The sequence below is a fragment of the Phocoena sinus genome, chromosome 12, assembly GCF_008692025.1.
Source record: "Phocoena sinus isolate mPhoSin1 chromosome 12, mPhoSin1.pri, whole genome shotgun sequence".
NCBI classification, from domain to species: Eukaryota; Metazoa; Chordata; class Mammalia; order Artiodactyla; family Phocoenidae; genus Phocoena; species Phocoena sinus.
The window spans coordinates 77,101,060-77,245,238 of record NC_045774.1 but is presented as its reverse complement, the minus strand read 5'-3'; positions in this window follow the sequence as shown (position 1 = coordinate 77,245,238).

The window sequence follows — 144,179 nt, the reverse complement described above, 5'->3', positions numbered from 1 at the left end:
AAGAGAATTCAGCACCACCAAACCAGCTTTACAACAAATGCTAAGGGAACTTCTCTTGGAAGGAAACACAAAAGAAGGAAAAGGCCTATAATAACAAACCCAAAACAATTAAGAAAATGGTAATAGGAACTTACATATCGATAACTACCTTAAATGCAAATGGATTAAACGCTCCAACCAAAAGACAAAGGCTGGCTGAAAGGATACAAAAACAAGACCTGTATATATGCTGTCTACAAGAGACCCACTTCAGGCTTAGGGACACATACAGACTGAAAGTGAGAGGATGAAAAAAAGGTATTCCATGCAAATGGAAATCAAAAGAAAGCTGGAGTAGCATTTACCATATCAGACAAAATAGACTTTAAAATAAAGACTATTACAAGAGACACAGAAGGACACTACAGAATGATCAAGGGACAATCAAAGAAGAACATGTAACAATTGTAAATATTTATGCACCCAACATAGGAGTACCTCAATACTTAAGGCAAATGCTAATAGCCATGAAAGGGGAAATCAACATGAAAACAGTCATAGTAGGGGACTTTAAAACCACACTTTCACCAATGGACAGATCATCCAAAATGAAAATAAATAAGGAGACAGAAGCTTTAAATGACACATTAGTCCAGATAGACTTAATTAATATTTATAAGATATTCTATCCAAAAACAACAGAATACACTTTCTTCTGGAATATTCTCCAGGATAGATCATTTCTTTGGTCACATATCAAGCCTTGGTAAATTTTAAAAAATTGAAATCATATCAAGTATCTTTTCTGACTACAACGCTATAAGACTAGATACAAATTAAAGGAAAAAATCTGTAAAAAATACAAACACACAGAGGCAAAACAATACACTACTAAATAACCAAGAGATCACTGAAAAAAATCAAAGAGGAAATCAAAAAATACCTAAAAACACGACAACTCAAAACTGATGGGATGCAGCGAAAGCAGTTCTAAGAGGGAAGTTTAAAGCAATACAATCCTACCTCAAGAAAAAAGAAACATCTCAAATAAACAACCTAACCTTACACTTAAAGCAATTAGAGGAAGAAGAACAAAAAAAAACCCCAAAGTTAGCAGAAGGAAAGAAATCATAAAGACTTCTTCATCAGAAATTGATGAAAAAGAAATGAAAGAAACAATAGCAAAGGTCAATAAAACTAAAAGCTGGTTCTTTGAGAAGATAAACAGTATTAATAAACTATTAGCCAAACTCATCAAGAAAAAAAGGGAGGAGACTCAAATCAGTAGAATCAGAAATGAAAAAGAAGAAGTAACAACTGACATAGAAGAAATATAAAAAATCATGAGAGACTACTACAAGCAACTATATGCAAATAAAATGGACAACCTGGAAGAAATGGACAAATTCTTAGAAATGCACAACCTTCCAAATCTGAACCAGGAAGAAATAGAAAATATAAACAGATCAATCACAAGCACTGAAATTGAGACTGTGATTAAAAACCTTCCAACAAACAAAAGCCCATGAGCAGATGGCTTCACAGGCAAATTCTATCAAACATTTAGAGAACAACTAACACCTATCCTTCTCAAACTCTTCCAAAATGTAGCAGAGGGAGGAACACTCCCAAACTCAATCTACAAGGCCACCATCACCCTGATACCAAAACCAGACAAAGATGTCACAAAGAAAGAAAACTACAGGCCAATAGCACTGATGAACATAGATGCAAAAATCCTCAACAAAATACTAGCAAACAGAAACCAACAGCACATTAAAAGGATCACATACCATGATCAAGTGGGGTTTGTCACAGGAATGCAAGGATTCTTCAATATATGCAAATCAATCAATGTGATAAACCATGTTAACAAATTGAAGGAGAAAAACCATATGATCATCTCAATAGATGCAGAAAAATCTTTCGACAAAATTCAGCACCCATTTATAGAAAGTATGCATAGAGTGAACTTAACTCAACATAATAATGGCCATATATAACAAACCCACAGCCAACCTCATTCTCAATGCTGAAAAACTGAAACCATTTTCACTAAGATCAGGAACAAGACAAGGTTGTCCACTCTCACCATTATTATTCAACATAGTTTTGGATGTTTTAGCCACAGCAATCAGAGAAGAAAAATAAATAAAAGGAATCTGAATCGGAAAATAAGAAGTAAAGCTGTCACTATTTGCAGATGACATGATACTATACATAGCGAATCCTAAAATGCTACCAGAAAACTACTAGAGCTAATCAATGAATTTGGTAAAGTAGCAGGATACAAAACTAATGCACAGAAGTCTCTTTCATTCCTTTACACTAATGATGAAAAATCTGAAAGAGAAGTTAAGAAAACACTCCCATGTACCACTGCAACAAAAAGAATAAAATACCAAAGAATAAACCTACCTAAGGAGACAAAAGACCTGTATGCAGAAAACTATAAGACACTGATGAAAGAAAGCAAGGATGAAGCAAACAGATGGAGAGATATACCATGTTCTTGGATTGGAAGAATCAACATTCTGAAAATGACTATACAACCCACAGCAATCTACAGATTCAATGCAATCCCTATTAAACTACCAATGGCATTTTTCACAGAACTAGAACAAAAAATTCACAATTTGTATGGAAACACAAAAGACCCTGAATAGCCAAGCAATCTTGTGAAAGCAAAACAGAGCTAGAGGAATCAGGCTCCTGGACTTCAGACTATACTACAAAGCTACAGTAATCAAGACAGTATGGTACTGGCACAAAAACAGAAATATAGATCAATGGATCAGGATATAAAGCCCAGAGGTAAGCCCATGCACATATGGTCACCTTATTTTTGATAAAGGAGGCAAGAATATACAATGGAGAAAAGACAACCTCTTCAATAACTGGTACTGGGAAAACTGGACAACTACATGTAAAAGAATGAAATTAGAAGACTCCCTAACACCACACACAAAAATACTCAAAATGGAGTAAAGACCTAACTGCAAGGCCAGACACTATCAAACACTTAGAGGAAAACATAGGCAGAACACTCTATGTAAATCACAGCAAGATCCTTTTTGACCCACCTCCCAGAGGAATGGAAATAAAAACAAAAATAAACAAATGGGACCTAATGAAACTTCAAAGCTTTTACACAGCAAAGGAAGCTATAAGCAAGACAAAAAGACAACCCTCAGAATGGGAGAAAATATTTGCAAATGAAGCAACTGACAAAGGATTAATCTCCAAAATTTATAAGCAGCTCATGCTGCTCACTATCAATAAACAACCCAATCCAAACATGGGCAGAAGACCTAATAGACATTTCTCCAAAGAAGATATACAGACTGCCAACAGACACATGAAAGAATGCTCAACATCATTAATCATTAGAGAAATGCAAATCAAAACTACAATGAGATATCATCTCACACCAGTCAGAATGGCCATCATCAAAAAATCTAGAAACAATAAATGCTGGAGAGGGTGTGGAAAAAGGGAACCCTCTTGCACTGTTGGTGGGAATGTAAATTGACACAGCCACTATGGAGAAGAGTATGGATGTTCCTTAAAAAACTACAAATAGAACTACCATATGACCCAGCAATCCCACTACTGGGCATATACCCTGAGAAAACCATAATTCAAAACGAGTCATGTACCACAATGTTCATTGCAGCACTATTTACAATAGCCCGGACATTGAAGCAACCTAAGTGTCCATCGACAGATGAATGGATAAAGAAGATGGGGCACATATATACAATGGAATATTACTCAGCCATAAAAAGAAACGCAATTGAGTTATTTGTAGTGAGGTGTATGGACCTAGAAGCTGTCATCCAGAGTGAAGTCAGTCAGAAAGAGAAAAACAAATACCATATGTTAACACATATATATGCAATCAAAAAAAGAAAAAGGTTCTGAATAACCTAGGGGCAGGACAGCAATGAAGACACAGATGTAGAGAATGGACTTGAGGATGCAGGGAGTGGGAAGGGTAAGCTGGGACAAAGTGAGAGAGTGGCATGGACATATATATACTACCCAAAGTAAAATAGATAGCTAGTGGGAAGCAGGTGCATAGCCCAGGGAGATCAGCTCGGTGCTCTGTAACCACCTAGAGCAGTGGGATAGGGAGTGTGGGAGGGAGACGCAAGAGGGAGGAGATATGCGGATACATGTATATGTATAGGTGATTCACTTTGTTATAAAGCAGAATCTAAGACACCATAGTGAAGCAATTATACTCCAATCAATTTGTTAAAAAAAAAATTCAAGGGTGATGGTACTGAGGTAAGAAGTGCTTGTCATGTTGGATGAGCCCCAAAAGGACATTACTGTTGAAAAAATGTGAGAAAGGTAATAATGATAAGAAATAAAACTGGAGTTCATGTCAGCCAGTGGCCAAACCTGTTAGATGCTTGTGGGCCAAAGAATAGAATTTTGCTCTAAGTATGATGGGAAGCCATTGGGTTTTGAGCATGAGTAACATGTTCAGTTTGATGTGTCAAAAAGATAGCTCTGGGAAACCACCAAGAAAAGGAAAAGACAACCTACAGACTAGCAGAAAATATTTGCAAATGTTGCTACTGACCAAGGATTCATTTCCAAAATGTACAAACAGCTCATACAGCTTAATATCAAAAACACACAAACAACCCAGTCAAAAAATGGGCAGAAGACCTAAAAAAACATTTCTCCAAAGAAGACATATAGATGCCCAACAGGCCCATGAAAAGAAGCTCAACACTGCTAATTATTACATAAATGCAAATCAAAACTACACAGAGGTACCACCTCACTCTGGTCAGAATGGACATCATTAAAATGTCTACAAGTAATAAATGCTGGAGAGGGTGTGGAGAAAAGGGAACCCTCCTACGCTGTTGGTGGGAATGTAAAATGGTGCACCCACTGTGGAGAACAGTATGGAGGTTCCTTAAAAAACTAAAAACAGAGCTATCATATGAACCAGCAATCCCACTCCTGGCTATATATCTGAAAAAAATGAAAACTTTAAGTAGAGAAGATACATGCACACCAACATTCATAGCAGCACCCTTAACAATAGCCAAGACATGGAAGCAACCTATGTGTGTATCAACAAATGAATGGATAAAGAAGATGTGGTATATATGCACAATGGAATATTACACAGCCATATAAAAGAATGAAACAATGCCATTTGCAGCAACATGGAAGGACCTAGAGATATGATATTAAATGAAATATCAAACAGAGAAAGACAAATATCATATGTCACTTATATGTGGCGTTAAAAAAAATGATATAAATGAACTTATTTACAAAACAGAAATAGACTCACAAACATAGAAAACAAACCTATGGTTACCAAAGGGGATAGCGGTGGATGTGGGGGGAGACATTAGGAATTTGGGTTTAACATAGTCACTCTACTGTATATAAAACAGATATACAACGAGGACCTACTGTATAGCGCAAGAAACGATATTCAATATCCTATAGTAACCTATAATGGAAAATTATATATAATAGAAAATTATACATACATACAATATATATTTTTTTAACTTAAATATAGTTTAATGTGATTTTATTATGTTTAAAAATATTGTTCTGGGAAGGGTCCGTAAGCTTCACAAAATTGCCAGGAGTCCACAGCAGGAAAAAAAAGTCAAGAACGCCTTTGTCTGGCATATTCCAGACAGGCCGCTCCACCAGCCGGGTCCTGGAGGGAAGACCATAAAGACTGGAGCTGCCCCTGACTCTCCAGTTATATGTAACTTCAGTTATATGTATAATTGAATCACTTCGCTCTATACCTGAAACTAATACAACATTGTAAATTAAGTATACTTCAATTTTAAAAATGTTAAACAAAAGATAGCTCTGGATGTTATATTTAGAATATATGGGGGCACTAGAAGCAAGGAGCATTTAAGAGGCTTCTGTACTAGTTCAGACTTGAGATGACGATGGTGTGTAGGAGATGGAGTGATGGAGGTGATAAGGCATGGGTGGATTTGGAATCTAACCCCTTCTTTCCCAAAGGCTACCTTTTGGAGGCCCCCTTCTTCCAGGTCAGGTTGGCCTGCCAGGTCTGTTGCTCTGCCAGCCTGTGGCTGAGCTGTAGTCCAGCAACTGCTTTTGCTTTCTGAGTTGGTGCCACTGACCTAGATCTTTTGTTCCTTGGTTCACTGCTCCATTTTCCTGAACTTCCTAAGAAAATGTGCATGAAAAAACTTGTCAGATTAATCTTCAGTCTGAGGTTTATGTGTCACCACATTTAACTGATAGTTTGACTTTTGTACAAAATTCACGAAAATAATTTCCCTCAAGGCTTTGAGTGTATTTGTCCACTGACCTTCAATATTTGATGTTGCTTGTCCTTGACAACCTTATTTTCTCTACTTTCTAAAGGTCATTTATCTTCTTTTCTAAATGTTTAGCATCATTTCTTCTTCCTAAAATGATTCAGACATTTCACAGTGATGTATCTGGTAGTAGGTCTTCATTCAGTGACTCATGAACTGGGCAACTGGTGGACCCTTTTAATCTGAAGACTTTTGTCCTCACTTAATTCTGGGAACCTCACTTACATTATTTCTTTCCTACTTCCTGTCTTGTGTTTCCTATATCATCTTTTTGGAACTTCATGTTTGATATCGAGACATTTTATTGATCTTCTAAAACTTCATCTTTCTTTTCCTCTTTGGCCACTGTCCCATGCTGGCAAATGCTGGATCACAGCTTTTTTTGTCCTGCTTCATCAACCAGTATCCATGCATTAGGTATGTATTAGTTTTCTATTGTAGTTATGACAAACTACCCTGAAGATAGTAGCTTAAAACAGCACAACTTTGTTATTTTACAGTTCTAGAGGCCAGAAGTCCATTGCACATTTCACAGGACTAAAATCAAGGTGTCACTAGGGTTTCCTTCCTTTCTGAAAGCTCAAGAGGAGAATCCGTTTCCTTGCTTTTTCCAGCTTCTAGAAGCTGCTTGTATTTGTTGGCTCATGACCCCTTTCCTTCATCTTCAAAACCAGCAGTATTGCAGTTTTCTCTCCAGCCCTGCAGCCTCCTCCCAGCCCCATTTCTGTCTCTGTCCAAAGACAAGAAAAGTTCTTTGCCTTCAAGGACTCATGTGATTAGATTGGGCCTACCTGAATAATCCAGAGTAGTCTCTCTATCTCAAGATCTGTAACCTTAATCATACTGGCAAAATACCTTCTGCCATGTAAGGTAACATATCCACAGGTTCTGGGGATTGAAGTGTGGACATCACTGTGGGCCATTATTCTACCTATTATAAAACATCTCCTAGAAATGTATTGGACTCTGTGTCTGCTGTTAACCCCCTTCTATTTTCTTCATGACTATTGGCACGTAAACCATTTTATATTATCTTGTGATCATTTTACTGTGGTTCTGGGAAGAAGAAGAGGTAAATAGATGAGCTAAGTGTGGCATCTTGAATCAGAAGCCTTTCCCCAGGAGTTTCTACTGTGTATTACTTAAAAACCATCATATAGGAGCTTAGGTATAGGGACAATGAAAGAAAACTTTTTGTAAAAATTTGTGAATGTACTTTGTATTTTCAAAACTATTATTTGCATTATTCCTGTTATTGTTCTCTGAGTTTCAACTTTATTATACATGGAATTACTTTATTTAATCTACTTAATTATAATTAATACTATCACTTGGGCCTGACTCTTATCAAGCCTTCTTGTATATTTTTAACATTTTAAAGTATTCTGTACATATCTGAGTGTTGATACACTTTTTTTTTGTATTTGTGTGTGTGTGTGTGTGTGTGTGTGTGTGAGAATCTGTATATTTTTAGGGGGAAGTCATATGTTAAAGTGGTACCAATTATTTTGCTAGAGATATAAAACTTTCTTTCAAAATGACTTTTAAATTTAGAATGAAATTAGTCATAAAATATTTAGTCCAACCTTATAGTTTAATTATTTTACATTTTAAAAAGTTCTTACTGCATTTTAATTTCTTATCAGAAATGATGCGTTTTCTGTAACTCACTAAAACTTCAAGAACTCTATTATTCTTACTAGAAACCATAATTTTCCTAACTGTATTCCACAGAACACTAGACTATTGTGATATTTAGTTGCTCTTAGTTCAGAGAAAGTGTGTTCTGTGGGCAAACAATTTGGGAAAATGACTCATTCAAGTACATTTTTCCCTCCTGAATATTTACAGAGTGCATTAGGAGAGATTTTACAGCAAAACAAAACAAACACATTTTTAAAAATCTTTGATCAACCTAAAATATTCTAAATATATTTGATCATAAAACAATTTTTGATTTAAATTTGAGGATGACTCCTTAACAGCTCTTGTGAAACTGTATCTCAGAAACATAGTTTGAAAGTGCTGTTGTAGCCTTTTCCTCTAGTTGTTTTGTGCTAAATAATTTGACTCTATCATATACAAATGCAATTCACGGAATAATGACTGGGACACAGTTTTAAAGTTGAGAGGGAATTAGATGCTGTGCTGGAGACATGTCACTAGGTCTTCTGTTGTCCTTACCTTGTTCTTTCATGACACCCATGGGATGGTATGTTTCCAGAGTTCTCCATCTGAAAGCTCAGCATGGACCTCCACAAGTTTTCCAGAATTACTCTGTGGCCACCAGCCCAAAATTCCTCCTTGTTTTACTCTTCTCTTCTAAGGAATGCTGGTGTAACATTGAGGTAAAAGAAAGAGCAGAAGAATGTAAGAAGGCACAAAATACTCTCTTCAGTGTGACTCTCATCTGTAGATACCACTTCCTTTAACTCAGTGAGAGGACCAGCCATCCTCTCTCGCAGGCAATGTGAAAATGGCTCAAAACCAGTTAATTGGGTACTTATTTGTACCTTTTGATGCTTCAGAAAATATTTCAGGAAATTTTCAAAAATACTTAAATTATAACAATACGATGTTAAAATGAATATTATTGTGACCTACAGATTTACCATGATTGGGCCATAGTTCACTGCTTTTCCATAAACCAGTTGCAAACAAGGAATCCCTGTCACTCAAGAAGAGCCGCAATATCCCCTGGATAAAACAAATCAATTTCTTAAGAGAATTACAACTATTCTTTAAACTAGGATCAGGCAGAATTTTATCCTGAGGCTGTGTAAAGAGAACTCTTTGTGATTTAATCAGCAGCATTCTCACAATTCAGCACATTTCTTAGGGATCTTTTTTATAACACTGTCAATAAAGCTGACGTTACCACACCTAAACATAATTTAGTAACAACAATTCTTTATGTATATGTGCAGGGGGGAGGTATGGTGTAATTCAGTGCTAATTAGGTATCCATCTCTTGGCTGACCTTGAAGACGGTTGAATTCCCAGTACCTAAACCATTGCCCTGAACATAGCAGGTAACAACAAATCTTTGTTCAAGGTGATAATTTTGTTATCATGTTTACTACATGTTCCCATGATAACATGTATTGTAAAATGCATAGGAATGGTTCTCCTGCTTATACAGGGCTTACCCTAGCATCTTGTTATAGGGACAAATTCAAATATGCTGCCCTCATTCCTACACCCATGGTAATGCAGCAAAATGATGTCTTCTAACCCAGGCACGGTCAGAAAGATTGCTCCTCAAGCTCAGCCAGCCCGTATTTCATAATATCCATCCCAAAAGCACAAAGTTGATCTTTCAAATATCTCTTTAACATGTCTATAGAATTACCCACAAGGCTTAGTTCTGCCCATTGCTAACAGATATAATAGTCCTGTGGAGTAGGAAGTTACCCATAAAGAAATTAAGATTCAGGATGGTTGAGCCCATTGATCCAGTTCATTGAGTCTAGCAAGTGGCAGCTGGGAATTGAACTCTGGTCTGTCTGACTTCACATTTCATAATTTTAACCACTACCATGTGCTAAGAGAGCTCCTGTAGGGCTTGAACTATATGTTTCCTTCCAAAGAAAGAGCAGGAAAGGGCACCAAAGACAGAAGGAGCCATAACAACCTCACAGTCAATTATTCTGGAAATTCAGATATTTAAAATCTGCTCTGATGCTCTCAGGTCTCAAATCTTATCTCTGCTGTCTTGTGGGCTGGCCTTTCTCAATGCCAACCTTTGTTTTTGTCTGATGTACCTTTTGACTTCCTTTCATTTGTTTTGTGTGCTCTCAAGTGGTATTTAAGTTGACAGCCAGGTCCTCAGTCTTCTTCTCAAAGGATTATAGGTGTCAAACTACTTTCATCTTTGTCTGTGCATTTTTTTAAGTGATAAAGGATCAAGAAGGCTCTCCATCCTCCTCTCTCCCCTGTAGTCCCCTGGCATTCTCAGTGAAATGTTAGTTGGAAACTGCACTCCTACAGTAGTGGTGAGATAATTGAAATTCAGTGCAGCAGGGAGGAAATCAGTTCTGGAGGCCTATTATTTTGCAGATTCTTTGTTAGGATTTTGACCCTAGGTCTCTGCTAGCCAAGATGGGGAGAGTTAGAAGAGGGGAACACAGTCCCCTAGAATGTTTTGAATTGAGATAATCACACCCCAAATCCTTAGGCCTGAGATGACCTGCTTACCTTGCATACATCCCTCTGGGTTGCTGTTCTCTAGATGTTCTTTTTGATGTCAAGTCCTTCTGCAAAACACGTTTAGCAAACAGCATTTGAGGGTTAGATACCTAGTATTCATATTAATGTGAAAGTGTATCAAATACAGTTTCTTTTTAACTCTAAGCAGGCCGACATAACTGTTTCTTACACGATTTCTTCAGGCATACATGTTACCAGGATGTGTTTGTCAGTGAAGTCAATCTAACCTTTTTTCATGGGAAATCTGGCTTTAAAGGAATGTTCTCTTCTAACAAGCATAAGACTGACACTAGTCAGAAAGAGAAAGTGTAATTTTAAAGTCTAATTTTCTGATGCATTGAATACAGTAGACATAGAAAGGAGCCCAAACTCACAATGTTATAAGATTTTGAAGAATATGAAAGGTAAAAGGACATTGTTAATCTTCTTTGTATCTGTATATGATAGCCCTGGGACAGTGAAAGAATCATAAAAAGAAAGGAAATGGGGAAAAAGAGTTCTGCAGTGTAAACTGATAAGCTTGTAAAACGTATGAGGTATAAGTGAAGTATCAGTTCCTTCTTCCCAAATTTAAATTTTTGTTTGGGTCTTCTTTTTTTTTTTTTGGCTACAGTTAACTTTCATAAAAAGAGTGATAAATGATATGTAATAGAAGGTGGTTTTTAATAAGGGGAAAATACTTGTGTCATCAGTGACTAATATAGAATAATAATGTATTAATAGGTACATATAATGTAATATGTAATGGAGAGGCATTAATATATAAAAAGGCTTTCTGACATTTGTGTTACTTTGTTATTTGCAAAATTAGGAATCAAGAATCTGATAGTCAGATTGCTAAAGTTCCTTGAAATTACTCAGGAGGTACTGAGGCAACCAGGACATTTTGGTTTTTATTTGTTTATTTTTTTCACAACTTTTTTGGAGTATAATTGTTTTACAATGTTGTGTTAGTTTCTGCTGTACAACAAAGTGAATCAGCTATATGCATACGCATGTCCCTATATCCCCTCCCTCTTGAGTCTCGCTCCCACCCTCCCTATCCCACCCCTCTAGGTCTTCACAAAGCATTGAGTTGATCTCCCAACCAAGACATTTTAATGCACAATGTTGAACATTCAACTTAAAAATTACCAATAATACCAAGGAACAGGACAAAGAGAAAGACCAGATAATAAATATAAATGAATTCAGACAATCCAATTTATCACAGCTGATAAGACACAGCTAAAAAAAGGCATTAGTGAACTTGAGGATATGTCAATAGAAGATATTTGGACTGAAACACGGAAAGTAATTAATGGAAAATATATACAAGGGAATTAAGGAAAAATGAAACATAGTGAAAAGATCATCAGAAAAAGGTCATACATGTAATTGGGAGTTCCAGAAGCAAGAAAGAGTTTGAAGGAAGAAGCATTATTTGAAGAGACAGTGGATCAGAGTACTTCAAAATGGACAGAAGGAATCAGGCGAGAAATTCAAGAAGGGTTAGGAACCTTAAGCAAAATAAATCAAAAGTAAATCCTACTTAGATGCATCATAGTAAAAATGCTAATTAAAAAAAAAAAGATAAAATCTTATAAGCTACCAGATAACAATAAATCAGAGCAAAACCAATACTGATAGCAACAGAAAAAAAAAAAAGCTAGTGGACAATAGAATGACACCTCTACCATGACAAAAAAGACCAAAAAACCCCCACTGCCAACCTAAAATGCTACACTTTGTGAAACTAACCTTCAAAAAATAAGGTAATCTGAGGTAAAATAGCTAGTGGGAAGCAGCCACATAGCACAGGGAGATCAGATCAGCTCGGTGCTTTCTGACCACCTAGAGGGGTGGGATAGAGAGGGTGGGAGGGAGACACAAGAGGGAGGAGATATGGGGATATATGTATATGTATAGCTGATTCACCTTGTTATAAAGCAGAAACCAACACACCATTGTAAAGCAATTATACGCCAATAAAGATGTTAAAAAAAATAATCAATAATGAAAGAAATGGAAAGAAGTTAAAGAAACATCAAAAGGAATTTTTCCAGTAGAAAGAAAATAATCTTAAATCATAGAGAATTGCAGGAAAAAAAGAAAGAATACTAGAAAGTGTAAATATGCAGGTAAGTATAAAAGATCACTTACTATATAAAGACCAATAACAAGCCTTGTAGAATCAAATATATATGTAGAATTAAAATGCATGGCAACTATAACATAAAAGATGAGAGGAGAATAAAAGGACTTTAAAGTTTGAAGTTCCAAGTATTATCATAAAGTGAAAAAATACTAATTTGTATTCAATGTTAATAAGTTAAGGATGAATGTTTTAACTCAAGGATAACTTTTAAGAAAAAAACCAAAGAACACAGAACTAAAAATTATAAAATAAGAATAAACAGAACAATAAAAAATACTTGAGGAGCAGTGGTTACAGAGACAGTTAAGTAGCCAGTATCAGATTCATCCTTCCCCATTAACTGCCAATATAACTGTGTAAAAATATGTATAACAACTCTTTCGGGCCATGGATGGCAACCAATATGGGACTATGAATTTTGAAAGATGGAAAGCACATAATATGAGTTCATATTCACCTGGGCTATCTCCCTGAGAATATTTCCAAATACGGCCCAGGAAGATAGAGCCCAAGTAGAGAGTGGTGGTATCACTGAATACAAGAAACAGAAATCTGATTTGGGGCTGATCAGGTAGGGTTTGGGGCACAGGGTAACGCAGAGAAAGGGTCCATTGAGAAGAAATCCCAAAATTTCCTTAAAATTATACCTTGCGTCCTTTTCTCTCCTAAGCTACAGATGTGCGGGGCAAAAGACTTTAATAGACACGTTCACAAAAAAATATATCCAAACAGCCAATATATTATGCATTGGCATCTCATTACTCATCAGGGAAATGAAAATTAAAATCACAAAGCATAATTCCCTGGTGGTCTAGTGGTTAGGACTTCGCCTTCCAATGCAGGGAATGCGGGTGTGATCCCTGGTCAAAGAGCTAAGATCCCACATGCCTCGTGGCCAAAAAACCAAAATATAAAAAAAGAGAAGCAATAATGTAACAAATTCAATAAAGACTTTAAAAATGGTCCACATCAAAAAAAAAACTTAAAAAAAATTAAAATCACAATGAAATATCGCACATATTCACCAAGCTAGCTAAAACTTTAAAGACTGATAACACTGACAAAGCAAAGTATTGGTGAGGATTTGGAACACCTGAAGCTCTCATATACCACTAGTGGACGGGTAAACTGGTACAACCATTTTAGAAAGCTACTTGGCAAACATACCCACCGTAAGAAATGATCTAAAGGCTTTTCTGCATTGTCATTTGTCAGTCAATGCCTATTTCTAGGATTCTTTAAGGGAATTCATTTAGTTTTACAGTACAAGCAACGTTTCAATAAGAATAATGAGTTTTTTGCCACACATAATAAAACAAGTAAGTTCATCTATTTAAAAGAATGATAAGAAAAGGAAAGAAAAAAGAGAGTCCACTAGTTTAATTTCTCTGAATTAAGAAGGGTAATGGTGAAAAGTGTCATAAAGTCTCAAATCAGTAAGTACACAAGTACATATATGACAAGTACAGATATAAGTACAACAGAGATTACCAGATTGCACAAGACAGTTCCATGCTCCAAAGGAACTCAAATTTATTGTCATTTAACTTGAAAAAGAGTGATTCATTAAAAAAAATTTTTTTTGTTAACATCTTTATTGGAGTATAATTGCTTTACATTGGTGTGTTGGTTTCTGCTTTATAACAAAGTGAATCAGCTATATGTATACATATATCCCCATATCCCTTCCCTCTTGCATCTTCCTCCCACCCTCCCTATCCCACTCCTCTAGGTGGTCACAAAGCACAGAGCTGATCTCCCTGTGCTATGCCGTTGCTTCCCATTAGCTATCTCTTTTATATTAGTTAGTGTATATATGTCAATGTCACTCTCTCACTTCTTCCCAGCTTACCCTACCCCCTCCACATGTCCTCAAGTCCATTTTCTACATCAGTGACTTTATTCCTGTCCTGTCCCTAGGTTGTTCAGAAACTTTTTTTTTTTTTTACATTCCATATATGTGTGTTAGCATGTGGTATTTGTTTTTCTCTTTCTGACTTACTTCACTCTGTATGACAGTCTCTAGGTCCATCCACCTCACTACAAATAACTTAGTTTCATTTCTTTTTATGGCTGAGTAATATTCCATTGTATGTATGTGCCACATCTTCTTTATCCATTCATCTGTCGATGGACACTTAGGTTGCTTCCATATCCTGGCTATTGAAAATAGTGCTGCAATGAACATTGTGGCATGTGACTCTTTTAGAATTATAGATTTCTCAGGGTATATGCCCAGTAGTGGGATTCCTGAGTCATATGGTAGTTCTAGTTTAAGATTTTTAAGGAACCTCCATACTGTTCTCCATAGTGGCTGTATCAATTTACATTCCCACCAACAGTACAAGAGGGTTCTCTTTTCTCCACACCCTCTCCAGCATTTATTGTTTGTAGATTTTCTGATGGTGGCCATTCTGACTGGTGGAGGTGATACCTCATTGTAGTTTTGATTTGCATTTCTCTAATGATTAGTGAGCACCCTTTCATGTGTTTCCCGGCAATCTGTATATCATCTTTGGAGAAATGTCTATTTACCTCTTCTGCCCATTTTTGGATTGGGTTGTTTTTTTGATATTCAGCTGCATGAGCTGATTGTATATTTTAGAGATTAATCCTTTTTCACTTGCTTCAATAGCAAATATTTTCTCCATTCTGAGGGCTGTCTTTTCGTCTTCTTTATGTTTTTATTTGCTGTGCAAAAGCTTTTAAATTTCATTAGTTGCCATTAGTTTACTTTAGTTTTTATTTCCATTTCTCTAGGAGGTGGGTCAGAAAGGATCTTGCTGTGATTTATGTCATAGAGTGTTCCGCCTATGTTTTCCTCTAAGAGTTTTATAGTGTCTGTGCTTACATTTAGGTCTTTAATCCATTTTGAGTTTATTTTTCTGTATGGTGTTAGGGAGTGTTCTAATTTCATTCTTTTACATGTAGCTGTCAAGTTTTCCCAGCACCACTTATTGAAGAGGCTGTCTTTTCTCCATTGTACATTCTTGCCTCCTTTATCAAAGATAAGGTGACTATATGTGCATGGGTTTATCTCTGGGCTTTCTATCCTGTTCCATTGAACTATATTTCTGTTTTTGTGCCAGTACCATACTGTCTTGATTACTGTAGCTTTGTAGTATAGTCTGAAGTCAGGGAGCATGATTCCTCCAGCACTGTTTTTCTTTCTCAAGATTGTTTGGCTCTTCAGGTCTTTTTGTTTCCATACAAATTGTGGAATTTTTTGTTCTACTTCTGTGAAAAATGCCATTGGTAGTTTGATAGGGATTGCATTGAATCTGTAGATTGCTTTGGGTAGTATAGTCATTTTCACAATGCTGATTCTTCCAATCCAGGAACATGGTATATCTCTCCAACTGTATCATCTTTACTTTCTTTCATCAGTGTCTTATAGTTTTCTGCATACAGGTCTTTTGTCTCCTTAGGTAGGTTTTATTTTTTAATTTAATTATTTTTTATACAGCAGGTTCTTATTAGTCATCCATTTTATACACATCAATGTATACATGTCAATCCCAAAGTCTCAATTATTCATACCACCCCCCACAGCCCTGCCTCTTTACCCCCTTGGTGTTCATACACCATACATCTTTATGACTCTCTATGTACAGTATCATGTCATCTGCAAACAGTGACAGCTGTAATTCTTCTTTTCCGATTTGGATTCCTTTTCTTTCTTTTTCTTCTCTGATTGCTGTGGTTAAAACTTCCAAAACTATGTTGAATAATAATGGTGACAGTAGGCAACCTTGTTCCTGATCTTAGTGGAAACGGTTTCAGTTTTTCACCATTGAGAACAATGTTTGCTGTGGGCTTGTCATATATGGCCTTTATTATGTTGAGGTAAGTTCCCTCTATGCCTACTTTCTGGAGAGTTTTTATCATAAATGGCTGATGAATTTTGTTGAACGCTTTTTCTGCATCTATTGAGATTATCATATGGTTTTTATCCTTCAGTTTGTTAATATGGTGTATCACATTGATTGATTTGTGTATATTGAAGAATCCTTGCATTCCTGGAATAAACGCCACTTGATCATGGTGTATGATCATTTAATGTGCTGTTGGATTCTGTTTGCTAGTATTCTGTTGAGGATTTTTGCATCTATGTTCATCAGTGATATTGGCCTGTAGTTTTCTTTGTGACATCCTTGTCTGGTTTTGGTATCAAGGTGATGGTGGCCTCATAGAATGAGTTTGGGAGTGTTCCTCCCTCTGCTATATTTTGGAAGAGTTTGAGAAGGACAGGTGTTAGCTCTTCCCTAAATGTTTGATAGAATTCACCTGTGAAGCCATCTGGTCCTGGGCTTTTGTTTGTTGGAAGATTTTTAATCACAGTTTCAGTTTCAGTGCTTGTGATTGTTCTGTTCATATTTTCTATTTCTTCCTGGTTTGGTCTTGGAAGGTCATGCTTTTCTATGAATTTGTCCATTTCTTCCAGGTTGTCCATTTTATTTGCATATAGCTGCTTTTAGTAATCTCTCATGATCTTTTGTATTTCTGCAGTGTCAGTTGTTATTTCTCCTTTTTCATTTCTAATTCTATTGATTTGAGTCTTCTCCCTTTTTTTCTTGATAAGTCTGGCTAACGGTTTATCAGTTTTGTTTATCTTCTCAAAGCACCACTTTTTAGTTTTATTGATCTTTGCTATTTTTCATTCTTTGGGTTTTCATTTATTTCTGATATGATCTTTATGATGTCTTCCCTTCTGCTAACTTTTGGGGGTTTTTTGTTCTTCTTTCTCTAATTGCTTTAGGTGTAAGGTTAAGTTGTTTATTTGAGATGTTTCTTGTTTCTTGAGTTAGGATTGTATTGCTATAAACTTCTTAGAATTGCTTTTGCTGCATCCCATTTGTTTTCAGTCATCATGTTTTTATTGTCATTTGTTTCTATGTATTTTTTTATTTCATCTTTGATTTCTTCAGTGATCTCTTGGTTATTTAGTAGTGTACTTTTTAGCCTCCATGTGTTTCTATTTTTTACAGTTTTTTTTTCCTGTATTTGATATCTAGTCTCATAGTGTTGTCATCAGAAAAGATACTTGATATGAGTTCAATTTTCTTAAATTTACCAAGGCTTGTTTTGTGATCCAAGATATGATCTATCCTGGATAATGTTCCATGAGTACTTGAGAAGAAAGTGGATTCTATTGTTTTTGGATGAAATGTCTGATAAATATCAATTAAGTCCATCTTGTGTAATGTATCATTTAAAGCTTCTGTTTCCTTATTTATTTTCATTTTGGTTGATATGTCCATTGGTGAAAGTGGAGTGTTAATGTCCCCTACTATTATTGTGTTACTGTCAATTTCCCTTTTTACGGCTGTTAGCATTTGCATTATGTATTGAGGTAATCCTATGTTGGGTGCATAAATATTTACAGCTGTTATATCTTCTTCTTCGATTGACTCCTTGATCATCCTGTAGTGTCCTTCTGTGTCTCTTGTAATAGTCTTTATTTTAAAGTCTATTTTGTCTGATATGAGAATTGCTACTTCAGTTTTCTTTGGATTTCTATTTGCATGGAATATCTTTTTCCATCCCCTCACTTGCAGTGTGTATGTGTCCCTACGTCTGAATTGGGTCTCTTGTAGACAGCATATATATGGGTCTTGTTTTTGTATCCATTCAGGCAGTCTATGTCTTTTGGTTGGAGCATTCAATCCATTTTCATTTAAGGTAGTTATAGATATGTATGTTCCTATTAACATTTCCTTATTTGTTTTGGGTTGGTTATTGTAGCTCTTTTCCTTCTCTTATGTTTCCCGCCTAGAGAAGTTCCTTTAGCATTTGTTGTAAAGCTGGTTTGGTGGTGTTGAATTCTCTTAGCTTTTGCTTGTCTGTAAAGGTATTAGTTTCTCCGTCGAATCTGAATGAGATCCTTGCTGGGTAATCTTGGTTGTAGGTTTTTCTGTTTCATCACTTTAAATATATCCTACCACTCCCTTCTGGCTTGCAGAGTTTCTGCTGAAAGATAAGCTGTTAACCTTATGGAGATTCCCTTGTATGTTATTTGTTGCTTTTCCCTTGCTGCTTTTAGTATTTTTCTTTGTATTTAATTTTTGATAGATTGATTAATATGTGTCTTGGAGTGTTTCTCCTTGGATTTATCTTGTATGGGTCTCTCTGCACTTCCTGGACTTGACTATTTCCTTTCCCATATTAGGGAAGTTTTCAACTATAATCTCTTCAAATATTTTCTCAGTCCTTTTCTTTTTCTCTTCTTCTTCTGGGACCCCTGTAATTCGAATGTTGGTGCCTTTAATGTTGTCCCAGAGGTCTGTGAGACTGTCCTGAATTCTTTTCATTCTTTTTTCTTTATTCTGCTCTGCAGTAGTTATTTCCACTATTTCATATTCCAGGTCACTTATCCATTCTTCTGCCCCAGTTAATCTGCTATTGATTCCTTCTAGAGAATTTTAAATTTCATTTATTGTGTTGTTCATCACTATTTGTTTGCTCTTTAGTTCTTCTAGTTCCTTGTTAAACGTTTCTTGTTTTTTCTCCATTCTATTTTCAAGATTTTGGATCATCTTTATTATCATTATTATGAATTCTTTTTCAGGTAGACTGCCTATTTCCTCTTCATTTGTTTGGTCTGGTGGGTTTTTACCTTGCTCATTCATCTGCTGTGTATTTCTCTGTCTTCTCATTTTGCTTAACTTACTGTGTTTGGGGTCTCACTTTCCCAGGCTGCAGATTTGTTTTTCCCTTTATTTTGGGTGTCTGCCTCAGTGGGTAAATTTGGTTCAGTGGGTTGTGTAGGCCTCCTAGTGGAGGGGACTAATGCCTGTGTTTTGGTGGATGAGGCTGGTTTTTGTCTTTCTAGTGGGCAGGACTGAGTCCAGTGGTGTGTTTTGGGGTGTCTGTGAACTTATTATAATTTTAGGCAGCCTCTCTGCTAATGGGTGTGGTTGTGTTCTTTTCTTGCTAGCTGTTTGGCACTGGATGTCCAGCACTGGAGCTTACTGGTCGTTGAGTGGAACTAGGTCTTAGCGTTGGGATGGAGATCTCTGGGAGAGCTCTCACTGATTGATATCTGTGGGGCCAGAATGTCTCTGGTGGTCCACTGTCCTGAACTCGGCTCTCCCACCTCTGAGGCTCAGGCCTGACACCCGGCTGGTGCACCAAGACCCTGTCAGCCACACAGCTCAGAAGCAAAGGAGAAAAAAAGAAGAATAAAATAAAATAAAATAAAAGTTATTAAAATTAAAACTTAAAAAAATAATATTCAAATAAAAAAGTAATTTAAAAAAGTGGAGAGCAACCAAACCAATAAACAAGTCCACCAATGATAACAAGTGCTAAAAACTAAACTAAAATAAATATATAAATCAGAAACTAGTTAGTCCCATACAGCAACTCCATGTCTACAGTTGCTCCCAAAGTCCACTGCCTCAATTTAGGGATTATTCGTTGTCTATTCAGGTATTCCAGAGATGCAGTGTAGATCAAGTTGACTGTGGAGATTTAATCCACTGTTTCTGAGGCTGCACAGAAAAATTTTCCTTTCTCTTCTTTTTTTTGCATAGCTCCTGGGGTTCAGCTTTGGATTTGGCCCTGCCTCTGTGTGCAGGTTTCCCTCCTGCATCTGTTCTTCATTCAGACAGGATGGGATTAAAGGAGCGGCTGCTTAGGGGGCTCTTGCTCACTCAGGCTGCAGGGAGGGAGCAGGATGGAATGTGGGGCGAGCCTGCGGCAGCAGAGGCCAGCGTGACCTTGCAACAGCCTGAGTTGCGCTATGTGTTCTCCTGGAGAATTTGTCCCTGGATCACGGGACCCTGGTGGCGGCGGGCTGCACAGGCTCCCAGGAGGGGCAGTGTAGAGAGTGACCTGTGCTCGCACACAGGCTTCTTGGTGGCTGCAGATGCAGTCTTAGTGTTTCATGCCTATTTCTGTGGTCCGCACTGATAGCTGCAGCTTGCGCCCATCTCTGGAGCTTGTTTAGGCAGTGCTCTGACTCCCCTCTCCTCACGCACCCCAAAACAATGTTCTCTTGTCTCTTAGGCAGGTACAGACTTTTTCCCAGACTCCCTCCTGGCTAGCTGTGGCGCACTAGCCCCCTTCAGGCTATGTTCACGCAGCCAACCCCAGTCCTCTCCCTGGGGTCTGACCTCCAAAGCCCGAGTCTCAGCTCCCAGCCCCCACCCGCCCCGGCGGGTGAGTAGACAAGTCTCTCAGGCTCATCAGTGCTGGTCGGCACCGATCCTCTGTGCAGGAATCTCTCCACTTTGCCCTCTGCACCTCTGTTGCTGCGCTCTTCTCTGTGGCTCTGAAGCTTACCCCCACCCCCCATCTTCACCAGTGAAGGGGCTTCCTAGTGTGTGGAAACCTTTCCTCCTTCACGGCTCCCTCCCACTGGTGCAGGTCCCATCCCTATTCTTTTGTCTCTGTTTATTCTTTTTTCTTTTGCCCTACCCAGGTATGTGGGGAGTTTCTTGCCTTTTGGGAAGTCTGAGGTCTTCTGTCAGCATTCAGTAGGTGTCCTTAGGGGTTGTTCCACATGTAGATGTATTTTTGATGTATTTGTAGGGAGGAAGGTGGTCTCCATGTCTTACTCCTCCGCCATCTTGAAGGTCCCGGCTTATTCATTTTAAACAAATATGCAATGCAATGGATTCAAGTTTTGTGTTTTTGATCAAAATTACAGCAACCTAAGATTCCGTAGATTACTCAAGAGGAAGACAGAGACATTTATTAGTGCCATAATCTCCTAGATGATTCTAAGACTTCATTTATTTTTAGGTCAACTATATAAAATGAATGGTGCAGAGTCCCTCCCCAACCCCCACCGATGGTAGCTTTTTCCAATTTTCTGCTTTAGTAGTATAGCCTTTCTAAACAGTAATATAATTTTCAATTGTTTTACTACAAGTATGATTTAACTGAACACACTGATTGTTTTTGCAATTTTTTAATGTCTTCAAGATACATATTTGTGTTCTCAAGAAACAGAATTCTTATATTTGCATCATATTTTACTGTTTTTGAAATTATAAAAAGAAAACTTTGGCTGTTGCAAACATTATAACCAAGCATCTTAATAGAGTCCCCAAAATGCAAATATCATTGAGGTATACCACTTCCCAATGAAAAATGTAGAAAATGGGCTCCAGACCCTTCATGATTTTCAAACATAACACTAAATTTATGATATTAAAACAAATTTTATTCCAAGAATAAAAGCAATTATTTACAAAGTTTTGGTGATAACATGAAACATATCTAAACCCGCAATGGAAATCAGTTGTCATTTTACAAGAGGATTTTTGTGTATGAGAAAAGAAGAGGCTGATGTAGTTGTGCTAAAGGATGGACACTGGGCAATTCATTAATTTCCGACTTGACCTAAATGATGTAGACTTACAGCAATATAGAGGGAAGAAAACTTGTGCCCAGCTTCCAGTAAACCCTACCATCTGGGAAAAGTATTCTAAACATTTCCTGCCATCCTTTGTTCCTAAGCTTAAGCTCATTCCCTATAGGGTAGAAGCAAAGAATATTTTTTTTAGCTCAACATTGTACAGTTTTATTAAAAGAGAATCACAGGCTGAACAGTCAATTTTTCATATAGCAGGTTTACCATTGTGTCTCTGAGGACTTTTCAGTGGGATAGAGGAAAAAATGAGAATTGCTCTAAATTGGTTTCTAAGTACACTGACTTTTTAACCTGGACAAATTAAAGACTAGGGCATATCTTAATGCCAAATCTATGAAGGGCTTGGCATTGCCATGTGTGATAATACTTCTTATCTCACATACAGTGACATCAAATATTTCTTTGATCCCAGAGGAGGAGCATGACAGTTGGTAAACGACATTAAACTGTTTCGTGGGGAAAATATATACTTCATCCATAATGGGTTACTAAGCGGTGATTTTATTCAAGGGCAGGTCACAGGAAGCAGGCAATGGGTTATGTACCCAAGACACCTGGGAATACTCCTACAGAGGCCACCCAGAAGCCTGGATATGAGATTCTGAAGAGACTGATATCCTGTACAACAGCTTATTGAGTTTGTCACATTAGTCCTCCAAAGTGGAAATATACAAATGTCTTAGTGGGGTGTGCTTTTTTCCCACCAAAGCACTCAGTTTTTCTGATTTCTTTGAATTGACTTTTGATCTTGTTTTTCTTTTGTTTGCCCAATTATCTTCAAGTTGGGGGACTGTCCACCACAAACTTTTCTAGATCAGTTCCATATTATTGTGCATCCTTCCCCATTGCATTTGATATTAGAAAACAGAATTCCCGAATATTTCTTCTTTGGGGAGTCAGACTCAAACAAAATTGCAAAGTGAGTGAAATGTATCTCCAATGCCCTCCAGTCCTATTTCAGTCTTTCTGCCTTCCTTTTGGGTAATAGCCATACCAGAAGTGATACTTCACACTGTTCTGTCTCTGTCTTCACAATGGAACCCTACAAGTCTTCTACAGTTATTATCCCCACTTTATTTTACCGATTATGAAACAAGTAAGAAATAGCGCCAAGGGCACACTTCTTGAATACAAAATTCAAACTCCATTGAGGTCTGCCCTAGTGCTCTGCCAAGGTGACATCTTATCTGGACTCTCTCTTCCTGACACTGCCCTGCGCTGCCATCTCCTGCCCCTATTCTGCCCTCTCAGATGCCAGCAGGGCCCTTTTTCCACCTTGTTCTCTGAGCTAAAATCCAAATTACCTAACCTGTGCTGCACTAAGCAACTGGTAGCATTCTAAATAATTTGAGAAGCAATTTCAAGTAAAGGAACTCATCCGGGATAATAAATCCCTTGTTGAATGGAGGACTCTGGAACTCACTAACACAAATCATGATTTTAAGTTTACAGTTTAAAAATCTTGGCCTCCAAATTTTGCTGTGTAAATTTAACATTGTTTTATGATGAATTACCTCTAACTGTGCAAAGGAAAAGCCATTCCTTTTAAATTCATCTCCCTCCTCTACCTCAATTCCCTTCACATAATTCATAAGCTACTGAAAATTTGAAGATCCTCTAATGAATTCCAGATGCTTCTGTAATAATTTCCAGGCTCTGTAACTTTTGCTAACACTACTTCACTCTTGCAGCATTATGTTTTTAGCTGAAAGCTTGAACCTTTTGAACTAGTGCTTTTCACACTATGCTCCCCAGTGGAGGACTGCCACGTCACCCTCACCCACACCCACCTGGGTCAGCACAGCCCTGCTTATAGATCTTTTCATGTTTTCACCATGACACCAAGGGTTCGAGGGTAAAACATACTGAAACCTTGAGCTAGATGTTTGAGAACTTAACAATTTTTCTTATATGATATGGCCATATTGTTTTTACTAACACATTTTGACACTAAGTAGTCGTTGCTACTGATTTCTGAAGGACTTATTTTGCAGTGAAAGAATTAGAACTATTCATATATTATTCATGAAAATATTCTTCTATAAGAAGAAAATATTCTTCTATAAGATAGAAGAATCCCTGCATTACAAATTATGATAATTATTCTAACTATAAAGAAAAAGAGGATAGTGCTATTTCCACAAAGTGCCATAACAGTTTAGCTTTTGTTTATGTGTTGTTGTTTACATTTTCCTTTAGTTTGGGGGAGAAGGGTAAATAATATGGGATACCAAAAAAAAACAAGCTGTGTCAAGTTTAAAGTGTACAATGTTATCATACATATATGTAATCATCTTAGTTTAACAATTTAAAATATAAAATTTACTAGTGTTAGAAAACAGATTTACAGTGGGTTTGTTAGAGAGATCTGTGTATTTATTAATGTTACTGAGGAGGGAAAAGATTCATGCAAATACATGGGCTAAATACTGCAGGTGCATGCTACATCTCTCCATGATATGAAAAATTCTTTACAATTCCATGAGATGTGAATTAATAGTAGAAAATATTTTTTCCCAACTAACAGCAAAATAAGGAAATATTTCTCAGAATTATCAAAACACTGTATTGTATATATCTTTGTGAGGATTTGTGAACTCATTATAAGGAGAATATCATAATTGTTTACTTTATGTTCTAGAGATTTTTGACAAAAAGAAGACAATGGGGACCTTTCTACAATTTATATTAAGCATACTAGGATGTCATTTTCAATGAAGTGTGTATATATATATATATATATATATATATATATATATATATATAGTCTTCCAAAACACATGTGTTTATATTTGTTCTCTGCATACCTTCTGGGCTAAATTATTAGTTCCCTAAACTTTGGCATATTTAATTTTAGAGCAATTACAGTCTTTAAATTAGTAAAAGAAATGTTCATATATCATACTTTAATTCCCATTAAATATGATGGTTCCACCTGGACTGGTATAAGATCATTTCAGCAATTCGTTTACCCTCCCCGATGCAGGAGGCTCTCCTGATTGGTTTCTGAATTCTATCAGTTTCCATAACAAGAACATATCATTTGGACATTTTTAAACAAATCCTGGTTTGCTGTTTTGTTCTTGTTGTGCTAATTATGATGGTTGGCTTTATTTTTTTTTAATAGCACGTTCACACACAACAGTTAGTCTATTCCATCTTGTAAGATCCATTCTTTACCAGAAGTCAAATCTATTCGGGTCACTCAGCGGTGGCCCTCTCTAGGACATGTCAAGTAACTAAAAATAATGATAGCAGCTGTGAATAAATAGAATCAGAACAAAAGTGTCTTCATGAAAAACAAAGCAAACAAAAACACCGTCCTAAAAGAAGAATACAATGAAAACAGCACATAGAGGAGATGCTTTAGCCGACCATTCTGCTAAAAAGTCTGCTCTGACTGAAGTCCTTTCATGGAAACCACCCATGGAACTTGTCAAATCCATGGAGGGGTTCAGATATTCCATCCTAGGTACCCTAAATTTGTTTTCTAAATTATGAAAAGAAACAGAGGGAGCTATCATATTGGAAGACCCACGTGGCTGAGATCTGGCAAAGCCAGGATGATCACGAGGTAGCAGCTGATAAAACTTGAAATGAACACACTTGTCAAATTTCTCCACCAGATGATCCGATCCATCACAGTAAGGGGAAAATGTCCACAATACTAAAAACACTGATGGATAAAATATTTAAGGATAACAAAATATAGCCTCATCCACAGGTAACATAATTCTGGGAAAAAGTGTAAAAGCAAGGCATAGACTGGAACCATGCTCTGAGAGAACATTTGAGCATTTTTAACTGAATTTTATAAAATGACTTCCCTCTGGGTGATGAATATGCACAAATAATAGTATGCTTATTTTCTGGAGGGCTGAAATACTCCCTTGTTAAAACAACCACAGCACAGACTGTAGTTAAAAGACTGAATACCCTATTCTCAATGTAGAACATTCTAACCATTCTATTCAGTAAAAGGGGGCCATTTTACCAGCAGTTATTCATGAATTCTACAAGGATTTGCCCCCTGCTCAAAAATATTCACTGTCTTCATTACTGTGAAACCGTTAGAATAACAGAAAGCATTTTAACTGGAATTGGTAAGTTATACTAATTAAGTCCTAACAGTGGAAGATCTTCAGGAAACCCCACAAAAGTCTATGGCTAACCCAAGATCCTCAGAATAAATAATGGCAATGGACAGGACAGAGCTTACATTCAACACCACCAAAACCAGATCCTCCTAAATACCTGAAACCACACTTTCCTTTGCACACTTTTATTATCCTTTTATTTGTATCTTTTTCCTTACAAGTTTATACACTTCTGATTTTTCCTACCATGTTCCTCTTATAATAATATAAACTTGCTTATTTTTAAAATATACTAGAACCAATTACCACCATAACTCTTTAATAGCTCTTCCAAGTGATTGCTGGTCACCTAATTTAAAAAAAAAACTAAGTTAAGGTATGTTACACTGACTTTACTAATAATGAATCTCTTGTAGATAATACAAGTTTAGGGCACCAGAAAAAGGAGATAAGATATTTTGGGGATGAAAATATGACTGTCTTAACAACACCTTAAAAACAATATACTTACAGCTTCACAAAAGTTGTTCACTTCTCTCAGGAAGCACCTGTGTTCTTCATCTTGTGTGAAAATCGATGCTCTTCAGTGTTCACACAGAACCACAGCTTTTTGTTCTGCAAGGCTATTAGTTAGGCTTCCCCAAGTGGATGACTCCCGAATATCTTCTGTTGGCCTTCAGATTTATAAAGATCCCAAAGTTGTGAAGTTCTTTGTAGAGAAATAATAACTAGTGGAACAGACCACAGAGTATAGTTAGGCAACTCTAGGAAGGCATAAAAAGTCTGTTCTATAATTTGAATATTGTAATAAGTAATACAGCACAAAAATAAGTTTAAATTCCTTATATAAATCATTGGACAGCATAGGATTTTCTTTTAGCTCCTCAGGGAAAGTCTGTGCTGTTACTAAATTATCCTATTGTATCTGAATTAACACTACTCATAAAATGAATCAATCTGTATCTAAATGAAAAAGAAAGTCAACCTGGCTACCTAAAGTAGACTCAGAGTCACTGGGTTCTGCTTTCTTGGGCAACCCAGGAAAACCTTGGATTATTTCTACAGTGCCTTTCCATCCCATAGTTATTTTTGTTTTTCTCACAGTTGTTTAATATCTGTTGTCCATAAACTTAAGTGCTTGTTTGCAGTTTCTGTCCTGATAGGTGATTCAACAAACAGCTCAAAGACAACAGCAGAATAATATAATCCTGCTGATCAATAAGCTAACCAAAAATCATACCTGCACAAACAAACTTCATCTTAAAGGAGATCTGAAAACACACCTCATCTTCAAGGAGAATCAACTACACCGGGGAAGAGCTGAGCAATTCATGACGGGCTTTACTCCAGTTGGCTGTGAAAGAACCAAAAAGAACTATGAATAGAAAATGTCCTGCATTGCAGAAAAAAGCAAACCAAAAAACTGATCTTCTGTTGCCTTGCTAATAAGAGCAATCAGAACTCATTTTTAACTTCCTCAATAAATAAATGACAGCCTTTTAGTCATCATAAAAATTAACCCCTAGAGCCAGTTTTAAATGTACTTAATCAACCAATGACAACTCACTCCAGTAAACATGGTTAGGCAACCAAACAGAAAAGCCCTTCACTTCTGAAAGGCAGCCCATCAGGAAAAGGCTCATGCCACTGAACATGGTTCTGAGCGCTAGCCGGTCACCGAAAGTCTTATCCACCTACAGTAATGGTAAATCATTCACATGTCTGAACTGCAGTGACGTTAATTACTGAATGTCATGCTTCCCAAACACGCGATGGAAGACTGCATTCTGCTGCTTAGAGACAGTACCTGACCAACATAGTTCCCCCACCTGAAGAAAGCAGAAAGTTCAGCTGTGTGTGTACGTGTTCGTGTTTCACGTGCTGAATGATGGTTTTATCCTTTACAGGGTAGCAGCTACATGGCTGTATATACGTTCGTTCAAACTCTGTACAAACATTTATGATTTTTATTGTATTTTCCTTATATCTCCGTTAAAAAAAGAGTATTAGGAATAAAACAGCCAAAAAGAGGCAGGTGTTTAGAACTGAGGTGGAAACTTTGAATACTGCCTATCTGGCCTCTCTCACATCTGCATTACCAGCCCCTAGGACACCTTTATGATCTCGATGGGAACCACAGAACACAGTTTAAAAACAGCTGCTATATACATGATAATGAAAACTCAAGGAGGCACTGGAAAACATAGCTTAAAATTCTTAAATAATGATATTTTGACTAATTTGGAGAGGCTTAAAAAGCATGAACTAAAATACAAGACAGGAACGACATGAAAGTAGGGAAAAGGGATCAGAACTAAAGCAACCTAAGATACCTTAGATTATTCAAGAAGATAAGAGATATTGGTTTTTTTTTGTTGTTGTTTCTTTTTTGCAGTACGCGGGCCTCTCACTGTTGCGGCCTCTCCCGTTGCGGAGCACAGGCTCCGGACGCGCAGGCTCAGCGGCCATGGCTCACGGACCCAGCCGCTCCGCGGCATGTGGGATCCTCCCGGACCAGGGCCCAAACCCGTGTCCCCTGCATCGTCAGGCGGACTCTCAACCACTGCGCCACCAGGGAAGCCCTTGGTTAGTTTTTAAATCAATCTGCATGGCAAAAAATTCAAGGGTAATCACAGAGTTAATAACACAAAAGGTATAACTTCCATTCCAGTAAAGGAAAAGGAAGAGAATTTTAAAAATCTGGTCAATCCAATACAAGGAAGGAAAGGAGAAAAAAGAAAGAAAATGTATTGTCAGTAATGTGCTAGAGCCAGGTTACAAAGTCTCTCAAGAGCTCTCCAGAGCTGCTGTGCACAAGTCTTCACATCAGCTTCAGTTCTTTCACGTTGATTGCTTGCATTATGCCACACAGAGAGTATTTACACCAGGGAAATCGGCAAATGTTACAAATTAGAGGTTTTGTTTCAGAGAGCCAGTTTTTAAACATTTACCAGTATACCTCTGTGCACATTAAGTAGAAAATGCAACTACTACTAATACCGAAAATAACAGCAAGAATATGGCTTAGTAATATTAGTATCTACTCAAACTGGCTCTATGCCCCGCAAAGCATTTTTGAGGTAATTATTTAATCATATGAGATAACATAAGGATAAATTCATGTAAGGATGTAACAATCCTAAGCTTGTGTACAAAGTCTTAACATTTATAAAGCAAAAAAAAGAATAAAAAGTGGAAAAATTAGTAGGCAGACTGGGAGATTTTAACATACTCCCCTCAGAAGCCGATAGACTAAGTTGACCAGAAAACAAAAACAAAACAAAACAAAACAAAAAAACAAAAACAAAAAACCCTCTCAAAATATATAAAAAGAGGGCTTCCCTGGTGGCGCAGTGGTTGAGAGTTCTCCTGCCAATGCAGGGGACATGGGTTTGTGCCCTGGTCTGGGAGGATCCCACATGCCACGGAGCAGCTGGGCCTGTGAGCCATGGCCACTGGACCTGTGCGTCTGGAGCCTGTGCTCCGCGGTGGGAGAGGCCACAACAGTGAGAGGCCCACATGCCGCAAAGAAAAAAATAAAATAAAAATTAAAAAATATATAAGAAGATTTACTGCACAAATAAGAAGCATGATCTAATGTACACATATAGAACACTGCAGCCAATAAGTATAGAATACAATTTATTTGGAAGCACATATGACGCATTTATTAAATTGCCATAAAAAGTTTTGAATAGCTAAGAATTGGCACATAAACCTTATTGCATAATCATATTGTCATAAAAAGAAAACAAGAAGAGAACTGAAATTATACATTTGGTAACAAAATAAATAAATACTTATTTCACAGATCAGAAACGAAATTTGAATTGAAATTTAGGAAATGTTTGAAATTGCCCTACAACAAAAGCAGTCTGTTATAAAACCCATGGGATTCTGTTAATCAGGAGGTATTTAGGGAGAAATGTATCCGCCTAGAATACAACATGTTAGAAAACAAAATGACTAACCATAAATGAGCTAAGTGCTCGTCTTAAAAGTTAGAAAAAGAAAACTTATTAAACAATAGAATTAGGAAGAATGACACATTTTCTAGAAAAAAAATAAGTAATCAAAACTGACTAACTACAAAACGAATACAAATATCTCTATTAGCGTTAAAGAAATCAATCTCCAAATATACTCACAAAATAAAGAAGTGTAGGGCTTGGACACAGAAAATAAAATTTATTTGGGAAAGGTCAGTTTTTTTCAATACAAACAAAGATGCTATATAGATTAGTATTAGTTTGGGAATCCCAAACCATTACTTTAACAATCGATTTCAATCTCCCTATTAGTGTGTGTGTGTGTGTGTGTGTGTGTGTCTTGTAATCCAAAAGTCTACATATTACCTCAAGAGACTTTTTCAAATACGTTAAACCACATAAAAATTAATTTGTCATTTACTGTGAAGACACAGCAAATATTTACCCCAAATCATATTTTAAATAACACTTTAAAACAACTCCCTGAATAAGCACTATTGAGTTAATGAAATTAAATCTATATATCTCAAGTGCATAAAACATTTTGTAACCTTATTTTAACTTTCATCATGTGTAAATAAATCATGGTATACTAGTGAACAGTATTCAGAAAAGAATGCTGTTCATGTAACACTACTTTTCCAAAGAGAAAAAGAGGTGAACCTGACCTCTGTCATTTTGACAAAAGAAAAAATTTTGTTTTCAAGAATCTCCTACTGGAATCTGCAGAGAGTTGAAGAAGTAGGAATTATTTGTGGCCAATATTAAATTTTCTACTTGAAAATATTACGTTGCCTCAATATTAGTACTCAATACTAGAAACATAACTCTAAAATTCACTTTGTACAGTTTTACAATAATTTAATGAAGCCTAATGATGTCTTAGGGGAGAAAAGCAAAGATATCCTATGTTGTATTCTGTTTTGCCTTTCAAGTTATCAGTATCCTATCAAGCTATTCAAAGCTACACTGAATCTTTAATAGGCAATTTCTCTTGCTAAAAAAAGCAATTGTTTAGTGTTTTCCTTTAAATGTGAAACAAATCAATAATGTAATACGGGGCAAGGAACATTTTCACAAAGGCCACAGGTTTTTTTTTTTAAACATCTTTACTGGAGTATAATTGCTTTACAATGGTGTGTTAGTTTCTGCTTTATAACAAAGTGAATCAGTTATACATATACATATATCCCCATATCTCTTCCCTCTTGCGTCTCCCTCCTTCCCACCCTCCCTATCCCACCCATCTAGGTGGTCACAAAGCACCAAGCTGATCTCCCTGTGCTATGCGGCTGCTTCCCACTAGCTATCTATTTTACATTTGGTAGTGTATATATGTCCAAGCCACTCTCTCACTTTGTCCCAGCTTACCGTTCCCCCTCCCCATATCCTCAAGTCCATTCTCTAGTAGCTCTGTGTCTTTATTCCTGTCTTGTCCCTAGGTTCTTCATGACCTTTTTTTTTTTTTTAGATTCCATATATATGTGTTAGCATATGGTATTTCTTTTTCTCTTTCTGACTTACTTCACTCTGTATGACAGATTCTAGGTCCATCCACCTCACGACAAATAACTCAATTTCGTTTCTTTCTATGGCTGAGTAATATTCCATTGTATATATGTGCCCCATCTTCTTTATCCATTCATCTGTCCATGGACACTTAGGTTGCTTCAACGTCCTGGCTATTGTAAACAGAGCTGCAATGAACATTGTGGTACATGACCCTTTTTGAATTATGGTTTTCTCAGGGTATATGCCCAGCAGTGGGATTGCTGGGTCATATGGTAATTCTATTTTTAGTTTTTAAGAAACATCCATACTGTTCTCCATAGTGGCTGTATCAGTTTACATTCCCACCAATAGTGCAAGAGTGTTCCCTTATCTCCACACCCTCTCCATCATTTATTGTTTGAAGATTTTTTGATGATGGCCATTCTGACTGGTGTGAGAGGATATCTCATTGTAGTTTTGATTTGCATTTCTCTAATGATTAATGATGTTGAACATTCTTTCATGTGTTTATTGGCGATCCGTATATCTTCTTTGGAGAAATGTCTATTTAGGTCTTCTGCCCGTTTTTGGATTGGGTTGTTTGTTTTTTTGATATTGAGCTGCATGAGCTGTTTGTAAATTTTGGAGATTAATCCTTTGTCAATTGCTTCATTTGTAAATATTTTCTCCCATTCTGAGGGTTGTCTTTTTGTCTTATTTATATTTTCCTTTGCTATGCAAAAGCTTTTAAGTTTCATTAGGTCCCTTTTGTTTTTATTTCCATTTCTCTAGGAGGTGGGTCAAAAAGGATCTTGCTGTGATTTATGTCATAGAGTGTTCTGCCTATGTTTTCCTCTAGGAGTTTGACCACAGGCTTTTAAATAATGAAAATACAGTCTTGAGAGTCACGTGCACCAGGATCCATGATGCCAGGAGATGTGTCTATGGTCAAACTCTTGCAGATGGTTGCTTAATCGTAACAAGTAATGATTAAGAAATGTTAAACAAGTCTCATTATTCCCAGGCTTCTCAATGACTTCAATATTCTAATGCAAAATTTTAAATACCAAGAATATAATACACTGTGCAGCATTTTCCAAATATACTTGAATATGAAACTTTTGTTTTAACAGAGTCCTTACTGGAGCAGCATTTCTTGCAGCATCTTTAGGAAATGCTATTGTAAAAAATGGCTCTTACACAGTTGAGAAGAGCCAAGCCTGTGGAATTAAGAACTCGTAGTTCTGTAAAAAAGATTCTTTTCTCAAACTGTGGATGGAGCCAAATCCACGAGTGCAATTAACATTTAATTTGTGATCCACTGTATAAGTCCTAAAGAGAACACATAGAGTAGAAGACTTACTTTCAGTCAGAGTATCCCTGAAGAAGCAAAGGACAAAGTAAGCTGTTGAATTTGTTATTATAGAATAATATTGTGCCAAAAAGCCAAGCATCTTGGGGTTATGATTATTATTATGATTTACTATTCTCCATAGAGAACAAAGGTTGAGTTTATACCATCTACTCATATAGAAACGAGCTTCACCAAGGGACAACTTCTGGCTCTGGTGGCATGAAGAATCTAACAAATCCATTCCTCCATCAAATAAAGTACAAAACTACAAAATAAAATAAATTTCATGGATCTAGAAATAGATCAAGGTAAGCAACAATAAGAAATATACAAGAAAAGCTAACAGAACTCCAACTAAGGATTACAGGAGTCTGTAGCCATCTTGGCTGGGGATGCTCCCATCATCCAGAACAGACCATGTTCTAGGCCATAAGAAAAATTTCTATAAATTTAAAAAGACTTAAATAATACAAAGTATGTTCTCTAACCAAACTGAATTAATTTAAGAATCAAAAGTAGTCATAAACAAAAAAGAAATTGGCAAACAACTGGAAATTAGACAATGTACTTCTAAACAGTCATGAGTCAAAGAAGAAATCAAGATGCAAATTAGAAAATATTTTGAACAGAATGGGAACAAAAATTCAACATGTTAAAATCTATTAGTGCTTATATGGAGATTTAGAGCTTTAAACATTTGTATTAGGAAGTAAAAAAGATCCAAAATCAATCAATGAAGCTTTCACTTCAAAAAGCTAGGAAAAGAAAAGCAAATAAAACGTGAAATAGAGAAAGATAAATGAAAGGTTAGAGAAGAAAAGAATAAAATAGGAAAACAACAGAGAAACTCAATAAAATCAAAAGTTGGTTTCATGATAAGATAAAACAAAATATGACATTAGGGAGTTGCAAGTTAAAACAATGAAATACCACTGCATACCGATTAAAATGGCTAAAATCCAAAACACTGACAATACCAAGTGCTGACCAGGATGTGCAGCAGCAGGAATTCTCATTCATTGCTGGTGAGAATGTAAAATGTGACTTTACATTTCACTTTGTGCGTCACTTTGGAAGTCAGTTTGGAAGTTTCTTACAAAGCTCAACTTAGTCTTGACAAATACATGATGGAGCAATCACACTCAGTATTTATCCAACTGAGTTGAAAATTTATGTCTACACAAAAGCCTGCACACACATGTTTATTGCAGCCTTATTTACAATTGACCAAAACTGGAAGCAACCAACAAACCCTTCAACAGGTGAATGGATAAACAAAACCTGGTATATCCACACGATGGATTATTATTCAACAAGATAAATGAATGAGCTATCAAACCACAAAAGGACATGGAAGAATTTTAAATACTTATTGCTGAGTGAACAAAAGCAGTCTGAAAAGGCCACATAAAGTGTGATTCCAATTATACGGTATTCTGGAAAGGGTAAATCTATAAAATGGTTCAGAATAATTCTCTGATGGCATATGCATAACTATGCATTTGTCAAAAGCCATAGAACTGTACAACACAAAGAGTGAACTCTATGTACACTATGGACTTTTGTTAATACTAATATATCAATATTAGTTCATCAATTGGTGCAGCCACTGTGAAGAACAGTACAGGGTTTCCTCAAAAAACTAAAAATAGAACTACCATATGACCCAGCAATTCTACTCTTGGGTATATACCCAAAGAAAAGGAAAACACTAATTTGAAAAGCATATGCACTCCAATGTTCATAGCAGCATTATTTACAATTGCCAAGTTATGGAAGTAACTTTAGTGTCCATCAACAGATGAATGGATAAAGAAGTAATTGTGTGTGTGTGTGTATATATACATATACACACACACACACACACACACACACACACACACACACACACACACATATATATAGAGAGAGAGAGAGAGAGAGAGAGAGAGAGAGAGAGAGAGAGATATTAAAGCAGGACATTTTGACATTTGCAAGAACAAACACAGATGGACCTGGAGGCTATTATGCTTAGTGAAATAAGTCTGACAGAGAAAGGCAAATACAGCATGTTTTCACTTATATATGGAATCTAAAAAATAAATAAATGAAGATAACAACAACCAAAAAAAAACAGACTCACAGATACAAAGAACAAGCTAGTGGTTACCAAGGGGAAAGGGTTTGTGGGAAGGGGCAAAGTAGAGGTAGGGAATTAAGAACTACAAACTAGTAAGTATAAAATAAATAAGATACAATGATATAATGTAGAGCACAGGGATTATAGCCAATATTTTATAATAACTTTAAATGCAATATAACCTCTAAAATATTGAATTACTATGTTGTATACCTAAAACTAATATAACGTTATAAATCAACTATACTTCAACAACAAACAAAAGAATGTACAACACTACTGCAAGATATTAATAATAGGGGAAATTGGGAGTGGCAGAGAGATATAGGAACTCTGTAGTATCTGCTTAATTTGTCTCTAAATCTAAAAATGCTCTAAAATGAATGTCTATTAATTAAAGCATAAAATGTAAAAAAAATCCACTGGCTTTTCCTTCCATTCCCAGCAAAAGAAAAAAAAAGGATTATACATCATGATCAAGTGCATTTCATCCCAGGAATGATGCAAGGTTAGTTGAAAGGATTTGGACACAGACTTGAATAAAACGCCTAAGAAGATTTGTAGAGCTCTTTCCCTTCATCTCCCTGCTTCCAGTGGTCTGACTTGCCAATTCTAGCAACATTAGCAGCCCCAAATCACTATCTTTCTACTACTCAGATTCTATTTCTTTCATCCATTGAGACCAATGTTCTCAGCTTGGGCTTCATGTCCCCACATATGGTTTGAAAACTACGGGCAGGAAGAAAGCCAGCTCCACTTGTATGCTTTCCCCTTCTCCAGTTTCTGTGCCATTTATGGGGTGTATTTAATCCCTTTAATTAGCTGCTTCTTATATTCTGAATATTTTTATAGTTGTTTATAGCAGGAGAGCAATTCCGACTGTGGCCACTCCATCCTGACTCAACCCAGATGTCTCTATAAATGCATTTTATGTGATCACTCTTTCTACCAAGTTGCTGATGGATTGGATTGAATGCACTGAATAGACAGAGATAAATAAAGTTATGTTGTAATTATTCAGGCTAGAGGTAATGACAGATTTGTCTAGCATAATGGTGATACTGCAGAAGAGAAATAAACATTTGCGGAGTATGTAGGAGATACCATTTGGCATTTGATACTACATGACAATAAAATGAGGGGGCTTTCTAGTATAACAGGTTTCTGGCTTGTGTTACATGGAGGATGGTAATATTTTTCATAATGGAAAACAGAGCAGATTAAGTAGTAAGACTGAGAGTTTCTTGACTTTTCACTCTAAGTATTCTATTTTCAGTGAAGTCTTTTCATTCTGCATTCTGCATGTTCCATGAGGGTGTTTTATAAATAAGACTATATCTACCTTTTCTTTTTTATGGCATAGAGGGAACATGTCTGAACTAAGGCAATAAAGGTAAGAGTAGTGGAATAGAGAAAAATACAGGAAAGGTTAGAGAGGCAGAATCAACTAAAATTAGTAATTATCTGTAAGAGATTAGGACAAAGGAAGGAGAGTAAAATAACTCTTCAGTTTATAGCATAGGTATGTGGATCGATGGTGAGACCATTGATCAAAATACAGATTATACGAGGAGAAACAGTCTTGGGGGGTGTGCAGTGAGCTTTGTTTTGGATGTGTGTGTGAGTGTGTGAGATGCCCACATGAAGATGAAAGGTAAGCAGTCAGAAGTATCATCCTGAAGTTGATAAAGAAAATATGAGCTACAGATAAAAGACTGGAAGTCAGCATGTATGACCATCCATAGATATGGATGATATGAACCTAGTATGGTCCAATCAGAGAAGAGTTCTGAGTGAAACCTTGAGGAACACGATAATTTAAGGTATTAGGTGTGGAAAAGACCATGAGTTCATTGAAAATCATTGAAAGGGCTTGAGAATGAGTAGCTAGAAGGGGAAAAGAAAAAATTATATATATAAAGCAGAGAGGAGTGTCGTATTCCATTGATTTAGAATTTTAAAATTTCCTCTTTTTTTCCCCCTTTGCTGCTATGAAAGCAGTAGTTTTGGGCTTACATATACCTTTGCTGGAGGAAGTAAAAAATTTATGTGAGTCATATTCTCCTTTGATTTTATCTTTTTTTAAAAAAATTAAATACTTTAAATTCAGTAAATGCCTTATTTGTAGCAGCAATTAAACACCTTCTTATTGTTTCTGCATCACTGAAAGAAAAAAATTATTTCAGCTGAAAGTTCGGAATCTACAGAAAATATGCCCTACATGACTATAATATTGTGCTTTTGAATGTATTTGCTGTGGAGTCTTTTCAAATTGCAAAATGCAGCTTTTCATAGTACACCTTTGATATGTTCCCTTTGCTAATGAAATTAATAGTTCCATATTTAACCCAAATCAATATACAATTTCTCAGTATGTTATTCTTGAAACATAAACTTGCATGAAATACTTTATCTCAAAAGGCTACTTTTTAACTTAGAACAAAGCCTTCCCTACTCTCCCTGGCCTCACTCTGAACTCATAATCCATTTCTTCAAGCCCAATATTACATGCACACACACAGGTACTCACATGCACATATACCTTGCTGTCTCACTATGAGACTAGGGCCAGGCAGCGGTATTTGGATCATGAGATGAGCTTTGCAGTTCTTTACTCCATGGTCTCTTTGTTTCAACAGCCATTTTTCCTCACTAAGAAAGCTGTTTCTCTTCCCATGGTTGGGCAGACCCTAAGTACCATGGCCAGTGATGAGTCCCAAAGTGCTGGGTTGACACAGGGGAAGAAACACGTTGAGGGGATTCTCTGGCGAGGTGCCTGAAATTAGATTGTTCGTCACTCATTAAATTAGTGACACCCATTTCATCCTCTTTGCCTACACTTTAATTTTATATTTAGTTACTATACTTGATGAATAAAGTCAGATTTTAAAATTGAAGATTCTTAGTGTGATATTTTCTGCCCCACTTCCCCAAGTATTTACCTTCTTACCCCTCTGGCCTTATGATGTGGCTTTCAATGTCTGACTTTGTCAAACAGGTATTTTGTAGTTAAGATTTTAACAATATTTATATAATCTCATAAACATACTCTTTATTCTGGTATAAACATGTGAGCATTCTCAGACAGAAATAACCAATCAGACAGATCAGTTCGGCACATAATGTTTCCTCCAATAATGAGAAGCATCCTTGAAAATATCTGGACTGAAAATTTCCAGAGTCACCATGAGAAACTTTGAAATACCAAGCCAATTACTTGGGTTGGTAAAGCAGAGTTTGCACATTTGACATATCTAGAAAAGAAAAGCATCAAAGACCTAAGATCATTGTTTTATATATGTTCGTCTTTTCATGCTTTAGGTAGCATAAATTTAGTGTTTTTAGGGAGAATATGCAGGAAAGTTGAGATGTATTAAAGAATCATACCTAGTGATTCTAATCGGTGATTACCTACAGAGAAGTCGCATAAACTGGGGGTGCGAGGGGGTATGGAAATGGCTGAAGGGACATAAAAGAGAACATTCATTTGGAAGGTGTACCTCTACTTTTTCTTTGCAAATAATTAACATATTTTTACGTTAAACATGTTTCTGACACTTCACATGCATTATTTCAGTGCACAAAACCTTCAAAACAGATAATATGATTCCCATTTTATATATAAGGAAAATGCTGAAGACAATTTATTTGCTTACATTTACACAGCAAGTAAATGTAATAATCTGTTTTAAAACTTGTAGCTATAGTTTCTTCATTTTCTCTGCTGTGTAATATTCCATAGTGCAGATACATTTTATCCATAATCTAGATGATGGGAATTTGGTTTGTTTCCAGTTTTTGTTGTTATGAATTGTCCTTCATTAAACATTCCTAGACATATCTCTTCACAAAATTTTCCCTATGTCCTATCTTTTCTTTAAGGACCTACTGCAAAAAGATAAAAATAAAATTTTTAAAATAAATTAATAAAAATAAAACTATTTGCATCAGGGGAAAATATGTTGCTAAAATTATACTGAAAAATAATTTGGAATTATCATATAAAATTGAACTTTCACGTACCCAGTTATTCAATGATTCCACTCGTATGGTGATTTGTGATATCTCTACTTATTAAACTCAACTACTGTGTTCTGTTTTAACCATGGGAAAAGACTTATTAAAACTTATTTTTAACTTTGATCAATTTCTCTTTGATTCTCTGGATATCATGCAAACTCAATATATCCTTCCACAGACTCTTCACAGGGTTACACTGGTGACAAATTAAGTTTCCTACTGCTCTGACATGTGGCTCGTTCCTGCTAACCTAACAGCCATTAATTCCCAAGGAAGCAACTTCTTACAGAACAAGCTTAGTTAGTGAGAAAAGACTATTTTCTCCTGCCCACCAGGTGTTCAGTGAAATTATATATATATATATATATTTTTTTTTTTTTCTTGCGGTACGTGGGCCTCTCACTGCTGTGGCCTCTTCCGTGGCGGAGCACAGGCTCCGGATGCGCAGGCTCAGCGGCCATGGCTCACGGGCCCAGCCGCTCCGTGGCACGTGGGATCCTCCCGGACTGCGGCACGAACCCACGTACCCTGCATCGCCAGGCAGACTCTCAACCACTGTGCCACAAGGGAAGCCCGAAATGATATATTTTAATGCACTTGCTTAGCAGATTCCTTAGAGAAATCCTGCCTCTTTGCATAAACAAAAGGAAAACTTTCTACCCTCCTATCAGATCTGGCCAGGTACCTTTACTCAAGAGAAGAGCTAAGGCCACAAGTATTTGGTCTCATATTATAATGTTTAAACATGACTGGAGATCATAAAACCTCTCTACTCCCATCTGTCTTTGAACATAATTGTAATAAAAGTTGTTTTATCTCTGAAAAGACTCGAAGGTTTCCAGGCCAAGCCATTAGGGGTCACACTTATTGAAGTCTCATTTAAATCTAAAATTATATGAGATTTTAAAAAGTCAATTTCCCAGAAATTAGAAGCAGGCTGACCCAGGTCTTCTCCTCTGTATAAAAGAGTTAAGGAATGATAACAATTGCATACTTCACCTTCTTTCTACTTCACTATTTCTAAGTTTCATCATCTTAATGTCTTATTGCCTCCAGCACATATCCCAAGTGGCATCAGATGCTCCACTGAGATTCCAAGAGGAAAATAATAGAACTTCTATTTCTACTTAACTTTTTCTCATCCCCTTTCTAATTCTGTTTGTAAATGTTTTTATAATGTACATAAGAAGTCCATAAAATATATATGTGTATACATATACATCTACTGGGTAGTGGGGAAAAAGTTTCTTTTTGATACGAATACACATTTAAGAAAATCTGAGGAGGACTAGCCTAGGCTGTTCAATTGTCTCCTAATCTTGCCTATAAATCACACCCCCAATTCAACCAACTTTCACAGTCTTACTGAAGACTTTTTGAATGTCTAATCATTTTAGTTCTCTCTACAGGTATTTCCTATGAATTGCTGAAGTCTGACATTTAAGAACCTTTGGGGACTTCCCTAGTGGCACAGTGGTTAAGAATCCACCTGCCGATGCAGGGGACATGGGTTCAATCCCTGGTCCGGGAAGATCCCACATGCCGCGAAGCAACTAAGCCCGTGCGTCCCAACTACTGAGCCTGCGCTCTAGAGCCCGTGCACCACAACTACTGAGCCCACATGCCACAACTACTGAAGCCCACGTGCCTAGAGCCTGTGCTCCGCAATAAGAGAAGCCACCGCAATGAGAAGCCTGTGCATTGCAACGAAGAGTAGCCCCTGCTCGCAGCAACTAGACAAAGCCCGGGTACAACAATGAAGAACCAACATAGTGAAAAAGTAAATAAATTAAATTATAAAAAGCAAAGACCCTTTGTATTCCACCCCACCCTAAAACCCAGTCTTAGTTCCAGCTATATGTCTTGGAGCTCTTCCCCCAGGGATTCAGTGCTTTTGTTGTGTTTGTGTTCTCATTATTGTCTGAACATACTCTGATGTTCTTCTGTCCGTTCCAAAAATGTTCATTTTGTCTTGAACATTCTTTGCTAAAAATTTCCTAATAGATATACTCTACTTAGATCTCAATGGGCAGCACTAAAACTTTTCCTGCCATATATTCACAAAGCACATATAACTCTGTAAGCATTTACCCCTGTGCAATGTATTTGTGTTTACGTCTTACCTCTTACTCTAAACTGTAAGCCCAGAGAAGGAAGGGCTCGTTTTCAATTATCTTTTTTATTTTCTAAGCACCTTATTCAATGGCAATTTACCTAGCTGGTGTTTAGAAAGTATTTGTTGAATTATTTCAAACTGAATCAATAGGTAATACCAATAATTTATTTTTAGTAATAAGGAATAAGACATGTCTTGCTAGTTATTTGCTTCTAAAATATTTCCCCTACATGCATTTGCTGTGCATTTATAGTTCTATGTACAGCTCTTCAAATGTGTCTAGCTTTAGAAATAAGATAACATTTGAAAAGATTTCATGGATGTTCAGGGACATTTTCCTGGAGAATGATCTTTATGATGACCTTAGGAGGTATTTTGAGAACTCCCTGCTTATATTCTTTTATGTTTCAATTATTTTATTTTATTTTAACTCAGATGGAAAGCCCTCAGGGAAGTAACTGAGTCGTATTTTGTAAGTTATGAGGCCCAAAAGACACCTCTTGGCAATTCACACAGAACTATATCATCATCATTATGTTGCCTCTAAAGAGCTTGTTACATTTAAATAAATAAGAACATAGAGATCCATGTTATTGATGACTATGTTTTTATTGAGTTCTCCTCTAGCCCAGTTTTGTCTTTTACAGAGCTTCACACAGTGCTAGAACTCCCTCACCTAAAAGTCCATAGTAAAGTGGTGTAGGGTTATGACTCCCATAGGCTTTATTGACAATATATTCCCTAAGGTGAATTCCTCTAGCTTGCTCAAACAGAAAATAAAATACTAGTTGGACATATTTAGTACAATTGTCTATAATACCTTCTTTTAGTAATTACTTATAATTGACCCTTAAATAACACAGGGGTTAGGAGGGCAGACCCACTGTAAAGTCGAAAATCGTGTATAACTTTATAGTTGGCCCTTTGTATCCACGGTTTCACATCCAAGGATTCAAGTAACCACAGATTATGTAGTACTGTGATACATATTTACTGAAAAAAATCAGAGTATAAGTGGATTTGCCAGTTCAAACCCGTGTTGTTCAAGGGTCAACTATATTTGCCTTTCCCAATCTCTCAGTAGTTTTAAATTTGTATAGATGATATAAACTTTACTATTTAAATTGTATTTTCATATAAAGATAGATTCACTTTTTAGACGTACCCTTTACAATTCATAGTATTGTCTAATTTTTAAATGAATGCCATTGTATCTCACATGATACTCATACAAATTTAAATGTCGAGGGTCTACAAAATATTCCTTTTATAAATAGTGATAATGATGATGGGGATGGTAATGATGATGACGTCATGATTATGATGATGACAGGAATAAAATATCCAGTTTTGAAAATCTATAAAAATTATTGATGTGTTTCTTTTTTAATCTCACAAAGCCTCAGTTCACCTGTAAAAAGGTATAATAATATCTATCTCATTTAATAGTCATAAGAAATAAAAGTTTTATATTTGCTGTTAGGGGCTGAATTGTCTCCCTTCCAAGTTCATATGTTCAAGTCCTCACTCTCAATACCTCAGAATGTGACTGCATTTGGAGATAGGGCCTTTATAAAAGTAATTAAATTTAAATGAGTCTGTTAGGGTGGCTCTAATCCAGTCTGACTGGTGACCTAATAAGAAGAGGAAATACAAAGAAAGAGACCAGGGGCATGTGTGCCATGTGAAGAGGCAGCAAGAGGATAGCTGTCTGCAAGCAAGGGGAGAGACCTACAACAAATCTTTCCCTTACAGCCCTGCCGGCACCTTGATCTTGGACTTGTAGCCTCCAGGACTGTGAGAAAATAAATTTCAGTTGCTTAAGCCACTGTGGTATTTTATATTGCTTAAGTCTGTGATATTTTATATGGCAACACTAGCAAATGAATACACATATGCATACCATATGCATGTACATTTGTGTGTGTGTGTTGCGTATGAGTGTATGCCTAGCAAAAATTTGTGGTTGTCATTGATCTTGATTTATGTAACCTACCTCCTAGAAAAGTGCTAGGACACAGAAGGTGCTCAAACGTTTATTAATGAATTTATTAATTGTTTCATATATATTAATTCTCTCTTCCTTATTGGATCGTAAGTTCCTCCAGGGCAGCAATACTTTTCTGATTAGAGAAACTGACACAGAACTGAGCAGAGAATAAACACTAATTGATTACAGAATTCTTGTTCCTCCAGTGTAAATGTAATTTGAAAATCATTTTAAGGCAGGCTTATTGAGGTAAAATTTAAGACAGTAAAATTTTCCCCTTTGAAGTACACAGTCAATAAGTTTTGATAAATATAGACAGCCAGCTGACCACGAACATGATCTAAATATAGAAAATTTCCATCATCCCCAAAACTTCCCTTGTGTTTCCTTGGATTCAAAACCCTCCCCTCCTTGCAGCATGGAAGCCATGGATCTATTTTCTTACCTCTTCTTGATCAATATCCTATATCTTTGCCTCTTCCAGAATAGTATATGCCTGGAATCATACAGTAAGTAGTCATTCAGACCTGACCTCTTTTACTTAGCATACTGCTTTTGGAAATCATTCATCTTGCTGTGTGTATCGGAAGTCTGTTCCTTTTCATTGCTAAGCAGTGTTCTCTGTATAGTTATACCACAATTTGTTTATCCATTCACTAGTTGATGGACATTTGAATTGCTTCCAGAATTTGACAATTTTGAATAAAACTGCTGTAAACAGTCATGTACAGGTCATGGTGTGGGGCATGTGTTGGCATTATTCCTGGGGGGAAATCAAGGAGCAGAATTTCTGAGCTATATGATAAGTGTGTGTTTAGCTTTATTAGAAACTGTCAATTTTCCAGAGGGGTTGTACCATTTTACATTCCAACTGGCAATGCTTTTGTGAATTAGCTTAGCAACTTATGACATTTCCAGTTACTTCACATTTTTGCCAAACCTGATACTGTCATGTTTTGGATAATTTTGGTCACTACAAAATAGTTAAAATATTATCATATTTTGGTCTACTGTGCATTCCTCTGATGTTGCATTCCAATGATATTGAGCATCTTTTCATGTGCTTATTGATGGTTCCTGTGATATTTTCTAGGTGTTCGTTCACATCTTTCATACATTTTAATTGGGTTTGTTTTCTTTTTGAGTTCTAAGAGTCCCTTATATACAGTGGATTCAAGTTCTTTATCATAACTGTGTTCTGCTTGTCTTCATATTCCTAAGAGTGTTATCCAAAGCCAAAAACTTTTAATTTTTATAATACCTAATAACATGTTTTATTTTATGGTCTGTGATTATTGTGTCCTTTCTAATAAATACTGACCTAAACAAAGGTAAAAAATATTTTTATCTATTTTCCTCTAGGCATTTTATATTTAGGTTTATGGTCCATATCAAGTTAATTTTTATATGATATAAGAGGTGAAGTTCCTTCTTTTGCATGGCTGATCAATTATTCCAACACCATTTATATATAAAAAAAATTCTTTCCCAACTGAATTACTTTGAGCTCTTTGTTGAAAAACAGTTGATATATATACATATAGTTCTGTACTCTCTATTCTGATCAATTGATCTACTATATTTTTATCCTTACTCCAAACCCACAATGTCTTGATTACTGTAGCTTTATAATAAGTCCTGAAATCAGGTAACATGAGTTATGCAAATTTGTTTGGATGCATTTGAGATGTTTTAATGCATGTCAACAGTATATATCTCAATTTACTTCTTTCATTTCTTTCACCAGGATTTTGTGTGCTTTAGCACAAATATCTTGCATGAATATTGTTAAATATATTCCTAAAGACTTTTTGTTTCAGTGCATTATAAATGGCATTTTAAAAATTTCAGTATCCTATTGATCATTGATAAATTTTAGAAAATACTGATATTCATATATTGATATATATTGACCTTGCATGTTGTGAGCTCACTAAACTTAATGCTAGTAAATTTTGACTGATGCTTTGAAATTTTCTACATAGACAATTATGGCATCCGTGAATAGACAGTTTAATTTCTTCCTTTCCTATTTTCATGCCTTCCATTTCTTTATCTAGGCTTCTTGCACTTTCTAGACTTTCCAGTACAATTTCAAATAAAAGTAGTGACAGCAGGTTTTCTTCCTTTTTATCAGATCTTACAGGAATTGATTTCGTATTTTACCACTGGGTCTGATGTTAACAGTAGTTCTTTTTTTTTTTAAATATCCATTTTCACTTTAAGTATGTTCTTTTCTAAGTCTGATGCAATATTGTATAACAAATGAATATTTGGACTGTGTTAAAATGAAAAACCCTGCACGACAAAGAAAATCATCAACAAAATGAAAAGGCAACCTATGGAATGGAAGAAAATATTTTCAAACCACATATCTGATAAGGAGTTGATATCCAAAATATAAAAGGAACTCATACAACTCAATAGCAAAAAAACAAACAAATAACCAATTAAAACATAGACAAAGGACCTGATTAGACATTTTTCCAAAGAAGACATACAAATAGCCAACAGGTACATGAAAATTACCTTATCATCATTAGCCATGAGTGAAATGCAAATCAAAACTACAATGAGGTATCTCCTCATTAGCCATGAGTGAAATGCAAATCAAAACTACAATGAGGTATCTCCTCACGTCCATTAGGGTGGCTATTATCAAAAACACAGGAGATATCAAATGCTGGTGAGGACGCAGCAGCATCCTCAAAAAGGGGAAACTTTGTGCACTGTTGGTGAGATGTAAACTGGTACAGGCTCTATGGAAAATAGTGTGGAAGTTTTTCAGTAAGTTAACAATAGAACTATCATATTATTCCGCAATCCAACTTCTAGGTATACACTCAAAGGAAACAAAATCACGATCTTGAAGAGGTATCTGTACATACCCCCATGTTCATTACAGTTCACTGCTGCAAGAGTCACAATAGCCAACATATAGAAACAACCTAAGTGTCTGTCAATTGATGAGTGGATCAAGAAAATGTGGTATACACACACACACACACACACAAACACACACACACACAAACACACACACACACACACACACACACTCGAACATTATGCCAACCTTAAATAAAGAAGGAAATCCTGCCATTTGTGACCACATGGATGAAACTGGTGAAACTGGAGGGTATTATACTAAGTGAAATAAGCCAGAGAGAGAAACACAAACACTGCATAATATCACTTACAGTGGAATCTAGGGAAAAAAAAAGTCGAACACATAGAAACTAAGAATAGAAATGTGGTTGCCAGAGGTTGGGTGTAGGGGAAACAGGGAAAAGTTGGTAAAAGGATACAAACTTTCAGTTATGAGATGAATAAGGTCTGAGGATATAATGTGAAACCTGGTGACTATAGTTGATAATGTCATACTGTAAAATTGAAATTTGCTAAGAGAGTAGAATTTAATGTTCTCATATCCCCCCCAAAAATGTAAATATGTGAGGTGATGGATGTGTGAACTCAGTGTGGAAGTCCTTTCACAATGTATACATGTATCATATCTTCACATTGCATACTTTAAATATCTTACAAACATTTTTTTCCACATCTTTATTGGAGTACAAATGCTTTACAATGTTGTGTTTGTTTCTGCTGTACAACAAAGTGAATCAGCTATATGTATACATATATCCCTATATCCCCTCCTTCTTGAGCCTCCCTCCCACCCTCCCTATCCCATTCCTCTAGGTGGTCACAAAGCAACTAGCTGATCTCCTTGTGCTATGCAGCAGCTTCCCACCAGCCATCCATTATACATTTGGTAGTGTATATATGTCAATGCTACTCTCTCACTTCATCCCAGCTTCCCCTTCTCCACCATGCCCTTAAGTCCATTCCCTATGTCTGCGTGTTTATTCCTGCCCTGCCAGTAGGTTCATCAGTAGCACTTTTTAAAATTCCATATATATGTGTTAGCATGTGGTATTTACAAATGGCCAACAAATACATGAAAAGATGCTCAACATCATTAATTAGAGAAATGCAAATCAAAACCACAATGAGGTATCACCTCACACTGGTCAGAATGGCCATCATCAAAACATCTACAAACAATAAATTCTGGAGAGGGTGTGGAGAAACGGGAACCCTCCTGCACTGTTGGTGGGAATGTAAATTGATACAGCCACTATGGAGAACAGTATGGAGGTTCCTTAAAAAAACTAAAAATAAGACATTTTTTTCTGATTTAAGTCTACAGGTAAGAATTATCTCAGAATATTTTTCCTGAAAAATATTTATTTTGGCTTAATTTTTTCAAAAGATTTCTTACTCAATATAAAATTCCTGACTGACAAATTTTTAAACTCTGACTTGTAAAGATGTGATCCCACTGCATTCTATCTTGCATAGTTTTAGACAAGACATCTGTTGTTTGTAAATCTTTGCTTCTCTGTGTATAATATTTCTTTTTTCTCCGTCATAATTTTTTTAATCTTTGATTTTTCAGCAGTTTTTTAAAGAATTGTCTAGGTATGTGTGTATGTATTTGCATGTAAACTCGACTGGGTCCTCTGAGCTACTGCATCTGAAATTTGTTGCCTTTCATTAATTTTGTAATCATTTTATCTTTTCAAATATTTTTTTCTCTTTCCTATTATTTCTGTCCTCCTTCTGAGATTCCATTTACACTTATATTACACCATCTGATGTTGTCCCACTTGTCTTAGATATTCTGTTTATTTTTTAACACATTTTTTTCTTCTATTGGCTTGTCTGAATTACTTCTATTGGTCTTTAAGTCTACTAATTCTTTATTTTGTAACTAGTACGATGATAAGTCTATCAAAATCATTATTCATCTCTGATATCATCTTTTTTTGTTTGTAGTCTTTCTATTTGACTTTTTCTTACAGTTCCCTCTTTACTCTTTACTACTGTTTACTCTCTTTACTGACTTTTTCACGTATGTTTTACATATCTCTTAGCCGGCTAATTGTAGTTATTTTAAATTCACATATATCTGGATCTGGTTCTGTTGCTTTTGCTTGCTTATTTCTCTTTTTGGCATGTCAATTATGTTCTTCTGTCAACCATTAGTCGGGGAGATTGAGCCAACCTAATCACTAGTGGAGTTGGTTTTAGGATGTGTTGTTGCTACAGCTTCCTTCATAACGTCACACACTTCAAGTTCCCCCAGCTGTGGGCTGCTGGTATCTTGTGCTTAGTGTTGAACCTAGGTTTCCCAAGGACTTTTCTCAGTGTTCCTGTTCTACTCTTAACATTCAGTAGGACTTGCCTGCCAGAACCACAGAGGCTGTCTCCACAATCTTGCTTTCTCTCATTGGCAAAGTACTGTGACTTTTACCTGGTTAAAAACTCATGCTGGGAGCAGAGAGCGACAGTTTTCAGTTCTCCTAGTCCAGCCTTATTCTTAGTCAGACACTGCACACTAAGTACTATAGACCTGCTCTTTTCTTCATTTCATCCAAACACTTCCTTCAATCAGTGTAATGTTGATGTATGTGCAGCAGGCTGGGTCCAAGCTCCTTGCTCTGCAGCAAATAGCTTTTGTTGCTCCTTCAGTGACAATGTACCTGAGAATCTAATTAGGATGATTTCTTGGTCTTCCCACAAAAGGAGATTACTGTTTCTTTTTACTCAGTGCATAGCTTAAAGTGTGAGCCATAGGGACTTCCTTTCCCTCTCTCAAGAGAAGACAGGTTTTGTTTGTATCCCTCCTCCAGTAGCAGATGACCTGCTTCTACCCTTACCCTATAAACAATGGATCTTTGCCTGGGTTCTCTCCAAGTTGTCTGAGTCTCTTTCTTCATATAATGGAAAGATTCAAGATGTAGACCAAGTTTTGTGCCCACGCACCCCTGAGGGTAGCTCTTTCTTGCCCTGCCCCTAATCTTTCTTGTGGAAGAAGTCATCCAGTGGACGCCCATGAAAAAGAAATGGAAAGTGAATGTACACTCCTGTTGGGTCTGGAGTTTCCAGAGGTTCTAAACTTTCATGCTGGCCAAACCCAACCTTTAATAATACATTAAATTTTAACTGTTTTCTTCTTAACTGCTTTTACAGTGGCTGTTTCTTCATCCCATGTTCTGCCAAAGATGAAGCAATTCATTTGTTCCATCTCTTCTCAGAAGGGCCTAACAGTCTTTGGAATTTAGTCTACTGGGTTGCCTTGAGACCTCAGCTCCGATCCTTTTTCAAGATGTTATAATTTTGTAGATGAGCCTTTTCTTCTTGTTAAGGTGGGAGTTACATTCTCTTGCAGCTTTTTTATATCCTCACAGCTCCCTACTGAAGTTCTTTTGAAGAGTTTTCAAATATGACTACTTGGTATGCTGAGATAGTTGAATGCAACAGTCAAAAAAAATGGTACCTTATATGGATAAATCCAATAAATGTATTTTATATAGGTTATTTCCTTGCACTTGAAATTTACAGTTCTATATGTTGTATCTCTAACAATTTATATGAAAAGGCCTTTTAAAAATTAAGAACACCCAAATAAATTTTAAAACTGGTTTTATTTCATCTAGAATATTTTACCTCATAGTTATGCTTCTGGTACAAACTCACCACATTAGAAACTGAGTTTGCATTATGAGAGAACACAAGAGAATGGAGACAACTTTTCTTAACGTAAAAATAATTTACCTAACCCCCAGAGAGTCCTTCATACACCCTGAAATTTACCAGATAGCTAGAAGGAAAATATAGCTTCATACTTTCTAAGTTACAAATAGAAAATAGAATAAGCTTCATTGTTATACAATGAGATGTATTTACCTAGAGCATGCATTAAAAAAAAAAACTATATCATCAAAGTAATAGAATTTGACAGGCTGAGTGTTAGATCGATAAGCCTAAGGTACCCATTCACTAGAGAGAGAAACAATGAGAATAGTAAACAGCAAATGTAGCAATGTCTCAATCAAGTGCAAGCCAATGAAAGGAGGAAATGCTGCATACATATAACAAGGGGCTACTAGTGGCTTGAGAAACTCCAGGAAGCCTATGTAGAGAATGTTCTCTTACCAGACTTCCCACTGAGAATGTCCCTATGGGAAAAGCAAAGGCAGGAAAGTACTGCATGTTTTAACATCTCAATGCAAGGACTGAGTATTTACTCTCCCAACTAATCCTTGATGGCGCCTCAGGGGGTGACACAATTGCAATAAAATATTTTGTTAATTACCAAACAAGGACAATCTGAGGTACAATGGACAGAAAATGTTAGATTGTTCAGAGGGCTCTCATTTCCTGGAATTACCTGCACCTCCACTTTCTAATATAAATTTCAGTAACAAGGCATGTAACCGCTAATCAGCAACTGTGTTGGTGTTATCATGTTGGGAAGTTTTCCTAACTCAGTCTTTCTTAAAATATGGTCAGGAGAATAGAAAGTTAATATTCCTCCATCTTCTTTGCCACCTTATGAATTTCAGTAAGATAGACACCAGCCTTTCCTCGACAAATTTTAGGAAAACCCAGCCTTTCCTCTTTAGTCCATCCTGACAACATAGAAAAAGCCTGGGAAAAGTGAAAATGGTTCCTTCTCTCTTGCCCCAATGACATCACCACAGTCTGCTCACAAGAACATAATGACAAATGGTAAATTGCAAAAGGTAACTATCCTCTCTCCTACAATTAGCGATCTTTACATTGCTTATTGCTCTGCCATCGTGTGTCCTTGGACATAATCTTATCTGTTCAGTTCCATCTTGTAAATAAATGCAGAAAGAAAGTTAGATAAGGGATTACAACCATATAGTCCTATTGACACACATGACCCTTTTTTACATAAATACAATACAGCCTCAACCTTGATTGATTACAAGCCTTAAGGGCTTGAGACAAAATGACCTTGAAAAGACTGGATTTTACTTAGCAGTCTTAAAAGCCACATTTCCACTTCTCAAGCGCTTTGTGTGCCTCTGAGGACTTTCCTCATCAGGTACATTGTCATTAGGTACTATATGACGTTTCATGTAAAATGATGGTATCCCTGAGAATAGTAAATATAATATTTGAGACATTTTTAAAAGACATTTTTACCACTAGACTACTGAATATATGCTATTTTGAGGTAATATTGTTACAAGGAAGAACAAAATCTGACTACATGTTGCCTCTGTTTCTTTTACTTTCTTTGCTTGTTGCTTCGTTGCTTTTGTTCACTAAAAGGATACTGTCTATACATAATGGCCTGCCTCAGGGAACCCTGCCCCTCTGCCTGAGGGTTAAATCAAAGTGCCTTTGTTCAGGTAAAAAACATGTTGACCCTGTCCACATGTGAATGGCTGCAAAAAAGAAGAAATTAACACATCCCCTCCTGGAGGCTGGCCATTCCAGGAGATATTTGCAAGAATTCCTCACCTCCACCCCCTCTCTGTTCTATAAAAGAAACTGGGATCCAGACCCTGATAAGATGGTCTTTTTGAGACACTAGCCTGCCATCTTCTCAGTCTGCTATTCTTTACCTCAACACCTCATCTCCTGATTTATTGGCCTGTTATGCGGCAAGCAGAGTGGGCTTGGACTCGGTAACAACATCACTCAAGAGACAAAGAGTTTGATTCTGTTAAATGTCAGCTTAAATTTAAATAACGTTTATACATTTGTGCAACATATATTTCTTTTTCTGAATTTAGGGAAGTGCTAAGAACAAATGGGGTAAAATTGGTGTAGTAAATCCACAATTTTTATACCCTGTTAAATGCACATACATAGTAGCAATAAATAAAACATGAAAAGAGAAAAGCAAAAGAGCAAACAACCTTTAGAAAAAGATAAACTTCTGTAAACTGGAAAAGGAACAAATATACAAAGCAGTGAGGAGAATGAAGGCAGAGGCCTGCTGAATCTCGGGTTTGGGAGAAGGTAGCAGTAGACTGAAATTTAGTTATAGATGGTCAATAGAGACCAAAAGAGTCCTTCGTCTGCCTGGAGTCTAATTTAGACTCATGACTTAAAGAAAGAAGCTAAGAACAATTGCTGCTGATGGCTCTCTGTGACTAGGGTTTGTAGGAACATGCGGGCTGTAGCGGGCTGTAGAGATGGGAGGATATAAACACAGCCTCATAAACAAGAAATAAACCAGGACTGACTCTGTAAATAGCTGGATCCACAATCTTCTCAAAGTAGAAAAAGCAAAATGATAGACCTATTCTAGATGCTGACTGTGTGGAACATGGTTCAGGCCAACCATTAGCCAGAAATCACAAAGGAGTAGGAAGGGAGAGAGCGATAGGGATAGAAAGGAGGATACAGAGAGAGCACGCGAGAGCAAGAGAGAGAGAATCCTTTCTAATCAAAATAAGCTGCAAATAAAACTTTAGAATTGCTTGAAGAAAAATGTGCACATCAATAAAAAAGCAAACAGAAATCCACACTAGAACATAAAATCACTGCATATGAAGTCAATTCATTCAAGTATTTGATAAACATTTTAAAGTAAATATCTTTAGGGTGCTTTAAATTATAAATTAACATACAAAAGTGATTTAAAAATTAAGAATAAAATGTTCAACAAAATCAGAGGAAATCTGTATGAAATAAACATAGTGAATGTTAAAAGAATCCACTAGAAATATGCTATAAAAATATAGTCATTGTAATAAACACTCTAGTAGATTGTTAGGATAACAGCCCTCAATGAATCATAACCCCCTCATTCCACACCCTTTTGAAATATGATTTCCCTGCTCCTTCTATCAAGAATTAGTGCCTTAATAGTCTCCCACTTCTTTAATCTGGCCTGGCTCTGAGACTTGCATTGACCAATAGAATATGGCAAAAGCGACATGGTGTGACTTCCTAAGCTTGTCATTAAGGGATCTTGAACTTCTGCTTTCTCTATCACTGAATGAATCTTTCATCATGTGAAGAAGCCAATTCTGGGCTCTAAGGGTGAGAGGCCGCGTAGAGAAGAATCAGAAAGCTACAGCCAACAGCCAACACCAACTGCCAGACACGGAATTGAGAACAACTTGAAATGTCCATCCCAGTGAAGTTTCAGAAGACAAAACCATATATGAATGATCCCATATACAGGATCAGCATAAGAACTGCCTGACAGAGCCCGAAGTAAATTAAACCAACAAATAGTTGTTGCTTTAAGCCCTGCAATTTGGAAGTGGTCTGTTATGCAGAAACTAAGAACTGACACAAAAATTGGCACCTATAAATCGGGTGCTGCCATAACAAAACCCTAAAAGCTTGGCATTGGCTTTGGGACTAAGTGGTGGGTGAACCCTTTAAGACAGTGAAGCAACCATCAGTGTTAAATAGAAAAACATTGAGAAACTGTTCTTTGTGGAAAGGTGGGGATCAGTGATCCAAAACTACTGGCCAAACTTAAGACTTCAATAGCTGGGAAGATAGAGTTCTCCATGAACAAATCGATCTGTCCAAGGAGATATCCAGGCAGGATGTTGAAACTGACTATTGGCTTTTTGTGTCTGTCTATGATAAATATGGAATGAGAGAGAGGAGCTAAAGAAAGAACCATTCAGCTGACAAGTGTAATTTAGAGGAAATATAAACAATCAAGACTGGATTATAAAATAAATTATGCTGGATTATAAAATAAAACCATTTCATATTTCTAGACTTTTCAGCTACGGTCTCAGAGTAAAGATCAAGTTAAGAGTGTGGCTCTAAGACCTTTAATTAAGAACACAGAGAGATTTATGGGAGTGCCCAGTGAATCCTCATAGTTAGAGGAAAATTTCTAAGAATCTTAAAGATATTATCTCACAACAACCTCACATAGGGTTCAAAGTAATTAGAGGTCTATTTTAAAAGAATCATGGATGTGGCTTTTGGGGCATGGAGTGAATCTCAATTAGATTCATAACCAGTCCAAAATCTTTTTGAGGAAGTTATAACAGGCTCAATTATAGGGAGTAGAGTAGTTCAAACTACAAAGAAGTCTCTGGGATCTCAAATGTCTATGGTCAGGAAACAGGACGAGAATGCCTTTCACAGAAAAAGCGGGCCTTTGCTATGGTTCATTTCCTTACCCTGGAAAGGGAGGCTCTGACAAATGCATACAGTTAGATTTCAGAATTGCTATGGTCTAGGGACTGCTCTCTTCCTCATTCTATTTCTCCCCTTTTTCATTAGGTATGTCTATTGTAGTTAATCTGTCCATGTCTCACTATTATGTATGTTGGGGTATAGGTTGTAAATAATTTCTTTTTAACTTTACAAGTCTCCAGATCAAGGGTGCCTGTACTTGAAGAGTTGCAGATGGGGAGTCTCATCTATCACCTAATCTGTCACAGATAATGATGCTCTCATGTAAAATTGTGGGACTATTGGGAGGAACTAAGTATATAAATACTTAGTTATAAGTATTTATAAATAAATAGACCCAAATCAGTGCAGAATATAGTGGAACTATAATACAGAAGTACAAAGAAAATATATTTTAAAGTATCTGAAAGAAAAGACCCATTACCCACAAAAGAACAGCAAACCAACAACATATTCTTCGCACTTTCACAATAAGTGCTAAACAATAATGAAGTAATATCTTCAAAGTGTAGAAGGAAAATAATTCACTCTGGGATTTTATATCAACTAAACTATCTTGCAAGAGTTGAAGAAAAATAAAAAAAAATTTAGACACACAAATATTAAGAGTTTACTACTCACAGAATATCACCAAGTTAACAAGTAAACCATGTATTTAATTTTTTTTTTTCTTTTGCGGTACGCGGGCCTCTCACTGCCGTGGCCTCTCCCGTTGCGGAGCACAGGCTCCGGACGCGCAAGCTCAGCGGCCATGGCTCATGGGCCCAGCCGCTCTGCGGCATGTGGGATCCTCCCAGACCAGGGCACGAACCTGTGTCCCCTGCATCGGCAGGCGGACTCTCAACCACTGAGCCACCAGGGAAGCCCTGTATTTAATTTTTATATAGTTAATCTATCTAGAGGAAAGCATAGATATAAGAACATCAGTGTGCACAGAAATAGATAAAACACATCATAGAATTTGATTAAAAACTAACAAATAACTAAACTTTGCCATTTCCATGAGAATATGTTTCATGATGATTTTGTTTATCTCTAGAATGTAAGACCTAGTGCCTGGAACCTATTTAGGTTCAATAAGTATTTATTAAATAAAGAATTTAGGACCTTGTGCTTGAGAAAAGGATGAAACTATTGAAAATCTCCATTTGGCTGAAAAAAATTAGCTATGCATTTAAATAATTAAAAATTCTACTTAAAATATAGGGCTTCCCTGGTGGCACAGTGGTTAAGAATCCATCTGCCAATGCAGGGGACACGGGTTTGAGCCCTGGTCCAGGAAGATCCCACATGCTGCAGAGCAACTAAGCCCATCCGCCACAACTACTGAGCTTGCGCTCTACAGCCCATGAGCCACAACTGCTGAAGCCCCTGCGCCTAGAGCCCGTGCTCTGCAACAAGAGAAGCCAGGGCAACGAGTAGCCCGTGCACTGTAACGAAGAGTAGCCCCCACTCAAAGCAACTAGAGAGAGCCCGTGCACAGCAACAAAGACCCAGCACAGCCAAAAATAAAAACAAATTAAAAAAAATATATATATATATATATAACTTATAGAGTCCTATAGAAAAAGCAGAAATGAGGGAGGAAGGATGGAAAAAATGATAGTGAACAGAAACATTAAATTCAGATGGCAGAATTGAATAAAATATATCTATTATCACAATTAATGTAAATATTTTAAACTCAGCTGTTATGTGATAAAGATTATAAGATTGGAGGAAATGAACAACTCATAAGAGACAACTAAAGCAAGCATATAGAAAAGTTGCAAATAAAAGACATGAAAGATGTAACATCAATGTCACTGAAACAGAAATTACTAAGATAGCATCTAAGACTCACTAGTATTGATATAGCAGTATGTTACTGTAGCAGCCATGCATTTCTCAAGATCTGCATGCTTTGCTGCAAGTAGCTCACACCTGCCCTCTTTAGTGGCTCACCTTTGGACACAAGAGCAAATTAACAGAGAATCAGAAGTGCTTGGTGTTCTACACTGTACCCCAGGGAACCCCACAGCTAGTGTCCCACAGTTATTGGACTACAAAACTCAGTTCTTTTGCCTCAAGTCAGGATATACTCTGAAGTATAATTTGTGCTCCAGAGTTCACCAAAGGATCAAGAAGTCTGAGATGTCACCAAAATTGTATCCTTTCTGCACGTTTTTCCCTTCCTTTTCCTGTTTCTCCCACACTCTTACCTGTTTTTTTCTGGGAGTTCTTCCTTAGTAAATCACTTGCACTTGAACCTCTGGCTCATTATTTACATCTGTAAGAACCTATCCCAAGACAGGTATATAATATTAGTTTAAGAAATAATTAGGAATTTCACTTACGCCTATGATGTGGAAAGTTGGAAAGAGCATTGCTTCCACACTAATAACAAGAAAATGCTGGATAAACTACAAAATTATAACTTTTTTGAACCTATCAGAGAACTGAGATTCTCAGGGCAACCGATTAGCTTGGAATCCAAGGAAAGACAGGTGCCTCCACGCAGACAGGACACAAACACTGCAACATGCCTGGCAGAGCATGGGAAGAAGAGACACCAGTGCCATACAAGAGGTTAAAAGAATTTATCTATTTTTTTAAAAGAACTCTCTAAGGTCCAAGCATGGGCTAGCATAAGAGTATAGGATCCCTGGGAGCCACAGACAGCAGGCATTCATACTACTTGCAAGCTGTTCGCCACAGACCTCTGCTGGAGCTCAAAGAAGGAATTCGGGCATATTTGGATAGAACAGAAACCCTCTCATGGCTGTGCAGGCTTGGATTAGGAGAACATCCACCATTAGAAAAAAGGAATAAACCCCCACTTTTAAAGCTTTCTTCTTCATGGAACAAGAGCCCTGAACTGCTGGGAAGTTGCAACACAAACCACCACTTGAGGGCACACTTGAAGATGAAGCTGGGAAAAGGTAAAAGTAAAAAATAACCTGTATCCCTGGAGTAGGAATAAGAGACTGCCCTGGGGCCAGACCATAATAGGTCTCCTATTACTGTGGCAGGGGCAGTAAACTCTCTCCCACCCAAGGTCTAATATAGGTCCATAGCAGAGTTTGCCTTCCCTAGGTAGTGAGGCAGTATCGCTAAGAAAATTCCAACTGCGAGGCCAAGCTAGTCTAAGTTTGAAGCTGGACCAAAAGAAAAGAAAACCCCCGTGCCCCTTAAAGCCAGGATCACAAACACAAAGTAGTGAGTACTAGCAGCCTACCACTGGAAAGAACAAGGACATGGAAGACCTCCTGTCAGGTGAAAGAGCAACAGAGAAGGCTAAAGCTGAGGGTGGACAAGGAATATTAAGAGAAACACAACACGGTTTTGACCCTAAGGTATTGCCAGAAGAACCTGAAGCTGGTGATACACTGATGGTAACAACTGCAACAAAAAAATCCCAAATCAGCTGAACTCGTGACTAGACTGACCCCAGTCTCCATACTAACAGATTAACAGCTGGTGGAGAAGACACCCACATTTCTATGTAAAACTGCTATAGCTCAGTCTGTACTGTCCTGCCCCTGATGTCCAGAATTCAATAAAAAAGTAATTACAAGACACACAAAAAACAAGGAGAGAAGAGCCCACTGAGATACAGCAATTAAATGAGTTTGACTCAGAAAAGACCCCAGTGTTGCAATTAGGCAATAAATTTAAAGCAACTATGATTAATAGTTTAAAAGTTCTAAGCATAGTTTCCTCACCATCAAAATGAAGATTTAAAAAGTATCTAATTCGCATGGGATTTGTGCAGATTAAATGAGATAATGGTATTCAATGGATATTTAACAAAAACCCCTGACACAGAGTAAGGATTTAGTGAACGTCAGTAGCTGTGGTCACTATTTGTTTTTTGTTTTTTGTTTTTTTTTTTTTTGCGGTACGCGGGCCTCTCACTGTTGTGGCCTCTCCCCTTGCGGAGCACAGGCTCCGGACGCGCAGGCTCAGCGGCCATGGCTCACGGGCCCAGCCGCTCCGCGGCACGCGGGATCCTCCCGGACCGGGGTGCGAACCTGCGTCCCCTGCGTCGGCAGGCGGACTCAACCACTGCACCACCGGGGAAGCCCTGGTCACTATTATTTAGACACTTAATGAAAGGTTCACTGGTTTTATTCCAAAGGTTCCTGAGCATATCCTGAGGATATGTATAAGCCTTACTTGTGTCCACTCCAAGCTGATCACCACCATCGCCTTGCTTCTTCTGCCTCAGCTCTGGGTTTTTTATCAGGAAGCGGAGATGGAACAGTGGCTGAGCTTCTTTCTCCAGTTAGTAACTCAGGTATCGGTGACTCTCCCAGTTCTCGATTCGTGAACTTTGGAAGTCAGTGACTCCACTGTAGGTATCTTCGTTGTTATCAATTAACTCAAAATTCAATCTTCCATTTCTTATTTCTATTTGTCGCTACCAAAAACCAAAATAGGCTAGATGGCACACGTATCAATTTAAAATAGTTGTAGTATACTTCTGAATTATTCCTCTTTACCTTGAAATCTGTATTGCTTTTACAATAAAATTTAATTCAAAGTCTATATTCATACACTAATCAGAGAAACCAAACTGCAGTGATTAATATTGTCCCTAAAAACTCAGATGATCATTCAAAAGACAGAACCTAAAGAATCAACCTTCTGCCACCAATCTTTTCAGATTTTATAGCTCCCTTTTATTTTTATGTTGCTTGGGTTATTTCCCCTGATAGATTCCATGTCTTGAAATATAGTCTTCAATTAAAATATATAGGATTTAGGCAACAGAATATGTCCATCTGTACTAACCTAAGATTCTCCTTAATTGTTATAACCAGGCTATATTTATGGTGTAAGTATCATTGGCCATTTACTTGTAACCAGCAGAGATAGTATATCTAACATATGGCACCTTCATGGTTGTAGTTCTTTCAAAAGTGATTTATCCACATTAAAGTTAGTGACAAATGCAACATAAAAGTAAGGCTGTGAGGTAACTTTGCATTCCTCAGCTGCCCTGCATGTGGTATCTACTATCGGAATCTTGACAGCCAATTGTACTACCACTGAGTGTTTATGCACAGGTACTAATGTTTCCCTAGCTACTTTGCTCTGGTTTCCTCATTAAATTAGGATTAATTTTTAAAAGAAAAAATATTTAAAGAAGGCTAATCACAGAATGCTGATATCATGTAATTCATTCTTTTCATTTTGGAAGGATAACTGACCTCAGCACATCAGTGGCGAAGCTAGGATTGCAAACCTAGGTCATGTGACTTGAGTCCATTCTTGTGACCACTCTGCTATGCTGTCTCTCAATATTCTCTAGCTGGTCTAACTCTGCCATTAACTGGATGACCTTGAGAAAGCCACGTAACTTCTCTGACATACTTCCTCATATGGAAAAATGGGGATAATAATAGTGCCTATCCCACAGAGTCATTGTGAGAAGTATATGAGCTAATATTTGAAATAACTTACAACAGTGATTGCCACATTGTAAGTACTGTAAAGGTATTGGCTAATGAAGTTCTGTTACTTTAAATACCACCCTGGGGCTATCTTATTAATACCACTTAACATCTTCATAGGAACCTTAAAAAGCGGTAGTGCAAATTACAATTAAATAAAAGAATAATTGTTAGGCTGTAGCTGGAATAAATTAGAACATTTACATGAGATCTCCTTGCAGTTGTGTGATCACTTGCCTGCCAGTGCCAAGTGAGCACACAGCTACTCAAATCCCTTGTGGAAGAAAACACACTCATAACTCAATGACATGAATTACGATAGCTAGCATTTACTAGGCTCTTACTAGACACATATTAATGTATTAATTTGAATTGCCAGAATAACCCTATGGAATACATACTACTATTGTCCCCATTTTACAGGTTAGGGAACTGAAGAACAGAGAAATAACTTATGTACTGTGAACACACAGCTAATAATAACTGGTAGAGCTGAGACAGGACAATCAGTCATGTCCCGAGCACTTCCCAATTCAGCCAGTCCTCCACACTTCCCTTACCCCCGAGAGCTAGGATCCTACTGAATAATAAAAATAAAGAGTATATACGAAAAAATAACATATATATATAGTTTCTAAAATGTACTTTTCTCACTGTCTGGTGGTAACAAACTATGAATGGACAGTTCTACTGGAAGTGATCATGTTCTGAAAGTAACTGAACTTTAGTTCTTCCTCGACTTTAGTGAAAAGACGGAGGCTGCTAGTGACATTGATGTTTCCCCTGGTATAAGAGAGCTGAGGATGAACACAGAAGGATAAAGAAGTGGGTGTGTAATCTGCAAAAAGTAAAATATCTTATGAAAGTATTAGTCAGTCTTACTGAGACAGGCTGGGATTTTCACTATGATCACTGGTCCCCCATGCATTTTAACATGTGCAAATAGTTCAAATAGTGCAAATAGTTCACACTCTCCTTGCCACCCAACCGCTTCTAAATCCTTCTGCTTCCAGAGTAAGAACTTCATGTTCTGAGAGTAAAGAAGAAACTCCTGAGAGCTCCTAGATCTGGAATCTAGAACATAATTTTCTAGATCAATGACTTGCACATGATTGCAAGCCATAGGGACGCTGAGTGTGTTTGTAGAACTGAGCTGAATGGACTTCTCCAACAATCCAGGCCATGTCTACCCAGGGAGAGTTTGTGGCCCACATGTTCTTTAAAGTTGGGCAGAACTGATCATGGAGACATAACTCCATTCTATTTTCAGGAGTCAGATATAAAGGATGTGGAGAGAATTTTGTTGTTTTCCCTGATACATCTTCCGTTACACTGGTAACAACAACAACAAAAATGGGGCCTTGGCAAGAACTTCAGGGAGAAATGGTGAGATGGAAAGGTGCCAGGATAGGCAGACTTCAATACACTGCTGGTGAGCAAACCTTGGGATGCCATCTCCATAGTGAGAATAGAAGCATGCTTGAGTTGGAGATTCATCTGCTTACCCCAGATGATTAAAGAGTAATTTCTCTAGTTGGTGAGGGAAATGAGGTAAGAAGGCAGGGGATGCAAGTAGATATCAATACCAGGAGGACACTGCCCGCCAGCCTTTGCATGGACAAATGAAAAGCAGAGGCCTGGACATTGTCTTTTTCAGCACACTGACTCAACGAGTAACTCTTTCCAGCTCCTAATATGCTAGGCATTGCTGATACATTGCTCAACTAGAAAGATAGTTTCCTGACCCAAGGAGCTGATAGAGTAGAAGGGAATGATTGCACAATTGATTATAATTGTGATGAGTGTACAAAGAAGTATAGATCATTTTAGGAGCCCATCATGGGAAACCAAACCATGCTTAGTCAAACAAAACAGAAAGAGGCATTTAAGCTGAGGCCTCGAGGATGGGTAGACTTCAGCTTTGCCACGTGGGGATGACAGGGACAAGCTGAGAGAACATCAGCTAGAGAAAAAAGAGACACAGCCTTGCTGGCTCCCTCATAAGGCTGAATTTATGCTTTAACATGTTCATCTATCTTCTCCCATTCAGAACCAGGTAAGGATTGAGGAAGGAAGAATGATGTGATTAGCTAATATGCTTCCTTTGCTTTTTATGCACTGCCAAAACACGGAACTCTTTATATTTGATACCTTATTTAATCCAAGCAGCAGCCCTATAATGAAAAGGCTGTCTTTCCGTTTTACACATGAGGAAACAAAAGAGCAAAGAGTGTATACTGCATAAAAATGATAAAGCCAGGAATTCAAACACAGGTCTCCCTGCCACACACCCTAAAATGAACTTTCCACAACACCTTTCCACATACGTTAGAGGGAAACAGAAACAAAAAAGTAGTACTCAGTAAAAGCAGAAGAAATTATCCTGTGGAAGAGGACTGAGGAGAGGAATGTTCCTTTCTGCCTATTTATAACCTGTCTGCATCCTCAAAAGAACACTGCCAAAGTGTCTATCTGCTGTGAGTGAACGATTCGTAGGGGTTCTTAGATATCAATACCAGGAGGAACCACTGGGAAGCCCATTACAGATGACCAAGATTTGTTCAGAGTCTAACTCTTCTGTTCCCTGGTAAGGCATCTGTCAATTCAAAACCCAGTGGACTTCATTTTCAGCCGAAAGGACATTTTTCCAAGGTGAAATTAAAGGTGATCCTAACTTTTTCTTCAGTTATGTTTTATCATTGCCTCAACAGCCATTTTGTATAAGACAATTTTCTTTTCTTCAGGCCCAAAGTTGTTTTTATATTTGCAAAAAATAAAAGAACATTGTAGGGGAAAAATTTTCACAAAGATCAAAGCAATTCAAGTACAGTACAAGAATATACCACTAAATTTCAGTGAAAAGAAAGCTTCAAAATATCATCAGATAGTCACACTGTCAGAAGACTTAACTTCTGTAATATCACTCAGGAACACAGGACTGATCATTCTCAGAATGCACTTTTCAAAGAAAAGAAGCCACAAATCCATTCACTTGTTAAGTGTTGTCAACTCTGTGTTTTAAAACCCATTTCAATAACACAAGAATAAGGCACTTTCTGCACCTTTTTTTTTTTTTGCAGTACGCGGGCCTCTCACTGTGGCCTCTCCCGTTGTGGAGCACAGGCTCCGGACGCACAGGCTCAGCGGCCATGGCTCACGGGTGCAGCCGCTCCGCGGCATGTGGGATCTTCCCGGACCGGGGCACGAACCCGTGTCCCCTGCATCGGCAGGTGGACTCTCAACCACTGCGCCACCGGGGAAGCCCCACTTTCTGCGTCTTTTAGTGAGTCAAAAGAAAGACAAAAATCAGTACACGTTTTTCAGATCAAAAATGTATGTCTTCAATTCTGAGAGAAGACAGAAATAAATTTTTTTAATAGGAATAGTGGCATTAATCTTTAACACTGCTTTTTCATTTTTTCAGTGATCATTTTTTTCTTATGTAGCATATAAAATATTTAAAGTTTATTTCCCCTTTTATTAAGACTTCATAATAAGCTGCCAGGACCTGAGTTCCAAACTCTTCAGAAATTACTGATAGGTTAACTGGTTTTCTAAAATTCTCTTAAAAATATAAATTTCACTTAATTGCCATATATGGCCTTTCCATTAAATATTAATGACTCTTCAGCAAGTAGTGTCTATAAATAAAACCAGATTTCAAAAGCCCTCTATAATAGGAGAATGAAAGTTTGGTAGATTTTACTTACCTGCCACAAGTAAAAAAATTAATACATAGTTGAGGAAATGTTATTTTGTTTGGCAAGTGTAGACAAACAAGACATAAGTGCATGTGTGCAGTCAGTGCTAAGAAACAGTGCAAAGAAGAGGAGAAACAAGGTCAGACAATTCTGCCTCTAGTTCAGAAACTGGGAAAAGACCAATACTTGTAGCTAGATTGGAAGACTTTTCTAAGACTTTTATTGAGGGAGAGAAGAGGACAGGAGCTAAAGTAACTAATCCCCTCACTTGACTGAGGCAGAAATGGAAGGAATGGAGGACCACGTTTACACAACTAAGCAAATCAACATAAAACATCTAGCACAAGAGACCTTCAACATGGCAGAGGAGTAAGATGTGGAGATCACCTTCCTCCCCACAAATACATCAGAAATACATCTACAGGTGGAACAACTCCTACAGAACACCTACTGAATGCTGGCAGAAGACCTCAGACATCCCAAAAGGCAAGAAATTCCCCATGTACCTGGGTAGGGGACAAGAAAAAAGAGAGACAAAAGAATAGGGACGGGACCTGCACCAGTGGGAGGCAGCTGTGAAGGAGGAAAGGTTTCCATACACTAGGAAGCCCCTTCACTGGTGGAGACGGGGGAAGCTTCGGAGCCATGGAGGAGAGCGCAGCCACAGGGGTGCAGAGGGCAAAGCGGAGAGATTCCCGCACAGAGGATCGGTGCCGACCAGCACTCACCAGCCTGAAAGGCTTGTCTGCTCACCCGCCGGGGTGGGCGGGGCTGGGAGCTGAGGCTCGGGCTTTGGAGGTCAGATCCCAGGGAGAGGACTGGGGTTGGCTGTGTGAACACAGGCTGAAGGGGGCTAGTGCACCACAGATAGCCGGGAGAGAGTCCGGGAAAAAGTCTTGACCTTCCTAAGAGGCAACAGACCATTGTTTCAAGGTGTGCGAGGAGAGGGGATTCAGAGCACCGCCTAAACGAGCGCCAGAGATGGGCGCAAGCCGCAGCTATCAGTGTGTACCCCAAAGATGGGCACGAAATGCTAAGGCTGCTGCTGCACCACCAAGAAGCCTGTGTGCGAGCACAGGCCACTCTCCACACCTCCCCTCCTGGGAGCCTGTGCAGCCCGCCACTGCCAGGGTCCTGTGATCCAGGGACAACTTCCCCAGAAGAACACACGGTGTGCCTCAAGCTGTTGCAACATCACATTGGCCTCTGTGGCCGTGGGCTCACCCCACATCCCATACCACTCCCTCCCCTGGCCTGAGTGAGCCAGAGCCCCCTAAAGCTGCTACTTTAACCCCGTCCTGTCGGGATGGGGAACAGATGCCCTCACAAGTGACCTACACAAAGGTGTAGGTGACCTACACAAAGTGACAGGGTGACCTACACAAAGAGGCAGGGCCAAATCCACAGCTGAACTCCATGAGCTGTGTGAACAGAGAAGAGAAAGGGAAATCACTCCCAGGAGCCTCAGGAGCAGCGGATTAAGTCTCCACAATCAACTTGACGTACCTGCATCTGTGGAATACCTGAACAGACAATGAATCATCCCAAAATTGAGGCAGTGGACTTTCGGAGCAACTGTAGACTTGGGGTTTGCTTTCTGCATCTAATTTGTTTCTGGTTTTATGTTTATCTTAGATTAGTATTTAGAGTTTATTATCATTGGTAGATTTGTTTACTGATTTGCTTGATCTCTTCCTTTTTTTATGTATATAGATATATATTTTTTCCTTTTTCTTTTTGTGTGTATGTGTATGTTTCTTTGCGTGATTTTGTCTGTATAGATTTGATTTTATCATTTGTCCTAGGGTCCTGTCTGTCCACATTTTCTTTTTTTTCTTTAGTATCGTTTTTAGCACTTGTTCTCATGGGTGGAGTTGTTTATTTGTTTGTTTGCTCTCTTCTTTCTTTCTTTTTTAAATAAGTTTTAAAATTTTAATAACATATTTTTTATCTTAATAACTTTATTTTATTATTTTTTTCCTTCTTTCTTTTTTCTCCCTTTTCTTTTGAGCCATGTGGCTGAAAAGGTCTTGGTACTCTGGCTGAGTATCTGTGCCTCTGAGGTGCCTCTGAGGTGGGAGAGCCGAGTTCAGGACATTGGTCCACCAGAGATCTCCCAGCTCCATGTAATATCAAATGTCAAAAGCTTCCCAGAGATCTCCATCTCAATGCTAAGACGCACTCCACTCAATGACCAGCAAGCTACAGTGCTGGACACCTAAGGCCAAACAATTAGCAAGACAGGGACACAACACCACCCATTAGCAGAGAGGCTGCGTAAAACCATAATAAGTTCACAGATGCCCCAAAACACACCACTGGACACGGTACTGCCCACCAGAAAGACAAGATCCAGCCTCATCCATCAGAACACAGGCACTAGTCCCCTCCACCAGGAAGCCTACACAACCCACTGAACCAACCTTAGCCACTGGGGACAGACACCAAAAACAGGAACTACAAACCTGAAGTCTGCAAAAAGGAGGCCTCAAACACAGTAAGATAAGCAAAATGAGAAGACAGAGAAACACACAGCAGGTGAAGGAGCAAGATAAAAACCCGCCAGACCTAACAAATGAAGAGGAAATAATAGGCAGTCTACCTGAAAAAGAATTCAGAATAATGATAGTAAACATGATCCAAAATCTGGGAAATAGAATGGACAAAATGCAAGAAATGTTTAACAAGGACCTAGAAGAACTAAAGACCATATTGTGTTCATATTGTGATGAACAACACAATATATTAAATTTAAAATTCTCTAGAAGGAATCAATAGCAGAATAACTGAGGCAGAAGAACGGATAAGTGACCTGGAAGATAAAAGAGTGGAAATAACTACTGCAGAGCAGAATAAAGAAAAAACAATGAAAAGAACTGAGGACAGTCTCAGAGACCTATGGGACAACATTAAATTCACCAACGTTTGAATTAAAGGGGTCCCAGAAAAGAAGAGAAAAAGAAAAGGACTGAGAAAATATTTGAAGAGGTTACAGTTGAAAACTTCCCTAATATGGGAAAGGAAATAGCAAGTCAAGTCCAGGAAGCACAGAGATTTCCATACAGGATAAATCCAAAGAGAAACATGCCAAGACACATATTAATCAAACTATCAAAAATTAAATACAAAGAAAACATTAAAAGCGGCTAGGGAAAAACAACAAATAACATACAAGGGAATCCCCATAATGTTCACAGCTGATCTTTCAGCAGAAACACTGCAAGCAGGAAGGGAGTGGCAGGACATATTTAAAGTGATGAAAGGGAAAAACCTACAACCAAGGTTACTCTAACCAAAAGGATCTCATTCAGATTCAATGGAGAAATTAAAACCCTTACAGACAAGCAAAAGCTAAGAGAATTCAGCACCACCAAAAGAGCTTTACAACAAATGCTAAAGGAACTTCTCTTGGCAGGAAACACAAGAGAAGGAAAAGACCCACAATAACAAAGCCAAAACAATTTAGAAAATGGTAATAGGAACATACATATAGATAACTACCATAAACGTAACTGTATTAAATGCTCCAACCAAAAGACACAGATTGGCTTAATGGATACAAAAACAAGACCCGTATATATTCTGTCCTCAAGAGACCCACTTCAGACCTAGGGACACATACAGACTGAAAGTGGGGGGATGGAAAAAGACTTTCCAGGCAAATGGAAAACAAAAGAAAGCTGGAGCAGCAATTCTCATATCAGAGAAAACAAATTTTTAAATAAAGACTATTACAAGGGACACAGAAGGACACTACAGGATGATCAAGGGATCAATCCAAGAAGAATGTATAACAATTGTAAATATTTATGCACCTAACATAAGAGCACCTCAATACATAAGGCAACTGCTAACAGCAATAAAAGGGGAAATCGACAGTAACACAATCATAGTAGGGGACTTTAAACAGCCCATTTTCGCCAATGGACTCATCAACCAAAATGAAAATAAATAAGGAAACACAAGCTTTAAATGATACATTACACAAGATGGACTTAATTGATATTTATAGGACATTCTATCCAAAAACAACAGAATACACTTTCTTCTCAAGTGCTCATGGAACATTCTCCAGGAGAGATCATATCTTGGGTCACAAATCAAGCCTTCGTAAATTAAAGAAAATTCAAATTGTATCAAGTATCTTTTCTGACCACAACGCTATGAGAATAGATATCAATTAGAGGAAAAAAATCTGTAAAAAATACAGATACAAGAAGGCTGAGCAATACACTACTAAATAACCAAGAGATCACTGAAAAAATCAAAGAGGAAATCAAAAATACCTACAAACAAATGACAATGATAACACGATGACCAAAACCTATGGGATGCAGCAAAAGCAGTTCTAAGAGGGAAGTTTATAGCAATACAATCCTACCTCAAGAAACAAGAAACATCTCAAAAAAACAACCTAAGGTTACACCTAAAGCAATTAGAGAAAGAAGAACAAAAAACCCAAAAGTTAGCAGAAGGAAAGAAATCATAAAGATCAGATCAGAAATAAATGATACAGAAATGAAGGAAACAATAGCAAAGATCAATAAAACTAAAAGGTGGTTCTTTGAGAAGATAAACAAAATTTGTAAACCATTAGCCAGACTCATCAAAAAAAAAAAAAAAAAAGGAGAAAAATCAATAGAATTAGAAATGAAAAAGAAGAAGTAACAACTGACACTGCAGGAACACAAAGGTTCCTGAGAGATTACTAAAGGGAACCATATGGCAATAAAATGGACATCCTGAAAGAAATGGACAAATTCTTAGAAAAGCACAACCTTCTGTGACTGAACCAGGAAGAAGTAGAAAATATAAACAGACCAATCACAAGCACTGTGATGGAAACTGTGATTAAAAATCTTCCAACAGGGCTTCCCTGGTGGCGCAGTGGTTGAGAGTCCGCCTGCCGATGCAGGGGACGCGGGTTCGTGCCCCGGTCCGGGGGGATCCCACGTGCCGCGGAGCGGCTGGGCCTGTGACCCATGGCCGCTGGGCCTGCGCATCCGGAGCCTGTGCTCCGCAACAGGAGAGGCCGTAACAGTGAGAGGCCCGCGTATCACAAAAGAAAAAAAAAAAAAAAAATCTTCCAACGAACAAATGCCCAAGACCAAATGGCTTCAACGATGAATTCTATCAAACATTTAGAGAAGAGCTGACATCTATCCTTCTCAAAATCTTCCAAAACATGGCAGAGAGAGGGACTCTCCCAAACTCATTCTATGAGGCCACCATCACCCTGATATCAAAACCAGACAAAGATGTCACAGAGAAAGAAAACTACAGGCCAATATCACTGATGAGCATAGAGGCAAAAATCCTCAGCAAAATAGTAGTAAACAGAACCCAACAGCACATTAAAAGGATCATACACCATGATCAAGTGGGGTTTATCCCTGGAATGAAAGGATTCTTCAATATACACAAATCAATCAATGTGAAAAACCATATTAACATATTGAAGGAGAAAAAACATATGATCATCTCAATAGATGCAGAAAAAGCTTTTAACAAAATTCAACACCCATTTATGATAAAAACCCTCCAGAAAGTAGGCATAGAGGGAACTTACCTCAACATAATAAAGGCCATATATGACAAACCCACAGCCAACATCATTCTCAATGGTGAAAAACTGAAACCATTTCGTCATATATCAGGAGCAAGACAAGGTTGTCCACTCTCACCATTATTATTCAACATAGTTCTGGAAGTTTAGCCACAGCAATCAGAGAAGAAAAAGAAATAAAAGAATCCGAATCAGAAAAGAAGAAGTAAAGCTGTCACTGTTTGCAGATGACATGATACTATACATAGAGAATCCTAAAGATGCTACCAGAAAACTACTGGAACTAGTTATTGAATTCAGTAAAGTACTAGGATACAAAATTAATGCACAGAAATCTCTCGCATTCCTATACACTAATGATGAAAAATCTGAAAGAGAAATTAAGGAAACACTCCCATTTACCACTGCAACAAAAAGAATAAAATACCTAGGAATAAACCTACCTAAGGAGACAAAATACCTGTATGCAGAAAACTGTAAGACACTGATGAAAGAAATTAAAAGTGATACAAACAGATGGAGAGATATAACATGTTCTTGGATTGGAAGAATCAACACTGTGAAAGTGACTATACTACCCAAAGCAATCTACAGATCCAATGCAATCCCTATCAAACTACCAATGGCATTTTTCACTGAACTAGAACTAAAAATTTCACAATTTGTATGGAAGCACAGAAGACTACAAATAGCCAAAGAAATCTTGAGAAATAAAAATGGAGGTGGAGGAATCAGACTGCTGGACTTCAGACTATACTACAAAGCTACAGTAATCAAGACAGTATGGTACTTGCACAAAAACAGAAATATTGATCAACGGAACAGGATAGAAAGCACACCGATAAACCCATGCACATATGGTGATCTTATCTTTGATAAAGGCAAGAATATACAATGGAGAAAACATAGCCTCTTCAATAAGTGGTGCTGGAAAAACTGGACAGCTACATGTAAAAGAAAGCAGTTAGAACACTCTCTAGCACCATACACAGAAATAAACTCAAAATGGATTAAAGACTTAAATGTAAGACCAGACACTATAAAACTCTTAGAGTAATACATAGGCAGAACACTCTATGACATAAATCACAGCAAGATCCTTTTTGACCCACCTCCTAGAGAAATGGAAATAAAAACAAAAATAAACTAATGGCAACTAATGAAGCAAAAGCTAGGAAAAGAAACCATAAACAAGGGAAAAAGACAACCCTCAGAGTGGGAGAAAATACGTGCAAATGAAGCAGCTGACAAAAGATTAATCTGCAATCTTTACAAGCAGGTCATGCAGCTCAAAATCAAAAAAGCAAACAACCCAATCCAAAAATGGGCAGAAGACTAAATAGACATTTCTTCAAAGAAGATATGCAGATTGGCAACAAACACATGAAAGGATGCTCAACATCACTAATCATTAGGAAACACAAATTGAAACTACAATGAGGTATCACCTCACACAAGTCAGAATGGCCATCAAAAAAATCTACAAACAATAAATGCTGGAGAGGGTGTGGAGAAAAGGGAACCCTCTTGCACTGTTGGTAGGAATGTAAATTGATACAGCCACTATGGAGAACAGTGTGGAGGTTCCTTAAAAAACTAAAAATAGAACTACCATATGACCCAGCAGTCCCACTACTGGGCATATACCCTGAGAAAACCATAATTCAAAAAAAGTCATGTACCACAGTGTTCATTGCAACTCTATTTACAATACACAAGACATGGAAGCATCCTCAATGTCCATCGACAGATGAAGGGATAAAGAAGTTGTGGCACATATATACAATGGAATATTACTTAGCCATAAAAAGAAATGAAATTGAGTTATTTGTAGTGAGGTGGAAGGACCTAGAGTCTGCCCTACAGAGTGAAGTAAGCCAGAAAGAGAAAAACAAATACCATATGCAAACACATATATATGGAATCTTAAAAAAAAAAATGGTTCTGAAGAACCTAGGGGCAGGAGAATGACATAGAGACTCAGACATAGAGAATGGCCTTGAGGACACAGGGAGTTGGAAGGGTAAGCCTGGATGAAGTGAGAGAGTGGCATGGACATATATACAGTAACAAATGTAAAACAGATAGCTAGTGGAAAGCAGCCGCATAGCACAGGGAGATCAGCTTGGTGCTTTGTGACCACCTAGAGGGGTGGGATGGGGGGTGGGATAGGGAGGGTGGGAGGGAGACACAATAGCGAGGAGATACGGGGATATATGTATATGTATAGCCGATTCACTTTGTTATAAAGCAGAAACTAACACACCATTGTAAAGCAATTATACCTCAATAAAGGTGTTAAAAAAAAATTAAAGTAACAGACATATCGCCTAGGAATGCTTCTGGAATAGTAAAAGAGAACTTCTTAGAACAAAGAGGTGTCAAACACAAAAATATTAACATCTGCTTATTAGAGAAGAACTTCCAGGTTTAAGATGGCATTGAAAATTTTCACTACTACCTTTCCTAAGTTAAATCATACCAAAACAAAAAGAAGAATAAGAAACAGACAGATAAGACAATTGAACAGATCTAGGAGATAAAACAATAAATAGATAAGATAAAGACAAACTTCATCTTTGTCAAATCCAGGAGGCATATGTAATCGTGTAATAGAGGCTTTGAGAAAAGGATGCCAATTACAGTGAGGAAAACACAGGAGTATAAAATCATCCAGGCACTGTTCTCTGGCAGCTGCAGATCTCAAACAGCAGATTCCAAAGTTTAGACCACCTTAGGTGCAAAATCAACAGGAAGAAGGATATAGTAAAGATTGAAGCAGACATTAATATACTAGAATAAAGAACACTAGCAAAACTAATGAATAAGCTTAAGAATATGTGCATTGATTAGAAATAAAATAGACAAAATACTGATAATTTAGTCATATAAATAAGGAGGAAAATAAGTACACAAAATAAGAAATGACAACAGATAAATAATGACAGACATAAAGAAAATTAGAAGAATAATTTGAGTTTTACATTGCTCACATCTATGCAAATGAGATTTAAAACATACATAAAAATAATGATTTCCAAGAAAAATATAAAATACCAAAATCATTCACAGAAGATATCAGAAACTCTAAATTATTTAATTAGCATGGAGAAGAAAGAACTTTGTCAGGGAACTACCCTACAAAAGGCTTTACATATAGACTAGAATATTTTGCAACATAATTCAGAAAAAAAGTGAGGATTTGACAACTCAGATGATCTCTGAATTGCTCCAGTGGAAAGAAATGAAGGGAAGAATCCACCAGAGATAATTGTGTTTGATATGGAGAAATCATTCCTATTCATTAAGGAGCCAGGCAATGGTGGCCACTATCACCAAAATGTTTGAACATTGCTTTCAAGGAACTAGCAAGTAAAATTAGACAAAATGGGAAATAAAAGTTATGAAATTTGGAAAGAAGAAAATAGAAGTCACCATCGTCTGAAATTGATATTAAACATGATTCAAGAGCATCAACTGAAAACTACTACGAAAAATTCTGTAAGGTCACAAACGTAATATACACAAGATAGTCTTCTCATAGTCATCAAGAGCCAGATAAAAGTATACTGTAGAAGAAAATACCCCCAAACAATAATAACAATACAGCCAAAAAAGGGAAAATTCCTAGAAATAAATGTGTATAATCTCTATGAAGAAAACCTTAAACTCTACTAAGCGACTTAAAGAAGCCTGGAATAAATAGGAAGATATACCTTGTTTCTCTATATGACTGACTCTTGAATTTCCTATAAATATCAGTTATCCCTAAATTAATCTATACATTTAATATGAATACAATAATATTATGATGGGATGCTTTTTAGAAGTAAACAAGCTAATCTGAAATTCCACTTGGAAAAATTGCATGGGAAAAATCGTGCGAATTCAATTTTTAAAATATTTATTTATTTGCCTGTACTGTGTCCTAGTTGCTGCCTGTGGGATCTTTTATTTGTGGCATCTGGGATATTTTGGTTGTGGCCTGTGGGATCTTTAGCTGTGGCACGTGGGATCTAGTTCACTGACCAGGGATCGAACCCAGGCCCCCTGCATTGGGAGCATGGAGTTTAAGTCACTGGACCACGAGGGAAGTCCCTGAAAATTAACAAGGAGTTAGTCTTCTGAGATTGAAAAAATATTTTCTAAAGTTGCAGCATAAAATAAAATTAAATTAAAGGTAGTTCTGATACGTAAATGGGTAGGCAAATAATGGAACAAATCAGACGGTATGCTGGTGAGCTGGGTCTTTGATCAGATATCCCCAAGTTCCCACACTTGCATTTCTCGTAGGTGAAAGGCATAGAACTACAGTTCCCAGCTCCTGTGTCATTAGTCTTGTGGATGTGTTCATCCAACAAAAGGCACTGGCAGAGCTTGGCAGGGAGGAAGGGGAAAAATCCAGGATATATTTCAGGTGCCGTCTTTCTCCATGGCTCCTGATTCTGCAGGACAGCCACTACCTCCATGATCTTGGTTCTCACTGGGCATCCCTTGATGGCTATCTCTCAATGGAAGCACTGACTCCTGGGCTCTGATTATTAACTTTTGGCTTTATGACTATGGCAGTAGGAGTTGTATCAGCTTCCTGCTGTTGCTAATCTCTGGATTGCCTCACTGTCCCCTATTTGGTACCCCTATTTCCCTAACCTGTGTAATGAATTCTCAGTACTCTCTATAATACCTACCTAGAGTGATTTCTATTTCCCTGCCTAGACCCCAGCTGTTCCTGCTGGCAAAGTATATCAGCAGAGAATGAACACCATTCAACAAACTGTGTTGAGAAAATTGAAAAGCTATTTGGAAAAAAATAAATAAATCTCACTCTTCACATCACAATAAAATCTGGATGAATCAACGTTTTACATTTGAAAACATTCTGTGAACATGCTGCAAGAAACCGTTAAGAGAATAAAACCTTCCTGAGTGTGATGCAAAACTCAGATGTGGAAGAAAAGATAGATAAGAGACTACATAAAAATAAAAAGCAATCACACAAAAAAGCAGTGTAAACAAAGTCAAACTATAAAATATATATTGACAACTTACAGAATGGGCTAACTTTGTTAATACGTAAAACCCTGCTGCAAATCTCCAAAAACAGTGAACAGTATAAGAAAAAATGAGCAAAGGTACAAGTGAACAGTTCACAGAAGGAAAAAAAAAATAGATCTGAAATATTTCAAATACATTAAAAAAGGTACTAAATCACACTCATAAGAGAAAAGCAAATTAAACTATGATATGCCTATCTGATGAGAGATTTATACGCTTTGTAGGAAAAGGGTACTTCATACTTTGCTAGAAAAATGAACAAATCCCTTCAGAAAGCAATTTGGCAAAAACTACCAAATAGAAAAATGCACACTAGATCCTAGAAAGAGCCAAGAAATGTACTCCTCTGCTACAGTTGCTATTTGCAAATTGAAATACTTATCAGAGTGTTTCCTGTGGCATTGTTAATAATAGTAAAAGACTGAAAATACCTAATTTGATACTGGTTATGTAAATTATAGTATGGACAGGCAATTAAATACTGGAGGCATTAAAAAGAGCAGCAGACTTCCAAGATATATTCTAAATATAACAAGCAAAATACAGTGCAGTCTATATGGTATACTACCTTTCTGGTAGGAACGTATACAGAGATAGACACTCATGATGACACATGCATAAAGTATCTTTGAAAAGATAGTCAAAAACTGTTAGTGGGGAAAAAAAGTGACTAACACATAGGGAGGGAGACATTTAATTGTAAGCCTTTTGAATCCTTCAATTCTTTCAACAATGTGCTTGTATAACTTTAAGAATTTTAAAATATTAGCATTTCAACTTGAATTTATTTGTCACCTAACCCTCAGTTAAAAAACGTGTAAAGGTAAAAGGCCAGAAATAATTTAGGTTTCTCAAGTGGAGATAATTTTGAGCCCTAATATGATTTTTGAAATGCCCATTTCTGGTCATAAAAGAAACAGTAAGTATTTTAAGTATTTGCCTGAACACATATGAAATTTCTCTGTTCTGTGTTATCTCAGTAACCTGTAAAGAATGCTAAGAGGCCTCTCCAGGTGTGTCTGGTTGAGGCACACAAAGCCTTTTCCCTAACTCCCCAAATACTAAATAAAGAGGCTTGCCCACAGCCTCAGCACAGCCACTGGCCCAGATCCCGGGTAAGTGCTCAGTTAGAACGAAGAATGATGCTACCATTGACTGGCCACCTACTACGACCCAATGTGTGCCAGGAACTTTATAGTCTCTAACCCTTTCAATTACTCTAAAATTGCCTGCATTTTACTGATGAAAGAACTGGCACTCGGGGAAATCCAAGCGTGTCCAATCTCACTCAGACAAGGTTGAGGCAGAATGCAGCCAGATCTGGCTAATGGACGCCAACTTCGCTCACCACTTTGCTCTAGGTCTCCATTTATTAGCTCTCAATACACATCATTTTATTTCCAGGATCCCCAATTCATCCTCAGTAAGATGTCCTCCCAGGACATTCTTTTCCTGTGTCAACCTAAGTCCTCACAGATGTTCTAGAGAAGAGGCATTTTCTTCCTGGTCAATAAAAGCTAACAAAACACTAAACCCAAGTAGTGGGTTCCCTGGTTAACTCCTCTCTTCTCATTTACAGCCATTAATTAACACGAAATACACGCACACATGCGTGCGCACACACACACTGCAATTCACCCATCCTAAGCTCCATTTATGCTACAAAGCAGACTATAGGGCTTACTCCAGATTGGACCGTAAGAGAGCTTTCTCACCTTCATATTGTCTGAGCTCATATTCCAGCCAATTCAAATCCCTTCCCTCTGCTCAAGTGACTAAGGCCCTTCTCATTAAAACTCACTCTCATATCTTGCACTTGTAATCAAGTAAAAATAATTCATAGGGACATATACTTGAATTTTTCTATTTGAATTCCGTACAAGTTCAACAGAAATCATGGCGGTATAAGTGGTTTGGTTGATGTTGAGCTAAACAAAATATACTACTTTTACTGTAGGACTTCGCAGAACATTTGTATTGCTGATGTGCCTTGCAAAGAGGAGCCTACAGCAAGCAGTAGTTTCCAAGCTTAATGACCATGTATTCCAAAGAAAACCATTCTGAGAAAGAATTTAAGTGCTCTAAACTTTGGTTCTTCCAAGTGAGGTGCTAAGAACACACGATGCAACTTCAGAATACACTTTGGAATTTATTTTCCTATGGTATTATCCACTTGGACATATTTGCGAATGTGTATAAATACCTTAAGGCAAATGAGAACCATGAGGCGTTTGTCTAAAATATTGGGTAGAAAAACATTTGAGGGATAAAGGGAAAATTAGATCTTACCCATGACCTTGAAATTAGTTGAGTAAGCAGCCTCACTTACAAGATTGGAACACTTTTTCTCTCTTTTTTTTTTTTTTTTTTTTGCGGTACGCGGGCCTCTCACCGTTGTGGCCTCTCCCGTTGTGGAGCACAGGCTCCGGACGCACAGGCTCAGCGGCCATGGCTCACGGGCCCAGCTGCTCTGCGGCATGTGGGATCTTCCCGGACCGGGGCACGAACCCGTGTCCCCTGCATCGGCAGGCAGACTCTCGACCACTGCGCCACCAGGGAAGCCCGTCACTTTTTCTCTCTTTATCAACTGGTTCAAGTTTTCCTCAACCCATCCCTGTGTTTACTCTGTGTAATTATCTTATGCTTCTCATTCCCAAGCAAGAAAAAAATTAAATCAAACTCTACAGTCATAAAAAGAAAGAAGAAAGAAAAAAGTTGACATTATATTAAGATGCACTCAACTTCATTTCAAAGGTGATTCCAATTCCACGTTAAGTAAAAATCAGAAGACTAAATTTCACAAAAATATTCTAATGTATTTCTGAACATTTAAACATAACTGATAAAGTACAGACAATTCTTCCACAAATTAATTAAGACCAGCGAAAAGGCCTCATTGGTGTGAGCAAATTAATATGCATACGCATCAGTACAAGGGAAATCCTGGGGAATGCTATCAGTAGATCTGAGGTTGGCCTGAGATTTCTCATTTCTTGTCTTCTCCCAGCAAGGGTTGAAAGTGCATTATTAATGGTAACTCTTGTTCAGAATGGCTCTCATCTCATGATAGCTTACTGATATGGACACATTGTCTATTGATTATGACTAGGTTGTGCTAAACAAACAAATAAACAAAAATGCACTCCCAGAATTGATGCAGGACTCTTTTGCCCAAAAAAGTAGACCTAGCATTTTAGAAAAATAGCTCAAGCCAAGAAAGCAGCATTTTTGCTTTACACACTGAACTCATTTTGGTACTTTTAATTGACATGGCAGCGGGAGACTGGATATCCTCAGAGGGCTTCTGTTAATTAAGAACTGTGGTCTGTTGAGTGACGTCCCCTCCTCTCTCAGCCACCTGTTTGGGCCACCAGCCAAGAACTGAAAAGTTACAGGAAAGATGCCAGGCAGTGAGGAACGACTTAAGTAGTGCCAGATTTTATGATGTGAATATACTTTCTGTTGGCTATCAAAAGACGCTTTCTATTATCGTAGCAAACATATTCAATTCTACCCGCTCAGCTGGACTTTCTTTTCTTCTGCCTCTCTTCTAAATTACCACCAGTGGAGGTCAACTACAGCGATTTTTTAAGCAGATTGCATAATGTTTTCATGTTGCTAACTTGCTCCCTTTTCTCCTATTTGAATCTATTTTTTATTCTCTTGATGAATATACTTGATTTTAGAAGTGTGTTGCCCTGAAGCTATGTTACACATGTCTTGAAAAATGCTCGCTGAAGACTATTGATTTCTGAAATTGCTGGGCTATGGCCAACAGCATCCACTTCTAATGCTACTGTGATTTCAGTGACTTACAATGTCATGTTATCAAAAATGCTTTACGCATATTTGCAGAATGCGTACCCGAATGACACTGATTAAGCACCTGGGCATTGAGTTCTTCTAAATGAAGGCAGCCACTTCCTCTCTTGCTGCCAAGGAAATGGCAGCCTCCGTCTCTCACTTGTCTCTTTCATTGTTGCTTTTCCATCATTTTCATTTTAAATTATGTGGCTATAGGTATAGCTTAATCCCATTGCCACAAACTCCGACAGAGATCTTATTCCCTTATTGCTGTGGTTGGACTACAAGTTCCCTTGTGGTGATGTTGTTGCAGTAAGAGTGCCATTCCCTGTCTCCATCGACTTTTTGTTTTTGGCCTAAAAATGGGATTGAACGCAGGACCCCTGCATTGGAAGCGTGGAGTCTTAACCACTGGACTGCCAGGGAAGTCCCGTGGCTCCACTGACTTTTGGGTATTCAGATGTTTTTGTTGCAATGGGATTTGCTCTAACAAGATTTACCCTTGAGGGACCCCAAGAGTGGTGGCCTCTGTGTCCAAGTGAGCCTTGGTGACTAGCATCAGTTGTATAGAACGTGATCTCTAATCGTCTTGGTTCCACGAAGTGAATTTGCTGAGAAGCTAACCTTTAATCTTCAAAAGGAGAATATTTACTTCCCAGAGCCGTTTTACTAGAGTTACAGAAATGCACCAATTACTTCTGCCTTTAGAGCATGAACAATTTGACAACATTAATTAACTCAAATTTTTTTGCTCCCCTTCACCCCAAGACTAATAGAGTTAAAAAAAAATAACCCTCAGGATTCTGAAAGTCACTGCAGAAGGGATTTGTAACTTCCAAAGTGGAGAGAATCCTAGACAAGAAGAGGAACAATGAAGACACTTTTACCTTGCTTAACTTTAAAAGAAAATCGTTGTTTTTCCATGTAAGTCATTTTTAAGCAGGCTTTTTTTTTCATTTCTTATTTCATGATAGACCTTTTCACTACCAGGACCAGCATGATGTTTTTCTTACCATCAAGAAAAGGAAAAATTACATTTCATTCTCTCAAGATTTGGTAAATAATGAGAAAAAAATACAAAAAAATGGATATTTGAATCAATAGATTGATTCTTAGATTGTATGTCCCCTACTTTGATTTGCCCCTCCTTGTTTATGCTAGAAAACTTCTCTGGGACACCAAGTAGTAGCATTAACAGTAATATTGTTCATAACCAGAGTTTATTGAGTGCTTACTACATGCTAGGCATTTCACATGCTTTATCTAACTTAATATTTACAATCTCTAGAAGTACTAATATTGGGACTTCCCTGGTGGCACAGTGGTTAACAATCTGCCTGCCAATGCAGGGACATGGGTTCAATCCCTGGCCTGAGAAGATCCCACATACTGCGGAGCAACTAAGCCCATGCACCACAACTACTGAACCTGCACTCTAGAGCCTGCAAGCCACAACTACTGAGCCCACGTGCTGCAACTACTGAAGCCTGCGCACCTAGCCATGCTCCACAAGAGAAGCCACCACGAGAAGCTCATGCACTGTAACGAAGAGTAACCCCCGCTTGCCGCAACTAGAGAAAGCCTGCCCACAGCAACAAAGACCCAACACAGCCAAAAAAATGTTTTTAATTAAAAAAAAAAAACTAATACCATTGCTGTTTTACCAATGAGAAAAGGAAAGCATAAAGAGATTAAGTTACTTGTCAAAGGTCATTGACACAGTTGAACTCAGTCTGAGTCCTTCCCATGACGTTTTCCTCCCATCTGAATGCTGTTTGCCATTAGAGAGATACAGTAGAGAGACAGCTAGTTTGCATGGGCTACTCAGTCGACTTCAACTGACTGCAGCCCTTCCTTGGTGTGACTTCTTGGATTTGGATATTGAGTGAGTTGCTGGAAACATTGCCAGCACCCAGAGTCAGGGCTGAGATCTTGTACCAGATCCAAACTTCAATCCTCTGCATTGCAGAGATCTGCTCCATGAGGTCACAGAGGGGCTCAAAAAGGTTCAGGATGCCTGACAGAATACAAATGTTGTTCAGAATTTAAACTACAGTCATTAATTATAGAAAACAACACGATTTGACTAGTTAATTTGTCAAAACATGTATAAGTCTATCACACTTACTCCCAAGGTTTGTCTGCTGGAAAGTCACACTTCATGTTGGCTGAGTGACCTCCTTGCTTTGGTCCTCAGTCCTTCCCCCCACCCTCCCACCCCAGACCTCTAGTGAGATCGAGGTACACTGGGTCATCCTTCCAGATCTTTCCAGCATAGATGGCTGTAGAATCCTGAAAAGGTTGCCTCATTCCACACAGAGCAGGTTTCATTCACACCCAGTGTAACAGGAAGGTGGGCTGCTCCAAACAGGGTGGCATGTCCCTCTGAGGCTGTAGGGAAAGGATGAGGAAGCCAAATTTTCCCTCCCTTTGTCACAGAGCTCGGGCTCTCTCCCATTGGGATGGAACAAGCAGATGATCACCCTCAAGCTTAAAATTAGGAGTGTTCATTTCCAGAGACTCTCTGAGTGACTGCCAGAGCTCATCACTAGTGGGCTTCTTTTATTGCGTTTTTCCTCATTTTTGAGGATGAAACAATCCATCCTCCCACCTGCTCCTCTGACTACTTCACCATCTGTTGCTGGTTCTCTTCTGTTTCTTCCACATAGAGTTAATTGGTAGCAGGTAAACCTTATAGAATTTATAAGGGACTAAATAATACACATTATAATTAAACTGCTTTGCAAATAAAGAAATGAATTTAAAACATAAAAGATGGCCAAATGCACAAACAGTGGTAATGTATCTGAGAACAATGAAGGCACATTTCTGAAACTGGCAGAAAGAGAGCATAGACACATTAGAGGAAAACGAGCGCATCCATTCAACACAAAGTAAGTGACCGCCTACAAAGAGGTGTTCTGTGAGCACTGTGGGATACGAGATGATGAATAGATACGGATCCCACCTTCAAAGTTTTTACAGTCTGGTGGTAAAATAAGGTTCATGTACAAATGAAAGTAATAAAAGGCAGAAACCAATAAACAGTGCAATCTTCCCTCCCTCCTCTTTCTACGATCATATTCACCATAAGCACAGGTCCCTTCTGGGTATGATCTGAACTTCCCAGCACAGTCCCCAGTCATGCAGTTGTTCAAGCATGATTACTAATTTTTCCTTTTCATCCACAAAAATGACCCTGATTAGGCAATTAATTACATGCTCACCTTAATGCTTATGCATGCCATTTCATTGCGTTTTTGATTTTATGGATCTATTTCTCCACTAAAATGTAATTTCCTTGAGGGAAAAAAACATGTTTTTAATTTTTTGGAAATCCTTTGCCTCTAGCACATGCCTGGCATGTAGTAGGCAATTAATTAAAAATTGTGAAAGAAGTATGAATTCTCTATTTGGGGTAGAGGCAAATTTACATTTATTTAAGAGAAAAAGGGGAAATGTGAATGGAGATGGTGGTGTATAAAATGGACCTTGGGGAAGGGTAGGATATAGTCCAAGAGAGGCGAGGAGAACAGCACTCTAGGTGAAGGGATTGCCAGTTACATTAAGGAAAGTGGAGAGATTTAGACAGTGAGAGCTAATGTTAAACTACCACTAAGACACCTAAAAATGCAGTGTTACTTCCATTCTCATGCAGAGCAAATGAGGTCTGCCCTGCATTGAGATAAACTCTGAATATTCTGATATGGTCATCAGGATTCCAGAAATTTCCTTGCTACTCATTACTTACCAAGATAAAAATATATATTCATAATGTAAACCCCAGTTTTCAGTCTTTTTATTTTTTTAAATTGCTGCTGGAGTATTAAAAAGAGCATAGCAGTACAGAGTATTAGTGAAGAGTTAATGCTCTGTACAGACTTGGTTTCAAGACATAACTTTGACACTCACTGTGTGTGACTCTGACCAAGTGACTGAACCTATTTAATCCCCAGTTTTATCATCTGTAACACAGGGAGGACCATGGCATCCTGTTGCTGTGAATACTGAGAGAAAGACTGGTACAAAGTAAGCAATCAGCTAACGTAGATATTATCATCAGGTTAGCAATGAACAAACAAAATTTGTCTTCAATGTGTAGAGATCATGACGGAAGAACTAATCCCAGATCATTTCAGCAGCAGAAAGAAAAGTAGATAAATTTCCTTATTGTGTTTCAGTATATATCTGGATTCTAAATACAGTTTTTTTTAGACTTCCTTCATTGACTATAGCCATTTAAAATTTTAAATATAAAAATTATGTTTGAATTCTCCAGGGAGCCATGATCCTAAGAGCTTTGTTTCAGTGAAAGGTAAACATTAAGCATAAAGGAGAAAGTTCTGAGTAAAGGAGGAAGTGATCTAGATTTTTTTAAGTCTTTAACATAGAGTACAAGGATTTCCAAGATCCATAACCCTCTAATACACAGGCAGTGTGAACATTTGTGGCACGTGATTTTTTTTTTCAGTCTCTTTTCCTGTTTTTAACACTTGCCTTCACTAAGCTAATATCCCATAATACAACTAGCCCCCTTCTTCCCCCTTCCGCAAGCAACAGTCTCGTACTGTGGATGAAGAGACATAGATAAAGGAAGCAGTGATGGGACATGACTCTGCTTCTGGATGGCCCCAAGGGTAATTTCAAAAGATTTAGAAGATTTCTACCTCATGTTGGGTTTCAATGTGTATTCCTTTAGTCCTTCCTTTCTCTTCTAGAGAAAAAAAGGAAAAAAAATCCGATTCTTCTAATGGACACATACTGAGATTGAAAAATTTAAATGTAAAAATCCTATTATCTCTGTGGCTCAGAGCTATGTGGTCAACTGGAGGCGGACTCCTATTTCACTTAACTCTCTGCCAAGCCATTTATCCTACTTCAGTTGAGACTGGTATATGCTATGTGAAGTCCAAGGCTGTGCTTTGAAATTCATCAATGTCCCTAATCCAGCCAGTAGACCGTTCCCTGGATTTTGTATATGATATTCATTTTATGCAGTTTCAAGTTCCCTTGCTGCTATTGTGTGTGTGTGTGTGTGTGTGTGTGTGTGTGTGTGTGTGTGTTCCCATGGGCATTTTAGAGGAGACTGGGCAGAATGTTCTTGTCTAGTCTGGCACCGAGCTAACCCAGAAATTCCCCATCATCCACCCACGTCTTTCTAAGTGCACACTTACTCACACAAACACAGGCTCCATCTGTTTAAAATTTGTCATAATTCTTGCCAGAGATTTACAGGAATTTTAGAAACACAAAAACATAGAATGTCAGTCCTGGAAGAAACTCTAGGAATCATTTAGAATAATTACTTCATTTCATAATTAAAGCCAAGAGAGATTAAGTGATTTATACAAGGTCATTTTCTTAAATTCACTTGTTTATTGTTTTCAAGTATCTGGCCAACATGGACCCACTTCTCACCTCTTATATTCTCCATGATTTTTCAAAACTTACTGATACTAGCACCAAGATTGTATCTCAAAATTCTTTGAAAGTCCCAGGATTTAAACATACTCTATTCTCTAAAAATTTCTCACTTTTCTTGGATCTTCCATTTCCTCTTAATGTGTGTCCTACTTGAGCCATTTTGAAAATCACTCCTTACCAGCAGAGGTGATAAAATATGGGTATTGCTGTCATTCCTTAATATTCATTGCTTGCCCCAAGAAATAAATCCATCTCTCCCTTTTTGTTATTCCTATGTAATGCTGTTAAAGCAAGCTATGTTGTTACATGTACATATGCTGTGACCATACTAACACCATTCTTAGATGTTCACCTTACTCTTTTATGGTCATACTAGGACAGCATTTCCCAAAGTGGACCACTGCTCTGTAAGAGCGATCTGAGAATAAGATTTCCAACGTCAAATAAATATGAGGATTACTGCATACTATATACTTCCCTTAGAAAATTACACTGCCTATTAGCGCATGAAAGGATCCATTAAGTCTCGTCCTAAATACTCCAGGTATGAAAATATATATTCTTCTGAATTTCAAGAAAATCCCTACAGAAAATGTTATAGCAGATATTCCATCCACATTTTGCTTATATTTCCTTTATATGTGAACTTGGAGAATTCACTTTATAAGCTAATTTATTATCTCTAATACCTAGACTTTCTAAGTTTGGGGAAGTCGGTTTACAAAATTTAAATTTTGAATCCCCATCCTTATTTAGTTATATTTTCCCTTTAAAATATCTAACACTATAACCACATACATATATTTTGCTCTCAATTTTATGAAATATACTTCATGATATCTTAGAGATTATGACTGACTGCATACAGAATAGACTTCTCTCACTAGTCAGTATTAAAATTTTTAAATGTTTAAATGCTATGGAGCTCCCTCTGCATATTGAATTTGAGTAAAATAATTTAATTCAATTTTTAAATAGAAATAAGTATGTTTATTGCTATAGTTTTAAAAAGCACTCCAACTAGTAAGTTAACATAAATTTTACATGGCAGAAGAACAGATGTGGTCTCAAACCAAATCAATACTCTTATTTTTTTGACCGCTATTATGGCAAAGCATCGTACAATAGGGTGTGAGGACTACAAAAACATTTAACACCTATGTACCCTGCTCTCTACATCTTTTTTGTCTATATGAAAACATGCTGACTAAACATGTATTAACAATTCCATAAAAATAAATGGAAGGGATGCTAGGGTCTACACAATGACTATTAAATGAATTGAATAATGAAATTACTTTATGTGGCAGTATTATAAAATATCCTTTAAATACCTGTAACATAAAATTTATGCTAAATACCTGATAAAAATGACATAGCAGATGACAAACGTTTAATTTTTGTTTTTGTTTTCGTTTTTTTGCAGTACGCGGGCCTCTCACTGTTGTGGCCTTTCCCGTTGCGGAGCACAGGCTCCGGACGCGCAGGCTCAGCGGCCATGGCTCATGGGCCCAGCCGCCCCGCGGCATGTGGGATCCTCCCAGACCAGGGCACGAACCCGTGTCCCCTGCATCGGCAGGCAGACTCTCAACCACTGCACCACCAGGGAAGCCCACTGCGCCACCAGGGAAGCCCTAAGTTTTTAATATACATGATAATGTCACTGGAATGTTATCTATCTCTTCGTACCCATATCCAGAGAAGTGTTAGTATTGCAATACTTGTCAAGTTAAGTCTATTTTGCTTTTATTGGAATTTCCAGAATCTCTTTAGAAGATATTTTCCCCCCAGTGGTGTCTCTCTGAATGGTTTATTTAAAATATTGGCACTAACTAAATGGAAGCTCTATTTTTAAACAATTTTTCCTGAAAACATTTTAAGAATATAAATTAGAAAGTAAGTCAGAAACTCAGAACTGTAAAATAGAGAGAAGGTACAGCACTATGGCAATGGTAACTTTAAGTTGCACAAAATGATGATTTTGGATTTTTACTTATCAGTTCATTGTTTTTATACAATTGCTATTCTGGCAACAGTCTTTGGAGTGAGAAGGATCCAAAGGCTGAACTACCACAGATAAATCACTTAATCTCTTATACCTACAGTTTCTTTACATGTAAAATAAATATAATAACAGTATTGAATTTCAAATAATGTGATGACCATTAAATAAGGTAATTTAAGTAAAGTGCTCAGAAAGCCCCTAATCAAAGGGTAACTATTATGATTGTTTTAGTACAACAAAGGAAATGCTATAGACTTATTATCTCTCAGCAATGCATTAAACAAACTTTCTTATGATCCCTTTGTGGACAGAATGAAACATCAGCCGAATGACAGAACAATAATGTGGAATATGCTGGTTGAGCACTCCCAGCCGCAAAGTATTGATTAGTGGGTCTTGATCACTGTGAAGGAGGCACACTGCAGGTTCTGCCCTCCACATTTTCCTACAGTTTCATCAATAAAGTTGGAGAAAAGCATGGACACGCTTACCTAAGTTATACATTGCCCAACGTTAAGGGAAACAAGTAAATGTGAAATGACAGAATATGTGATCTCAATAAACAGATGGTAAATAAATGTTATCTATGATAAGAGGAAATGGACTGACCCTAATAAGATTATTTATATTTAAAATGTATATTATACACATACAGCATGGAGGAGAACCTGATATGGAAAAAGCGCTTTGAATATAAGAATATAAAGCTCTCTATATATTTTTAGTTTGCAAATTGTACTATTTAGTATAAAGTTACTTATTGTAAACAAACCAAACCAAAAAACAAATGATAATTCAAACACAGTCCAAAATAATGTATTCCTGATCAGTAGGTGACTCTGTTATAAGTCCTGAATCAGGGACTATTTTTAAAACAACTGATCTAAATAACTGGTACAATTTACAGATAGTCTTTTCCCTTGACATATGTTAACAAGATACAATGTCATATGCTAAGTCAAAATCATATTAGTATGTCAAATCAACGGTTCCTAAACTTGGTAGCACGTTGGAATCACATCAGGAGCTATCTAAGAAAATACTTCCTGATAGCAATGAGGATGATAACATCATTAAATCTTAGAGGTCAGGTGGCAGTGTTTAAGCATCACAAGTAAGGTGGACTCAGTTATCCTAATGAGAAGCAAGATGGGAGTGGCAACTAAGGTGCTAGACTCACTGGGAGCTCTGTATATGACAGTAAATGATATAGGACAATGTTTCAGGGTAAAATGGACGAGCGACCAACTAGAGAATTCTTAATCTATACAATGAATGGAAATCAAGAATAAACAATCAGAAATCTGAGAGTAGCTGCTCCAATAAAATGTCACGATCCCTGCTCAGTTTCTGGATTGAGACCAGTTTTTAGACCTGAAAGCCACCACCTGGAAGACAGTCCAAGTCCTTGGAAGAAAGGACGCTATAGCACCACAGAAGGTTTACATGATAATGATTCCCTTAATCCTTCCACAAATGGTACTATGGTCATTTCCTTGGTTGAACATACACTGCAGAATAGAGAATATTCAGACACATCAAAGATTACTGAAAATATGGTCCAAGTTGACCTAAGGACCTGAAATGCCATCATGGTCCTCCACTAGAGTAATGGGGGAAAGGATTTCTATGGAAATCATATGAAGTCCTAGCACTGATCCAGCTCACCGTGGGTCCATCAGGTCTACAGACCTACTCGGTGGTTATTTGCCTGGTCTCCAAATATGTGGTTGGAATGCAAGTACTTAATAGTTGGCAAAATCCCCATATTGGGTTCTTACTCAGAAAGGTAAAAGTTATATCACAGGCAAGTCAAGTGGAAACCTCACTCATTGGCCAAGATACTAAATTAAACAATATTGTATCTCAGGAGAAATGGCAAAAATTAATATCACTCTTAAAGGATACAGGGATGGTGTTCCCCAGAGAAATCCTATTTAATTCACCAGTCTTAGGGGTACTGGTGGTGTAGAATTTTGTTGCATAGAATTTATGGCAAGTTCCAATAGAAAAATTACAAGTGAGGCCCTTAGCGTTCTGGAACAAGGCCATATCAGCTTCAGCAGAAAACATGCACCATTGAATAAACCATTACTATTATACTATTGGGTCCTGGTGGACAGAAACCAGCCAGAACTGTAATAGGTGGATTTTTTACAGGCCCACCTAGTCATGTGTTTGGGCAGGCTAGTAGCAATCCATCATAAAGGGAAATGGTATACAAAGAATTGGGCATAATAGGACAGAGAGCACAAGTAAACTGCATAGACCCCTATGTCATCCACTGAGTCACTAGTTTCTCTCCCTCAGTTCACAACTGATGGAAGTGGAGGAAGAACTAGGCTGGTTCACAGATGATTCAGCTCTGATGTTGCTATAAGCCAAAAATTAAGTCCTGCTGCATTACAACCCTGCTCAGGGTGTAAAACTGAAAGCAGTAGGGGCAACTCTCCCAAAGGTCAACACTGGGAAATGCATCTGGTCATCAATTTTATGTACAGAGAAGTGTCCTGAAATAAGAATATATATGGATTTATGGACAAGAGAGAATGGCTTGGCTTGCTGATCAGGAGTGTGGAAGGAAAAAGTGGAAAGACTGGGGACAAGAGACATGTAGATAATCTACAGGAGTGGACAAAATATGAAGATCTTGTGTCACATGCAATTCCCTACCAGAGAGCATCCCCCACCAGAAAAAGTACTAAATAACCAAGTAGACATAATGATTCAACCCTTTGATGTTAGCCAACCTCTGTCATCGTCTGCACTAGTGCTTACACAGTAGGAACATAAATGGAGTAATAATCATGAGGGCAGGGATGGAGATTTGTTTTTGAGCCCCAAAACATGAGACTTCACTCATCAGGGCTTAGCTAGCTGCTACCACTACTAAATGTCCAACCTGACATCTGGAGAGACCAAGACAGAGTTTCCAAATGGCACCATCCCTCTAGTAGACCAATGGCCCCTCTGAGTCAAGTTGATGACACTGAACTCTTTCCGCTTTGGAAGTGGCAGTGATTTGTTAGCACATATCACTCTTCTTTCTATAGTGACTGAACCAGCTCCACTGTCTCGGGGATTAGTGTTTCATTTTCTGACATTGCATCCCATCGAACATTGCACTGGACCAAGTAACCCACTTTACAGAACAGAAGGTAAACAAGCAGGCATATGAACACAGGATTTACTACCACACCACCTAACAGAACAATGGAATGGCCTTTTCAAGGAGCAGCTGAGGGACCAGGTTGAAGAAGATACCATGCAAAGATAGGAAAATAGTTTCCAAGATGAAGTACGTGTCCTAAATCAACAACAGGCTTTTGTTTTTGGTTGTTTTTCTGTTTGTTTGTTTTCTGGGTTTTACCATTAAGGAGAATACAAAAGACCAGGATCCCAGAGGTGGAAGTTGGAGAGGCCCTGGTTAGCTTCACTTTCAGTGGCCTACTTGGAGAATTTGGATTCCCATCCCTACAACTCTATGCTCTGCAGATGTGAAGGTCAGTCCTAAGACTCACCAAACAGAACATTTCTACCATAGACACAACAAGAGAGCAACATACAAGAAAAAGTGACATCCTGGCAGAGAGAAATGACCCCAATTATGAGGAAGGTGTACAGCTGCTATTACACAACGGCAACAGGAGGGACCTTGTGTGGTGCAGGGTGATTCACTGGAGATCTCTTGGTACCCCTTTCCCAAGTTGATTATGTACTGACATTTCCATTAAAAACTGCAATGCAAAATTATATTTTGGTTAACAATGAAGTTATGTCAGTATGGATTTTGTTCACTTCTTAAATATTTTTATAAACCAGACTCTGCCTCTTCCTTGGCCACAGGCTATAGCGGACCCCATCTGGGGACATCAGCCATGCTACTGCCGCCCATGGTGTTTGTGATTATGATAGATGGAGTGAAAAATTGGGAGCTCCGAGCTTCATCAGAGGAAGTCACCTTTGGGCTCTACAGTTCTGGTAGGGAAAAGGTCCCAGAATGGAAGTGAAGCATAGGATCCTGCTGCTATTGAATGGCCCCTCCTCCTTTACATCCAGAGCAACAAGGTGCCTCCACATACAGCAAAGGTAGGGAATATACCCCGAGAGGAGAGGACAGGCTGGTGAGAGAACCCTCAAAGGAAAGAATATTTTCCTTTTTATGAAATATTCTTATTTTTCCAATATTTAATGTTCTTTAAAGAAAATTACTTTTCTCCTCAGGTATGAAGAGAGTCCTTCCATGAAAACCCACCTCTCTCTACCCAACAATCACAGTCTGCTCACCACTGGCACTACCCTTTGATCCTGTTTATGTTGTGACACAAAAATCCACAGACCCTCAATCACCCGCATCTCTCCCTCTCTATACAAAAGAGGCTGCACCATCTCTCTCTTTCTCCCCTTTTCTCTTCAAATCCTGAAATTCTTACTGTGCCTACTGAAATTCATAGTCTACTCTCAGAAAAATCTGTGTTCTTAATCTCCCTAATTGAAACCTGGCTTTTCTGGAGGACCTTACTTCCCTTCACATGAAGACTGTTTATTTCTCAAGACTGAAAGTAACCCTGGGCCTAAAACTATTTACATTTACCCACTTGCTCTCATGGATGATGGTACCCTAACATTGCTGCTGTCTGAATTGTAATTGGCTGTTTACTTGTATGTCTCTCCCAGTAAAATGTAAACCCCTTGATGTGAGAGACAGTATCATATTCAGGGATGTATTCCGAGAATTGAAAACAGCATCTTGTACACTGAAGACCTCATATCTGTTGGAAGAAGCAATAAATGAACGAATAAATATAATATAAAGATATTTCAAATCAGTAGAGCTTTGAAATGTGTACCAGTGATATTTTTAAATGTTTGTACCCTTAAATCTAGTGTCCAACTTCAAAAATATGTCCTACGGAAAAAACTAAGAAAATTTATTCGAACAGGTTCAATATTTATCTAGAAGGACACTGGCTAAATTTACAACAAAATGTGACGATTTGTAAATTACTGTACATTTATACAATGGAACACTATGAAATCAATAGTGTTTGTGAAGAACAATAACAAATGTTCATTATGAACTCAATTAAAAAGTTTACTGTGGGTTTCCCTGGTGGTGCAGTGGTTAAGAGTCTGGCTGCCAATGCAGGGGACATGGGTTCAAGCCCCGGTCCGGCAAGATCCCACATGCTGCGGAGCAACTAAGCCCGTGAGCCACAACTACTGAACCTGCACTCTAGAGCCCGTGGGTCACAACTAATGAGCCTGCGTGCCACAACTACTGAAGCCGGAGTGCCTAGAGCCCACGTTCCACAACAAGAGAAGCCACCGCAATGAGAAGCCCACACACCACAACGAAGAGTAGCCCCCGCTCGCCGCAACCAGAGAAAGCCCACGCACAGCAACAAAGGCCCAACGCAGCCACAAATAAATAAATAAAATAAATTTTTTTTAAAATGTAGTTTACTGTTAAAGTCTACTTCCCCATTTAAAAAGAAAATCAAGTTGCTAAATAACAAAAGCTAGCTCCATGTGGTGGAATTAGGAATGATTTTCCTCATTAAAATACATTTTACAAAATTTCTACAATAGATAAACCTCTTTACTACTCTGAAACTCAAGTTCCTTATGAGCTAACCAAGGAAAATTTCTCCCACAATATTTTTTTAATGATACATAGCTCTCTACATTTTCAATGTAGAGGTGATTAACAGTCTTGCTCGTAATATGTACCTTGTTGAATAGCAGTAAGAGGGTGAGGCTAGAGTTAGGACAATATACCCAAACAGGAATACCAATTGTACACACACTGCACTATCATACTCTATTTCACTTGTTTCATGTAGCCTGAAATCACATTTCTAGTACATTCCCTAAGTGAAAAATGAATGAAAGCTTTGGGAACCAGCCAACACGACTAGACCCACTTACAGATGTCTGATGATTTCTGAAGCAGAGAAGATAGATGTCCCCCCAGGAACCAGTCATTTAACAGGACAGAAGAGAACCCTGATTCCCTATCAAACGGTTCACTATGGAAGTTCTCATCCAATTGAGATTCGAGCTCTTCACAGGGAAAAGTGAAGTAAGATGAATGACTGCCCTCCCTCAACATGGGAAAATTATATTCTCTTCTTCGTTGTTTGGATTCAGGGTATGACTTTATAGAGGCTACTTCTCATACAAGTCAAATCCCATTTCAAAATATGCCATTACAACAGAAATCTCTGTACAACAAAAATATTTTTCCAGCCTGCAATCCCTAAATTTTTCATCATTTCTATAAAAAGCCCCAATTACTATGCCAATAATATGTGTACTCCTTTAGGGAAGGCTAAGGTAGAGTCTGAACATTTTATATTATTGAGCGTTCATTCACAGAATGCAGTATGTGTATTATCTTTAAAGAAATGTTGGTTACACGTTTTTCATTTTTCCACACTTAATGCAGCCATTAGCAGCAGCACCATCTATGAATATGAAATGCATGAATATGAATCATTTTTTCAACATAAACTTAATGATTATTGTTTATATTCCATTTTAATAATACTTTGTCTGCAATAATGAAATTGCCAACTACTGCTCCCATTTTGGGGCTGAGAACATATGCGCAGTTAGATTCCACTCTATCATGTGGAAACCCATCCACAGGGTGATTTCGTTCTTGTCCTTGTTTGTGCCCTGGTTCCACAGCCTCTTAATCTCTGTCACTGTCACCTGAAGAGCATTTTGGCTGGCCACCTAAAGGACAGTAATTCGTCTGTTAGGTCTTCATACCTGTCCCTGTTTCTCAGGTTTTGTTGTCACACTGTAGCTCTTGGAAGGGCTTTGTTTTGGAAGCCATTTTTTCCTGCAAAAATAAATGAGTCCTTTTTATCACTGAAGAAAGCACTCATTAGAAGCCTGCACCTGGGTCCCATTTTGGACAGTGTGAGAGCTGTTTCCTCTGTGAGAGATTTCATGCAACACCTTCAAGCTCTGTTTTTCTCCTACATTGGTAAGGTAGCCTTTGTGTCAGTTCAAAGTCTAATTGTCTTGTCCTTCACACTGTGGCTAGCTTCCTTTACAATACCCAAATCAATATTTTAATTCTTGCTTTTATAGCTCTGATTCACTCTTAGTAATTCTCAAACGTATTTTCACTTATGCAAAAAGCAGATAAACCCCACAGATGTGAGAACCTGACATAAAATATAGCTCTATAACCCTGAAGTTTATTGGGAACACTTTTTCTTTTCCTAATTGATATTTTATACTATTGTGATCATTCGATGCTAAGTATTTCATAGGTTACATCACAATTTCTTTTTTTGTTTGTTTGTTTTTTGCGGTCCGGGGGCCTCTCACTGTTGTGGCCTCTCCCGTTGCGGAGCAACAGGCTCCGGACGCGCAGGCTCAGCGGTCATGGCTCACGGGCCCAGCCGCTCCGTGGCATGTGGGATTCTCCCAGACCGGGGCACGAACCTGTGTCCCCTGCATCGGCAGGCGGACTCTCAACCACTGTGCCACCAGGGAAGCCCCATAATTTTTTCTTTTTTATTCATTATTTATTTAGAAATGTGTTTATACTCCTATTTTATATTATATATTTTTGTTTTCTAACTGACATGCTTTGTGATCTGTGATAATTGATTGTTTGAAACTCATTTCTTGAAATGCATTGAAATTTGCTTTATGGAGTGTTCATGGTCAGTTTTCATAAGTGATTCATGCACTCTTGAGGAAAACGTTTCCCTCTAATTTTTGGATGCATTAGTAATTTGGCTCATGCAAAAATCCTTAACAAAATTTGAGCAAACCAAATTTAACATTAAAAGGATCCCAGGGGCTTCCCTGGTGGCGCAGTGGTTGAGAGTCCGCCTGCCGATGCAGGGGACGCAGGTTCCGGGAAGATCCCACATGCCGCAGAGCGGCTGGGCCCGTGGGCCATGGCCGCTGAGCCTGCGCGTCCGGAGCCTGTGCGTCTGGAGCCTGTGCTCCGCAGCGGGAGAGGCCACAACAGTGAGAGGCCCGCATACCGCAAAAAAAAAAAAAAAAAAAAAAAAAAGATCCCAGAGCAGGGTTTAATACAGGGATGCAGGATGGTCCAACATCCGCAAATCAATCAATGTGATATACCACATTAACCAAGTGAAGGATAAAACTCATATGATCATCTCAATAGATGTAGAAAAATCATTTGACAAAATTCAATGTCTATTTATGATTAAAAAAAAACTTCCAACAAAGTGGGTAGAGAGGGAAATTACCTCAACCTAATAAAGGCCATATATGACAAGCCTACAGTTAACATCATATTCAAGATCATGAAAAAGACAAGTATGTTCCCTCTTGCCACTTTTATTCAACATAGTATTGAAAGCACTAGCCAGAGCAATTAGGCAAAAACAAGAAGAAAAAGGCATCCAAATTGGAAAGCATGAAGTAAAACTGTCACTACTTGCAGATGACATATTACACATAGAAAACCCCAAAGACTCTGTCAAAAACTGTTAGAACTAATAAATGAATTCATTAAAGTTGCGGGTTACAAAATCAATATACAAACATCAGTTGTGTTCCTATACACTGATAACAAACTACCAGAAAGAGAAATTAAGAAAATAATCCCATTTACAATTGCATCAAAAAGAATAAAATATCTAAGAATAAATTTAATCAACGAGGTGAAAGACCTGCACACTAAAAGCAATAAGACATTGCTGAAAGAAACTGAAGAAGACACAAATAAACAAAGATATTCCATGCTTTTTGATTGGAAGAATTAATATTGTTCAAACATCCAAACTACCCAAAGCAATCTACATGTTCAATGCAATCTCTATCAAAATTCCATTGGCATCTTTCACAGAAATAGAAAAAACAATCCTAAAATTTGTTTGGAGCCAAAAAAGACCCCAAATAGCCAAAGCAATCTTGAGAAAGAAGAATAAAGCTGGAGGCATCACATTCCCTGATTTCAAACAATGTTACAGAGCTACAGTATTCAAGACAGTGTGGTATTGGCATAAAAATGGATACATAGATCAGTGGAACAGAATACACAGCATAGAAATAAACCCACCCATATATGGCCAATTCATTTACAACAAAGTTGCCCAGAATATACAACAAGAAAAGGACAGTCTTTTCAACAAATGGTGTCGGAAAAACTGGACAGTCACATGCAAAAAATGAAACTGGAACAGCTGGGACTTTCACTGCAGCAGTTATTTGGAATTACATTTTCCCTGGACAACAAACATCCAGGTAGCTTAATGAAAAAGAACCTCTCATTATATCCTTTGGTAGCCATGTGTGTTGTACTGACCAGTAAATTATCCTAAGAAAACAAACCACAAGCTACAAATGGAAACAAAAAGCTAACAGGTTAGTAATGCTTTTAAAAATAAACATACAGAATTAGAAGCTTAACGAAGTATAGTATCCACCCTACTTCTCTGGTTACATCTAGAAAAGTGAATATTAAATTTAGACTCTATTCTTGACTATATTCTAAAACGGACTGATCAGCAGATTTGATATGTAGTATTAGGTAAGTAAACCGAAATTAAAAACATTCAGTGCACATAATGCTAAGAGCATATAGAGTCACCCAAGAGGTGTCTGAGAGTTGGCTATATTACAATTAAAAACTAAGCTTACCTTCACACTTAACAATTGTGTCAGTCACATGTCATGGAAAAGTGTTAAAATGAAAGTCAGAAATTTAGCTTCTTACTTGGCTCTACTTTGCAGCATAATATTGGGCACACTACATAAAACTTTTGGGTCACATTTTTTAATTTTTAAAATATAGTGAGTAAAAATCAAAGTCCTCACACGTATTGTGTTCAAGAAATGTAATTTTATGTATTTGTTTATTTTTAAATCAGCTTAATTTCTACTCCACTGGATTAGTGAAAATTTAGTGTATTTGTATATTCCCCTCTCAATTCCCCCTAGGTTGCACCTAAACTTCAAAAGTCTTACATAGGTCAAGTCATGGAGTGTGTGTGTGTGTGTGTGTGTGTGTGTGTGTAATCTGGGAGAAGGCATGATGTGGAGGTGTGTCTTAGTCCATTTGACATGCTATAACAAAATTCCATGGAGTGGATGGCTTGTAAACAACAGAAATTATATCTCACAGTTCTGGAGGCAGGAAAGTCTAAGATCATGACTCCAACAGATTTGGTGTCTGGTGAGAACCTGCTTCCTGGTTCATAGACAGCTGTTTGCTGACATGGCAGAAAAGGTGTGGGAGCTCTCTGGGTGTTTTTTTTTTTTTATAAGGACATTAATCCCACACGTGAGAGCTCTGCCATCATGACCCAATCACCTCCCAACAGCCCCTCATCCAAACATTATCACATGGGGAGTTATGGTTCAACACATTAATTTGGGAGGGACACAAACACTGCTGATCACAGGATTCATCAGAATCTTGATGTAAACTGGCCAAAAATTGTCTTGAAATTACACTTGTTTGTAGATGTGTGTCTCTGTGAGCTATTCCTCCTAGCTTGCTATAAGACCTCACTTATTCATATCCATGCAACTGTCTCTAGTCCAGAGGCTGTTGGCCACTGCCATGCCCTTCAAGGCTAGATGGAATCATTGCTATGTTCCCAGGCCACACTGGTCCAGTGGAACTCTGGGAAGCTTCCCCATATAGGCCTTTTTCCATTGTGGTCTCATAGCTTCTGGGGACTCTACCCAGGGAAATAGAGAACAGGTACTCATTGCTCGCAGCAACCTCAAATCCAGCTGCCATTTGGCCCACCTTTGGAGCTTGCTCCAGGGGTAGAGCATAGAAAACCCCCTTCAGAAGCACCAAAAGTTGTGCCTCCTGATGTCTTTCCCTTCCCCAAAAAGTGAAATGTTGCCTAAGCTAGATAAGAGGATGCTCTGCTCTTACCCATGATGTTTGTCCCCCGATTCTTATTTATTCTCTGTTCTATTTCCATTCTGACTGGGCTAGTGAAACAGACAGCCTGAAAGACTCCTTTTCCCTTTCTTTCTGCTATTGCATGGCTTTCCTGAGGCAATGAGCACATAACGACCAAGAATCAAGAAACTGAGTGATCCCTGAGGACCCTTAGATTCTGGATTCACAGTGTAAGAAGTTTCTTCTTACTAGATCTGGGGGCATTGAAGGTAGAATTTCTGATAAATAGGAAAGCCATTAAAATGACCCAATGATACTACTTTAAAAAAATAAACATAGTTAACTCCGTTATCCCATATAGTTAGCAAATGAAGTATACTATTTAAGTATATAATTTTATTAATCCAGAGTTCATATAAGCTCCATAGTATATGGTTCTCTAATTTTCACAAATTAGATATACTACAGATGAAATAAATATTGGTTTCGCAAAATTCTCATTTTCTTAGTCATTCAGAAGGCAATACAGAATTATTTATGGCTTTTAATGACTATAACTATTCTGTTACCTGAAACATGTGGCAGTATTAGCTAAAGTTAAGTTCAAGCAGAATAACAGAAAGTTTTTTCTGTAAAGAAATGGAGTAACTCCAAGAACAACAAAAACTGTATCTGTGAGATGTGACCCATTTGGTTGAGCCAGAACTCTGTAATTGAATGAACCCACTGTGCACTGCTTGACATTTTAACACAAATAGAACAAGTTAGCCAACTTAAAATCCTTTTTGTAAGAAAATGTGGATACAAATTTGTAACAAATGACTGAAAGTATAGCAAATCTGAACAGAAATAGACATTCACTGTAAGGAAATACAAGTTATACCCAGATGCAAAGAGTTGAATTAATAATAAAGTGGAAACTTAAGCCTATAAACCCTCCGGGTAAGTTGAATTTAGTTTCACAGACTCTAAAGAAACATTCAAAATGTTCAATTTATAAATGTATTGATTAACATGAAATCTATAAATTGATAACAGTTGATTTACTAGTTGATTATTCCATGAAAAACCAAGTGTTCTTTTGGCTGCTCTCAGTCAATCAGTAAATTCTACTGAACCACTACAGGTATGTAAACACTGTGGTAGGCATCAGAGACACAGACACTTAGGACAAAATCACTTCCTTAAGGAATTTAACGCTGATTCAAGAAACAAATAAATAGTGGCTTACAAAACAGTGCCTAGTCATATATTTACTCAACAAATAGTTCCTGATTATTTAAGTTATTTCAGGCACTGGGCTAATGCTGGACTTAGACAATTTCCTCTCCTACAATATAGAATCACTGGCCTACTGAAAGAGGTAATTTAGAAGGTTAATTATAATACATATGCTTAGATAAGGCTCAAAGTTCTATGAGAGATCCAGGAAACTGGATCTCTTTATGGAGATCCATGGACTCCATAAAGAAAGCACTTCTAGCTGAGACGTAGAGGAAGCACAGATAGAAAATATCCTAATTAAAAGAATGAAGAGCATGTGAGTTAAAGAAGACAGAGACACTTAGTCATTGTAAGAACTTTATTTAACCTGATTAGGGATTTATAATGTATGAAAGAATATTTTTATGAGGAAGAATAGGAGGACCAGAATTGAAGTTTGTAGTAGTCAGAATAATGGCTCCCAAAATACCCATGACTTGTTTCCCAGAACATGTGAATGTGTTAAATTGCATGCAAGAGGGCTTTGCTAATATAACTGAGTTACTGACCTTAAAGTAGAAAAACCATCCTGGATTATCTAGGTGAGCCTGACCTAATCACATGAACACTTAAAGCCAAAGAACTATGGCTAGATGAAGAGAAAGGGGGAAGTCAGAAAGCTTCAACTCAAGAGAGGCCTCAATCCACTATTGTTGGTTTTGAAGTTGAAGGCCGCCATAAGCAAGATATGTGGCTACAGAAGTTAAGGGCAGCATTGAATGACAGCCAGCAAGGAAATGGGGACTTCAGTCCTATAACCCCAAGGAAGTGACTTCAACCAGCAGCCTGAATGAGCTTGGAAATGGATTCTTTCCAGAGCCTCTAGGGAGCCCAAGGTGGCTGACACCTTGATTTCAGTCTTGTGAAACCCAGAGCAGAGAAACTAATTGAGCCAACCAGGACTTTGGAACTACAGAACTGTGAGAAAACAAATCTATGTTATTTTCAAAACACTAATACGAAGTTAAAGAGGGAAGTAGAGACTAAACTTTTTAGGTCCTCTTATGCCCACCAGGCTATTTTAGAAGTTTGATTCAAAGCATCAACAGGAGTGGATTTTACATGAAAAGTAAATTTTATAGCAATGTAAAAAGTAGACATTAGAAAGTAAGATTCTCTACTACAATGTAAAATCCATGAAGGTAGGGATTATTGATTGACAATATTGATTGACAACATTACAACCCCATTCCCTAGAACAGTTCCAATACTTCACAGGTACTCTAAAAGGATCAGTAGAAAGGATCCAACAGTAGAAAGGATCAGTAAATTCTCGGTCAAATTTTGCCTATTGCAATTATGGGCCTACTTGGGGAAAGGTGGTCAAAGTCTTCTGTATCTTCATGCACCATTTTCTAGCTACCTTGTTTTTCACTTTCACTGAAGGAATATTTAGGTAAGAAAATCAAAATAGGTTCAAAAATGGCACGAAGGTGATAGCATGTGCTGAGGATGGACCTGCTGTCCTGTAGAGGGTGAGAAGGACTAGAAATACATGGTGGGGGCTTGACTTGTCAGGAGACCCATCTGGAATCAGGAGTAAATATCTCCTGAAGCTCTCCTGGGGAGTGTTTCTTTCTATTCCCCTTCCTCATCATAGCTACATGTTCTGGATTTCTCACTCATTGAATGAGGCAGAAATGAAACTACATTTCCAAGTTAGTCTTTACAGTAAACCATTCCAAATAGGTACCATAAAATGCCTTTGGGGAAAGAAAAATAAAATCAAAACCCAATGAAAAAGACCATTCTGACTTACTGGTTTGGGTCCTGGGCAGTAAGACAAATTCAGTTTTTGGAAAATTATGTTTATCTTGTGTATTTTTCATGTTTTTAATTCTAGTCATTGTTTGGATTGTAATTTCCCCAAAGGAGAAGATGAAGTGAATCCTCATGCATCTGTAGAAACATGGTTCAATACTTTGCACATAATAAGTATTCAATAAACAATGCTGTCTCTCCTATTTATTTGGAAAAGTAAAAAATGGAAAACAGGAAAACTAAAAACAGATCCCTCAGAAACTGGCAACTATCTCATAGTAACCTTCATTCTAGCTCTTCATTGCCTATACTCAAAGACAGATAACAAAGACAGTTCATTCTTTTGATCTTTAGACTATTACTGGGTGCCTACCATATCACATGCAGGGACTCAGTGATGTCCTTGATAACAGTTCACAGTCTACTTGCGGAAACAGGCATGGATCAAATAATAAATATATAACAATAAATTGAATGTGTTCATAATGTAAAGAACATGTTCCTCAGATAGAAAAAAAGACAGAAAACAGTGCCAGGCAGACATTATCATGGAGTTCTGATGTAGTATGGCATTTCGGCAGAAGTGCAAGCTATTTAGTAATGCTAGCACACAAAGCTGGGTCTGATGAGAAACTGGAAATGGGGTTGGGGAGGGAGACTAGCCAGAATGCGTCCTGCTGAGTTATCTGGACTTCATTCTGTAGGTGATGCACACATCCACTATCTTGGGCTTCCCCTTTAATAAAGTAATTATTCAACTTTGGCAAATGACCTACAAAACTATACACTTAGGAATTTCTATGTCTTAAAAATATTTCTAAACAAATAATAGTATTATTCATAACTATCACTGCATCCCATTTCCAGAAAAAAAAAATCGCACTTAGATTTTGTTCTTATTCATTTAGAAATGAATTTGTTTTTTCCTTGTAGGTAATATTCCAGTCACACACACAATCAATCAATCTGGAAACTGCCCCCTTTGTCCCAGAACCCAAATTGTACAAATTGCATAAAACACTAGGAGGAAAGTTTCCTTTCTCTCCCATTTTTATCCCTAAACACTTAAGCTACATAGAAAAAAATTTACCACCATAAGAAATACAAAGTAAATACAGTTAAAGACACCAGCTAGAGAATATAAAATGATTGCCTTCTTTCTGTAGAGAAATACAAAATGTTGCATTTTAAGTGAGAAAATAATGTTCTTTTATATCAACATAACACCTGAAAATAGAAATAAAGGATATTTAAATTAGCCTTCCTTATAACAGCGGTAATCAATCTTACTCTTTCCTCAAAATGAACAATTTTGATTAAAATGTAAACACAATCAAGAGGTTTAATGAAGAAATTTCAGTCCCTGAATTCATAGAAATTCTATTATATTAGTTGTTACCTAGCAGTTTTTTCAAAAATGTGGGGAAAATAGTTGGCCATTTTGTTTCATTTGCTCTTAATCTAACCGCTTCACTGTCTGTGTAAGCAGTACCTGTTAGAAAAGTACAATCCAAATATTTAGAGTAAATGCTCAGTATGTGATAGAATTGTGTGGGATTTTGCAGGGAGGGTGGGGTGTGGGAGAGGGGGACTTTTCATTGCCCTAAAATGGAATAGGTGATCTGTACTGGACAAATCATGTTTCCTCTAATATTCTGAAGATATTGTCTGTACAGAACCTGTTAAAGCACAGATTATTGTTTAAGCAGAGATTCATAAAAATTTGGAGCTAGGAGGACCTAAAAGTTTACCTCATCTACATTCTTTTTGTTCTGTGTGCTTCTCAATTTCTCCCAGATTCCCTTGCACTGAGTTCAGAGCCTTGTGACTAGTTCTAGTCAATGGACTGTGAATGAAAGTGTTACATTACTTCTCAGCTGAGCTCTTAAGATCAATGTGCCTCCTGTGTCTACTCCTCCTGCAGTAACCTACCGCGCTGTGGCCCCTCAAGCAACCTGGGTCCCTGAGTGACTTGTAGAGTGCCTTCTCCTGCTCACTTGATTGGAAAAGAAATGTAAGTAAGAAAAAAAAAATGTTGTTCTATTGAACAACTGAGATTCTGCAGTCTGTCTGTTGTGGCAGTTAACATTATTTTATCCAACACATATAACATGAAATGCGTTTCTGGTGTAACAAAACCTAAACTCTTTGACGTTGACCTACGGTCATAGGCAAGGTAACCAACATCAGGAGCTGGAAAGATGGAGACACAGTTATGCATAGGGCATATATTTGTTAATGCCGATGAAGTAAGAGAAAGATGATGTACTACTAAACTTGTAGCTGTCACAGGAGGTCGTCTACAGGACGTGAGCTGGATCTGGGCAATCAGAGGCTCCTCATACCCCCCACCCCAGTCTTTGGAATATATATTCTGCCCACCGTTCCCACAGTGGGAGCCATTTTTCAGGACACAGTCTTGAAAGAGCACTATTGTTGTTGAGACCATCTGAGTGGTACACGTGACTGAACCCAGTTAAAGCCTCTATATAAGCTGTAAGATTCTGGAAGCGGGTTCACAGATTTACTCCTTTTGCAGCTGCCCAAGACAGGCCTCAAAAGTCCCCTTGCTTATTAAACTGCCACCTACCAATCTGGTCTGCCTCTTTATTCAGTCTTTTCTTACCCTCTGTGTACGTGAGTTGATTTGCAACCAACAGTAGTTCCAGGGAAATAATGTATATTATAGCTATTGGTTGTGTTTGACAATATACTTTAAGAAAGTGACTATCACAGGAAGAATTAGTCCATTTTTAAGCAGAAATCTGGGCCTTACATGACTGGAAAAACTGACAGACTCAGACAGTAAGAGAATGGATTAAAACTGTCTTAGAGACAAAGGCCGGTATGTATCCATTTTCTATTAGATAAAATAAAATGGGGAAAACATTAGATTACAGGTGTAGCTGACACATATGTTCTGGAGAACCTCAAGAGAGCTTCCAGTATTTGAAGAGAAACACATGAAAGAAGAAAATAAAACATTAAAGCAGACTCCAGAATCATGACTCATGGAACTGTCTGGAAGCAAATAAATCAGAAGCTTACTGCATTATCAAAGGAATGCTTATCACAAGCTTGGACTGTAAAACACCTTGGGTTGTTCCAGACTTAAATTAACAAACAAGAAAAAGCTGTGGATCCTCGAGACTATGGAGGGAAAATGAGTTAAGAAAGCTTTTTATTGGGCATAGCTTCCAATTCCTATTTCAGATAAGCCAAGAATAATAGAAAAGAAGAAACACTCCAGAAGGCAGAGCCAAAGAAGAGGGAGAATAATAGACATAAGAAGTCTTCCAGCAGAACCAGAAACTTCATCAAAGAACCTCTGCCTCCTCCGAGTAGGAGGTCTTAAAATATCTGTCAAATGGGATTCCAGAATTGCTTATAGACTAGTGACGGCTACGTGCCGCCCAGTCTTCTCTATTCCCAGCGGGACTGTTCATTACCCTTGTCCTGCTCCTACTGCATTTTTGCAAACTGATGCCTACAGTGCATGGGTAACTTGCTCATACGTCTCCAGCTCAAGATGACTCATAATGCAACTGTATGTGTCTTGGAGATCATGGATTTGAATTCGATTCAGTGACTTGATGGAACATTGGGAGTTACTGAACAAAGAGGAGTTGTCTGTTTTCGATATGAGAGAGGAAGGAAAATTTATCGGACAGTGTCAGAGATAGCTCGTGCTTACCAAATATTTCACATGTTTCCCTAGGACTTCTATTTTGGGAAGTGATGGAACAGCTGAGCAGCAGACTAGTGTTTCTAACAACTAGAAAGGCAAAATAAAATATAGCATTCATTTGCCTGAAGGTAGCAAGAAGCTTCTGAGGCAGAAAAATAGAAGGTCTAAGACTCTGGAGATAGAAGAATATTGAAAAAGTAAGCTGCTTCTGCAGCTGCTTTTATTTGGGATCTTTTGATGATTCTTGCATTGACAGGAGGCAAAAAATCCAGTGAAAACTCTGCTTGCTATGTGGAAGCAGAGGTTTAGAAAGCAGAAACAGAGATTTAGAGAGCCTCAAGCATGTAGCTAGCATGACCAAAACTGGGTCAGCAGGCTAAAATCCTAAAAGGAAAAGCCTCTGAAAAGCAAACGATTCATAAGACAAAAATTAGAGTTTGGCTCCTTAACTAGGGAGATGAACTACATAAAATACACCAGACTCCTACTTGAAAACCCCACAGGGACAGGTGCGAGCTTGACAGAGACTGGATTTTTTTCAGAGCTGCAATGTGGCACTGACTGTAGCCAGCACCTAGTTGAAGTTAGTTGATGGATAATCAGCTACCCATCTCTCTGTCCAAGAGACACAGAGAATCTCTCTGGAAGGAGAAAACATAATCAGAAACCTCTACAGATTTTTATTCACAATGTCTAACATTAAATAAAAAATTACTTAGCAAGACAAAAGAAGCAGAGAGAAAATAAACAATGGGAGCACACCACTGGTGATCCAGATATTTTCACTATTGTTGAAGACTTTTAAAATGATTGCTATTGATACGTTCAAGAAAATAAAGGAAAGATTGAAAAAATAAATTAAAATGTGGACAATTTAACTAACAAATTAAAATCTATTAAAAAAACTGGAAATTGCAGAAGAAAAATAACACAAATCTAAAAATAACACAAATCTAAATTCATTAGATGAATTTACCAGAAAGACAAAGCCAAAAGAAGACAAGATTAGTGAACTCAGATAGGTCAATATAAAACATGTATGTGTGTCTATAGATTTCCTTTGTACTAGTGCCATGTGTTTCTAATGAGATCAGGCAGGTAAGCGCTAGTGTGCCATCTGAATCCCTCTTCCTTTCTATGATAGCTCCTGAATCATGTGTCCAAATGTTGCATCCACAGGAGATGAAGTCTCCATCAACCTGGGTCACTGAGAGATTCTGTCCTTCAGAGCTCCGCCTAACTCCCTATGTGGGACATGAAACTCACAGAAGAAATAATCCTTTTTAAAGTCACTGAAATTTTGTTTTGTCATGTTTTGTTTTTCTAGTGTGGCAGCTATTAAGGCCTAACTTAGTAAATATAACTGTGATCTATAGAAAATTAGTAGATGAAATCTGATGATTTTGCTCAATAAATCACACTGCCTCTTAAGTCTAGACGTATAAACTAAACCAGGTTGCTCACAATATTCAATGACCAACCATCTGGAAGTCAAGATTGGTTTTGTCATTTGTTTTCTTATTTAATCTGCGTACTAAATCACAGTTTGTTGACTGGGATTAGTAAAAGTTTTGTTAGTAAAAGATTTTAGAAATCCTCTCTTACTGGGCTCTGTAGCTATATAGCAAAGGCTTGGTCTGGCCCTTGATTCTGATCATGGCAACACTATTAAAACTAACTACTATCCAGGCAAGTTGGTATCTCTATAAAAGCTAAGCTCTTTTGGTATATATATATGAGTAAAAGATGAGAAATTTATTCAGTTAATTGGCCCATTAGGATTAATTTTTTCATTGACTATAGGTAGTATTAAAATAAATATGCATTTTTGTAAAATATTAGCAGGTATTCTATTTAAAAGTCAAAGTTTTGGGGCTTCCCTGGTGGCGCAGTGGTTGAGAGTCCGCCTGCCGAAGCAGGGGACACGGGTTCGTGCCCCGGGCCGGGAAGATCCCACGTGCCGCAGAGCGGCTGGGCCCGTGAGCCGTGGCCGCTGAGCCTGCGCGTCCGGAGCCTATGCTCCGCAACGGGAGAGGCCACAGCAGTGACAGGCCCGCGTACCGCAAAAAAAAAAAAAAAAAAAAAAGTCAAAGTTTTGGGGTGCTGGGAAGATGGCGGAAGAGTAAGACACAGAGATCACCTTCCTCCCCACAGATACACCAGAAATACATCTACACGTGGAACAACTCCTACAGAACACCTACTGAATGCTGGCAGAAGACCTCAGACCTCCCAAAACGCAAGAAACTCCCCACATACCTGGGTAGGGCAAAAGAAAAAAGAATAAACAGAGACATAGAGATGGGACCTGCACCTCTGGGAAGGACCTGTGAAGGAGGAAAGGTTTCCACATACTAGGAAGCCCCTTCATGGGTGGAGACTGCGAGAGGCGGAGGGGGGAGCTTCAAAGCCATGGAGGAGAGCACAGCAACAGGGGTGCGGAGGGCAAAGCGGGGAGATTCCCACAACAGAGGATCGCTGCCGACTGGCACTCAACAGCCCGAGAGGCTTGTCTGCTCACCCGCTGGGGCGGGCGGGGCTGGGAGCTGAGGCTTCGGCTTCGGTCGGAGCGCAGGGAGAAGACTGGGGTTGGCTGCTTGAACACAGCCTGAAGGGGTTAGTGCACCACGGCTAGCTGGGAGGGAGTCCGGGGAAAAGTCTGCACCTGCCGAATAAGCAAGAGACTTTTTCTTCCCTCTTTGTTTCCTGGTGCGCGAGGAGAGGGGTTTAAGAGCGCTGCTTAAAGGAACTCCAGAGACGGGCGCGAGCCGCGGCTAAAAGCGCGAACCCCAGAGACGGGCGCGAGCCGTGGCTAAAAGCGCGAACCCCAGAGACGGGCTACGAGACGGTAAGGCTGCTGCTGCCGCCACCAAGAAGCCTGTATGCGAGCACAGGTCACTGTCCACACCTCCCCTCCCGGGAGCCTGTGCAGCCCGCCACTGCCAGGTTCCCGGGATCCAGGAACAACTCCCCCGGGAGAACGCATGGCGGGCCTCAGGCTGGTGCAACGTCACGCCGGCCTCTGCCGCCGCAGGCCCGCCCCTCACGCCGTGCCCCTCCCTCCCCCAGGCCTGAGTGAGCTAGAGCCCCTGAATCAGCGGCTCCTTTAACCCCATCCTGTCTGAGCGAAGAACAGACGCCCTCCGGTGACCTACACGCAGAGGCACGGCGAAATCCAAAGCTGAGCCCCTGTGAGCTGTGAGAACAAAGAAGAGAAAGGGAAATTGCTCTCAGCAGCCTCAGGAGCAGCGGATTAAAGCTCCACAATCAACTTGATGTACCTGCATCTGTGGAATAACTGAATAGACAACCAATCATCCCAAATTGAGGAGGTGGGCTTCGAGAGCAAGATCTATGATTTTTTTCCCCTTTTCCTCTTTTTGTGAATGTGTATGTGTATGCTTCTGTGTGAGATCTTGTCTGTATAGCTTTGCTTCCACCATTTGTCCTAGGGTTCTATCAGTCCATTTATAAACAATTTTTTTTCTTAATTAATTTTAATAACTTTATTATACTTTACCTTTTTCTTTCTTTCCTTCCTTCCTTCCTTCCTCCCTCCCTCCCTCCCTCCCTCCCTCCCTCCCTCCCTCCCTCCCTCCCTCCCTCCCTTCCTTCCCTCCTTTAGACAACGAATCATCCCAAACTGAGAAGGTGGACTTTGAGAGCAAGATTTATGATTTTTTTCCCCTTTACCTCTTTTTGTGAGGGTGTATGTGTATGCTTCTGTGTAAGATTTTGTCTGTATAGCTTTGCTTCCACGATTTGTCCTAAGGTTCTATCCGTCCCTTTTTTTTTTCTAAATAATTATATTTCAATTCAATAAATTTATACTTTATATTATTTTACTGTATCTTCTTTCTTTCTTTTTTCCTTCCTTCCCTCCCTCCTTCCTTCCTTCCTCCCTCCCTCCCTCTATTTATTTCCTTCTTGCCTTCTTTCCTTCTTTTCTTCATTCTTTCTTGCTTCCTTCCTTCCTACCCTCCTTTCTTTCTTTCTTTCTTTCTTCTTACTTCTACTAATTCTCTCTACTTTTTCTCCCTTTTATTCTGAGCCATGTGGATGAAAGGCTCTTGGTGCTCCAGCCAGGAGACAGGGCTCTGCCTCTGAGGTGGGAGAACCAACTTCAGAACACTGGTCAACAAGAGACCTCCCAGCTCCACATAATATCAAATGGTGAAAATCTCCCAGAGACCTCCATCTCAACACCAGCACCCAGCTTCACTCAACGACCAGCAAGCTACAGTGCTGGACAACCTATGCCAAACAACTAGCAAGACAGGAACACAACCCCACCCATTAGCAGAGAGGCTGCCTAAAATAATAATAAGGCCGCAGACACCCCAAAACACACCACCAGATGTGAACCTGCCCACTAGAGAGACAAGATCCAGCCTCATCCACCAGAACACAGGCACTAGTCCCCTCCACCAGAAAGCCTACACAACCCACTGAAACAACTTTAGCAATGGGGGACACACACCAAAAACAACGGGAACTACGAACCTGCAGCCTGCAAAAAGGAGACCCCAAACACAGTAACATGAGCAAAATGAGAAGACAGAAAAACACACAGCAGATGAAGGAGCAAGATAAAAACCCACCAGACCTAACAAATGAAGAGGAAATAGGCAGTCTACCTGAAAAAGAATTCAGAATAATGATAGTAAACATGATCCAAAATCTAGGAAATAGAATGGACAAAATGCAAGAAACATTTAACAAGGACCTAGAAGAAATAAACATGAAACAAGCAACGATGAACAACACAGTAAATGAAATTAAAAATACTCTCGATGGGATCAATAGCAGAAGAACTGAGGCAGAAGAACGGATAAGTGACCTGGAAGATAAAATAGTGGAAATAACTACTGCAGAGCAGAATAAAGAAAAAACAATGAAAAGAACTGAGGACAGTCTCAAAGACCTCTGGGACAACATTAAACACACCAACATTCGAATCATAGGGGTTCCAGAAGAAGAAGAGAAAAAGAAAGGGACTGAGAAAATATTTGAAAAGATTAGAGTTGAAAACTTCCCTAATATGGGAAAGGAAATAGTTAATCAAGTCCAGGAAGCACAGAGAGTCCCATACAGGATAAATACAAGGAGAAATACACCAAGACACATATTAATCAAACTGTCAAAAATTAAATACAAAGAAAGCATATTAAAAGCACCAAGGGAAAACCAACAAATAACACACAAGGGAATCCCCATAAGGTTAACAGCTGATCTCTCAGCAGAAACTCTGCAAGCCAGAAGCGAGTGGCAGGACATACTGAAAGTGATGAAGGAGAAAAACCTGAAACCAAGACTACTCTACCCAGCAAGGATCTCATTCAGATTTGATGGAGAAATTAAAACCTTTACAGACAAGCAAAAGCTGAGAGAGTTCAGCACCACCAAACCAGCTTTACAACAACTGCTAAAGGAACTTCTCTAGGCAAGAAACACAAGAGGAGGAAAAGACCTACAATAACGAACCCAAAACAATTAAGAAAATGGGAATAGGAACATACATATTGATAATTACCTTAAATGCAAATGGACTAAATGCTCCCACCAAAAGACACAGATTGGCTTAATGGATACAAAAACAAGACCCATAAATATGCTATCTACAAGAGACCCACTTCAGACCTACAGACACATACAGACTGAAAGTAAGGGGATGGAAAAAGATATTCCATGCAAATGGAAACCAAAAGAAAACTGGAGTAGCAATTCTCATATCAGAAAAAATAGACTTTAAAATAAAGACTATTAGAAGAGACAAAGAAGGACACTACATAATGATCAAGGGATCGATCCAAGAAGAAGTTATAAGAATTGTAAATATTTATGCACCCAACACAGGAGCACCTCAATACATAAGGCAAAAACTAACAGCCACAAAAGGGGAAATTAGCAGTAACACATTCATAGTAGGGGACTTTAACACCCCACTTTCACCAATGGACAGGTCATCCAAAATGAAAATAAATAAGGAAACACAAGCTTTAAATGATACATTACACAAGATGGACTTAATTGATATTTATAGGACACTCTATCCAAAAACAACAGAATACACATTTTTCTCAAGTGCTCATGGAACATTCTCCAGGATAGATCATATCTTGGGTCACAAATCAAGCCTTGATAAATTTAGGAATATTGAAATTGTATCAAGTATCTTTTCCAACAACAATGCCATGAGACTAGATATCAATTACAGGAAAAGATCTGTAAAAAATACACACACGGAGGCTAAACAATACACTACTGAATAACGAGGTGATCACTGAAGGAATCAAAGAGGAAATCAAAAAATACGTAGAAACAAATGACAATGGAGACACAACGACCCAAAACCTATGGGATGCAGCAAAAGCAGTTCTAAGAGGGAAGTTTATAGCAATACAAGCCCACCTTAAGAAGCAGGAAACATCTCGAATAAACAACCTAACCTTGCACCTCAAGCAATTAGAGAAAGAAGAACAAAAAAAACCCAAAGTTAGCAGAAGGAAAGAAATCATAAAGATCAGATCAGAAATAAATGAAAAAGAAATGAAGGAAACAATAAGAAAGATCAATAAAACTAAAAGATGGTTCTTTGAGAAGATAAACAAAATAGATGAACCACTAGCCAGACTCATCAAGAAAAAAAGGGAGAAGACTCAAATCAACAGAATTAGAAATGAAAAAGAAGTAACAACTGACACTGCAGCAATACAAAAGATCATGAGAGATTACTACAAGCAACTCTATGCCAATAAAACGGACAATCTGGAAGAAATGGACAAATTCCTAGAAATGCACAACCTGCCAAGACTGAATCCAGAAAAAAATTGAAAATATGAACAGACCAATCACAAGCACTGAAATTGAAACTGTGATTAAAAATCTTCCAACAAACAAAAGCCCAGGACCAGATGGCTTCACAGGCGAATTCTATCAAACATTTGGAGAACAACTAACACCTATCCTTCTCAACCTCTTCCAAAATATAGCAGAGGGAGGAACACTCCCAAATTCCTTCTACGAGGCCACCATCACCTTGATACCAAAACCAGACAAGGATGTCACAAAGAAAGAAAACTACAGGCCAATATCACTGATGAACATAGATGCAAAAATCCTCAACAAAATACTAGCAAACAGAATCCAACAGCACATTAAAAGGATCATACACTATGATCAAGTGGGTTTTATTCCACGAATGCAAGGATTCTTCAATATATGCAAATGTATCAATGTGATAAACCATATTAACAAATTGAAGGAGAAAAACCATATGATCATCTCGATAGATGCAGAGAAAGCTTTTGTCAAAATTCAACACCCATTTATGATAAAAACCCTGCAGAAAGTAGGTATAGAGGGGGAACTTTCCTCAACATAATAAAGGCCATATATGACAAGCTCACAACCAACAGCATCCTCAATGGTGAAAAACTGAAAGCATTTCCACTAAGATCAGGAACAAGACAAGGTTGCCCACTCTCACCATTCTTACTCAACATAGTGTTGGAAGTTTTAGCCCAAGCAATCAGAGAAGAAAAGGAAATAAAAGGAATCCAAATCGGAAAAGAAGAAGTAAAGCTGTCACTGTTTGCAGATGACATGATACTATACATAGAGAATCCGAAAGATGCTACCAGAAAACTACTAGAGTTAATCAATGAATTTGGTAAAGTAGCAGGATATAAAATTAATGCACAGAAATCTCTGGCATTCCTATATACTAATGATGAAAAATCACTAAAGTGAAATCAAGAAAACTCTCCCATTTACGATTGCAACAAAAAGAATAAAATATCTAGGAATAAACCTACCTAAGGCGATAAAAGACCTGTATGCAGAAAATTATAAGACACTGATGAAAGAAATTAAAGATGATACCAATAGATGGAGAAATATACCATGTTCTTGGATTGGAAGAATCAACATTGTGAAAATGACTCTACTACCCAAAGCAATCAATAGATTCAATGCAATCCCTATCAAACTACCAATGGCATTTTTCACAGAACTAGAACAAAAAATTTCACAATTTGTATGGAAACAGAAAAGACCCCAAACAGCCAAAGCAATCTTGAGAACGAAAAACGGAGCTGGAGGAATCAGGCTCCCTGACTTCAGACTATACTACAAAGCTACAGTAATCAAGACAGTATGATACTGGCACAAAAACAGAAAGATAGATCAATGGAACAGGATAGAAAGCCCAGAGATAAACCCACACACATATGGTCACCTTATCGTTGATAAAGGTGGCAGGAATGTACAGTGGAGAAAGGACAACCTCTTCAATAAGTGGTGCTGGAAAAACTGGACAGGTACATGTAAAAGTATGAGATTTGATCACTCCCTAACACCATACACAAAAATAAGCTCAAAATGGATTAAAGACCTAAATGTAAGGCCAGAAACTATCAAACTCTTAGAGGAAAACATAGGCAGAATACTCTATGACATAAATCACAGCAAGATCCTTTTTGACCCACCTCCTAGAGAAATGGAAATAAAAGCAAAAATAAACAAATGGGACCTAATGAAACTTAAAAGCTTTTTCACAGCAAAGGAAAACATAAACAAGACCAAAAGACAACCCTCAGAATGGGCGAAAATATTTGCAAATGAAGCAACTGACAAAGGATTAATCTCCAAAATATACAAGCAGCTCATGCAGCTCAACAACAAAAAACAAACAACCCAATCCAAAAATGGGCAGAAGACCTAAATAGACATTTCTTCAAAGAAGATATATAGACTGCCAACAAACACATGATAGAATGCTCAACATCATTAATCATTAGAGAAATGCAAATCAAAACTACAATGAGATATCATCTCACACCAGTCAAAATGGCCATTATCAAAAAATCTAGAAACAATAAATGCTGGAGAGGGTGTGGAGAAAAGGGAACACTCTTGTACTGCTGGTGGGAATGTGAATTGGTACAGCCACTATGGAGAACAGTATGGAGGTTCCTTAAAAAACTACAAATAGAACTACCATATGACCCAGCAATCCCACTACTGGGTATATACCCTGAGAAAACCAAAATTCAAAAAGAGTCATGTACCAAAATGTTCATTGCAGCTCTATTAACAATATCCCAGAGATGCAAACAACCTAAGTGCCCATCATCGGATGAATGGATAAAGAAGATGTGGCACATATATACAATGGAATATTACTCAGCCATAAAAAGAAACGAAATTGAGCTATTTGTAATGAGGTGGATAGACCCAGAGTCTGTCATACAGAGTGAAGTAAGTCAGAAAGAGAAAGACAAATACTGTATGCTAACACATATATATGGAATTTAAGGGAAAAAAATGTTATGAAGAACATAGGGGTAAGACAGGAATAAAGACAGAAACCTACTGGAGAACGGACTTGAGGATATGGGGAGGGGGAAGGGTGAGCTGTGACAGGGCAAGAGAGAGGCATGGACATATATACACTAACAAACGTAAGGTAGATAGCTAGTGGGAAGCAGCCGCATAGCACAGGGAGATCAGCTCGGTGCTTTGTGACTGCCTGGAGGGGTGGGATAGGGAGGGTGGGAAAGAGGGAGACGCAAGAGGGAAGAGATATGGGGATATATGTATATGTATAACTGATTCACTTTGTTATAAAGCACAAACTAACACACCATTGTAAAGCAATTATACCCCAATAAAGATGTTAAAAAAAAAAAAAAAAGTCAAAGTTTCTTCTTCAGAACATGCTAACGGATATGAAAGACAATTACATTTTGAGTATAGAAGTCAACAAGTATGCCTCGGGGACCCTTCTTGTTTTCATTGCATTTAAAGGCCTTTCATCTGAAATCAGGTGTTAGACTTGAAATCTGAGGCAGGATGGCACAGTGAACTGATGTTGACTGAACATGGTCTTTCAAGTCTAATTTCCTTAGTTCAAATCCTGTCTCTTATTATCAGTCTCTTAAACTTCTTTATGCCCCATTTTCCTCATTTTCCTCCATTTCTTAGTATGGAGTTAATAGCACTGACTCATAGAATTGTCAGGATTAAATATGACAACATATGACACATGGTAAATGCTCAATGGTTGGCTGCCAGGAATAGCAGCTGAACCACAATGCAGTTGTATATAAAAAAAGTCTGTATCTCAATACCACATAGTCAAGTAAGATAATTCAAGAAGACAGAAGGCTTCAGTGTTGCAGTAAGTGATAGGAGTTAGATATACACAAGTGGTAGCTGAAAACAGAAGAGATGATTGTATATTAGAAAGTAAGTTGTGCTGATGATACAGAGGTAGGTTGCTACCTCCGCAAGAGAGCTGTTTGTCTCCTCACTGAATGTAAAAGAACTTGAAAGTTCTCTCACTGCCATCAGAGTCAAGCGTAATGGCTAAAATTCACAGATAGCATGAACAAAGAGTAACAAAATACAAATTATTTCAAAATAATTTATTATAATGACCAAAATGTATGTCATCAGTATTTATCCTTTATTTACAGTAAATATCTATTGAACGTCTGCTATGTACCAGGAACTCTTCTAGGCACCTGAGATTAAAATTGGCAAACAAAACGACATTACTTGCCTACATTAGAAGTCACACACCATCTGTTGTTTTAATAATACCCTATTGGTTACATAGGCCAGACATGATTCAGTTTGGGTGGGATTCCACAAGGCATGATGACCAGAATATGAAGAATAGTGTGAGCAAATTTGTAGACTAGGTATCTCAGTGCGCTCCCTGGCTTGCAATGATTCATATTCCTCTCATATACAAAATGGTCATTGCCCCCCAAGCCCCTCGAAGGTCTCAGTCCCTTACAGCAACAGTCAATGGTGAATTTTAGCCATTAACCTTGACTTTGATGGCAGTAAAAGAACTTTAAAGTACTTTTACGTTCAGTGAGGAGACAAACAGCTGTCTTGGGGAGGTAGCAACTTACCATCTAAATCAAGTCAGGTGCAAATGAAGCTCCATGGATCCAGTTCTGAGTTCTCAATATGAAGACCTGTGAACTAAATAGACAAGGTATCTATCCACCAGAGTCCCAACAAACAATTTTTGGGAAAGGCAAAGGATAACCACTATAAACGTTCTCATTGAAAAATTAAAACAATGGGAGGCATATAAAATTCACTGGTCCACAGCAATTCTGAAATCCCACAAGGCACATGTTGTCAGTTCCTTCATTAGGACTGAAGGCCAGTCCTAATGGCCTCCATACTCTGGGCCCTTAGTTCTGCCTTTCCAATCATTCTTCTTTGTCAGGAAATGCGGCACATGTTTACAGCTAAGCAATTTTATCAGTTTGCTTCCTGTATGTAAAATGATTGAGGATCCAAATTTCTCTTTTTATTTTGTACTGTCTCTGCCCCTTGCAGATTAAGCTGGCTGTGTTTCTGTCTGTAAAACTCTCACCAAATTTCTTTGGTCCCTTGTGAATTATATTGGGGTTCATTTCACTTGACAAAGCTACACCCATAAGCATCTTCAAGATAGCATATTTTCTACCTTCGGGTTAAGCTGAGGCTGTGAGAACAAAGCCCAACTGTTTTAACTGAATGGTTACCACCTCATATCTTTCTGAGGTTTTAACAGAGGATTTTATAATCACATTTATGGCTTTATTTTTAAGTCATAATTTCCTGGCTTAAAAAATTACCATTTATTATCTCTGATAGTTTCTGTGGGTCAAGTATTTATGGGTGACCTGGGTGATTCTGCTTAAGTGTCTCTCTTAAGGTTGTGGTCAAAATGGGGGCCAGATGCTGTCATCTGAAGGCATAACTGGGGTTGGAAAAATCTACTTTCAAAGTGGATCACTCAAATGGCTGGCAAGTTTTTTTCTGTTCGCTGGCAAGAAGCCTCAGCTCATCCCTTGGTGACTCTTTCCACAAGGCTACTTGAATGTCCCCATGATATGACAGATGGCTTTCGCCAGAGTAAATGATCCGAGAGAGGACAAGTTAGAAACTGAAATGTTTTTATGACCTAGTACTAGGAATCATACAAAACCACTTCTAGAGTATTCTATTTGTCACAAAGGCCATCCATGATTCAAAGTGGGTAAGTAGTACACCAAGACACGACTATCAGGAGAGGTAATGCAGAGGACCATTTCAGAAGCTAGCTTCCATACTGCCTTCTAGTGAGAGGAAATAGATATTAAACAATAAATATCATAAGTAAGCTAAACAATATGATCAAAGATGTGAAGTGTTATGAATAAGAAAGAAAAAGAAGATCAAGCTTAGGGGGCTGGGAGAGAAGTTTACAGTAATAAATAGGGTAGTCAGAGTAGGCCTCATTGAATAAAATGATAGTTTTGTAAAGACCTGAAGTAATATTACAATATTGATATTCTAATAATATGTTGCCATATTTTATTTCAAAGAGTATCATATTTGCAATCACAGAAACAATTTATTAAGAAAACATATTTCTTGTTATGTCTTAGGCTACATATGAAGCTCATAAAAGCCTCTTTCTAGGGATTTCGTGTTCACAGGCCTTGTATAAGAGGATTACAAGTTAATACTAAAAGGATTTACAGTAATTTTTAGTGATCTGTTATTTACTTGTGAATTCCTAACCGTTTTGAAAAGCCTGAGCTATTCCTATTCCTTAAAAAACAATATCTAATATTTAATGCATACAAAATAATGAAGGTAAGATATATGAGACTAATGAAGTATAATAATAAAGTGAACATATACGAACCACCATCCAAACCTAAGACTAAAATATTATCTCCCCCTTTGAAGCTACTTTTTGTTCCTCCCTAATCCTACCTATCCTCCATTTTACTGTTCCAAAAGGTAATTGTTATCATTAATTTTGAGCTTATCATTCTGTTTGTTAAAACACTTTTACCATATATGTGAATATTGCTATGGCATTATGTATTCAATCTGTTTCTTTTTGAGTGTATATGTAGTCCTCTGAAATTCTTTTTTTTCCAAAAAGCACTTTATTTCTAAGATTCACTTGTATTCTTGTATATACTGTTTTTCACTCAATTTAAACTATCTACAATATCCCATCATATGGATACAGCACTATTTATGCTTTCTCTGGTCAACACTTAATTCCAGTTCTTATTGTAATTAAAAGTAATGATGCTAAAAGAATCTTGGGCAGGTTTTTCCAGAGTGAGAATGAAGTAGGTCGAGACACTACTTACAGTAATAACAATAACAACAATACAAATAGATACCTAGGAATAAATTTAACAAGAATTTTATAAGACCTTTCTGCAGGAAAATTTAAAACCTCATTGAGACAAATAACAGACAAATAGAGATGTATACAATGTTCATCAACTGACAAAAAATTTCACTTCTCTTTAATGTATAGATTAATTGCAACTTCAATAAAAATCTTATGAAGTTTTAAAGAAACTTCAACAGCTGATTATAGAGTTAATATGAATGTACAAAATCCTAATAATAGCTAAAACACTCCTAACAGAGAAGACAAATAAGTTTGGGGAACTTGCCTTATCCAGACATTAGTAAAGTTCAAAACCATCTGATTTTCAATATGTATAACGACTACTTTTTTCCTTAAGCAAATGTATCCTTTGGGGAAAAAATTCAATATCAAATGCATATGGACATCTTAGCCTCACTGTGTATCAAAATTGCAACAAATAACTATTAAAAATACTGTTAGCATGTAAATTAATTTTCTCTCAATGGGACTAAGCTACAGAGTATAATTATTAATTATCTGTTTGAATTTTAATGATTGTTATCAGAGATATTTGTTTAACTTAGAAAAATAATTGACTGGTGTTATTCTGATGATGTCCCCATAGACGTTTCAGAGTCTGTTCTCTGAGGTGACTGTCAATTTCAAACTGTGTGGCCTGAGAGATCTAAATGCCTTTGATCACATTCCTAAAGAACATGGGAATAAGAACAAAGCCTGAACTTTCTGTAAAAGGATGCCAGGCCCAATAGGAGCTCTATCACTTCACCTGACTCCATGCTTTGATCTCTTTGCAACATAATTAGATCAGTGCTTGTAATGAAATATTTCAATTTCTCCTCTTGTGTAAATTCAATATGGTTGCTTAAAAAAATCAACAATACACACCAATTAGTAATAAATAAAATTTTCAGTTAGAATACAGCTTTTGAATATACATAAATGCACATGAATATAACATGTCCAACTGGCTTACAAGAGGAATGCAAAAACCAAGGCTCTACTTCATTCATTACCCATTTGACATTTTACAAGTTCTGGTATTAATATTTGCCTTTTTTTCTCAAAAAGATTACATTTTTAATTTAATTTAGTTACTTCCTCTAGGAGGCCTTATCTAACCTCATAAAGAACTCACCACACCCGTTTTATACATATCCAGTATACACACCTGTCATAGCTTTTGTACTCCCTTATTCCACCAAACTGTTCACATAACTGTTTTTCCTTACAGACTGTAATGTCTTGAGAACACGGATACCATTCTATTCATCTGTGTGTGTCACCTAAGGAGAGGTAAAGGACCTTCCTGACAAGGAACATCAAATCTTTGAACTGTTGTTTTCACTGCCACATCAACTCAAATATGCTTCCTTTAATAATCATTTCTCTCAGTGTTGATTGAAAAAAATGCACAGTCTAAAAGTTGCGAGTTTTGTTTTATTTGGTGGATTATTTGAGGACTTCAAGCCCGGGAGACAGGACTCTAAGATCTCTCTGAGGGACCACTCCAAAGAGGTATGGGAGAAGGCAGGATATATAGGAGTCTTTGCAATGAAGACCAGGTAGTTGAAACATCAAAAGATTACTGTTAAAGAAAACCAGATATCTCAAGTTAAGGAGTTTAATGCTTTTCTATGTATGTGAAAATGCAAGAGTCTGGGCTCACTGAAATCATTCCTTTGATATGTACCTCAGCTATCTGGGGCCAGTATCCTGTGTTTTCTCATCCTGGGTGGACTGTTGGGGGGATGGCTGTAGTGACTGATGGCTTGATGGTGGTCATCCTGTTTCTACCCTGAGTTCCCTCAAGGCTCACCATTAGGGTGGCTGAAATGTGATGGCTTGATGGCTGCAACATCTGTTTTTTTTAATGATGTAGCAGGCAACACTTTTTCATTAACCACAGCTTCCCCTAGTTTTACGTAAAGACACTTGGAGCGTTTTGTTTTGTTTTTGTTTTCAGAAAATCATTACTTGATCTTTTGTTCACACCAATTTATGATGTTCATTAATCCAGGCTACATTTAGTTAGTGTTTCTTATGTGTCAAGCATGGTGCTAGGTACTAGGTCTCTTTTAAACATAAGATACAGTCTGCCCTAAATTCAAAGACCAGTCAGAATACAAAAACTAGCAATTACAATGCAGTGCAGTAAGTGCTATTATATAGACAGGAACAGAGAAATCTGGAAACATGTATTTAGTGACTGATGCTGGCGACCTGAGAAAGATTCAAAGAAAAGGGAATGTCTGAGCTTAACAGATTGGCAGCTTCTTCCAGGTAAAGAAGGCAGGAAGCAAATTTTTTAAGAATGTGTACCAAGAAGTCGTTTTTAAAAACCCAGGCAGATATAGCGAATAAGGAGCTACTCTCTTTGGAGCACAGGGTAGCAGCGATGGAGAGGAGGGAGACTGGAAATTTAGCCAGATGAACAGAACAAACTTTAGAGGCAACGTTAAGAAATGCATGCTTTATCTTTGGCAACATGAATATAAAAGAAATCTCTAAACAAGGCAAGAACATAATCAGAGTTAGCTTTAGGAACACTGGTTCAGAACAAGGATGGGTTTGTAGGTGAAGAAAGTCTATGGTAGAAAGTGAAAAGCTGGAATGTTTAATGTTGGCCCCACTCTTCTCTTCCCCCCTGAGAGGAAGACTGCCAAGCTCTATCACCCTCTGTCTGCTGTACCGTGTATTCTCTGGAGCAGCAGCAAAACGCTCAGCTATCTTTTGTTCTCAGGGACTCCTAAGCACTGAGATTATACCAACTCCCAACAAGATTCCAACACAGCTGAGACAGAAACCAGTCCCTTTGGGGTAGCTCCTCAAAAAGCCAGAATGTTGGACAAATGATCCAACTCTTTCTCTCCCCAAGGAGAAGCTGGGAGTTGGGGGGTTTCTTCTACTTATTCCATGATGAGCTGGGGGAAGTGACTATGGCAAGTGAGTGTGTGCCTCTGTTTTCAGTGACCCCAAATTTGTTGCCCTTTCCTGTCAGCAGTTAGATTCAGGCAAGATTAAAATCAGTCCCTCAGGCAGCCCTCTGAAAAGTTTGCAAGTTCGATATATATTTCAGTCTTCTCTTTCCCTACACAGGGAGATGCGAGAAGCTGAGAGTTTTCTCATGATCACACTGCTCTGAGCTGGGGAGAGAGAGGTACTATGGCAAGTGATTGCCACGAATTTTCCTATTGGCTTTGATGTGGCTGGTTTTGCACTCATATGGGGTGCAACTGCAGGATTCTATTAACTAGTATCTGGATTTCTCACAAAAGGAATTGGTCTGTGTATTGTTGTTGAATCCATGTCTCCCTGGGGGAAGGGAGAGTCTGGGGCCATTTTTTGACATCACTACCCTAGTAAATTCTGTTAGTACCCTAACATTTAGATGTGTTAACTGAATGTGAGAAATTAGGAGATTTTCTGCAGGTCACTTCGTCTAACTGGGCTAATTGGTAGAGCAGAAACTAAACCTAGGACTCTGATTCTCAAGCCTTGACTCTCAAACCACTATGAACCAACATCACCATGCACAGGGATGTGTTAGAGGAAAAGACACGATTATAAAATTTGTTTTTTAAAAAATGATTCAAATCACATCAAGGATGAAAATGAAAGCAATGTCTGAGATTTCTCTAGTCCTCCTTTATGGCTTAGCATCCTCTTGCCTAGATTTGCCAATTACCAAAATTATGATAATTACAGGTCTGTATTTTAACCACTCTCCTTGTAAGCACAGCCCCAAGAAAAGTAATGACTTTAATGTCATTTGCAGATTTGAGGCCAAAGGTTATTTTAAGATCATGGAACTCACATATTCTCAATAAAGTTTCTTGCTTTGGAGATTATGGTTGGAAAATGTGAACCAAAATGTATGTGTCATCTGTTATGGCTGAGAAGAGATAGAACTGCACGTCTCATTTCTCTCTTAAGAGTGTCTTTATGACTGACAGGAAGCTCTATTGTTTATACACTACAACTCAATTCTTTTTTTTTTTTTTTTTTTTTTGCGATATGCGGGCCTCTCACTGTTGCGGCCTCTCCTGCTGTGGAGCACAGGCTCCGGACGCGCAGGCTCAGCGGCCATGGCTCACGGGCCCAGCCGCTCCGCGGCATGTGGGATCTTCCTGGACCGGGGCACGAACCCGTGTCCCCTGCATCGGCAGGAGGACTCTCAACCATTGTGCCACCAGGGAAGCCCATCAAGTCATTTTTTAAAATACTGCCTGATGAGCCATTAGGAACAGAAAAATCTGAAAAACATACTATTTGCTGGGACAGATCACTGGATTCACAGATCACTGGATTCACAGATCACTGGATTCACCTGATATATTCTCTGTTTCATGTTGGTTAATTTAGAATAATGACTATTTTGTTTCCATAATTTATCTATGGATGAAAATAAGGACAACTTATCCATTTTGAATATTATAAAGAATTTAGAGATATTTAAATATAGCACTGTTACCACTTTGTCAGAATCATACTGCAGAATCACAGAAAAATTTAAGATATGTCAGAGAATACACAGACACCATATTCCTCTAACATATATAAAATTTAGAATTCATTTTAAAAATTTTTAATTATTAAATTTTAATATTTTCTTTTAAAATATTTTATCAGTGGATTTATTTAATATTTTCCCCACAGTAAAAGAAAACTCATAGAAAACAAAGATACTTGGTCTAAAAGCAGCGAATTCTGATTTCTTCATGCAAGATATAACTCAAATTTCTTTGGCATTTTGCGTGGACTACAAGAGAGTAGAAAATATTTCTTATAAAGTTAAACTCGATAATAATTAAGAATGTACTTCCTCATTAACCTCAACTATCCAATCAATATACATGCCACTGCTGCTGAATACATTTTAAATTTCCTCTTTTTTAAAGTTCTGTTGCCTCATATACCACTTTGATTTCATATTACAACTGTTTTAAAAATCCAGAACAGTAACTGTCACACTAGAAGGCCTTGTTAACAATGCCGACCCTTGACACCACCATAAGAGGTTCTGTGTCTTAAGTTTAAAGGACAACCCAGGAACCAACTTCCATTAATTTGACACACACTTATTGAACATTTGCTATGGCCAAGCACTATTCTAGGCTTTTGGGGACACATCAGTGAACACAACAGGCAAAGGTCCTATTTTCAGGAGCTTACCTTCTAGAATGGGAAGTTATACAATAAACAACAAAAGAACAAAAAACTTAATACAGAATATGTTAGTAACAAATCCTATAAAGAGAAATAAACCAGGTAAAAGGGACTGAGGGGTTACAATAAATGTTTCTTGATAAAGACACATGGAAGTTAATATACAAAGGATGTAAAGGAACTAGTCACACAGACATCCAGGGTAAGAACATTACAGACAGAAAATGAGAAAATCCATAAACCCTAAGATGAGACATGACTGATTTTTTCTTGGTACAGCGCGGTGGGAGTGGAAACGAGGTTAAGAGAGTTTTTAGTGGGCCAGACCATGCTTTCAGCTCATAGTAAAGGATTCAGGTTTTAAGTGAATAAGAAGCAGATGGAAAATTTTTATTCAGTATGAGTTTTAGAAAATGTCTTCCTTTTGCAAGAGTAGTAATAAGGAGACCATTGGAAGCTACTGGAATAATCCAGGCAAATGGTAATGGTGGCATAGACTAGGATAGATTCCAGATACATTTAGAAGGTAGAGGAGAAAGGATCTGCCAGGGTGACAGATAAAGAGAGGAGTCAAAGATGACACTAACATTTCTGGTCAGAACAACTGGTAGACACAGTTGCCATTTGGTGACATTGGAAGACTATAGGAAGAGCTGATGTGTGTGTGTTACTGGAGGGTAGGGATGGAATCAGAAGTATTATTCATCAAATTAAGATTGAGGAGAGGCTGTTAAATGTTCACAAAGAATTGACAAACAGGCATTTCATGAGCCTGACTGATATTCAAGGAAGAGATCAAGATTAGAGATAAATATACTAGAGTCATCAGCACATCATTGGTGTTTAAAGCACTGTAACATTAAGAGGCCAGAAAGAGGAGGAAAAAGTAGCCAGAGAGGTACGAGACAAACAGGGAGAGTGTGTGTCCCGGAATCCAGTGAAGAAACAGTTTCTAAGAGGAAGATGCGATCAACTTCTTCCTCAAATGCTACCGATAGGTAATCTAAGATAAATACTGAGAAGGGATTACTGCATTTGGTAATCTGGAGGTTACTGATCAGCTTGACAAGGGCAGTTTCAATGGAATGGTTGAGATGAAATCCTGAGTGGAGTAGGTTCAAAAGAGAATAAGACAGGAAATAATGGAAGCAACAAGTATAGGCAGCTCTTCAGAGTGTTTCAGTTTAAATAGGATCTGAGAAATGAAACAAGTACATGGTGTGAGACGAGATCAAAGAGCATATGTGGATTTTTAGGTGATTGTTAGTAGTTTGTAAATATGTCATTGGGAATGAACTGATAGGGTAGGAAAATTAAGGATGAGAGGAAAGCAAGGAGAGCAGTAGGAACAGCATAGGTTAAACCAGATGTGCACTAGTGCAGTCAGCAGAAGAAAGGGGAAAATAAATATCAGAGAGGACATAAATAAAATAGAGATTAAAAAAACAATAGAAAAGATCATTGAAACCAAGAGCTGATTTTTTAAAAGGATAAACAAAATTGATAAGCGTTTAGCTAGGCTCACCAAGAAGAAAAGAGAGGGGACCCAAATAAACAAATAAGAAATGAAAGAGGAAAAATAAAAACTGATGCCAGAAATACAAAGAATCATAAGAAAATATGACAAACAGTTACATGCCAACAAATTGGACAATCTAGAACAAATGGACAAATTTCTAGAAATATACAACCTGCCAAGATTGTCTAGTTATTCCTGATTCAATCTGAACAAACCAATCACTAGTAGTGAAATTGAATTTGTAATTAAAAAAAAAAAAAAACTCCCAGCAAACGAAACTACAGGATCAGACAGCTTCACACGGAATTCTACCAAACATATAAAGAAGAACTAATACCTATCTTTATCAAAATATTCCAAAAAATTGAAGAGGAGGGAACACTCCCAAATTCATTCCATGTGACCACCACTATCCTGATACCAAAACCATACAAATATACAACAAAAAAAGAAAATTACCGGCCAATATCTCTGAAGACTATAGATGCAAAAAACCCCTCAACAAAATGTTAGCAAGCCAAATTCAACAATATATAAAAAGGATCATACCCCATGATCAACTGGAATTTATCCCAGGGATGAATCAACGTGACACACCACAGTAACAAAAGGAAGAATAAAAATCACATGATTATCTCAATAGATGCAGAAAACGCATTTGACAAAATTCAACATCCATTCATAAGAAAAACTCGCATCAAAGTTGGTATAGAGAGAACATAGCTCAACATAGTAAAGGCCATTTATGACAAACCCACTGCTATCACATATTCAATGGTGAAAAGTTGAAAACTTTTCTTCTGAAATCTGGAACAAGACAAGGACACTCACTCTTGCCACTTCTACTTGACAGAATGTGGAAGTCATAGCCACAGCAGTCAAACTAGAAAAAGAAATAAAAGGCATCCAAATTGGATGGGAAGAAGTAAAACTGTCACTATTTGCAGATAATATGATACTATATATAGAAAACCTTAAAGTCTCCATCAAAAAATTACTAGAACTAATAAATGAATTTAGCAAATATGCCAGATACAGCATTAATAACAGAAATCTGTTGCTTTTCTATAAACTAATAATGAACTATCAGAAAGAGAAAGCAAGAAAAAATCCCATTTAAAATTACATCAAAAAGAATAGAATACATTGAAATAAAATTAACCAAAGAGGTGAAAGACTTATAATCTGAAAACTATAAAACATTGATGAAGGAATTTGAAAGTGATACTAGCAAATGAAATCCATGTTCTTGAATGAATCCATGTTCTTGAATTGGAAGAAATAACATTGTTAAAATGTCCTTACTACCAAAGTCAATCTAGAGATTTAATGAAATCACTATCAAATACCCATGATATTTTTCACAACTACAACAAATAATAATAAAATTTATACCGAACCACAAAAGACCCTGAAATTTCAAACCAATCTTGAGGAAAAAAAGAGCAAAACTGAAGGTATCACCCTGCCAGACTTTTATACTATACTATAAAGCTACAGTAATCAAAACAGCGTGTTACTGGCACAAAAACAGACACATAGATCAACGGAACAGAACAGATAGCCCAGAAATAAACCCACACACCTATGGTCAATTAATCTACAACAAAGGAAGCAAGAAACACAATGGAGAAAAAACAGTCTCTTCAATAAGTGGTGCTGGGAAAACTGGACAGCCTCATGGAAAAGAACGAGATTAAAACATTTCCTCAAACCATGTGCAAAAATAAACTCAAAATGGTTAAAGACCTAAGCGTAAGGTATGACACGATAAAAAATTCCTAGGACATCAGCAGAAAACTCTGTGACATAAAACATAGTAATATTTTTTTATCTGTCACCTAAGGCAAAATAATAAAAGGAAAAATAAACAAATGGGACCTAATTGAACTTAAAAGCTTTTGCAGTTTAAAGGAAACCACTGACAAAACAAAAACACAATGTATGGAATGGGAAAAATATTTCTAAATGATATGACCAATAAGGGGTTAATATGAAAAATAAATAAACAGCTCATACAACTCAGTATCAAAAAACAAACAACCTAATCAAAAAATGGCACAGAAAACATGAATAAAAATTTTTCTAAAGAAGACATACAGATGACTAAAAGACACATGAAAAGATGCTCAATATCACTAATTATTAAAGAAGTGTAAATCAAGACAACGAGATATCATCTCACACTTATCAGATTGGCTATCATCAAAAAGTCTACAAATAACAACTATTGGTGAGGATGTAGAGAAAAGAGAACCCTGTACACTGCTGGTAGAAATGTAAATTGGTGCAGCCACTGTGGAAAACAGTATGGAGTTTCCTCAAAAAACTAAAACGAGAACTACCATATGACCATAGTACTCGGTAACTCCATTCTTGGTATATATCCGGAAGAAATGAAAACGGTAATTCGAAAAGATACATGCACCCCAATGTTCATAACAGCATTATTTACAATAGCCGAGATATGGAAGCAAGCCAAGTGTCCATCAACAGAGGAAAGGAAAAAGGAGATGTGGGTATACATATATACCCCCCACACACACACAATGGAGTATTAATTTAAAAAAGAATGAAATTCTGCCATTTGCAGCAATGTGGATGGACCTAGAGTATATTATACTTAGTGAAATAAGTCAGAGAAAGACAAATGCCATATGATATCACTAATATGTGGAATCTAAAAAAATAATACAAACAAATGTATATAGCTAAACAGAAACAGACTGACAGATACAGAAAACAAACGAGTGCTCACCAGTGGGAAGAGGGAAGGGGGGAGGGTCATGTTAGGAGTAATGGATTAAGAGGTGCAAACTACTATGGATAAAATAGATAAGCAACAAGGATATTTATATAACATATGGAATTATAGCCATTATCTTGTAATAACTTTTAATGGAGTGTAAGTTGTAAAAATACTGAATCACTATGCTGTATATCTGAAGCTAATATAATATTGTAAGTCAACTATACTTCAAAAACAGGTCACCATTTTTTACCTGTAAGTTACCAAAAAAATATTAATAATGGTTCATAACACTGGTGAAATATGGCAAATAAGTATCATGTATGCAGTATAGGTTGGTAATACCATTTAAAAATGTTATAGTTCAATAGCATACGTCAACAGTATTTAAATGAATACATCCTTTTGATCTAATCTAAAGAAATAATTTTAAATAATGAAAAGTATTTATGCTTAAAGAGGTTCACAGCAGTGGTACATGAAAATAGCATAAAAAAGATGAAACAATCTAAATTTCAAAAATATGAAATGATTAAGTTATGGTATGGTCACAGTGTAATGATCCATTATAAGGCACAGATGGCTATGGAGAATATGTAATAAAGAGAAATCCTCTTCTTTAATATTAAGTGGAGGGGACTATCAAATATTACCAACTACGTAATTATAACTAGATGGAGGGAGATGAGTACAGAGGAAAACATACTGGAAAGAAATTACATAAATGCCAGAAATAAGGTTAGGTTGGAATTATGAGATCATAAATAATCATTTTTTCCTCTTACCAAATAGTCTTTCAACTTACACATATAATGAATGTTACTAATAAAAATAAAGATAAAAACCTGTAAAAAATGAAACAATAAAAAAGTATGTAACTGCATGTAGTGATAGGAGATGGAACTTTCTTTTTTTCCTGCTTTTGTTTTCTCAGTGAAATAACAAAGTTATTAACTGAGAGTCAGGAGGTGCAAGTGGAGTTGGAGATTTAAGGAAAGAGGAGAAAGTGTGAACTCATTGTCAAGAAAAGTGGAAACGTGATTAGATTAGGAAAAAGTGGTAGGATTTCTGGGCAGCACTAAGGACCTCTTTATATTTAGCCATGAATTTAGGAGTCCATATGTATGTGTTTTTCCCCATCACGTTGAGCTGTTTGTGTGAAGAAACAGAGAACACCAGTTGGAGACAGAGGCTGAGATTGTAGCGATGCATCTATAAGACAAAGAACACCAAAGATTGCCAGCCCTCACGAAATCTAGGAGAAAGGCATGGAACCAATTCTCCCTCAGAGTCCTCAGGAGGAGCCAACTCTGCTGACATCTTGATCTTGGAATTCTGGCTTTCAAAAAATTAATTTCTGTTCTTCTAAGGTAGCCAGCTTGTGATACTTTACTATGGCAGCCTTGCAAAACTAACAGAAGTGGTAAGCACAGACACCAATGAATTCCTCATGTGTTTGGACTGTATTTTCTCTGAACATTCACATTTTCACCTACTGGCATAAAATTTTGTCTGTCAAATGCTTATCTTACATGCACCCTGAAGTATGCCCCAATCGTCTTGAACAGTTATTTACAAATTCAGGTTTTCATTGTGTGCTTTCTCTTTTGGATCTTCTCATAACAATGTATTATAAAGCATCATGCCCATCCCTGAAGTATCTCACTGCAAACACTTTTTAAATTCTTCTTATCCCAACTGTTTGCTTCCTGTCTTTAAATGTGTTCTCTGTACTTGACCAAGCACTTACGTGACTTGCCAAAAAACCAAAATGATTCAATTAATAAAGCTTGTTAACATGAATTTATACAAGAGCATTAAACACATGTATGGCACTCCTGATGTGATTTATGTTATTAAATTAAAGTTACTTAGGCTAGTAATCTAATAGGGATGAAAAGTATTTTTAACACCACATAATTCAAAGTGATACTCTAAAATCCAGACTGCAAAATATAATTAGCAGCCTGTGATTTTGCCAGAATCATTGGCTTATAAAATTCAGATATCAGCTTCATTTTGTTAACAATTCATGTGATAAATTTTCAGAAGCAGGATATATAAATTCAGGCTGATATGCTCCTCCATTTTTCTAGCAAATATATATAACACAAAATGAACATATGTGAAAATCTCACTTAACAGACAGACAACAATTTTCACGTTGTAAATATTCATTGAAGAGGTATGAATGGCATTGTATCTAAAACTTGATTTTGATGATTCTGTTCCATATTTAATAATTATCAAATTAAAATAAAGATAAATTATATTCAACATGATGAAAAGAATCCAACATCTGATATGATCTAATGACTATATTTCAGTAAGTACTATTTTTAGTTTATAAATACTAGGATCTCTTTTTTTTTCCTGCAAGACTTTAGACCTATTTATTTTCTGAGAGGTTAATACTATTTTGTAATAGTATTTTTTTTTAATTTTTGAGTTAGTCAATGAACTGTAACTTAATCATCTGGTTTTTATCAAAGGGTAAGAAAATTAATTTAAATTAGGATTAAGCACATAATGACAATAATAACAAAATCTTTCTACATGAAGTGACTATTTGACAACTTAATATGGTAATTAGTATTCATAACAAGACATCCCTAACCAGCTTCTAAAAAAAGAACTGTATGAGCATGGGGTGGGGGGGTGGAGAGGACAAAGGATTAGTTTTGAAGATTCATTATTTCAATGAAAAGCAGCCCTTGAGCAATTCAAATTAATGACCAGTTAAAATTACTCCCTTAGTTGTATTCAGCAAATGGATGTAACTAAAAACTAAATTCAACACTTCCCTTTATTAAGTTCTTCCTGAACAATTTGTCTTAAACACTGTTCTCCACATATAATTAACAAAATGAACACTATTCTGAAAATTTGTCAATACACTCTATATTAAAATCCTGAAAAAGAAATAGCAGGAGGTTAGACAAGAATACTTTTCATTAATGGCATGAGTTCCTGGCAGAGAGAAAACCTCCTCTCCAGGGGACAGTTTAAGATAGTGCATATTTTTCTGCTTCAATGGAGAGAGAAAGTCCAAAAGATTCTACAAGACCTTTGAAGATTTTCTTCCACTTTTAAATAATCTTCCAATAATTTTTACCTATAGTCTCATGTAAAAGACAGATAATGTTATATCATTTAATAGCTCATTGAAACTATAACTTGAGCATTTAAACTTACCTATAGGGAGCCTCAGAGGAGAGCGCAGCCACAGGGGTGCGGAAGGCAAAGCGGAGAGATTCCCGCACAAAAGATCGGTGCCGACCGGCACTCACCAGCCCGAGAGGCTTGTCTGCTCACCCACCGGGGCGGGCGGGACTGGGAGCTGAGGCTCGGGCTTCGGTCGGAGCGCAGGGAGAGGACTGGGGTTGGCGGCGTGAACACAGCCTGCAGGGGGTTAGTGCACCGCGGCTGGCCGGGAGGGAGTCTGGGAAAAACTCCGGAGCTGCCGAAGAGGCAAGAGACTTTTTCCTCCCTCTTTGTTTCCTGGTGCGCGAGGAGAGGGGATTCAGAGCGCTGCTTAAAGGAGCTCCAGAGATGGGCGCGAGCCGCGGCTAAAAGCGCGGACCCCAGAGACGGGCACGAGACGCTAAGGCTGCTGCTGCCGCCGCCACCAAGAAACCTGTGTGCGAGCACAGGTCACTGTCCACACCTCTCCTCCCGGGGCGCCTGTGCGGCCCGCCACTGCCAGGGTCCCGGGATCCAGGAACAACTTCCCCGGGAGAACGCACGGCGCGCCTCAGGATGATACAACAACGTCATGACGGCCTCTGCCGCCGCAGGCCCGCCCCTCACGCTGTGCCCCTCCCTCCCCCAGGCCTGAGTGAGCCAGAGCCCCCGAATCAGCGGCTCCTTTAACCCCGTCCTGTCTGAGCGAAGAACAGACGCCCTCCGGTGACCTACACGCAGAGTCGGGGCCAAATCCAAAGCTGAGCCCCGGCAGCTGTGCAAACAAAGAAGAGAAAGGGAAATGTCTCCCAGCAGCCTCTGAAGCAGCGGATTAAAGCTCCACAATCAATGTGATGTACCCTGCATCTGTGGAATACATGAAGAGACAACCAATAATCCCAAATTGAGGAGGTGGGCTTCGAGAGCAAGATTTATGATTTTTTCGCCTTTTCCTCTTTTTGTGGGTGTGTATGTGTATGCTTCTGTGTGTGATATTCTCTGTATAGCTTTGCTTTCACCATTTGTCCTAGGGTTCTATACGTCCATTTTTTTTCTTTAAAAAAATTTTTTTTCCTAATAATTATTTTTTATTTTAATAACTTTTTATTTTATCCTCTTTCTTTCTTCCTTTTCTATCTTCCTTCCTTCCTTCCTTCCTTCCTTCCTTTCTTTCTTTCTTTCTTTCTTTCTTTCTTTCTTTCTTTCTTTCTACTTTTTCTCCCTTTTATTCTGAGCCGTGTGGATGAAAGGCTCTTTGTGCTCCAGCCAGGAGTCAGGGCTCTGCCTCTGAGGTGGGAGAGCCAAGTTCAGGACACTGGTCCACAAGAGACCTCCCAGCTCCACATAATATCAAACGGCGAAAATTTCCCAGAGATCTTCATCTCAACACCAGCACCCAGCTTCAGGCAACGACCAGCAAGCTACAGTGCTGGACACCCTATGCCAAACAACTAGCAAGACAGGAACACAACCCCACCCATTACCAGAGAGGATGCCTAAAATCATAGTAAGTCCAGAGACACCCCAAAACACACCACCAGATGTAGATCTGCCCACCAGAAAGACAAGATCCAGCCTCATCCACCAGAACACAGGCACTAGTCCCCTCCACCAGGAAGCCTACACAACCCACTGAACCAACTTTAGCCACGGGGGACAGACACCAAAAACAACGGGAACTACGAACGTGCAGCCTGCAAAAAGGAGACCCCAAACACAGTAAGTTAAGCTAAATGAGAAGACAGAAAAACACATAGCAGATGAAGGAGCAAGATAAAAACCCACCAGACCTAACAAAATAAGAGGAAATAGGCAGTCTACCGGAAAAAGAATTCAGAATAATGATAGTAAAGATGATCCAAAATCTTGGAAGTAGAATAGAGAAAGTGCAAGAAACATTTAACAAGGACCTAGAAGAACTGAAGATGAAACAAGCAACGATGAACAACACAATAAATGAAACTAAAAATACTCTAGATGGGATCAATAGCAGAATAACTGAGGCAGAAGAACAGATAAGTGACCTGGAAGATAAAAGAGTGGAAATAACTACTGCAGAGCACAATAAAGAAAAAAGAATGAAAAGAACTGAGGACAGTCTCAGAGACCTCTGGGACAACATTAAACACACCAACATTCGAATTATAGGGGTTCCAGAAGAAGAAGAGAAACAGAAAGGGACTGAGAAAATATTTGAAGAGATTAGAGTTGAAAACTTCCCTAATATGGGAAAGGAAATAGTTAATCAAGTTCAGGAAGCACAGAGTCCCATACAGGATAAATCCAAGGAGAAATACGCCAAGACACATATTAATCAAACTGTCAAAAATTAAATACAAAGAAAACATATTAAAAGCGGCCAGGGAAAACCAAGAAATAACACACAAGGGAATCCCCATAAGGTTAACAGCTGATCTTTCAGCAGAAACACTGAAAGCCAGAAGGGACTGGCAGGACATATTTAAAGTGATGAAAGAGAAAAACCTGCAACCTAGATTACTCTACCCAGCAAGGATCTCATTCAGATTTGATGGAGAAATTAAAACCTTTACAGACAAGCAAAAGCTGAGAGAGTTCAGCACCACCAAACCAGCTTTACAACAAATGCTAAAGGAACTTCTCTAGGCAAGAAACACAAGAGGAGGAAAAGACCTACAATAACGAACCCAAAACAATTAAGAAAATGGGAATAGGAACATACATATTGATAATTACCTTAAATGCAAATGGATTACATGCTCCCACCAAAAGACACAGATTGGCTGAATGGATACAAAAACAAGACCCATATATATGCTGTCTATAAGAGACCCACTTAAGACGTAGAGACACATACAGACTGAAAGTGAGGGGATGGAAAAAGATATTTCATGCAAATGGAAACCAAAAGAAAGCTGGAGTAGCAATTCTCATATCAGAAAAAATAGACTTTAAAATAAAGACTATTAGAAGAGACAAAGAAGGACACTACATAATGATCAAGGGATCATTCCAAGAAGATATAACAATTGTAAATATTTATGCACCCAACATAGGAGCACCTCAATACATAAGGCAAATACTAACAGCCATAAAAGGGGAAATTGACAGTAACATATTCATAGTAGGGGACTTTAATACCCCACTTTCACCAATGGACAGACCATCCAAAATGAAAATAAATAAGGAAACACAAGCTTTAAATGGTACATTAAACAAGATGGACTTAATTGATATTTATAGGACATTCCATCCAAAAACAACAGAATACACATTTTTCTCAAGTGCTCATGGAACATTCTCCAGGATAGATCATATCTTGGGTCACAAATCAAGGGTTGGTCAATTTAAGAAAATTGAAATTGTATCAAGTATCTTTTCCGACAACAACGGAAAAGATATGTAAAATATCTATGAGACTAGATATCAATTACAGGAAAAGATATGTAAAAAATACAAACACATGGAGGCTAAACAATACACTACTTAATAACGAGGTGATCACTGAAGAAATCAAAAAGGAAATCAAAAAATACCTAGAAACAAATGACAATGGAGACACGACGACCCAAAACCTATGGGATGCAGCAAAAGCAGTTCTAAGAGGGAAGTTTATAGCAATACAATCCTACCTTAAGGAACAGGAAACATCTCGAATAAACAACCTAACCTTGCACCTAAAGCAATTAGAGAAAGAAGAACAAAAAACCCAAAAAGTTAGCAGAAGGAAAGAAATCATAAAGATCAGATCAGAAATAAATGAAAAATAAATGAAGGAAATGATAGCAAAGATCAATAAAACTAAAAGCTGGTTCTTTGAGAAGATAAACAAAATTTATAAACCATTAGCCAGACTCATCAAGAAAAAAAGGGAGAAGACTCAAATCAATAGAATTAGAAATGAAAAAGGAGAAGTAACAACTGACACTGCAGCAATACAAAAGATCATGAGAGATTACTACAAGCAACTCTATGCCAATAAAATGGACAACCTGGAAGAAATGGACAAATTCTTAGAAATGCAGAACGTGCCAAGTATGTTTAAGTCTTTACTCCATTTTGAGTTAATATTTCCTTGACCATTAACCCTTGACCAGATCTTTCACCAAATAAAATTTTGGTGTATGTTATGTGGACACAAGATAAAGTTTCTCCTTTTGCCAGGGCAACTAAATTGGCATTTGACAAAACACTGCAGAGCAGGTATATAGAAATCTAATTTTTTTCTTTATTCCCTACTTGCTGTACTAACTAGTAAATATGCAGAATTAAAAGATAAATATAAGAGATTAAGTTATTTGTTTAATAAGTAGCAAAATAAGGTCTTTGTCTTCAGGGTAGATTTAGGTAACTTTCATGAAACAGGCCTGGTAAATTTTCAAGCCATCAAGCCACCATACCCAGTTTCCAGGGTGACAAAAATATAATATTTTCTACTCTTGTTTGTCCTCAAACTGATTTCAAACCATACTATATGTACAAGACAAATATTCCACAATTTTCTGTGACACTTTAACCAACCTTTAATTAACAAGAATATCAGTTACTCTAAATTTGTATTTCCTTGTGTTTACTCTCATTAACTGAGAAATTATATTTGTATATTCAATTGATCCTTATACAAACAAATTTATATGAAATGTTGGTTACAGAAATGTCATATGGCAATAGACAGAAAATCCAAATTTCATAAATTCTATTTGTAATACATCCTAGACAGAGTTAGTGAGCTCACCACACTCTGTTGAAACATATTATTGAAATTTGGTAGAATTAAAGTTTAGAACTTGAGCTAGAAAGTTTACATATTTTAAGCCAATAGGATATTTATGTAAAGATTTTTCTCATTCTAACTACTGTATTATTTTTATATTCTAGGCACAACTTTGCATTTATGCTTCAGATAAAACCATGCTTTCAAAGATTAACTCAAAAATTCAGTTGTAGCTGTCATTATCTCAAAACTCATATAATAGTTCTATTGACTTGGAGAGGAGGATTTACCTGTTTGTTGGGTAGAGGTTGAGAGAGCTGTATGTAAATAAAAGCTCCAGCATTTATATTATTTATGGGAGGAGTTAGAAATAAAAGTGGCCATCAAAAATCTGTACCCATTTGGGCTCAACCCCTGATGGGGAAACCGAGATTCCACATGCCGTGCAGTGTGGCCCCCCCCCCAAAAAATAATACAAATGAATGTATATAGCAAAGCACAAACAGACTCACAGATATAGAAAACTAGTGGTTTCCAAAAGGGAAAGGGAAGGGGGAGGGGCAAGTTAGGTGTATAGGATTAAGAGACACAAACTAAGCAACAAGGATATACTGTATAGCACAGGGAAATATAGCCATTATCTTGTAATAACTTTTAATGGAGTATAATCTGTAGAAATACTGAGGCACAATGCTATACACTTGAAACAAATATAATATGTAAATCCACTATACTTCAATAAAATTTTTAAATTAAAAAATAAAAGAAATTAAAAAAAAATCTGTACCCACTGAATATGTCATATCCTACACTTCAAAGAGTATTCTCTTTGTACAGGATAATTGTGAAGGAACCAAAATGGAGAAAACCTGAATGAGTGTCCCAGAAAAAGCAAGCTAATAGTGAGGGCAAAGAAGCACAAAGAAAGTGTGACAACTGGATACAAACTCTGACCCTGTTTTCTAGTCATAGGAGAAAATTTTTAATTCTAGCTGCCCTAACCAATATAAGGTTGAAAAATATTCAATCCAGAAGCTTAAAATTTAAAAAAAAAAAAAAAAGAAAGAAAGAAAGAAAAAGAAGAAAGGAAGGAAACCGAAGTTTTGGGGAGTAACTATGAAAACAAAGGAACATACCAAGGGCTGGCATTCAGAAAGAGTTCCTCATATCCTTCTCTATGTACAAGTCCTGGGACTTTGATTACATGAGCTAAGTACAAGTGGTATTAGAAATAGGACATGGAGGGTTGAAGGCAGGCATAGGTCACTAGATTTAGATAAATGAACATCTTCATCAACCTACAATGAACATCAAAATGAGAGGGAGCTCTATAAGGTAGAAGCTCTTCATTCCTAGCTCTGACAACTCTGCTTTTTTTGACCAAGGATAACTAAACAATGTAACAAAGGTGATAAATTATAACTTGAGTAAACATATAGCAGAATACTTTGGAAAATGAGGCCCACTAAGAAAGTTTTACAAGAAAAAAATTTGTAGGCTTTTAAAGAAGACTTGGAGTTACCAGGGAGATGATGCATTTAAGACAAACATCACACAAACACTCCCTGCCTTTGAAATAAAAATGAAGCCCTGAGTGACACATCGTCAGGGTCATTTAAAAAGAAACCTCAAATGCAGCATTCCTTCCAGCCAAAAACCATGGAAAACACCATCTGTTTTGCATTTGTTTTCATCTCTGGGACCAAATTCTGGACTATTGACTTTAATTTCATTTAGAGTTAGGTTTTTTATGTCTTAAAGACTCCCCTGTTGGCTTTTTGTATCTTTGCTTTCCTGTACAGTTTTAGCTCTCATTTTTCACTTCACTGGCTGCCTTGGCTGAGAACTTTCCAATTCAACTCTCAGACCAAAGAAACCCCAACTTCAGCTACCAATAGGGTGACCATATATATCTTATCACCAAAGTAGGCACTTCTGAGAATAAAAAGAAGCACTAACTAAACAGGATCTCAGACAGGATATATTAACAGAAACTTCTAGGACATACTGGGAATGTATGGTCACCCTAGTTCTAAGTGAATTCAAAGCCCACACCAATGATTCCAGAAACAAAAACCAAGTTGGTGAGAAGGGATTGCAGAGAATAACCCACTGTCATCACTGTCAAGGACTTACACTGAGTTTAATATAATCTTGGGCATTAAAAGTTCCTTAGTGGTTTGGTCTTCAAATACTTGCAAAATGGAAGCATACAATTGCCCAAAGTTTAGGGCTTAAACTGGGAGAAATGTAATAAATTCCAAGAATGGAACCCAAGTCACTTGAGACACAGAGATCTTAGAGGCATGAATTAATCTATGAATTCAACCATAGATTATACATAATAAAAATACATTTTATAACAGTATAAGCATATCTCACATAAATTCATATGTTTCATGCAATAAAACGTAAGTGAAAATTTGCTTTTAGAAGTTAAGAGAGGCATTATTGAAAATGGAAGACTATTGTGATATTTCAAATTTTCTCCTTCATTAGTTTTAAATTACTGATGGGCTGTGTCTACTGGCAAAACAGACAAATCATAATGTTTCCTGTAATCCAGATGTTGAAGTAATGTAGAAAAATGGATATGTCTGTGTTAATTTCTAAAGCTGCAGTAATGAGAGGAACTCATTTCTCATGACTTAAGCTTCCTGACATTGCTGCTGACGCTGTAATATCAATAGACCGTTTTTCAGTTATCTTATGACATTCAGCTAAATCTAAAACTAGATTATAACACTCCTAAAAGAAAGGCAGTTCACATTTTGTCAGATGGTTTTGTTTTTAAGTTTTCCCCCTAATATAAAGTGCATGTTTAGTGAAATTTAATTTTCATTAACATAAGCCACATGATATCATTGCATTTATTAAAGATACACAGCAAGTGGAGCTTCCTCTTGTTCCTTGTCCCCATGAATGTAATTTTGGTGTCGTGTCTAAAGTAGGAAAATTTTTCTCCGTCCTGACAGTCAGGCTCATTTTTGCTTCCTACATTAAGAGTTCATTTTGGGCATCACCGTTTATGTCCCTGACTTTCTTTCCTCATATAACAACTAGAGAGAGAATGCAGTATCACTTCAGTAAAACCAAAGAACATGCAATCAAATGGTCTATATGAAGCGTGCATTAGGTGTTCAGCACTAGGCTCCTACAGCCCTGCGTTTCAACCTCTCTGCCATTCTCCTAGTGCCTCAAGTTCGAAGACTTAGAACATCATTAACAGTTCTCTCACCTTTATTTTATTTATTTATTTATTATTATTTTTTTGCGGTACGTGGGCGTCTCACTGCTGTGGCCTCTCCCGTTGCGGAGCACAGGCTCCGGACGCGCAGGCTCAGCGGCCATGGCTCACGGGCCTAGCTGCTCCGCGGCATGTGGGATCTTCCCGGACCGGGGCACGAACCCGCGTCCCCTGCATCGGCAGGCGGACTCTTAACTACTGCGCCACCAGGGAAGCCCTCACCTTTATTTTTTATACCTAATGAGTCTCCAAGTCTCTTTGAAACAATAGTCAAATGTGTTTTTGTCATTTCCTCTCCTCTATTACTGAAAGCCTCCTTGTTCTAAATCACACATCAGAAACGTCTTGTAAATGTAGACATCCTGTTTTCTTTCTTGATAGGCAATAACGACCCTTAGACAGGCACTTGCTCAAATATGGACTCTATTTGGGTTTGTGACCTATGAACATGTTCTATTGTTATAAACAATGGGAAGAGTGTTTCTTTGACTCACCTAGATTTGAGAAAAGAAGAAAAATAAGAGAGTGGGAGGGAGGAGGGAGTTAAGGAAGGATTACCCTTACACGTGCCCTAACAATTTTGTCCCCATTTCCAGAGGCCACGGGAGGTAGTCTTCAGTCCAGAGTAGTCCTTGCTCATTTATCATCTAAGACAGGTAGCTAGGAGAATACAGTAACTCTGGAAAAAATTCACTGAGCTGCTATTAATGGGGTCTGAAATTGTTTGTTTTGATCTTCTCCGCTGTGCTTTCCAAGTGATCATATTTTGTCAATTGAACTGCAGTGTTTATAAAAGGCATTAATAACTATTCTAACGAGGCACTATTTATGCAAAACTGTGAAAATCTTTTATACACGTGTGATACTTCTCCTGAATACCGTTAACTGTCTCTTCTTACATTCATAAGTCAATGAACATTTCTGGGCACCTGTTTTGGGTGAGACACTATGTTTGACACTATGTAGATAGCGATATATGACCCAGACATGAATCTTAAGTCTAGTGAGGGAAAGAGTTAACAAGCACTTAAGCATGTAAATAATAATGTGAGTACAAACTAAGAAGAATGCTAATTATAAAATTAGTAAGGGAGAACAGACAGGGGCTACTTTGAGGATGTACCATATAAAGTGAGACTGGAGTGATGAGAAGCCATGTGAGGATTTGTGGGGAGAGCATTCCTGGCAAAAGGAAGAGTGTGTGCTTCTGAAATAGGAAAGGACATGTGTGATGAACTGCAATGAGGCCAATTAAGCTTGTACACAGTGAGCAAAGTGGACAAGGGAGATTAAGTTGAGGAGATTGTCAGGGAGATATTGCCCAGGGTCTTTAGGTCACCCCAAAGGTTGGATATTGTGCTCATTACAATGGGAAGCCAAAGAAGACTTTTAAGCAGTGGGTAATATGATCTGATTTCATCTTCAAAAGAGCACTTAAGCTACTATTTTGAGAATAGATTGGAGAGAGTTAAAGAAAAGTAGGAAACCCACTGGGTGACTCTTGAATGTTCCTTATGAGAATAGATGGTTACTTAGTCTTGTGTGGTGGCAGAGATAGAGAAAAATTGCTAGTACTGAGGTATAATCAAGGAAGACTCTCTGGCTTCTCACTTGAATAACACAGTGGATGATTTTGCTGATTCCCAGGATATGTAATACTGGAGTAGATGTTTGGGGGAGGGGTGGAAAGATCAGAGTTTAATCTTAGGTACTTATGTGTGAAGTGGCTTTGACATCAAATGAAGCTGTCCAATGCTAAGGTGACCTCAATAATAGGGGTCTGTACTGGAGTTCCAAATTTAGGACATATTAGCATATGAATATCACTCAAAAGAAATGGGGACAGATGAGATTGGGCAGGGAGAGTATATATAGAATAAATAGCAGCTCAAAAAACAGAACTGAGGAACTAAGCAACATGGCACTTTAACACTTAAACATCAGATAAGGGAAGATAAACTGGCAAAAGGAATGAAAAAGGAATTTTCAGAGAGAGAAAAATAAAACCAAAAGAAAAAGTATGTGTTTCAGGGAGAATGGAGTGGTGAGCTCTATCAAATGCTGCTAAACAGTCAAGAAAGGTGAGAACAGTATGACTTCGCTCATATGTGGAATCTAAAAAAACAAAACAAAACAAACAGAAAACCAGAACCAAATAAACCAACAAAACAAACTCACAGACAAATGAAGCGGGTTGGAGGTATGCAAAATGGATAAAAAAGGGTCAAGTGTATGGTGATGGGTGGTGACTAGACTTTTGGTGATGATCACTTTGTAATAAACACAGATGTCAAAACAGTGTCATACACCTGAAGCATATATAGTGCATATCAATTTTACTTCAACAATAAATAAATAACTTTATTTGAAAGGAAAAGAAAGATAAGGACATAAAGGTGGTCTTTGGATTTGGCAACAGGGAGTTAGTCTGTAACCATGACAGAGCAGTTTTAGAGGAACCATGGTAACAGAAGCCAGAAAGAGGTGAGCTGAGAAGTGAATGCAGGTTGGCAAAGTAGAAATAGATGTGTACACAATACTTTCAAGAAGCTTGACTGTGAAACTTACTGGAGAAATGGAGTGGAGAAATGGAGAAAAGAGCTGGAGGAGGATGTAGAGGCTGAGATCCTTTTTTAAGATGGTAGGTATTGATCATACATGTATAATGAAAATAGAGAAAATACGATAATGCAAAAGTGAGAGGAAACAGATGAAAGAGGAAAGCCTTTCTGAAGGCACAAAGGCATCAGATTGATCCAGGGCATAAATGCAAGGACTGGTTGTGGGTAGAAGGAAGGACTTCCCTGTAGTTAGGGGAGGAGAAGGAACTGGAGGCACCATTACGTTTGTGGGTTTGCTGATAGAATGCCTTTTGAGGTCCCATCGGGTAGGTTCTGCTTTCTTAACAACAAAGAAAGAGTCACCTCCCAAGGTTGGGGAAAGTGAGGGAGAGTATGAGGATCAAAGAAAGGTTGTAAAATCACACTGAAAACCAATAAAGATTGGTCTTCCAAACAAAAAAGAGGGCTTCCCTGGTGGCGCAGTGGTTAAGAATCTGCCTGACAATGCAGGGGACACGGGTTCGAGCCCTGGTCTGGGAAGATCCCACATGCCGCAGAGCAACTGGGCCCGTGAGCCACAACTACTGAGATTGCGCGTCTGGAGCCTGTGCTCCGCAACGAGAGGCCGCGATAGTGAGAGGCCCGCGCACCACGATGAAGAGTGACCCCCGCTTGCCGCAACCAGAGAAAGCCCTCGCACAGAAACAAAGACCTAACAGCCAAAAATTAATCAATTAATTAATAAACTCCTACCCCCAACATCTTCTTAAAAAAAAAGAAAAAGAAACCAAGCATTCAATAAACTATCCCTGAGCCCCGCCCTTGCTGTTTTGAAAGAAAAAAGAAATAGGTTTAAATAGTACAAATGGAAAATCCAGTATGAAGTAAATGATATTTGTTCAAAATCAATTAAGGAGTACAGGGAGCATTTCTATAAGCCTACAGGAAGAACCAGGTAAGAAACAGGATGTCCATAATTCTTAGTCCCTTGGTTAGAGTCAGTATTTACCTTAAAGGACCACAGTGAGAATGGAACTGTGCTGCTGCCCTGTCTCCCCCATTTGCAAGGAAACTTTAATAAACTCTCTTTCAACATGTCTTTAAACTGCATGCATATAATGTCCTTCTTACTTGATTTTTAAGAAGAATTTTACATATTATTAAAATTATTTTAAAAAGAATTCATAGTTGTTGTAACATTTCAATAAATATAGAAGTTCGGGTAATAAAAAAATAACTATTTTTACCTTACTCCAAGGTCATTTTCCTGGGAAGCCAATATTATCAGGTAGGCATGAAACCATTCACACTATGTTTTATGTGTATCCAAGCATACACTTCTTTCATTCGTTTTTATTTTTGTTCTGACAGTAATGCAATCACACTAATCATTGGGTCTACATTTTTGTCAATAACTATGTGATTTTCCAAGCTGATATTCATAAAGTTAAAAATATTTACAATGACTGCATAGTATCCCATAGTATATGCCTTCCACACTTTATTTTACCACTGCTCCTTCAATGGCAAATTAGATTATTAATTAAAACAGTGCTGAAAAAAATATTATCAAATCTATATCATTGCACACAGGTCCTCCCCTAAAAGTTATTGGCTTGAGGGAAGAGTACAAGTAGAGGGTCACAGACCATCTGTCTAAATATTTAAAGTTATTAATCAGGCTAAAAAGCTGTTATATAAGTTCTATCTTCCTACTTTGACAAATATACACTTACAATGACCTGGAAGTCCAGCTTGAACTTTCCAATTCTCAGATGTTTTGGTCCCTGGCCATTTGCCCCCCACCTGCTCCACTTCTCAGTCCACTCTGAGGACAGTCCTATAACACAAGGCCTAGTACTCTTCCCTGTGGACGCTCCACTGCAGTCCTAACATCTCACCCCACCTGCACTCTTCTTACAGATTCTCCTCCTGCAAGTAGCCTCCAGTTGGCTACTCCTTGAGTTTAGAGGTGCTGAGAGAAGACAAACTGCGGGGAAAGCCCATTCAGAACTTGGGAGCTGACTTGGGTCATTCGGCAGAGAATTCTGAGCCATGAGGATACAGAATATGGAATGTGATCCAGGTTGGGGGCCAGGGATCATAGGCTGCAGGACGCCATGACTTTTTCCACCCCATAGGAAAAGGCAGGCAGGCCTGAGCTCTCTAAGGAACGGGGCCGGGAGAGTGCCCCACTGTGACCTGCATATAAGGACAGTACTGATTGCATAGTCATGCATTCATTTCTGTAAGATGGATCCCTAGAAGTAGAAATGATGGATAAAACACTATGATCGTTTTTTATCTGGAAAAAAATCCTATCTGATGCATCAAGTATTGCTAGCTATTTATATTAAGCTGAAAATGTATGACAGCCTCTGCCTTTGAACCTCATAAAAAATGATGCTTTTTCTTAATATTTTGCTGAACTAATGGTTGAAAACCAACACTTCACTATTTGCATTCATATTTCCCTGAGCAGTGGTGAGATTTACATTTACATTTATAATACATTCTTTTATAAATTGCCTGTTAGTATTCTTTGTCTTTCTTGAGAGAATGATTATTTTTATAGTTTAGCCAATAATATTTACTCTTTCACTTTATATTTAATTAATCTCAGCATTTATCTTTACTGATTGTGTTCTCCAAAATTTTTTTAGTTGTGTTACTTCTAGTATTTTCTAGTTTTTTAAGGTGATCACTGGCTTGTTTTCAATCTTTGTTTTTTAATTAAGGCTTTTAAAGTCATACATTTTAGTCCAAGTACAAGCTTTAACTGTGTCACATGGGTATTCATCAAATTATTCATATTTTTCAATATAATTAATTAATTTCAATACAGTTTGAAATTCAATGTTAAGTTTTGATCCAGGAATTTAATTTTAAAGGGGTTAATCTTTTCTAACTTGTTCATTTTTATATTAATTGAATTATTGTGACCAGAGACTATGGCTTGCAATAGTCCAACTTTTGGGAATTTATTATGATTTTCTTGTGACACAGTACTTGATAATTTTAGCAACTATTCTATTGGCAAAAGATCCAATATAGATTATGGGTAAGAAACGTGTGTGTTTGTGCACAAGATACTAAATGTGTATACAGCATAAAAGTAAGTGCAGAAGATTGCTGTTTAGAGAAAAGGCCACTAAGGATGTAATTATAAAAATTGGGTATGTGACAGAAAAATCAGCTGAAAAGGATAGAAAAAGACAGAAACAAATAAGCAGAGATCAAAGCAGTGTCTAAGATTTTAGCATGTAAATCCAGTAGCCTATAATCAATAAACACAAACAAGCAGAATTCAGGCATTAGAGAGATTGAGCTTAGGGATCAAGTATTCTCCCAGTGGGAAAATTCTATTTCAGAGACAGGCAACCCAATTGCCAAATACAAAGTATAAGCCAACACAGCTGCAAGCAGAAAGACAGACTTGATTCTGAGTTAGTAGCTGGAAGCTTCTGATACCTTCCCCATTTATAGCACAACTGTTACCAGAAAAGGTAGCAGAAATAACATGATCTTATTCTCATTTCCTTGTTTGAAACTACTTTTAATACTTTTATCTTTAAAAAGTATTGTTATATTTACTTCTATTCTGATACTTTCTCTATGTCCTTTTCCAAGTATGTGCAACATAAGATTTGGTAGTGAACTTATTTAATAGAAAAACTGTTAATCGTGAATCGTAGTTTTAAACTGAGAGAAGAAAATAAGGACCTAGAAAATTGTTCAGTCACTTATATGCAGGGAAGACCCTTAAATGAACACACCCAAAGAATAGACTATAGCAACAAGAATTTTCAAAGTACATGGACTCAGATCTACACAGACTTAGATTTCAATTTTCGTTCTTCCACTTTGAATGTTTTCTCTACCCAGAAATCTCCTGTGTGTATTTGGCTAGTAAGAGGGGACCATCTGCTGTGACACAGATGATGAAAACGTACTTCCTGCCCCTCTCATATACTACATTGAGAACTCATTAAAGTATACTCCTATTGAAAGGTTTCTTAGTGATAGTTTATAAACAGCCTCCAGTAGTTCGGTGGTCTTCAATCTGCCCAGCGTAATGCTGAAGAACCCAGAATGGGATTTTCCAACCCTGACATTAATAGCATGTATTGGGGGACTGTCCTGTGCTTTACAGAATATTTAGCGGCATCCCTTGTCTCTAATCTCTAATTACCACCTCATCTCTACTTGTGACAACCAAAAATGTCTTCAGATATTTAAAATTGTCCCCTAGGTGGTGTAAAATCACCCGTGTTTGAGAACCACTGGCCTAGAGAGATAACAGAAATGGCTATCCAGTTCTCCTCCATTGATGGAGAAGAATTAAAATATTGTGCTGTTGTGAAGTGGGCACTTTTGAGATATATTTAACAGTGGTTACATGCACAATTAGTCTCACTCAGAGAAGACATGCTCTTTTATTGTTCCATATATTTGTCATATAAGAAATTGAAACACACCCTGAATTTGAGAAAGTATAATAAATAGCCAAAATAAGGTAAAATTTTCTAAAATCATCATAGAACACCCAGACAAAATAGTTTAGTAAATTAAACTTAACCAAAACTTCAATTTCATATGTTCATCTATTAAAGCTTATTGAAAGTCATTCTAATCTCAGAATTTGGGAAAAATATTTTGATGCTTCTTTGACAACTTGAGATAGTCCTTGGTGCCATGTCACCACTGTAGGAAACTGCTACTCCCCGTTTCTCACAATTCCTGTAGATGCACAGGATGAAGGATCCAATTGTGCTTTCAAGAAGACACCTGTCTACAATGAATACATACTTTGAGGAAATTCAGGAAGAAAATATAGCCAAGCCAATCCATTTGTGATTCCAGCTAACCTTTCTTTACATCGCAGTTAATTTGGGGTGCAAGTGTCAATAGGAACAAATCAGTTGCCCTTTATTAATGTTGAAAATTCAGCTAAAGCTGATGAAATCTCAATCATAAACAAGCAAACTGTGCTGTAATTTGGTATTTTAGTATGCAGTAAATAAATTAATAAAATTATT